Source organism: Panthera pardus, unplaced genomic scaffold (genome assembly GCF_024362965.1).
Source record: "Panthera pardus isolate Hobbes unplaced genomic scaffold, ASM2436296v1 HiC_scaffold_20, whole genome shotgun sequence".
Classification (NCBI taxonomy): Eukaryota; Metazoa; Chordata; class Mammalia; order Carnivora; family Felidae; genus Panthera; species Panthera pardus.
The window spans coordinates 30,765,896-30,910,074 of record NW_026526766.1 but is presented as its reverse complement, the minus strand read 5'-3'; the positions used below and the strand labels follow the sequence as shown (position 1 = coordinate 30,910,074).

Here is a 144,179-nt window from a genome sequence, read left to right as displayed (position 1 = left end):
CTCCAGGTCACTTATCTGGTCTTCTGCTTTCTCCATTCTATTATGTATTGCATGTAGAGTAGTGTATTTTTAATTTGTTACTGCGTTCTTTATCTCTGATTGGTTCTTTTTTATGTTTTCTATCTCTTTGTTAAGGGTCTCACTGAGGTCTTCCACTGTTTTCTCAAGTCCAGTGAGTATCTTTATGACCATTACTTGGAATTCTCTATCAGGCATATTACTTATCTCCATTTTGTTTAGGTCTTTTGCTATGATTTTGTCTTGTTCTCTCATTTGGGACACATTCCTCTGTCTCTTCATCTTGCCTGTTTCTATTTGCATGTGCTAGGAAAGTCCGCTATGTCTCCTACTCTTGAAAATAATGGCTTTATGAAGAAGATGTCCTGGAGTGCCCTGAAGTGCAGCGTCCCCTAGTTGCCAGAACCTGGCATTTCACATGTGTCTCCTATGTGTGTTGTAGCACTCTGCTCTTGTGGCTGAGTTGCTTTTGCCTTCACTACAGTCATCTGCTATGACTCTTCACTTGTTGTGGGCAGGTTTTGGTCCCTGTGTCATTAGTGGACCAGTCTGGGGCCACCTTTGGCTTGAGTTGAGTCAGACCAGGTGTTTGCCAGGGATGAAGGAGCCTCGCACTGTGCTTGTCTCCTGAGAAGTTTTTATTGGTGGGCAGGGCCTGAAGTCAGACCAAATGTCTGCCCCCAGACTACTGCTTAAGCTGAAGTCTTATTGTTGTGTGTGGTTATCTTTCTCTCTTCTCAAAGCAAACGTCACTTTGGAGGCTGGCCCCTCTAGAGGCTACTACACATTGCTTGTGGTACCACTGTGGATTGACTCCAGCCAAGACCATATTAGAGGGGACAGATTCACTTAAATGGGGGATGGGAGGGGAGATGGACATGGAGGAAGGGCTGCACACTCAGTGGTAGTAAGGTTTATGCAGGTCTGCTGTGGAAGGAGACCTGGAGCTGAAGTCTGGCTGAAGGGGTGTGTCTGCAAGGGAACATGGGGCAGGGTACACTGTTAGCAAATGAAGTAATGTCAGTACTGCACTGGTTCTTGCAGATGGCTGTGTATTTATGTTGGGGAGCAGGGAAGGAAAATGGTGCCTGCCAGCTACTTTGTTCTGGAAGTCTCCCAATTATCCCTACCCCTCCAGCACACTCTGAGATGAGTAAAGAAATCTCCCTACCATATGTTCCAGGCATTTTTCCAACTGCTGCTTCTAGGCTCTCTCTCCATGGGGTCTTTGTTGTGCTGTCTCTTTAAGGGCAGAGACTCAGTTTCCTCACCCTCCCACCTCTCCCAGGGCCAAGCCCACTGATTTTTAAAGTTCCAAGTTTTAAATCCCACTGATTGTAAGAAATCAGGAAATTCATCTTTCTCATATGGGCTCCGTGGTGTGGGCAACTGTTTCTCTCACTTCTCCGTGTCTTCAGTGTTCCTCCCTCCTGGGGACAGTCTCATCACTCATTTAGCTCCAGGCTGTGTCTCCGCCCTTCCTTCCCTCTTCCATGCAAACTCTTCTCTATATTTGGCTGTGGAGAGTATGCTCTGCCAGTCTTCAGGTTATTTTCTGGGTTATTTACACAGATGTGAATGTTATCTAGTTGTATTCATGGGACAAGGTGAGCTTAGGATCCTCCTACTCTGAGATCTTTCCCAGATGTTGTCTCTGTCTTTTAATTAGTGTATTTAGACTATTTACATTTAACACAATTCTGATATGTTAGGGTTGATGTCTGCCATTTTATTATTTGCTTCTGTTTGTTTCATATGTTTATTGTTCCCATTTCACTTTTCTTACCTTCTGATGGGTTATTTGAACATTTATTAGGATTCTACCTTGAGTTACTTAAGGTATTCTGAATATATAGCTTCATGTAACTTTCTTAGCCATTGCTTTAGGTGTTTCAATATATATGTAACTTATTACACTGTACTAATATTGATGTTTACCCTTTCTAGTGAAGTATAGAAACCTTACTTCCAACTAGGTCCCTTTACCCTCCCTACTTTTTTAAATTAATTTTATTTTTTTTAATTTACATACAAATTAGTTAGTATATAGTGCAACAATGATTTCAGGGGTAGACTCCTTAATTCTCCTTACCCATTTAGCCCATCCCCCCTCCCACAACCCCTCCAGCAACCCTCTGTTTGTTCTCCATATTTAAGAGTCTCTTATGTTTTTGTCCCCCTCCCTGTTTTTATAATATTCTTGCTTCCCTTCCCTTATATTCATCTGTTTTGTATCTTAAAGGCCTCATATGAGTAAAATCATATGATATTTGCCTTTCTCTGACTGACTAATTTCACTTAGCATAATACCCTCTAGTTCCATCCACATAATTATGAATGGCAAGATTTCATTCTTTTTGATTGCTGAGTAATACTCCATTGTATATATATATACCACCTCTTCTTTATCTATTCATCCATCGATGGACATTTGGTCTATTTCCATACTTTGGCTACTGTTGATAGTGCTGCTATAAACATGGGGGTGCATGTGCCCTTTTGAAACAGCATCCCTGTATTCCTTGGATAAATACCTAGGAGTGCAATTGCTGGGTCGTACAGTAGTTCTATTTTTAATTTTTTGAGAAACCTCCATACTGTTCCCCAGGGTGGCTGCACAGTTTGCATTCCCACCAGCAATGCAAAAGAGATCCTCTTTCTCCCCATCCTTGCCAACATCTGATGTTGCCTGAGTTGTTAATGTTAGCCATTCTGACAGGTGTGAGGTGGTATCTCATTGTGGTTTTGATTTCTATTTCCCTAATGATGAGTGATGTTGAGCATTTTTTCATGTGTCAGTTGGCCATCTGGATGTCTTCCTTGGAGGAGTGTCTATTCATGTCTTTTGCCCATTTCTTCACTGGATTATTTGTTTTTTGGGTGTTGAGTTTGCTAAGTTCTTTATAGATTTTGGATACTAACCCTTTCTCTGATATGTCATTGCAAATATCTTCTCCCATTCTGTCGGTTGCCTTTTAGTTTTGCTGATGGTTTCCTTCGCTGTGCAGAAGATTTTTATTTTGATGAGGTCCCAGTAATTCATTTTTGCTTTTGTTTCCTTTGCCTCCGGAGACGTGTTGAGTAAGAAGTTGCTGTGGCCAAGATCAAAGAGGTTTTTGCCTGCTTTCTTCTCTAGGATTTTGATGGCTTCCTGTCTTACATTGAGGTCTTTCATCCACTTTGAGTTTATTTTTGTGTATGATGTAAGAAAGTGGTCCAGGTTCATTCGTCTGCATGTCGCTGTCCAGTTTTCCCAGCACTACTTGCTGAAGAGACTGTCTTTATTCCATTGGATATTCTTTCCTGCTTTGTCAAAGATTAGGTGCCCATACGTTTGTGGGTCCATTTCTGGGTTCTCTATTCTGTTCCATTGATCTGAGTGCCTGTGCTTGTGCCAGTACCATACTGTCTTGATGATTACAGCTTTGTAGTACAGCTTGAAGTCCTGGATTGTGATGCCTCCTGCTTTGGTTTTCTTTTTCAAGATTGCTTTCAAGATTCAGGGTCTTTTCTGGTTCCATACAAATTTTAGGATTATTTTTTCTAGCTCTGGGAAGAATGCTGGTGTTATTTTGATAGGCATTACATTGAATATGTAGATTGCTTTTACCCTCCCCACTTTTTAAACATAATTGTCATCTTTCCTACTTACATTTCAAACACCCCATGAAATGGTATTATAACTTGCTCTTGCTTCAACAATCAAATATGATATAAAAAACTCATAAAATTTTTAATAGTCTTGTGTATTTACCCCTATTTTTACCTATTTTGATGTTCTTTCCTTTCTAAATGTCTAAGCCTTTCTTTTGGAGAACTTTCTTCAGCCATTTTTTAAAGAGTAGGTTTGCTACCCTTAAAATTCTCTTTGGTTTACTTCATCTGATAGTGTTGTGATTTTTACCTTCATTCTTGGAGGATATTTTCACAAGACATAGAGTTCTGGTTTGAAGTTTTTTCCTTCAGTACTTTCTTTGTACACAGGATTACAGATGAGAAATATGCTGTTATTCAAATTGTTGTTCCCCTATGAGTAATGTGCTGTTTCTCTCTGGATGTTTTCAAGATTTTTTCCCTTAGTATTCAGACATTTAATGATGATGTATCTTGGCATGGATTTCTTTGAATTTATCCTGTTTTATCCTGAATTATCCTGATTATTTACCTTCTTGAATCAGTAGATTTGTCTTTTTCCAAATTTGAGAAGTTTCAGACATTATTTTTTTAAATACTTTTTCAGTCCCACTCCCTCTTCTCTCTTTCTGGGTTTCTGTTAACACCAATGTTAGCCCTTTTTTTGCCCTAAGGGTCCTTGTCCCTGAGAAGCCGTCTTTTTTTTTCCCCCCGTCACTCACATTGGGTAAATGCTATTGATCTGTCTTCAAATTTTCTGAATCTATCCTCTGTTATGTCTACTCTACTATTTAACTTATACAGCAAATTTTTCATTTTGGTTATTATATTTTTTGGTTCTCTGATTTGCATTTGCTGTCTTTTTATAATTTGTATTTCTTTCATTAGATTTTCTATATTTCATTTGTTTCAAAAAAGTTTATAGTTGCTTGCTGAAACATTATGATGCCTTCTTAAAAACCCTGTCAGATAATTCTAGTATCTAATTTATCTTGATGCTGGTGTCTGTTCATTGTCTTTTTCTCACTCCTGTTGTAATTGCTATGATAAGTGGTTTTTTTTTTTTACTAAATCCTAGATATTTTTTCTCTTATATTAGACTGTGGATCCTATTTAATCTTTTTAGCAGGTATAATGCAAGGACTAGGTGAGTCAAGGCTAGCAAGGGCTAGCTTCCTATCAGGCTCCTCCAAACTTTCCTGACCAAAATTGGGCACTATCACACTGCTTTATTACAGATGGGTAGGGTGAAATTTCAAGTCCCTCTTTACCTCACTGTCACCTTCCTGGCAAAAGTGCACTGACTCATACTACCTGCAGTCTCTGAGTGGGGTTGTATGAGCATCTCACTATTTGTCTCCACTGCCTCCAAGGCGGGAAAGTGGGGTGAGTTGACCACTTTGTTGCTGTGGGTAGGGGTGGAGGGTCAGCTCTTCACTGGACCCCCTGGCATGAGGGGAAGGGAGAAGCAGCTTGTCAACTACCCCTCCTTGCACCACTCTATTCTGCCTTGTAAATACCAGGAAAGGCGGAAGGTCAGCTCCCCAATGGGCCTTGATGACAGGGCAGGAGAGTGGAAGCCTAGTTGTAACTAGTTCTGCCTTGTACTGTCTTGTGAAGTTTCATTGCCACTGTGTGGAACCTCAACTCAATACTTGATCCCATTAATACCATCATGAGGTAGGGGGAGATCAGACCTATCTACTTCCAGATAAGTATGGAATCCTAGCCCCTTCAATACTACGTTCTCTCTTGTGTGTAGAGTTGAAAAATATTGTGGCTTTGCCTTCTGAGATGTCCTGTCTTTATTCTCCTCCCTCACATTAGTCTAGACCTTCTCTTTCCATCATCTCTGTTGTCCCTGTCCTGCTTGATTTTAATGCCACTATAAGCAATTTCTTCTCAGTGTGGCGCCTTGTCCTAAAAGGAAACCCTGGCAAGTCAATTTAGAGTTCATAGAGGTTATACTGCTCTATCCCTTTTGATCCATCTCAACACAGGCATGTGGTACTGGAGACAACAAACCTCCTTTTATAGCTCTTGTTCTCCAACTCTCTCCCATCTCATTGCTTTCCTTGTTTCTTCCTACATAGATTACTAGTAGGCAGGGGCGTTGTCTCCACAGCCTATATTTTGGGATTTGTGGGGATATCTTTTCATCTTTTTATTTTATAAATTTGTTTCTGATGTCTAATGTTTATTTATTTTTGAGAGAGAGAGACAGAGCACAAGACTGGGGGTTCAGAGAGAGGAGACACAGAATCTGAGCTGTCAGCACAGAGCCCGATGTGGGGCTTGAACTCATGAACCACAAGATCATGACCTGAGCTGAAGTCAGATGCTTAACCAACTGAGCTACCCAGGCACCCTTCTGATGTTTAATATTTAGTCTTGTTTTGACATCTAGTTGCTTTACCTTTTTTTATGTGGCAATTCAGAGTAACTAAACAACTTTGCTGCTCTGTTGTCATATTACCAGAATCCTGTCCCTTCTTCCATTCTTCATCTGCTATAGTCCATTCTTTCCTGAACAACCAGTTTGGTGTTCTCTCTGAATTGTTCATTCATGGGTGAAATGGCATTACATTACATGGGTGAAATGGTGTTCATAGGTTACCCAAACAGAAAAGAGAATTCTCATATTGAGTCAATGACTGATTTATGCCCTCCATCTAAGTTCAGTCATAACAATTGCAGTAAAGGAAAAACTTCAGCTAGTTTTTTGGGACATCAAGCACATAAACTGAGATGTGATTTTTGAATTTAAAATTTCTATAATGGCATTGACATTTCACAATACACATAATAAAAATAAATATGTATGCAATTAAAACAATCATATAAAACTCTAGCCACAGGACCAAAAGATTGATTCTTTCTTACTGATGTTTTTGTGAATTTTTTTAGAGCCTTGGTGAGTCCATAGTTTACAAGGAATAGAGATTAAAATAAGTAATGAAAATCATCTTTTAAAATGAAACGGGAATATGTTCATCGAGGAAGTAATATAATCTCTGTAATTGAGAATTAAAGGATAATTCAAAATCCTTGATTAAAAGAAGCCTATCCTTCTTTAAGAAATGCCCAATTTTCTATTGGTGCTCAAGCTTAAACAGAATTTATTATGTGAAATTTGCATAAGAGAATAATGAAAAAAGTACTGGGCAAAGGCTACTAATATGGCTTTATTATAAATAATAATGGATGAATATGCCCAAATTCCACATAAGCAAGGCTGCTTCCCTGTGATAACTCCATAGTAGTGTGTGTGTGTGTGTATTTTTTTAATGTTTATTTATTTTTGAGAGAGAGAGAGAGGGGAAAGGCCAGAGAGAAAGGGAGACACAGAATCCAAAGCAGGCTCCAGGCTCCGAGCTGTCAGCATAGAGCCTGACACGGGACTCGAACTCATGAGCCACAAGATCATGACCTGAGCCAAAGTCAGACGCTTAACTGACTGAACCACCCAGGTGCCCCAGTAGTTTTTATTTTTAAAAACTAAAATCTAATCACCTTTCTCGTAGCCTTTAAAATCACTTTCTTCACATAAATATAGAATCTTAAAACACAAACTGACTTAACTCTTTAGGTCCTTTTTTTGTTGAACCTATTTTTCAGTCACCTCAATCTATGTAAATTTCAAACCACTGGCTAATGAAATTCTGAACACTCTTAACATGAATACGATTTTTCTTATTATTTTTAGATCTCTGATAATTATTGTCAGAATAAGTAAATGTTTATATTAGAAAAGAAAAGTCTCAAATCAAAAATCTAAGCTTCCACCACAAGGAAATAGAAAAAGAAGGAAGTAGAAAAAGTTTTGGTTTTTTGAAAAGATAAAATTGTTAAACTTCTAGCAAGACTGACAAATATAAAAGGGAGATGAAGTTTTCAAACATCAAGAATAAAAGAGGAATTCTAACTACAGAACCTACAAACATTAAAAGGAAATTAGGTGAACAATACAAACAAGCCTATATGTAGGAAGTCAACAACTTACACAAAATTGCCAAATTCCTTGAAAACCACAAACACAAAACTCACCCAAGATGAAATAGATCATTTAAGTAGTCTTACATTAAATAGACTGAATATGTAGTTAAAAATGGAAATCTCTAGACACAATTGTCTTCACTGGTAAATATACCAAACATTTAAAGATGAAATAATGTGTAGAATCTAGTCAAGTTCACAGAAGCAGAGAATAAGAATTATGGTTGCCAGGGGCTGGGAGGAGAGGGAGATGGAAAGGTGTTGGTCAAGGGGTACAAACTTTCAGTTATGCAAGAGGAATACGTTCAGGAGATCTAATGTACAGCAATATGACTACAGCTAATAAAACTGTACTGTGTACTTAAAATTTGCTATGAGAGTAAATTTTAAGTGTTCTCACCACAAGTAGGAAGAAAGAAAGAAAGAAAGAAAGAAGAAAGGAAGAAAGAAAAAGAGAAAATGGTAATTATGTGAGATGATAGATATGTTAGTTCACTTGATTGTGATGATTATTTTACAATGCATATGTATACTCAGAGCTGGGATGGGGGAGATGAAATAACACCAATTCAATACAAACTCTCCCAGAAAACAAAAGTGGAGGGAATGCTTCCCAGCTCATATAAGGCCAATATCAAAGTCAAACAAAGACAGTAAAAAAGAAAACTACAGTCCAATTTTCCTTATGAACATAACACAAGTTTTCAACAAAACATATCCATTAATATATAAAAAGAAAGATATACTACAACCAGGTATACTTTATACTGTAAGCGCAAAACTGGCTCAATATATGAAAATCAATCAGTGTAATCTATCATTTTGACAGGCTAAAGAAAAACCATATGCTCAAATCAGTTGATGAGAAAATCATTTGACCAAATCCAACATCCATTCATAATAAAACTCCCAGCAAACTAGAATTAAAAGGAAATTTCCTCAATCTGATAAAAAACCACAAAATTACTAATGCTAACAGCATACTTAATGGCTGGAGTCTTGATGCTTTTCCCCCTAAAATTAAGACCCAGGTAAAAGTCTCTACTTTCCCTAAAACAATTTATATAGTACTAGAAGTCCTGACCATTTCAATAATGCAAGAAAACAAAACAAAACAAAACTGGAAGATTAGAAAGGAAGAACAAAACCTATCCTTATTTGTAGATTGCAGGATTCTCTACATAGAAAATCCCAAGGAAGTCTACCAAAAATTCCAGAAGTATCAAGTGAGTTTAGTAAGATCACTGAATACAAAGTAAACACATAAATATCAATCATACTTCTACATATTAGCAAAAAAAAAAATTGGAAATGAAAATTAGAAATGTGGTACTATTTAAAATTGCTCTAAAAAATTAAAACAAATTTAACAAAACATGTGCAGGATGTATATGGCAAATAATTCAAAATGCTGATTAAAATATCAAAGGCCTAAATAAATGGAGAGTCTTGCCATGTTCATAGATTGGAAGACTCAATATAGCTCAGGCTCCCAGGATTTTGGAGTAAAGTATGCCTTTACTTCAATGATAACTATCCTCCATTTGAAAACCAGCTTCTGATTTGCTACTGGGTTCCCCATAGAGACTAAACTCCCTAAACATGGGATAGCAAGTGACTATGTGACTCAAAATATCTATCATGAGCATGATAATCTATTTCACTGAATCAAAGTATTGGATGTATGAAAGACTATTCCTTTGTTAAATGGAATGGTAATTACAAGACCAGAAGATACAAGCAAACTGTATAAGCAAGTGGTGCACACTCACGTGGTACTAACTCCTACTACCTTAACACCTGATCCTTCATGCTCCTTAGAGCCCCATGGGAAGTCCACTATAAACATTTGACATTTCCAGAGGAGGAAAAACACCCTCCTTGGGTTATAGATGTGTCTGCAAGGTGTGGTGACATCATCTGGAAGTGAATGGCTGCTGCATTACAGCCCCACTCAGAGTTAACCCTGAAAGACTCTGGTAAAGAAAAATTCTCCCTATGGACAGAGTTTTGAGAGGTATATTTGATTTTTCATTTTGTATGGAAGGAGACATTTGTTATTTTTTTTATTTGAAACACTTCACGAATTTGCTTGTCATCCTTGCTCAGAGGCCATGCTAATTTTCTCTGTATCGTTCCAATTTTAGTATATCTGCTGCTGCAGCTAGCACAGAAGGAGACATGTTAAGAGTCATATTGATTCGTGACCAATGGCTCAGTGAGTTGATTGGTATTCCAGGGCTAAGAAGAAATATAACTGGAAAATTAACAAGGAGCTCTGAAGGAGAGACTATGTGGATGCGCTTCTAAGAATTGCACAGCGTAGGGGAATGTTAATTCTCATTAGGGGATAAGACATGAGAGGGTGGAAAGCAAATGAAGTTTGGATGTTTATACCTTTGGCTCCTTATGCTGAGACTTGAGTTGGCCACAATGTTTCTATTAGTAAGGTCACAGCTCCCTTAGGTGCACTCTTTTCTGCCAGGTTGTAGTTAATACTTCCTGCCTCCATAGCAGTTCTTGTGGTGATAATGGCTCCCTACTGTCACTAGTCACAGGTAATTCATCAACCCTGCCCGTGTTTTTTATTAGATCTCCTTAAGTATGCCATTGTTTCTTAATTGACCACAGCAACCCTGATCATAAACTACACAGGAGTGGAAATTTTTATTGCCTATTATCCCAGTATCTAGAATGATGTCTGTCACACTGCAGGTTTTCAATAAATGTTTGTTGAGTGAATATGTGTTTTGTCCACTTTCCTTCCATTAAAACATGAATAGCAATTTCTTAAACATCATTAATAATAAGTTTTCAAAAATGCATGGTATCTGGTATTAAAATAGATGTGAGGAAACAGTGTAAACTGTTATAACCTTTCTGAAGACTATTTGCATTTATCAAATATTTAACAGGTACACATTTTAACTGGGTAAGTCTATCATTTGGACATTTGTGCCAAAGAAATAATCACATATATATACAAAAGATGTAGGGACAATGATGTTTGCTATGTATTATTTATAATAGTGAAACTTGGAGACAAGCTGAACATCAATCACAAAGATTGATTGAATAAACCTGATACGCCCTTACAATACAGAAAAGAATGATAGTTCTACAAAGCCTGACCAAATAACCAGATCAGAAGATAACTTTAAGTGTAAAAACAAGTTGTAAATAAATAGTAACCATTTCCTTTGAAAAATGCATTGTTAGCTTTAGCATAAAGTCTAGAGCTAAGCTTCAGTTCATATTGGTTTTATTTGGAAAATGAGATGGAAAGAAGGGAGCTTCCATTAGCCCATCATCACTGCTATATTTTGATCAAATTGAGCATGTATTTACATTTTTAAAAGAAACACTTAAATATATTTATATTTAAAAGATAAGAGCAACTCAAGTGTTTAAAAAGTAAGTCTTGCTCAGCACAGAACTTAAGGGCAATAAAATATCAAATTGTAAAGCCTATTACAAAACAAATGGGGTGAAACTGTCACATTTAGCTTTCTCATTTACAAGTGCAAGGTTTTTGTCCAGAAAGCTGCAAGAAGGGTATTTCACTATTAAAGAACCAATTACGGCGTTTATGGAAAATAACGCCTTTTGACCCTCCTAAAAACAAACAAAAAAAAAACACATTATCAGGGTCCATTTTTGCAAAGATAGAAAACTCAGTCTGATTAAGGGGACATATCCACGACCCTCGGGAATTGTCCAACAGAGAACACTCTTTTCCCATCAGGAGTAAACCCAGATTCTTCTCACGTTGGCCCGGGACGTGGCGATGGGAGGAGGAGCTAGACGGGAAAACATCCCCGGACTCCACCCGCTGGGAGGAAGGACGCGCCAGCACACGCACCGCCCGGGCCGCCCCGGAAGAACTAGAACTGAGGCCCACCCTACCCCCCCGGCCACCTCTAGACTACGCAAAACTAGGCGGCAGGGCAAGGCGAGAAAGCGGCGGCGGCTGGGCTGGGGAGCCCCTGAAAGAGCGCGTCACCACCTGCTGAGCTCCGCCCACCACCCGCTCCGCAAGTCTAGAGCCTCCGAGTCCACACACCCCTCAGCGGGCTTGGGAGAGGCTAAGAACGGCGCGCCCCAGGGGCGGGGTTCTAAGGGGGGGAGGGAGAAACGAGAGTTTCCTAGAAAGAGTAAAGCTTTCCGCGTGTGTTCATATAGATTGCAACTAACTTGTTGATGACTGTATACCTTTTCCCCCCCATCTTATAAGTAGGGTCCAGTTTTAAAAAAATCATTGTCATAGGGGCGCCTGAGTGGCTGAGTCGGTTAGGTGTGGGACTCCTGATCTCAGTTCAGGTCTTCGTCTCAGGGTCGTGAGTTCAAGCCCGCAGTTTTGCTCGGCGCTGGGCGTGAAGCCAACTTAAAAAAAAAGAAAGAAAGGAAGGAAGAACGAGAGAAACAGTAAAAAAGATGTTCTTATAATATTATGACTGTGTGGCCATAATTTGTTTTTTTTAAAAATCAACAAAATGCGCATTATAAGGTTTAAGCAGGATCTTCTCCGGCAAATGTGTGATTTGCTTGATAACCATTTTATTATTTTCCATTGTGTGTTCTTTCGTATATTATGTCTTCTTGAAATTTGCTTTTTTTTTTTCTCCTTTCCTGGGATAAACTCTATTGGTCACACTTTCTTTTATACTACTGTTGTTGTGCGCCATATTCAAGTGTCTGTATTTACATTTCTCAACCTTATTTTCAACAGATATTTGTATCTTTACTTCTCTGAGCAGCTTGCTTTTAAAAGGTACATTGATGGAGAGAGAATCCCTATTTTTTCTTTGTATTACAAAAATTTGAAAAAGATAAGTAGAAAATGGTAAAATGAACATATATAGCCAGCCATGCCATTGATTTAAGAAACCTTACTTAAACTTTTGCCATATTTGCTGTTAGTTTTTGCTGAAATTTCGTAAAGCGAATTAACAAAGTTAATTTCAGTGCTAAGTGCGGCGCTATGCATACCTTTATAAAATCAATACATTTTCCAATATAATTCCACTTAACAGTTAACTGTAATGTTCCTTAATATTCCTTATTGCCAGTCCACATTCAAATTTCTCAAATTGTTCCCGACGTCCTTGGCGATAGTTGCTTTTCCGTTTGGGGTTTGATGGGGGACCACACATTGCATTTCGCTTTAATGTTCAAATTTAACCTCTACACCTGGAGGCTCTGAGCGATCCTGGGTAGGAGACACTATCAAAGACATTTTCCAACCGTCTAATAAGAAACTGCAAAGTAACGTCAAGGCGTGGAGGTTTATGGCAAATGTGATCTTGAATCTGGCTGGCTCATCGTGCAAGTCTGTGCACGAACCGTCTGTGCCACACCCCCGCGCGTGCAGGCCCTGCTCTGCCTTCCTGCTTCTGCACTCTCTGCCCTGGTGGGGAGGTGCTGCCTAGGCCTTGGTTGTACATATCTGGAATGGAAGGCGGGGGTGGAGACTCTGTGCTGCCTGGAAACACTGAGTAGAGTGGGCTTGTGACCCAGACTGCGGGAGCAGGAAGTCTTAAGGACCATCCCCCTCACTCCTACCCCCACCCTTGGGCTCAACCTCCAGGTCAGGCTTCCGGATGCAGTTGAGACTGAGCCCACGTCAGGAACAGGTGTTCGGTGCACGCTGGGATCTGCGGGAATCGGTGCCCGGCCCCACCTGCAGCACAAACAGAGAAAAGCCCCTGTTGATGGCAGGAAGGTAAAAAGTATTTATATTGTAGACTGTGAGCGTGCCAAAGAGCACCAGAGGTGGGTCTGCGGTGGTACCCAAGCTCTGGAGCCAGAAAGACCGAGGTTGGGGGGGGGGGGGGGGAGGGGTAAATTCCAGCTGTCACCTGTAAGCAGGGACTAGAAAAGGAACCTGGATAAGAAGTATCTCAACTGACAATGAAAGTATTAATAACTGTCTCATGGCGTTGTTTTGAAACGTAAGTCTAAGTTGTAAATCAAATAGGCTGGTTCAGGGTACTAAGCCCTGAGTAAGTGACAACTGTTGTTTTATATTTAGAAGACATTTTGTTCCTTTTAATTGGGTAGTTTATGTAAACCTCACAACCATTCTAACCATTCTGTGAGATGGGTTTAATCATTTGCATTAAAAATAACAACCAAGGCTCAGGTTGGTGGAGTGAATGTGCCCAGGTCAGAAGGTAGCAGGGAGGGAGTTTGGATTCAAGGGCAGGTGTGCTTTACTTCTAACCTCAGGCTTTGTGTAAATGTAACACCTGCCTAAAAACAGCACTGCAGCCTTCAGAGCACTTAGCAGAGTGACCTGTCCCTAAATCCCCAGAGATATAATGGGAAGTGAATGTAAGATAGAATCTACCATGCCTCAAATGTGTTCTAGGATTTCTGGTGTCTCCTCAGATCCCTTGAGTCAGACAGCCTTCTAGCCCCCGATGCACTGGCAGTCTGTATTTTCAGTCTGAGATTATAGTGAATTCCAAGAGGCTCCACTTTGTGGCCTTAAAATTAGTTCCTCGGGCTCAGGAGCTGGGGCTCCTAGGAAATTCATTTTAGAGCAAAGCAGCTTTTAAGAAGCAGGAAGCAAGGGACTCTGGTAATAAGAATCTTCCCTGGAAGAGAGCACCCCTTCACCTTAGACTTCAATCCAGAATTTCAGAGTAGAGACAGGAGAACCCACAAAGGTCTGCACAGCCAGAAGCATTTCTTGATCCCCCTGTCAAGAATGAGAGAGACTGGAATGCAAGCTGGTGCAGCCACTCTGGAAAACAGTATGGAGGTTCCTCAAAAAATTAAAAATACCCTACGACCTAGCAATTGCACTACTAGGCATTTATCCAAGGGATACAGGTGTGATGTTTCTAAGGGACATATGCACGCCCATGTTTATAACAGCACTATCAACAATAGCCAAAGTATGGAAAGAGCCCAAATGTCCCTCGGATGAATGAATAAAGAAGAGGCGGTATATATATATACAATGGAGTATTACTTGGCAATCAAAAAGAATGAAATCTTGCCATTTGCAACTACATGGATGGAACTGGAGGGTAGTACGCTAAGTGAAATCAGTCAGTCAGAGAAAGACAAAAATCACATGACTTCACTCATATGAGGACTTTAAGAGACAAAACAGATGAACATAAGGGAAGGGAAACAAAAATAATATAAAAACAGGGAGGGGGACAAAACAGAAGAGACTCATAAATATGGAGAACAAACAGGGTTGCTGGAGGGGTTGTGGGAGGGGGGATGGGCTAAATGGGTAAGGGACATTAAGGAATCTACTCCTGAAATCATTGATTCACTATATGCTAACTAATTTGGATGTAAATTTTTAAAAATTAAAAATAAAATTAAAAAAAAGAATGAGACAGACTTGGTGATGCCACCACATTCAGAAGTCACAACATTGTGTGACAGTGGGAAGTATGGGCCAGCTTTGAGAAGAGCAAGGTGAGCAAGGGGTAGGTTGCTCAGGAAAGGCCACTTTGTTGGAAAGCTTGTGAGAACGAGGTCTGTGGGTACCCTTAACCAGGAAGAGGAAAGAAAGTCTGCCTTCACTTTTCCTAAATGGCCCCATGCTTTACAGATGCTGCTGTCACATGTGTCCATCACCTTACATGGTGATTCATGAAGAGTTTCCATGCTCATCTACCTCTGACTTATTGAAAACTTTAAAGAACCTTTAAAGATCCGAGAATGTCAGTCAATTGTCCAGAGTCACCTATATGACAGATCTGAAAATCAAAGTGCCATTATTTGGTGTCAGGTCCATGTTTCAGTTCATTTATGTTTAATGAAGAGTAGTGATCTTTTATGTGGCGGTTCACAGTTTGTTTATCCATTCACCAACTGATGCATATTTGGATAATTTTCAGCCATGAACATTTATATACAGGTTTCTATGTGTGGACATATGTCTTCACTCTCTTGGGTGAATGCCAAGGAGTGAATGACATTGCTGGATCTCATAAGAAGTGTATGTTTGGCATAATAAGGAGCTGTCATACTTTTTCAAAGTGGCCGTACCATTTTTCATTTCCATCAGCAAGATGTGAGGGGTCTAGTTGCTCTGCATCTTCATCTGAATTTAATGATGTCAGGTTTTTCTATTTGAGCCATCATATTGCTTTGTAATGGTATTACATTTTAGTTTTAATTTGATTTTTCTAATGTATAATAATGAGTATGTTTTTGTTTGTCATCTGTTCCTTTTTGATGAAGTGCCTATTTGATCTTTTCCTCATCTTAAAAAGTTGTTTCTTACTGATTTCAAGAGTTGTATATATGCTACAAAAGTTTTTCCAAAGATAAATGATTTGTAGATACTTTCCCTCAGCCTGTGTTTTTTCATATTCTTAATAGTATTTTTCAAAAAGCAGAGGTTTTTACTTTAAGGAACAAGAAAAACCTCAAATAAACTAACCTTAAACCTGAAGGAACCCCCCCCCCAAAAAAAGAACAACAACAACCTCAACAAATGAAGCTGAAAGCCAACAGAAGGAAGGGAATAATAAAGATTAGAGCAGAAATAAATGATATAGCAACAAACAAAAAACAGTAGAACAGATCAATGAAACCATAAGCTGGTTCTTTGAAAAAATTAATAAAATTGATAAACCCCTTGCCAGGCTTATGAAAAAGGAAAGAGAAAGGACCCAAATAAATAAAATCACAAATGAGAGAGGAGAAATAACAATGAACAGGATAAAAATATAAATAATATAAGAATATTATGAAAAACTATATGCCAAAAAATTGAACAAGCTGGAATAAATGGATAAATCCCTAGAAACATATAAACTTCCAAAACTGAAACAGGAAGAAATAGAAAACTTGAATAGACCGATAACCAGCAAAGACATTGAATCAGTAACACAAATCTCCCAACAAACAAAAACCCTGGCCTCACAGGGGAATTCTACCAAACATTTTAAAAAGAGTTAATGCCTATTCTTCTCAAACTATTCCAAAAAAATAGAAAAGGAAGGAAAACTTCCAACCTCATTCTATGAGGTCAGCATTACCCTGATACCAAAATCAGATAAAGACTCCACTAAAAAAGAGAACTACAGGCCAATATCCCTAATGAACATAGATGTAAAAATTCTCAGCAAAATGCCAGCAAATCAAATCCAAGATTCACTCACCATGTTCAAGTGGGATTTAGTCCCAAAATTCAAAGGTGGTTCAATAGTCACAAATCAATGAGCATGATACACCACAATAATACAAGAAAGAATAAGAACCATATGATCCTTTCAATAGATGCAGAAAAAGCATTTGACAAAGTACAAACATCTATTCATGATAAAAACCCTCAACAAAGTTGGTTTCGAGGGAACATACCTCAACATAATAAGGGAGCCATATACAAAAAATGCACAGCTAATATAATAATCAATGGGGAACAACTGGTAGCTTTTCCTCTATGGTCAGGAACAAGATAGGGATGTCCTCTCTCACCACTGTTACTTAACATAATACAAAAGTCCTAGCTATAGCCATCAGACAACACAAATAAATAAAAGGCATCTAAATCAGCAAGGAAGAAGTAAAAGTTTATTTGCAGATGACATGATACTCTATATAAAAAACCTGAAAGACTCCACCAAAAAATTATGAGAACTGATACATGAATTCAGTAAAGTCTCAGGATACAAAATCAACATAAAGAAATATGATGCATTTCTATACACCAATAATGAAGCAGCCGAAAGAGAAATTAAGGACTTCATCCCTTTTACAATTGCACCAAAAACCATGAGATAGCTACTAATAAACCTAACCACAGAGGTGAAGGACCTGTACTCTGGAAACTATAAAACACTGATGAAAGAAATTGAAGAAGACACAAAGAAATGGAAAGACATTCCACGCTCATGGATTGGAAGAACAAATATTGTTAAAATGTCCATACTACACAAGGCATTCTATACATGCAATGCAATCCCTATCAAAATACCAACATCATTTTTCACCGATGTAGAACAATCCTAAGATTTGTATGGAACTGCAAAAGACCCCAAATAGCCAAAACAATCTTGAAAAGAAAAAACTGAAGGCATCACAATTACAGATTTCAAGTTATGTTACAAAGCTGTAGTGATCAAAACAGTATGGTACTGGCACAAAAATAGACACAGATCAATGGAACAGAATAGAAAACCCAGAAATGAACCCACACCTATAAGGTCAATTAATGTTACACAAAACAGGAAAGACTATCCAATGGGGAAAAGACAGTCTCTTTAACATACGGTGTTGGGAAAACTGGACAGCAACATGCAAAAGAATGGAACTGGAGTACTGTCTTAGACTATACACAAAAACAAATTCAAAATGGATGAAAGACCTAAATGTGAGACAGGAAACCATTAAAATACCAGAGGAGAACACATGCAGTAACCCTTGTCATCAGCCACAGTAACTTCTTTCTAGATATGTCTCCTGAGGCAAGGGAAACAAAAGGAAAAATAAACTATTGGGAGTTCATCAAAATAAAAGCTTCTGCACAGCAAAGGAAACAATCAACAAAACTAAAAAGCAACCTTTGGAATGGAAGAAGATATTTGCAAACAGCATATCTGATAAAAGGTTAGCATACAAAATATATAAAGAACTTAACTCAACAGCTAAAAAACAAATAATACAGTTAAAAAATGGGCAGAAGAGATGAATAGACATTTTTCCAAAGAAGATATCCAGATGGCTAACAGACACATGAAAAGATTCTCAACATCACTCATCATCTGGGAAATACAAATCAAAACTACAGTATGACCTCACACCTGTCACAATGGCTAAAATCAACAATAAGAAACAACAGATGCTGGTGAGGATATGGGGAAAGGGGAACCCTTCTACACTGTTGAGAATGCCAACTGGTGCAGCGTTCTGAAAAATGGTGTAGAGTTTCCTCCAAAAGTTAAAAATAGAACTCTTTGACCCAGAAATTGCGTTACTGGTATTCACCCAGAGAATACAAAAGTACTACTTCAAAAGGACACATGCACCCCAATGTTTGTAGCAGCATTATCGACAATAGCCAAATTATGGAAATAGGCCAAGCATCCATTGACACATGAATGGATGGCAGATGAATTTATATATATATATATATATATATATATATATATATATATATATATATATAATGGAATATCACTCAGCCATAAAAAAGAATGAAATCTTGCCATTTGCAACAATGTGGATGGAGCTACAGAGTATTATGCTAAGCGAAATAAGTCAGTCAGAGAAAGACAAGTATCATATGATTTCACTCATATGTAGAATTTAAGAAACAAAACAAGTGATCATAGGGAAAGGAAAAGAAAGAGGGAGGCAAACCAAGAACCATACTCAACTATACAGAACAAACTGATGGTTACCGGAGGGGAGGTATGTGGGAAACAGGTTAAATAGGCGATGGTGTTAAGAAGTACACTTGTGATGAGCACTGGGTGTTGCATGTAAATATTGAATAACTGATTTGTACACCTGAAACTAATATTATACTATAGGTTAGCTAACTGGAAATTAAATAAAATCTTAAAGAAAAAAGGAGCAGAGGTTTAAATTTATCAATTTTCATAATTTTCAATGCTTTTATTTCATGGGTGTATTAATCTATTTGGACTGCCATAAAAAATACCACAGACCAGGTAGATTCAACAACATAAGTCCAAGAGCAAGATGTGATCACTATTGGTTTCTGGTGCAGTCTCTCTTCCTGGCTTGCAGAGGGCCACCTTCTGTGTCCTCACATGGCCTTTTATCTGTGCACACACACAGAACGAGAGTGTTCTCAGGTGCCTCTACCTCTTCCTCTAAGGACATCAATTCTATCAGATCAGGACCCCGCCTTTATTACCTCATTTAACCTTAATTACCTCCTTATGGTCTGGCCCTATCTCCAAATACAGCCACATTAGGGGTTAAGGCTTCAACATACATGGGAGACACAGTTCAGCCCATAACAGTAACTTATACTTTTTTGTGTGTCTTATCTAAGAAATATTTGCCTAACTAATATGGTCACAAGCCTGTCACTTTTTTTTTCCTTTTATAAGTTTGAAAGTTATAGCACATTTGTTGAGAAGTATATACTTTCTCCTTTGGATTGCCTTGGTTACCTCTGTTGGGAATCAATTGAATATAAATATGTGCCTCTGAAATACAAGTCTGGTTCTGAGTACTACCTCCAGGGTTTAAATGGATCTCTTTATTGATTCCCCATTACCCTAGCAGAGGACCCAGAGTGAGGATGTGTGTACCCTAGTGAGTCACTGGTATACAGGAAATGATTATGGGAAGCCTATTTATAATGACTTTATCTTTAAGAAGGTACTAAGTTTGGGGCACATGGGTGGCTCAGTTGATTAAGCGTCCAACTTCAGCTCAGTTCATGATCTCATGGTTCATGGGTTCGAGCCTCGTGTCAGGCTCAGTACTGACAGCTTGGAGCCTGGAGCCTGCTTCAGATTCTGTGTCTCCCTCTCTCTGCTCCTCCCTTCCTCTCTCTCTCTCAAAAATAAATAAATATTAAAAAAAAATTTTAAGGCACTATTTAAGTTTTATCAGTAGTAATATTAACTGGTAGCATATGTACATATTTTGAAATATATACAGATGAATTAGGACATGATAATAACATTGATACTAATTGTGTGATGCCTCAGAGTGTAAGACAGAGTTAGGTTTTTAATAACATTTTATAATTTTATTTATTTTATATTTTGTTTTAAACTGTTAACAGTAAACATTATATAAGAGTTTTCAGAGGTCATGTCACCAGTTTCTAAACACTCCAAATTGATCAGAAATGTGCTGTTACAGGCAGCACCATCATTCAAGGATGTGACTGTGGAGTTCACTGAGGAGGAGTGGAAGCATCTGGGCCCTGCTCAAAGGACCCTGTACAGACACATGCGCATCCTGGTGGATGAGCAGACCTTGCCACGTCATTGCCTCAAGAATGCAATCCTGTTTTTCATGATTGCTACTTTTATCATATGTGTCATATCCTGTTCTGTTTCTACTAATTAACTTTTCTCCTGGTTAAGGGTCATATGTGCCTTTTTTGCATGCTTTGTAATTTTTTTTATTAGATTCTAGTTGTTATGGATTTTACATTATTGGGTGCTATATTTTTTGGTATTTTAAAATGTTTTGGGGCTTTCTATGGAATAAAGCTATGTTGTTTGGAATTAGTTTGATCCTCTCAAGGTCTGCTATTAAGCTTTGTTCTGTAGGATTCAGAACACCTTCTGCTTTAGGGCTAATTTTGTTCCAGTACCAATTTTGTTCCTGTAGCCTTCAGGTTATTCTACATATCCTCCATTAATTAAGAAACCTTTCCACTCTGGCTGGTGGGATAAAAAACTTCTTTTTTCTGTATTTTCCACTCTACACCTTCCCAGCAGTTCTTTCCCTAACCTTGAATGCACTTCTTACATGCAAGCACAAGTCCATACTCAGCCAAAGATTCACAGAGACCTTTCTGCAGATCTCATGGCTCTCACTTAGTACAGCTCTTTCCTCTCCAGTGTTTTGTCTGGCAAGTTCTAGTTGCCTTAGCATTCTAAACTCCTAACATTGTCTCCTCAACTTATTGAGACTGTCAGGCTTTTTTTTGGAGGCGCGGTAGGCGGGGCGGGGGTGGGGAGGTTCCTTTGTTATGCTGTGCCATAGAAATTTTCCAAACTCTGGCCAAAATAGGGTTCACCCACGTTGTTTCCTTTTTCCTAAGAGTTCCCTGTCATTGTCTGATTTTGCACTGCCTATTGTCCAATTTTGTATGGTTCTCTACTTTGTTTGACATGAGGAGGTAAAGTGAAATCCCTATGTGGTCCCTTTTATAAAACCCAAAGCACCTGGGCCCTTTTTAGAAGTTAATATTATTTTGTCCTGAGATTCAGGGATCTAAGGAGATTCATTCTTTTGTCATCTCCTCAAAAATGAGCACCTCAGATGAATCCCATCAGTGTGCAGCTCTTAAGCTATAGCTTCCTTTACATTCAGAAGTATTGAAGCACATGCAGCTGATCTAAATCCTAAATTATTTTCCATTTATAGAGTACAGTATTAGAAAAACATATGTGATCTTCAAGTTGGAGGAAGGAGAAAATCCATGGTTATTAGAGGAAGAATCTCTAAATAGGAGCCAGACAGGTGAGTTATTGAGTACTAGCAGAAGGTATCCAGGGAAAATTAAATCCAAAGTGATCAGTTACAGATGGGGATTTTTAGAGGTTTTTATCTTTGGAAATTAACAAAGAATGGATCCAGCATACTATGGAAGGTGAAAGTGTAACATAACCAATGCAATGTAAACATACTGATTCTTTCATCTTTAGAAGCTAGAAGCCCAATTATATCATTTACAACTGACAAATCAAGTTATAGATTTGTATTTAATAGTAAAATGATAAAAACTGAGAAACATTTTAAAAGGCACTAAAATAGGGATTAAAGGATGGTTAGAAAGAAAAAAAAAACATTAATTTTATCATTGGTTCTATAATATGGAATTATTAGATACTATGGAAATGGAAGATTCATAAAATACAAAAGTTTATAATTATAAAGGTACTTAGTAGAGCAGAACATAATATTTTGTAATTATAGAAGAAAAATCAATGGAACAATGAGAACAGAACTATTACTAAAAATATTTTTTTCTTTTACTTTTTTACAGTATAATTCAGCATAAAGTACAACAAATTTATCTGCCACATCAACCAATATAAAGTTACCTATTAAGTGCTATCAGATTGTAAAAAAGAAAGATATCCAAAAATAATGCAGACTGAAATATAAAATAATACATTAGTAAGCCAATAAATGTACAAATAATTCAGGGTTTATTTACCTAGCTGCCACATGTTGAATTCAAACAAAACAATATTAAATCAGAAAACCAGCACTCAAATGATGTTTTTAAAAGACGAGTTTCAAGGGATAGTAAAAGTTTTAAATATCTGTGTATCAAATAAGTTATCAGGATCCATAAAAAAATTGTAAGAGATATAAGGATAAAGGGAAACAAATTAGGTATAGTAGACCTTAATATACTCCCAGATTTTATACCAAATGTAGTAGAGAGCAATTGAAGTTCTGGAACAAAGGCTGGCAATACAGTACAATACAATACAAACAATACAATACAAAGGTTGACAATACAGTGCAATAACTACAGGCCTTGAGCCGAATTCAACCTGATACCTGTTTTTATAAATTAAGATTTTGGAACTCAGCCATTTCAGTTCTTTTATGTATTGTCAGCTACTGCCTTTATACTACAAAGGCATAGTTGTCTAATGACAGGGATCACATGGCCTACAAAGTCTGAAATATTTATTGTCTGGCCTTTTACAGAAAAACTTTTTGCTAATCCATACTCTAGAACAATGGTGCTCAACAGAAGGTGATTTTGCCCACCACAGGACATTTAGCAATCTCTGGAGATATTTTTGGTTGTCACAACTGAGAGATGATACTACTACTATTTCATGTAGAAACTAGGGATGCTGCTAAATATCTTATAAAGCACAGGACAACCACAACTACCTCCATCATACATGCACACAACCAAGAATCATCTGGTCCAAAATGTTAATAGTGACAAATTTGAGAAACTCTGCTCTAAAATATATACATAGAATATTTAAAAAGTGAACCTAATAAATATCTAGATGCATCTTTTAAACTGTGTGCTCTAAAAATAATTAACCAATGTTGACAGTACATTCAGAAAATATAAAAGTATATTAGAACCAAAAAAAACTTTCAATAAACTCCACAAAATACAAATATCACAGTTCAGTAAAATTAGAAATTGAAAATAATGTAAACAAAACTAAAATCTGATCATTTAAAAATCTTGAAATGAAATGAAATGAAATGAAAAATCTATTCAGATATGTAAGCACAACTGTGGAGTAGGAGGCTCCAAGCTCTTGTTTCTCCCATAGAACTACTGGGGGGGGGGGGGGGAACCTGTCTGAACCAACTTTGTCATAGCTGTGGAAAAAGTCAAAGGTTTATAGCAATCAGGCAAACATCTGATCAAGAAAAAACATCTCCAAACTAATAGGAAAGTTTTGTGACACTTGTACTCATTCCTTCCCCTTGCAGTCATGACAGTGATTTTGGTGTTGAAGCAGCAGCAGTTCAGTTTCCAGTTCCCTTCCTTGAGCTGGGAACAAAGCAGACCTTTCTTGAAAGTTGTGTGTACCTGTTTTAAACTGGGAGATACAAGGCACATGTCTATTACATATAACTTGGAAGCTGGGCAGATACATGGTGGGAGCTGCTCTTAATACCTATAAGATTCACAGATGTCTGGGGCGAGAGATTACAAGTGAAAATATATAATAGGCCATTTGAGGTCTGGAGAAGCTGAGGTGAGACTGTTTAAGAAATTAGAACATTCGGAAGCAGCCATGTATACAAAGGAATTTAGAAAGCCACATGCATGCCCAGAAAGACCTAAGAAGACTTGAAGCTTTCACCTTGGGTTGATTCCTAGGCTCAGGACAAACTTAGCTAAGTGCTAAAGGACTACTCTAACATAAGGTCAATTTGCAAAGCCCAAGGGGAGTTCTTGGTATTCAAGGAAATCTTTGTTAAAACATTAGCTAAACATGAGCTAAAGGAATAGAGACTTCAGTTACCACACAGAGCAAAAAGCAGTTTTTGCAAAAATAGATGAAAAGTCTCAAAAAATGGAGTATGACAGTCTTTGACAATCAAAAAACTAAACACCAAACCCTAAAGAATGGGGAGAATCTGAATTCCAGAGTTACCATGTTATAATAGTCAAACAAATAATTTTCAACAACAACAACAAAAAAATCACACATAATATGGTGATCCCAGGAGAAGAGAGAGAAATAGAAAGATTATTTTAAGAAATAATGGCTGAAATTTCCTCAAATTTGCTGAAAGATACATATCTACAACAAGGTGAACAAACTCCACGTTGGATAAACTCAAAGAAACTCAACTTGGGACACAGTATAATCAAATTACCAAAAGACAAAGACAAAAAGAATCTTCAGAGCAGCAAGAAAGAAACAATTCATTACTGCTTCATTGATAGTCTCAGCCTATCAATAATGACAGCAGCTAGGAATCCCTTGGGCCCATGCTGCTTGTGACACTTCCCAGCTGGAGCCAATGTTGTAGTGGGACCAGCCCTGGCAACTCTTATATGATTATAAGCTGCACCTCAGAAACAACTGTCAGGGAGCTTTGAAAAAACAAGGCTTTCTGAAAGGGGAACTCAATGGGTGGAGGAGGCTTGACTCCTTATTTAGTTGTTTAGCCAGTAGTTCTGTCATACTGGCGGCAGTATGTTTATTCAAGATGGGAAATGGATGTCTTCAACAATCAAAGCTTAATATCAGCCTTTTACACTATAATCAAAAAAGCTAATGTCAGGCACTTACACTACAATTACTTATAAGGGATCTTCAAGGAAATTATCAGGTAATTTCTAATAAGAAACCTTGGAAACCAGAAGACAATAGGATTGTATATTTAGGGTGCTAAAAGAAAAAAAATGTCCAGCCTGAAATTCCAAATCCAGCAAGACATTTACTGAAAAACAAGGCAGAAATTAAGACCCAGATAAACAAAAGCTGAGGGCAGTCATTACTACTACACATGCCCTTTTAGAAATACTAAAGGAAGTCCTTCAGGTTGAAATGAAAGAATGCCAGACAGTAATTGGAAGCCACATGAAGAAATAAAGATCTTTAGTTAAAGTAAACATGTGGGCAAGTACATACACCAATGTTATTGTAATTTTGGTTTTTAACTTTTTTCTACTGATTTTAAGAGACATATACATAAAAAATAATTATAAGTCTATGTTATTATACACATAATGTATAAAGATGTAATTTCTGATATCAGTAACATAAAGAAGAGGAATGGAGCTATTTGGGAGTAGAATTTTTGTATGCGATTGAAGTTAAGTTGGCATCAATTAAAATTAGATTGCTCCAACTTCAACATATTATATATAACATCTATGGTAACCACAATAAAAATATCTATAAAATATACACAAAATGAAATGAAAATGGGTTCAAAGTGTATCACTACAAAAATCAAGTAAACACAAATGAAGGACATAATGGAAGATATGAGGAGCAAAAAAGCTGTAAGACTACAGAAGGAAATAACAAAATATCACAGGTAAGCCCTTGTTTATCAGTAATTACTTTCAGTGTAAATAGATTAAACTCTCAAGTGGGTAGTGGTTAGCAGAATGAATTTTAAAATGATCCAGGAATATGCTGCTTACAAATGACATACTTTGGATCTATTTCAACAAAAGTGAAGGGATAGAAAAAGATGTCCTATACCAATAGTAACCAAAAGACAGCTTGGATGCCTATACTATTATCAGATAAAATAGACTTTACATCAGAAACTGTCACAAGAGACAAATAAAGGTGATATTTTATTGATTAAAGAATTTATTCACTGAAATAAATAACAATCACTAATATACATGCACTGAACACCAGACCTCCAAAATTTATGAAAAAATTGACAGAATTGAAAGGGGAAATAGATAATTCTACAATTACAGTTGGAGACGTCAATACACATAATCAGTAATGAATAGAACAACCAGTCAAAAGATTAATAAGGAAAAGATTATTTGAACAACCTGCAAACTAATTAAACTTAACAGATGTATAAAGAACACACCACCAAATAACAGCAGAGTATATATTTTTCTCAAGTGCATGTGGGTCATTGTCCAGGGCAGATTATGTGTTAGAACACAAAACAAATCTTAATAAATTTTAAAAGAATGGGGGGGCGCCTGGGTAGCTCAGTAGGTTAAGTGGCCGACTTCATCTCAGGTCATGATTTCGTGGTCCGTGAGTTCGAGCCCCGCGTCAGGCTCTGTACTGACAGCTCAGAGCCTGGAGCCTGTTTCCGATTCTGTGTCTCCCTCTCTCTGACCCTCCCCCATTCATGCTCTGTCTCTGTCTCAAAAATAAATAAACGTTAAAAAAAATTTAAAACAATAAAAGACTGAAATTATAAAAAAAAAAAAACAACTCTTCTCATCACAAACCTAGAAAAAAGAAAACAAAGAAAACTTTAAAATTCACCAATAAATGGAAATTAGACAACACAACACTCTTTAAAAACAAAAAACAAAACAAAAACAAAAAAAAACCAGAAGACAAGAAACGTCCCAGTCAGTATATCAACAGCATCAGGGTAAGCAAGAAAAGGACTTCACAAAGAGACTGACATTTACACTTTTTGACAAAACTGAAATACACTGAATTACAGAGCAAATTCACTAAAACAATAAAGAAAATCTGTCCTTGTGAAGGTTATATTTTTATCCCCCCAAAATTGTTTCAATTTTGATAATTACACCACACACTGGTTAAGAAAATAAAGCATGGTATTTAGCAACAGGACAATCCTAACTACCTTGAGAGACACTGTGCTCACACTCACTGGCAACCACTGAAGTCAGCAGGGCCAGGCGCATAGATGGCCACCTATTTTCTCTGCATAAGCCACTGCTCTCTCCTTACTGAAGCCCTGGATGGTGAGATCATAGACCACCTCCTCTACTTTTTTCAGATCATACTTGAAGCCATCACAGCAATTCCTCAGGGAGTTGTTTTTCAGGTTGGGAAGGCAGAAGCTAGAATTCAGTTCATTGATGAAAGTGTAGATGTGGAGGATCTGGGAGTAGCCTCCAACAGTCACACTGTTGACAGAGAGCCTTGAAAATTCACTGGCAAGAATTAGAACTCCTGAAAGATGATCTTCTACATCCAGATGAAATCCTTTCTCCCAATATGGCTCAATGCCAAGAACTTCAGTAACCACTTCTGGAGTCACTAGTGTTTCTGATTCCAAATACACAACAAATGTTACCAAGAAGACCAAAAGCTGCAGCACAAACCCCCAGTGCTCATGAAATCCGTAATACTGTTCAGCAGAGAACTTGGTCTCTGAAGACATTACATGTGTTTTTACTGTACCAAAGTGTTCTCAAGCTTTCAAACACCTCTTTGGAATATCCTGAAAACCAGGACCCTGCTGGACCCCCTGCAGTAGAGTTAAAATCACTCAAGCTGTTTGTTATAAACTTTGTACAACTTTTCAGATTTCCTCTTAGATGTCCTGCTTGGCAGCCAAAAAGCCCTGCAGCTCCACGAAGATCTCACTCACAGACATGCTGCCAGCTGCACAACAATCAGCCAGTGCACACAAGTATGACCACCAAAATGTATTTCAGAGACCACCAGCACATCAGGCACAATACCCAAGGCCACCACCATGTCCACCAGTTCCTATGCTTAAACGACACTGTTAACGAAATAGTGGGTCAAAGGAGAAATCACAGGGAAATTAACAAATACAAAGCAGTGCTGAGTTAAATTTATAGTTGTAGGCTTCTCAGGAAAGTGGAGGAGTAGGAGGATCGTAAGCTCACCTCATCCTATGGATACAACTAGATAACACCCACATCAGTGTAAATAACCAGAGAATAATCCAAAGACTGGCAGAACTGACTCTCCACAGCCAAATGTAGAAAAGAGGCCACATCAAGGAGGATAGCAAGAGCAGAGATATGGTTGGGAGCTAAATGGACTTGCAGGACTGTCTGAGGGAGGGACAACATGGGCTCAGAAAGGGGAGAGAACAAGATCCTCATTCTCAGCACTCCAGGCATGGGGAATCTGCACACAGAAGATGAATCTCCTAGAATTTGGCTTTGAAAACCAGAAAGGATGAATTTCATGAGTTCCCATAATCAATGGGGCTCAATACCCAGAACTTTAAAAATCAGCAGGCTTGGCTCTGAGAGAGCCAGAAGAGCGAAAAGAAACTCATTCGTCACCCTTAAAAAGAAAGTGCAAATAACAGCCCACAGAGATACAACATAGAAGCAGCAGTTTGAAAAATCGCTAAGGTATATGAAAGGGAGCAGATTTCAGAGCATGTGCTGGAGGGGCAAAGATCATTGGGAGACTTTTCCAAGAACAAAAGAGCTGGCAGGCACCATTTCCCTCTTCCACCCCCCAGTCTAGGCACACAGACACCTGAAAGAACTAGTTCAGCACCAATATTCACCACCTAAATTTCTAACAACATGCCCCACCCCCTCTAATATGCCTTGGCTGGAAGCTATCCAAAACGGTGCCACAAGCCTGGCAGTGTGCAAACAGCCCCAACAGGGACCAGCACTAATCCAAAGTTAACTCTTGCCCTGGGAGGTTGGAAACATAATCACAGGCATCAGTTCAACTATGCCCCAGGAGTGGCCTGGGGGAAGATATCAGATCTAACTACAGGCCCCACCCACCAATGAAGGCCTCTCAGGGGACCATGCAGGAAAAGCTCTCTGCAGTTTGGTGGTACTATATCTCTGGCAAACACCTGGTTTGACTTAACTCAAGACAAAAGCAGCCCCAGACTGACCCACTGATGACACAGGACCCAAACCTTGCTGATAACAGGTGAAGAACCATTGCAGATGACTGTACTGAAGGCAAAAGCAACTCAGCCACAATAGCAGGGTGTGTATAACACACAAAGCACACACCCCTGAAGCACCATGTTCTGATAAACAGGTGACAATGCACTGCAGGGCACAACAGGATCTCTTCTTCATAAGGCCACTACTTTCAAGAGCGGAAGACATAGCTGACTTTCCTAATACATACAAACAGACACAGAATTAGACAAAAGAGGATACAGACGAATATGTCCCAAAATGAGAGAACAGAACAAAATCAAAGCAAGAGACTCAAGCGAAATGGAGATAATTAATATGCCTGATAGAGAATACAAAAAAAAGAAAAAATGGTCATAAAGATACTCACTGAACTTAAGAATGGAGGACCTGGTGAGAATCTTAACAAAAAGATACAAAACATAAAAAAGAATGAATCAGAAATAAAGAACTCAGCAACAAATTAAAAATATACCACACAGGGGCACCTGGATGGCGCAGTCGGTTAAGCGTCCGACTTCAGCCAGGTCACGATCTCGCGGTCCGTGAGTTCGAGCCCCGCGTCAGGCTCTGGGCTGATGGTTCGGAGCCTGTTTCCGATTCTGTGTCTCCCTCTCTCTCTGCCCCTCCCCCGTTCATGCTCTGTCTCTCTCTGTCCCAAAAATAAATAAAAAACGTTGGAAAAAAAAATTTAAAAAAAAAAATATATATACCACACATAATACATAATAGATTGAAAGAAGCAGATCAGTGATCTGGAGGACAGGGTAATGGAAAGAAAGAAACTGAACAGGTGAGAAAAAAATAATGAATCAAAATAGACTTACAGAATTCAGCAACACTATCAAATGTAAAAACATTCCCATTATAGGAGTCCCAGAAGGAGAAGGCATAAAATTTATTTGAAGAATTAATACCTGAAAACATCTTGAATCTGGGTAGGAAACAGAAATCCAGATCCAAGAGGCACATACAGCCTCAAACAAAATCAACACAAAAGTCCGCAATAAGACACATAGTACTTAAAATGGCAAAAAAAAAAAAAAAACAGTGATAAAGAGAGAATTTAAAAAGCAGCAAGAGAAAAGAAAACAGTTACATACAAGGCAAACTCCACAGGGCTATCAACTGAGTTTTCAGCAAAAATTTTTCAGGCCAGAAGGGAATGGCAAGATATATTCAAAATGCTGAAAGGAAAAAACCTGTAGCCAAGAACACTCTATCCAACAAGGCTACAATTCAGACATACCAGAAAGATAAAGACCAAATAGTAACACAAATCAAAAACCAATAACAGATATGCACTAAACAAAGAGAAAAGAATCCAAGTATATCACTAAATAAAGCCAGCAAACCATGAGAGAAGAGAGCAAGAAAAGAAACAGAGAAGAACTACAAAATCAACCATAAAACAAGTAAAACAAACAAAAAAAAAAACAAGTAAAACAAGTAAAAACAAAAAAAGTAAAAAATAGCAATAAGTACATGTTTACCACTAATTACTGTGAATGTAAATGGGCAAAAGTCTCCACTCAAAGGATATAGGGTGACAGAATGGATAAAAGAGCAAGTGCTATCCTTACACTGCCTACAAGAGACACATTTCAAACCTAAAGACACATGCAGATTGAAAATAAAAGGATGGAGAAGTATTTATCATACAAATGGATGTGAAAATGGGTAGCAATACTTGTATTGAACAAAATAACAAAAATTGTAACAAAGAAAGACACTATATAATCATAGAGGGAACACTCCAACAAAAAGATATAACATTTGTAAATATTTATGCACCCCAAATGGAAGACCCAAATACATAAAGCAGCTAATAAGAAACCTAAAAGAAGTAATTGACAGTAATACAATAAAAGTAGAGGAGTTTAACACCAATTTACATTGATGGATAGTTCAATCAAATAGAAAATAAACAAGGAAACAGTGTTGTTGAATCACACAGATCTAACATATATTCAGAACATTCCACCTTAAAACATCAGAATATACATTCTTTTCAAGGGCACATGAAACATTCTCCAGAATAGATTGCATATTAGTCCACAAACAAGTCTCCACATTAGAAAATATCAAATTATACCATGCATCTTTTTGACAACAATGCTATAAAACTAGAAATCAACTGCAAGAAAAAACCTGGAAAGAATACAAATACAGGGAGATTAAATAACATGTTACTAAACAATGAATGGGTCAACAAAGAAATCAAGGGAAAATAAAAAAATAACTTGAGACAAATGGAAATGAAAACACAACAGTCCACAATCTTTCGAATGCAAGAGAAGCGGTACTAAGAGGGAACTTTCTAGCAATACAGGAGTATAAGTAAGAAAAATCTCAAATAAACCACCTAACCTTACACCCAAAGGAGGTAGAAAAAGAACAAATGAAACCCAAAACCAATAGAAGAAAGGAAATAATAAAGATTAGAACAGAAATATGAAAAAGAAATGAAAAAAAATAGAATTCTGTTCTATTCTATTCTCCTATTTCTAATGAAATCAGGAGCTGTTTCTTTGAAAAGATCAACAAAACTGAAAAACCTCTAGCCAGATATATCCAAAAGAAAGAGAGAGAGAACTCAAATAAACAAAATCAAAAATAAAAGAGGAGAAATATCAATTGCCACCACAGAAATACAAAGGATTAAAAGAACATTTTATGAAAAATTATATGCCAACAAATTGAACAACCTAGAAGAAATGCATAAATTCCTAGAAACGTGTAACATTCCAAAGCTGAAGAAGGAAGAAATAGAAAATATGAACAGACCAATTATCACAATGAGATTTAATCAGTAATCAAAAAACTCACAACAAACAAAAGTCCAGGACCAGATGATTTCACAGCTGAATTCTACCAGACATTTAAAGCAAACTTCTCAAACTATTTCAAAAAATAGGAGTGGAAGGAAAGCATTCATTCTATGAAGCCAGAATTACCCTTGATACCACAATGAGATAAAGATACTATACACACACAAAAAGAGAGAATTACAGGCCAATATCTCTGATGAACATAGATACAAAAATCGACAACAAAATACTAGCAAACCAAGTCCAACAATACATTTAAAAAATTCATTCACCCCAATCAAGTGGGATTTTTCCCAGGATGCAAGTATGGTTCAATATTTGCAAACCAATCAAAGTGATAACACTATGAAGAGGATAGAGACACAGTGTGCAGAGACTCTACTCTGGAAGAGGGAAATGGGTCTGCGTGGTGCCTGGTCTTTTAGGACTTCAAATTTTGAATCCCAGCTGCACGCCAAAGAAAAAACGCAGGAGAGTTGAGGCACAGAGTGAGCTGACTGCAGTCACTATTCTGTGAGGGCTGCCTGAATAGTGTGTGGGGTGTGAGATCCCCTGTCCACGGACAAAAGATTGGGGTGGCACCATTTTTCACCAACACCACCATGATGGGACTTCAGAGAGCAACACAGCAGGCCCCAGTGAAGGTAGGACCCGCTTACAAAAAACTCTCCCCCTGTGCCTGCAACTGCTTATTCACTAGGGCAAGAATGACTCTGAGCAAACACAGTGGGCCTCTCCTCCAGAAGACCACCACAGCCAGCACCCACCATGCACGAAGGGCACTTAAAATCAATTGCTTCAAAATGACACCTGCAGTACTGGTGGAAATAGGACCAGGCTTACTTTCCTACCCTCCACCCCCTTATTCTTTTTTTAATTTTTTCTTCTTTTTTTCTCTTGGAATCAAGCTCATAGTCTTGTTTTTGTTTTGTTTTGTTTTGTTTTGTTTTGTTTTGTTTTGATTTTCTTTTCTCTTTTTTGGGGACAGATCAAGCTTCTTTCTTCTTTTGTTTTTCCTTCTTTTTCCTTTTCTTCTTCTTCTTCTTCTTCTTCTTCTTCTTCTTCTTCTTCTTTCTTTTTCTTTGAAATCAGCCTTATAGTTTTTGGGTTCTCTGGTTTTTTTCTTCCCTTTGCTTTCCTCTTTTTTGGGGGGATCAGGGTTTGTTTTAGTGTTCCTTTTTTCCAGGCTTATTTTAACAGACAAATCAAAGCAAACCTAGTTAAATGTCCAAATCCCACTGTAAACAAGGCTGAGCTGTGCAGAGGACTGACCAGTGGAAAGAGCAGCCAAAACACATTTTGGCAGAGAAACAGTGTGTGTGGCAGAATGCACACAGCATACACCATAAACACTTCCTGAAGTGCCAGGCCCTGTACAGCGGATGGTCCCTTTTTCATATAGCCTAGCTCTCAGGTGCAGAAAACATTACAAGCTTTCAAAACACACACAACAAAAACCCTAGAAACCTAGCCAAAATGACAAAATGAAGGAATTCTCCCCCAAATGAAAGGTAAAGAAGAAATCACATCCAGGGTGTGGATGCCCAAATCCACAAAACAGATATAAGGAATTTATCTGAACAAGAATTTAGAACAGTCATAAGACTACTAGCTGGTCTTAAAGAAATGTAGAAGACACCAGAGAAACCCTTGCTGGAGTGATCAAAGACCTAAACTAGTCACACTGAAATAAATAATGCTATAACTGAGATGCAAAACCGACTGGATACAGTCACAATGAGGACTGAAGAAGCAGAGAAGAAAACAGGTAATACAGAAGATAAAATTATGGAAAATAATCAAGCGGAAAAGAAGTTGGAAAAGAAATTATTAGATCATGAGGGGAGACTTAGAGAACATAGTGATTCCATAAAATGAAACAGTATCCATATCATAGGAGGCCCAGAAGAGGAAGAGCAGGAAAAAGGAGCAGAAAGTTTATTTAAAAAATTATATTTGATAACTTCCTTAATCTGGGGAAGGAAACAGGAATTCAAGTCAAAAAGGCATAGAGAACTCCTCTCAAAATCAACAAAAACAAGTCAACACCATAACATACCATAGTGAAACTTGCAAAATACAAAGATAAAGAGAGAATTTGGAAAGCAGTTAGCGACTAAAGATACTTAACCTAAAAGGGTAGACACATAAGGTTAGCAGCATACCTGTCTACTGACTTGGCAGGCCAGAAGGGAATGGCAAGAAATATTCAATGTGCTGGCTGGGGAAAGTATGCAGCCAAGAATTCTTATCCAGCAAGACTGTCATTCAGAATAGAAGGAGAGATAAAGAGTTTCCCAGACAAAAACTAAAGGAATTTATGACCACTAAACCAGCCCTGCAAGAAATTTTAAGGGGAATCTCTGAGTACAGGAAAAAAAAAAGAAGAAGACCAAAGCAGCAAAGACTACAAAGGACCAGAGAACATCACCAGAAATACCAACTCTAAAGGTGACACAATGGGACTAAATTCATATCTTTCAATAATCACTCTGAATTTAAAATGACTAAATGCTTCAATCAAAAGAAATAGGGTATCAGAATGGATAATAAAAAACAAAACCCACCTATATGTGACTCATTTTAGACCTAAAGACAGCTACAGATTGAAAGTAAGGGGATGGAAAACCATCTATCATGCTAAAGAACATCGAAAGAAAGCTGGAGAACCCATACTTATACCAGACAAACTAGATTTTAAAACAAAGACTGTAACAAGAATGTCATTATATCATAATTAAGGGGTCTATCCATTAAGAAAAGCTAACAATTATAAATATTTATGCCCTTAACTTGATAACACACAAATATATAAATCAATTACTCACAAATGTAAAGAAACTCATTGATAATATTACTATAAAGCTAGGGGACTTTAATACCACACTTACAGTAATAAACAGATCATGTAAGCAGAAAACCAATAAGGAAACAATGGCTTTGAATGACACACTGGACCAGATGGACTTAACAGGTATATTCAGAACATTTCACCCTAAAGCAGCAGAATTCACATTTTCCCTAAGTGCACATGGAATATTCTCCAAAACAGATCACATACTGGGTGACAAATCAGCCCTCAACAGGTACAAAGGATCAAGATCATAGCATGCATATTTTCAGATCACAAAGATATGAAATTTGAAATCAACCACAAGAAAAAAATTGGAAAGTCCTCCAATACATGGAGGTTAAAGAACATCTTAGTAAAGAATGAATGGGTTAACCAGGAAATTAAAGAAAAATTTTTTTAAAAATACATGAATGCCAATGAAAATGAAAACACGATGGTCAAACCCTTTGGGATGCAGCAAAGGCAGTCCTAACAGGAAAGTACATTGCTATTCAGGGCTACCTCAAGGAGCAATAAAGGTCCCAAATGCACAACCTAACATCACACCTAAAGGAGCTAGAAAAGATGCAGCAAATAAAGCCTAAAGTCTGCAGAAGAGGGGAAATAATAAAAATTAAACCAGAAATAAACAATATAGAAAGAAAAAAATAGAATAGATAATGAAATTAAATGCTAGTTATTTGAAAGAATAAATAAAATTGATAACGCCTCTAGCCAGACTTATCAAAAAGAAACAAGAGAGGACCCAAATAGATGAAATCACAAATTAAAGAGGAGAGATCACAACCAGCACTGCAGAAATACAATTATAAGACAATATTATGAAAACTTACATGCTGACAAACTGGGAAATCTGGAAGAAATGCATAAATTCCTAAAAACTCACACACTACCAAAAATGAAACAGGAAGAAGTAAAAAATTTGAACAGACCCATAACAAGCAAAGCAATTGAATCAGTTATCAAAAATCTCCTGGGCCAAATGGCTTCCCATGGAAAATTCTACCAGACATTTAAAGAAGAGTTAATACCTATTCTTTGCTAACTGATCCAAAAAATAAAAATGGCAGGAAAGCTTCCAAACTCATTCTATGAAGCCAGCATTACCTTGATTCCAAAACTAGATAAACACCTCACTAAAAAGGAGAATTATGGGCCAATATCTCTGATGAAACTGGATGCAAAAATTCTCAGCAAGAGACTAGAAAATCGAATTCAACAGTACATTAAAAGAATTATTCACCCTGATCAAGTGGGATTCATTCCTGGGCTTAAGGACTGGTTCAGTATTTGCAAATCAATCAACATGATACACCACATTAATAAAGGAAATGACAGGAACCATAGAACCCTCTTAATAGATACAGAAAAAGCATTTGACAAAATACAGCATCCTTTCTTGATAAAATCCCTCAAGGAAGTAGGGATAGAAGGAACATACCTCAACATCAAAAAACCATATACAAAAGACGCAAGGCTAACATCATCCTCAATGGGGAAAAACTAAGAGCTTTCTCACTAAGGTCAGGAACACAATAGGGATGTCCACTCTCACCATTGCTATTCAACACAGTACTGGAAGTCCTATCCTCAGCTATCAGACAACAAAGAAAAAAGAAAAGGCATCCAAATAGGTAAGGAAGAAGTCAAACTTTCACTCTTCACAGATGACATAATACTCTACATGGAAACCCCAAACAACTCTACCAAAAAACAGCTAGAATGGATACATGAATTCAGCAAAGTCACAGGATATAAAATCAATGTACAGAAATTGGTTGCATTTCTGAAGCAGTAGAAAGAGAAATCAAGGAATCAATTCCACTTACAATTGCTTCAAAATCCAGATACCTAAGAATAAACCTAACCAAAGAGGTAAAGGGTCTATAGCCTGAAAATAATAGAAAGCTTATGATAGAAACTGAAAATGACACAAAGAAATGGAAAAACATTCCATGCTTATGGATTGGAACAACAAATATTGTTAAAATGTCTATACTACCCAAAGAAATCAACACACTCAGTGAAATCCCTATCAAAATAACACTAGTATTCTTCACAGAGGTAGAAAAACAATTTTAAAATTTGTATGGAACCAAAAAAGACCCTGAATAGCCAATGTTGAAAAAGGAAATCACAGCTGGAGCCATCATAATTCCAGACTTCAAGCCTTATTAAAGCTGTAATCATCAAGGCAGTACAGTGTTGGCACAAAAATAGACACTCAGATCAATGGAACAAAATAGAAAATCCAGAAATGGACCCAAAAGATGGCCAACTAATCTTCAACAAAGCAGGAAAGAATATCCAATGGAAAAACACAGTCTGTTCAACAAGTGGTGTTGGGATTACTGGACAGAAACATGCAGAAGAATGAAACTTGACCACTTTCTTACACCATACGCAAATATAAATTCAAAATGAATGAAAGACCTAAATGTAAAATAAGAAATCATCAAAATCCTACAGGACAAATCAGGCAGCAAACTCTTTGACCTTGGCTAAATCAACTTCTGACGAGACATATCTCCATAGGCAAGGGAAACAAAATAAAAAATGAACTATTGGGACCTCATCAAGATAAAAACCTGCACAACAAAGGAAACAATCAAAAAAACTAAAAGGCAGGCAACAGAATTGGAGAAGATATTTGCAAATGACATATCAGATAAAGTGTGAGCATCCAAAATCTATAAAGAACTTGTCAAACTCAACACCCTAAAAACCAAATAATCCAGTGAAGAAATGGGCAGAAGACATGAACAGACACTTTTTGAAGACATCCAGATGGCTAACAGACACATGAAAAGATGTTCAACATCACTCATCGCCAGGAAAATACAATCAAAACCACAATGAGATACCACCTCACACCTGTCAGAATGGCTAAAATTAAGAACTCAGGAAACAACAGTGTTGGTGAAGATGCTGAAGAAGGGGATCTCTTTTGCACTGTTGGTGGGAATGCAAACTGGTCAACCATTCTGAAGAACAGTATGGAGATTTCTCAAAAAATTAAAAATAGAACTACCCTACAACCCAGAAATTGCATTACTAGTTATTTATCCAAAAGATGCAAAAAGACTGATTCAAAGGGACATGTGTACCCTGGTGTTTATAGCAGCATTATCAATAATTGCCAAATTGTGGAAAGTGCCCAAATGTCCATCAACTGATGAGTGGATAAAGAAGATGTGGTATATATATATATATATACACACACACACACACACACAGTGGAATATTACTCAGTGATCAAAAAGAATGAAATCTTGGTGTTTGCAACAATGGATGGAACTAGAGTATATTATGCTAAATGAAAAAAAGTCTGTTAGAGAAAGACAAATATATGATTTCAGTCATATGAGGAATGAAAAAACAAAACAGATGAACATAGGGGAAGGGAAGGAAAAAAAGAGATAAAAACAGAGAGGATGGTAAACCATAAGAGACTCTTAAATACAGAGTACAAACTGAGGGTTTCTGGAGGAGAGGTGGGTGGGGAAAGGGCTAAATGGGTGATAGGCATTTAGGAGGGTGCTTGGGATGAGCATGGAGTGTTATGTGTAAGTAATGAATCACTGGGTTATACTCCTGAAACCAGTACTACATAATATGTTAATTAACCTGAATTTAAATAAATATTTTTTTAAAACATTGCATTTAAAAAAAAAGAAGAGGGGACTCCTGTGTGGTTCAGTTGGTTAAGTGTCCACCTCTCGATTTTGTTTCGTCATGATCTCATGGTTTGTGAGATCAAGCCCCATGTCAGGCTCTGTTCTGACAGCACAGAGCTTCCTTGAGAGTCTCTCTTCCTCTCTCTCTCTCTTTCTCTGCCCCTCCCCCAATTGCACTCTCTCTCAAAATAAATAATAAACACTTTTAAAAAATAAAAAATAAAAATAAAAAAGAAGAGGATAAAAACCATACAATCATTTCTATAGATGCAGAAAGGTATTTGGCAAAATACAACATCCATTCATGATAAAAACCCTTAACGGAGTAGGTTTAGAGGGAACATAGCTCAACATAATAAAGGCCATGTATGAAAAACCCACAGCTAATATCATCTTCATTGGGAAAAAACAAATAGCTTTTCCCCTAAGGTCAGGAACAAGACAAGGATATCAACTCTCACCACTTTAATTCAACATTGTACTGAAAGTGCTGAGACACAACAGTCAGACATGAAAAATAAATAAAAGACATCCAAATTGGTGATGAGGAAGTAAAACTTTCACTATTTGCAGATGACATGATACTGTATATAGAAAGCCTTAAGGACTTCACACACACACAAAAAAAAAACAAAACCAAAAATGACTAAAACTGATAAATGAATTCAGTAAGGTTGCAGGACACAAAATCAATGTACAGAAATCTGTTGAATTTCTATACATTAATAACAAAGTAGCAGAAAGTGAAATTAATAAAATATTTCCCATTTACAATTGCACCAAAAAGAATACTTGGGAATAAACTTAAGCGAGAAGTTGAAAGACCTATTGGATTCAATTTGCTATTTTATTGAGAGTTTTTGCATCATGTTCATCAGGGATATTGGCCTGTAATTCTCTTTTTTATTGGGGTCTTTGGTTTTGGAATCAAGGTAATGCTGGCTTTCTGGAATGAGTTTGGAAGTTTTCCTTCCATTTATATTTTTGGAACAATTTGAGAAGTAGAGGTATTAATTCTTCTTAAAATGTTTGGTAGAAGTCTTGTGGGAAGTCATCTGGACCTGGACTTTTGTTTCGTGGCAGATTTTTGATTACTGATTAAATTTTACTGGTATGGATCTGTTAAAAATTTCTATTCCGTCCTGTTTCAGTTTTGGTAGGAATGTTTCTAGGAAATTATGTTTCTATGTTTCTAGGAATTTATCCATTTCTTCCAGATTGCCCAATTTTTTGGCATATAATTTTTCTAGTGTTCTCTTATAATTGTTTGTATTTCTGTGGTGTTGGTTGTGATCTCTCCTCTTTCATTCATGATTTTATCTATTGGGTCCTTTCTTTTTTCTTTTTGATAAATCTGGCTAGGGATTTACCTATTTTATTAATTCTTTCAAAGAACTAGCTCTTAGTTTCATTGCTGTGTTCTAATGTTTTTGTTCTTGTTGTTTCTATATCATTTATTTCTGCTCTAATCTTTATTATTTCCCTTCTTCTGCTGGCTTTAGGCTTAACTTGTTCTTTTTCCAGCTCTTTTAAGTGTAAGGTTAGATTTTGTATTTGAGATTTTTTTGCTTTTGATGTAAGCCTGTATTGCTATAAACTTCTCTCTTATGACTACTTTTGCTGCATGGCACAGATTTCGGACCATTGGGTTTTGACTTTCATTTCACCTGTCAGAATGGCTAAAATTAACAATAAAAGAAACAATAGATGTTGGTGAGGATGCAAAGAAAGAGGAACCCTCTTACACTGTTGGTAGGAATGCAAACTGGTCAACCACTGTGGAAAACAATATGGAGATTCCTTAAAAAGTTAAAAATAGAGCTACCCTATGACCCAGAAATTGCACTACTAGGTATTTATCAAAAACATACAAAAATACTGATTCATAAGGACAGGTGTACCCTGATGTTTATAGCAGCATTATCAACAATAGCCAAATTATGGAAAGAGCCCAAATGTCCATCAACTGATGAGTGAATAAAGATGTGGTATATGTACACAATGGAATTACTCACCCATAAAAACAAGTGAAATCTTGACATTTGTAACAATGTGGATGGAGATAGAGTGTATTATGCTAAGTGAAAAAAGTCAGAGAAAGACAAATACCACATGATTTCACTCATATGTGGAATTTAAGAAATAAATGAGCAAAAGGGGAAAAAAAGAGAGATAGAGAGGCAAACAATAAAACAGACTGAACTATACAGAACAAACTGGTGGTTACCAGAGAGGAGGTTGAGGGGATGGGTTAAATAGGTGATGAGAATTAAGGAGTGAACTTGTCGCGAGCACCATATATTGTGTAGAAGTGTTGAATCACTGTATTACACACCTGAGACTAATATTACACTGTATATTAACTAATTGGAATTTATTTATTTAAAAAAAAATTTTTTTTTAACTTTTATTTATTTTTGAGACAGAGAGAGACAGCATGAATGGGGGAGGGGCAGAGAGAGGGAGGACACAGAATCGGAAGCAGGCTCCAGGCTCTGAGCCGTCAGCCCAGAGCCCGATGCGGGGCTCGAACTCACGGACCGTGAGATCGTGACCTGAGCTGAAGTCGGATGCTTAACCGACTGAGCCACCCAGGCGCCCCTCTAATTGGAATTTAAATAAAAATTTTTTAAATCCTACATCGTCCAATATTAGTACAACCCCTCCATCTGTCTGTTGGTTGTTATTTGCATGGTATATCTTTTCCATTTTTTTGCTTTCAACCTGTGTGTCTTTGAATCTAATGTGTGTCCTTTGTAAATTGTTATAGTTGGATCTTACATTATTACCTATTTTGCCAATCTCTGCTTTTTAGTTGGGTTGTTTGGACAATTCATATTTAGTGCAGTTGTTAATAGGGTCAGAGTTACAGTTGCCATTTTGCTATGTCTTTAACTGTCTTGTTCCTATTTTCCTCCTTTACTAACTTCTTTTGTATTAAATAAATCTTTTAGTATATCATCTTAATTCCTCTAATAATTTTTTTACTATATTTTTAGTAGTGCGTGCTCTAGAAATTCCAAAATGCATCTTAACTCATTACAGTTTATTTCAAATTGATGTTAACTTGATTCCCATGAAATATAAAATATTTTCTCCAACATAACTCTATTCTTTTCCCCTCTTGTGCTATTATTTTCATATATATTACATCTGTATATTTTACAAAACCAACATTACAATGTTATAATTATTTATTTACACAGTTATATATTTTAAAGAATTTAACAGAATAAATGTGAAAATATATTTAGATTATTTTATTTTTAACATGGATATTGATTTCTTCTACACTTTACATTTCTTCCAATTTGAGCTACCATCTGGTATCATTCTCTTCTACGTTCCAAAGAATTTTCTTTAGTATTTTTCATAAATCAGTTCTGATATCAAGGAGTTCTCTCAATCTTTTTAAATTTTGGAATGTCCTTATTTTACCTTTATAACTGGTAGATAGTTTCACTGGATAAAAAATTCCTTATTAGCAGTTTTTTTTTTCAGTATTTTGAATATATCATTCCACTGCCTTCTAGGGTCATTTTTCTCTGATGGGAACTTAGACATTTTCTATATTGATGCACCCTTGCACATATCAAGTTGTTTTTCTCTTGCTTCTTTTAAGATTTTTTTCTTTGTGTGTGTGGCTTTCAACACTTTGGCTATGATGTGTCTAGGTATAAATCTCTTTGAATATGTCCTAATTATGGTTCATTAAACTTCTTGGATGCATAATTTAATATTTTTTAAACAAATTTAGGTAGTTTGAGGTCACTATTTCTTCAAAGAATCACAGTTACTATTGTACCCACAACTTGAGGAAGCATATTAGATGAAATTTTAGACATTTATTGGGAAAGTCTAAGAACTAGGAAATTGGAATGAGTACATGTCTTTGAATTCAAACCATTTGGCACAATGAGTACGTCTTGATCCCATAAGCAGTTGTTTCTCCCTGTGTGAGCTGTTTCTGCATTGCTGGAATTCAACTATAAGATGAATTTCTAAATTATTACCCTGAACTTTTAAAAAGCCACCACAAGGGGGCGCATGGGTGGCTCTGTCTGTTAAGCGCCCAACTTTGCTAAGGTCATGATCTCACAAGGTTCCTGGGTTGGAGCCCCACATCCAGCTCTGTGCTGTCAGCTCAGAGACTGGAGCCTGCTTCAGATTCTGTGTCTCCCTCTCTCTGCCCCTCACCCGCTCACATTCTGTCTGTCTGTCTCTCTCTCTCCAAAATAAATAAACATTTTAAAAAAATGTTTTTTAAAGTTACCACAAAATAGTATACACTATGTGATTCCTTTTGCATGAAACTCTAGAGAAGACAAAACAAATCTATAGTGACAGAAATCCGGAAAGAGATTTCCAAGATGGAGTTGACTCAACAGTTTAAAAAGTGATCCAATATATTTGGGCTCTCAATAGATGGAATTTATGTCATGTACTCATTCAGATAAGATTTGAATACAAGAATATCTTCAAGAGAGACATTACAGTTCTGTAATGTCATTTATAAAATTATCACTACCCATACGGGGATGGATGTCAGGTAATTACACCTTCTCCTCCAATCCCTGGTAGAGTGGACTTAGAGTAAGGTCAAGATCAAGGTGACGATCTTTGACAAAGCAGAAAAGAATATCCAATGGAATAAAGACAGTCTCTTCAGCAAGTGGTGGTGGGAAAACAGGACAGTGACATGCAGAAGAATGAACCTGGACCTCTTCCTTACATCATACACAAAAATAAACTCAAAACAGATGAAAGACCTAAATGTGACAGGAAACCATTAAAATCCTCAAGGAGAAAGCAGCAAAAACCTCTTTGACCATGGCCACAGAAACTTCTTCTCCAGAGGCAAGGGAAACAAAAGCAAAAGTGAACTATTGGGACCTCATCAAAATAAAAATCTTCTGCACAGCGAAGGAAACAATCAGCAAAACTAAAAGGCAACTGAAGGAATGGGAGAAGATATTTGCAAATGACTATCAGACAAAGGGTTAGTATCCAAAATCTATAAAGAACTTAGCAAACTCAACACCCAAAAAACAAATAATTCAGTGAAGAAACGGGCAAAAAACATGAATAGACACTCCTCCAAGGAAGACATCCAGATGGCCAACTGACACATGAAAAAATGCTCAACATCACTCATCATTAGGGAAATACAAATCAAAACCACAATGAGATACCACCTCACACCTGTCAGAATGGCTAACATTAAAAACTCAGGCAACATCAGATGCTGGCGAGGATGCAGAGAAAGAGGATCTCTTTTGCACTGCTGGTGGGAATGCAAACTGGTGCAGCCACCCTGAGGAACAGTATGGAGGTTTCTCAAAAAATTAAAAATAGAACTACCCTATGACCCAGCAATTGTACTCTTAGGTATTTATCCAAGGGATACAGGGATGCTGTTTCAAAGGGGTACATGCACCCCCATGTTTATAGCAGCACTGTCAACAGTAGCCAAAGAATGGAAAGAGTCCAAATGTCCATTGATGGATGAATGGATAAAGAAGAGGTGGTATATATATACAATGGAGTATTACTCGGCAATCAAAAAGAATGAAATGTTGCCATTTGCAACTACATGGATAGAACTATTATGCTAAGCATAATTAGTCAGTTAGAGAAAGACAACTATCATATGACTTCACTCATATGAGGACTTTAAGACACAGAGCAGATGAACACAAGGGAAGGGAAGCAAAGATAATATAAAAACAGGGAGGGGAACAAAACATAAGAGTCTCTTAAATATGGAGAACAAACATAGGGTTACTGGAGGGGTGGTGGGAGGTGCTAAATGGATAAATGAGTAAGGGGCATTAAGGAAATTACTCTTGAAATCATTGTTGCACTATATGCTAACTAACTTGGATGTAAATTTAAAAAATAAAATAAAATAAAAAATTTAAGAAAACATTTAAATCAGTAAAAAAAAAAAGATCAAGGTAAGGAAAGATCAAGTGAATTATTCCTTCACTTAGGTGGATTATCTGGTATCCAGGAAGCCCAAAGTTATTATCAGAAAAGAAGGATATGGTCAAACGTCTATTAGTAGTTGGTCGAAACAGCTATTCTCTGCTCTGTACACTTTGCCTTTGGTGTACAACTAGGATCAAAAGCAAGTTAGGGGCACCTGGGGGGCTCAGTCAGTTGTGCATCCGACTTTGGCTCAGATCATGATCTCACGGTCTGTGGGTTCGAGCCCCACATCTGGCTCTGTGCTGATAGCTCAGAGCCTGGGTCTTGCTTCGGATTCTGGATTCTATGTCTCCCTCCCTGTCTCTCTCTCTCTGTCCCTCCCTTGCTTCTGCGCGCTCTCTCTCTCTCTCTCTCTTTGTCTCTCTCTCTCTTTCTCCCTCTCTCTCTCTCTCTCAAAAAAAAAAAAAAAGCAAATTAGGCCTTTGAGGCTTGCAGGGTAGTTCAGGTTTCATTGTACTTGGCACACTCTGCAATTTTAAGGCTTTTAAGATTTACTAAAAATCGCTGTTTGTGAGGAGCTGAGAAAAAAAATGAAGGTTAACTGACTTCTGACAGTGGCTCTCTTTCTCTCTAAATCCTAAGGGGTGGCCCTAATACAACTTACCCCTAAAAAGGAATGCACGCTGTCCTCAGGCTTTGCCTGTACAACCTCCCTTGCTGGCTCCAGGCCTATAGTGAGAATAAAAACCCAGCTATGCTCAGAAGGAAAATTGCAAGGGCTAATCCAGAAATTAAAACACACACACACACACACACACACACACACACACACACACACACACGAACTCAAGATCTTGCTCAATAGTATAAGCAGAAACTAGGTAGCATATATGAAGGTGGATCCTTAGGGTATTAGGCCAAGAAGGATGAATTGGTTTTGGACAAGGCCAAATTTATCAATAGATGTATATTCACTGTGGACTCAGGAGCAACCCATGGTGCATTTCATACCAAAGAAATATATACAGACATAACTCATTTTATTGCACGTTATTGCACTTTGCAGATAGATTGTGTTTTTTACAAATTGAAGGTTTGTGTCAATCCTGCATTGAGCAAGTCTATTAGCACCATTTTCCAACATCATTTGCTCACTTCATGCCTCTGTGTCACATTTTGGTAATTCTCACAATATTTCAAACTTTATTATTCTATTTGTTATGGTGATCTGTGATCAATGATTATGTGTTGCTGAAAGTTCAGATGATAGTTAGCATTTTATAGCTATAAAATATTTTTAATTAAGATATGTACATTGTTTTTTAAGACATAATGCTATTGCTCATTTATCAAACAACAATATAGTATAAATATAGCATAAGTGTTATACATTGGGAAACAAAAAAAATTCATTTGACTCACTTTATTGCAATATTCACTTTATTGTGGTAGCCTGGAACCAAACCCACTATATCTTTGAGATATGCCTGTGTTTGTCTAATGGGATCCTGACAAATATTTTTTAAAAGCCCTCTGAGTAGTTCTCATGTGAATTCATCTTTTTTGGTGACCTGAAGGGATCTGCAGTGGTGGCTCTTTGATCCATTGAAGTTAAGTAGGTGGCTACCTTATTAAGATATTTCTTAAGATATATATCTATATATGAAATTCTGGGTCTTGGGGCAGGGAGCTGGGTGGCAAAGTTGGTTAAGCATCCAACTCTTGATTTGGGCTCAGGTTTTGATCTCACGGTTCATGAGATCAGGCCCTGTGTCAGCCTCTGCTATACTGAGAGTGCAGAGCCTGCTTGGGATTCTCTCTCTCCCTCTCTCTGCCTCTTTCTATAAATAAATAAATAAATAAATAAATAAATAAATAAATAAACAAACAAACTTAAAGAAAAAAAAGAAATTCTGGGTCTCATGGGAAGAAAATTAACACAAGTGATTATAACAGGGATTCAGATACTCTTTCCCAGTCCTTGGTATCTCCTACTTTACAGACAGGAAGCTTTGACTGAAGGGCAGACTGGGTTCCTTTGACAAAATTCCTCATAACTTAGTCATAAACACATACAATTAATCATTCCCCAAGAGTCCCCAAGGGAGACCTGTGACTATATACCAGTCAAATTTACTTCAGATTGAGTCTACAATGTAGAGTGTCATCATTGGAAGTATGGCTTCTGCAATTACAGTCTCACTTAGCAGTGGCTCTGAAATGTGTGTTGAAATCTTCCCAGTGGGCAGAGTTTAAGTAGGTATATTTAGTTACTCACTTTGTGAAGAAGAAATATGTCTTAAGTTTATATTTATATGAATTCATGTCCAATAGTTCAATTAGTTGTTCAGTGGTAGGGTGCTACACAAGACTTGAAATTTGGTGACAAAAAGGTCTGGAGAAGATATATGTGGATGGAATTCTAGAACAGGTATTGAATGAGGTTTATAAATACTTAACTGAGGATAGGGCATTAGAGGGAAGAGTACAGTGAGGTTTGGATATTTATTCCTTTGGCTCTCTGTGCTGAGCCATGTAACAGCCATTATGATGTTTCTCTTCCTAAGGCCACAGCTCTCATAAGAGTGGCCTTTTCTGCCAAATTCTGGTAATTACCTATAGTCACTATGGGCCTGGTGGTGATAATGCCTCCATATCATCACTAGTTACAGGACACTTTACCAACCCTACCCATGTTTTTCAAGGCCTGTTTATTAGACTCTCCTCAAGGTCCTATTGTTTCTTGACAATTGACACCTCTTTCTTGAGGAGACCTATTAGTCTCCTCATGTTCAAAACAATTCTGATCACAAAGTCCATGAGGATAGGGAATTTAATCTCTTTTATTTGATGTTGTTATCCCAGCATCTAGAATGATGTCTCTTGCACAGCAGGTTATCAATAAATGTTTCTTACATGAGCATATGTAGTGACCACTTTCTCTCCATTAGCGATCTTTATGTTAAAGTCAATTATGACTGATTGATTTAATATAGTTTGACCAGCATTTTTGTGCTTCTATTTGTAATTCCTTACAGAATGACAAAGAATTATAAACGTCAACAAGAACAAGCAAACTGGTCTATGCACATGGAAATCGAAGATAACATAAAAATTTGCTGAAATAAGAGAATTCACCAACAATGTTAGTGTATAAAAACCAACAGCTTTCCTATATACATTTACAATTGCAGCACCCCTCTTGACCCCCAGCAGAACCTCTAAATTGAGCTCCAAGGGCACCAGGACCAGTGGCAATAAAGGGACAGGATGGAAGTCCCAGGTTGAAAAATTATAAAATTATAATTTTACAGCTATATCATTTCAATCCTAAATCAGTTGTCACGCCAATCTTTTTTACACAATTACATAACTTCAATTTTTTTCACACTTCACCTAAGTAACCATCATTTTAGTATTTTCAATATTCAATCCATATTCACATTTCCCCCTTGTCTCCAAATATCCTGAGGGAGGAAAATACATCAGTCGATAGCCAATAGAGGAGCATCCTCTATTCAAGTTTCACCCTTAACCTATTTGGGCCCAGAGAAAACCTGGGCAGGAGACTATTAAGAACACCAACCTCTAGCTTTCTAAAATGCGGAAATGCCAAAAGAGAGACTCCAAAAGTGGCCGTGGAGATCTATGGGAAATGTAGTCTTGAATCCTTAGGCTTCACCGCGTGGCACTCTGGGAAGAAAATTCGGGCCTCCTTCTGCGCTAGCGTAGTCGTAGCCCCGCCTCCTCATTCGTCTCGGATCTGCCGGCCAGCGGTTTGGGAGCCCACAGGTTTGCTCCGAAAGTAAAGGATGCGCACCTGGGGTGAGAGTCCAGGGGAGGTCTCTATGGGAGAGATGCGCTTGCGTCTGGGGATGGAAGCGGGAAATCTTTGGGATACCCCTGGTAGGCGCCCCGGCCAGCCCTCGGCCGCCGGCAGGCCGGTGGGGGCGTAGACTGAAGAACCCGGCCCTCGGACTTGGGGCGCGCCGATGGGGCTGAGCCCGGTTCTGAGCAGGTGCTCGGTGAGAGCCTAGGTGTGCCGGGACCGTGTGGTCGGGCCGGCCTACTGCCCGACTTAGTGTTGGCGGGAGGGAAGGTGCATTTATAAAGCTGTTGGTGACCGTGAGTCTGCGGTGAGAGCCTGAGCTTCGGAGCCAGAAAAGGCCCGGGTACATTTCAGCAGAGACGATGGAAGGAATCCGGCAGAGAGTCAGGTTTCTCATCTCAAAATGGTATTATTAATATGACTGCTCCATGGGGTTGATTTGAAACTTAGATCGAAGTCATAACTTAGACAAGTGCCAAGCCCTACTCACTGAGTAAATAACAACTGCTCTTATAGTTAGAAGACACTGTGTTCTTTTCATTTCATTTCAACCGTTTAAAACAAAACAAAACCTAGGCTCAGCTTGGTTGAACGATGTGGTCAAGTTTGTCAGGTCACAAACTAGCTGTGAGGAAGTTTGGATTCAGGGGCAGGTGTGCTTTACTTCCAACCTCAGGCATTGTCTAAATATCACATCTGCCTAAAACCAGCATTGCAACACAGCACAACACAAAGTGGCTTGCCCCCAAGTCCCCAAGGATATAAGGGAAAGTGATTGTAGGTGGAATCTGATGATGTGTCAAAGTATTCTGAGATTTTTAGTGTCTTTTCAGTCCCTTGGGTCAGACAGAGGTTCCTGACCCCTTCTGCATTGCCAGGCTGTCTTTAAGTCTGATATTATAACGAATTCCAAGAGTCATAGTTTTGCCCCTCAAATGAATTATTTTTTAGGTCCATGTCCCAATTGCCTTGAAACAAACCCTTGTGAGGTAGGAAGCAGAGGACCTCTGTGAACAGGAGTCTTACCTGGAAGAGAGGACGCCTCTGACCTTAAGACCTCTCTCTGGAGCTTCAGAAAGACAGAAGGGCCCAGAAAGGAGCAGATCCTAGATTTTCAGGGTCAGAAGCAGTTCCTGATCCCCTTGTCCAGAATAAGCTAGACTTAGTGATAACACCATCTTCAGAAGCCACCACACTGTGTGACAGTAGGGGGTTTGGGCCAGCCTTGAGAAGAGTGATGTGAGCTGGGGTGGCCTGGTGGGGGCAGGCTACTCAGGAGAGGCCACTTCTTGGAGAGCTTGTGAAGGCGAGGTCTGGGGGTACCCTTAACCAGGAAGAGGGAGAAAATTCTGCTTCCCTTAAATGGCCCCCACTCTGCAGATATTGTACTGCTGTCACACCTGTCCATCACCACATGTGACACTAATGACATTATCCTCACCTCACAAGATCCCAGAGCAGTGATAAGGAAAGTGTTTTCTAAAGTTACCTGCTTCTCTTTCGAAAGCTTTAAAGACATTGAACATAAAAGGTTGAGTGACTTATCTGGGAAAACCCAGTTTGTGAGAGAGGAGAGTACAGTTTACTCTCTCATACATAAGTCACCAAAAACATCTTATCAAAGGGGTCTTTTGAAAAATACATAACAGCTGAAACAAACAATTAAAATTTCCTGTCTTGAAGCAGCCAGTGTCTTTTAGTAGGCTTGTCGTGGATTGTCTATACCAGGCGGTAAATAATGTTACTGAGAAAAATAATGTAAGTGATGCATGCAAGTTAATTTTACTGGAAGTAGTGTCTCATTCTTTGGTGTATTTTAATTCATCTAATCTTCTGTTGCTTTTCTTTGTGTCAGTCAGAAGGACACATGCATTATTGTTAAATCAGAGTTTATGTTTGCTCAGTATAAAACTGCAGATTTAAGCCCATGATCATTTTAGAGTCACACATGTGCTGCCTGTACATGATCCTTCTTATGCCTCTTCAATGTCCAGAGGGCCCCACGCCTGCAGGGAGAATGATCCTTGACTGAGGTGCTGAGATTTGGAGAAGTGAATGTAGGAGCTGTAAGGTCAGATCTCAGGACCCCTGTCTTCTTTCTGTCCCCTCAGCTGGACCACAGTTCTCTGCACTCTCCCAAGAGCTACAGAAAATGAACACACCTCAGGTGAGCTCTTCATTTATTCCCCACTTATTATATTGGATTTATGAGGTTTAGAAGGATCAGTGCATTAAATGGAAAAGGAGAACTAGAAATAGGTCACATCAGGGCACCTGGGTGGCTCAGTCGGTTAAGGGTCCGTCTTCTGCTCAGGTCATGATTTCGTGGTTCATGAGTTCAAGCCCCACATCGGACTCTGTGCCTGGAGCCTGCTCTGGATTCTCTGTCTTCCTCTGTCCCTCTGCCCTTCCCCAGCTTGTGCTCTGTCTCTGTCTCTCTCTCTCTAAAAAATAAATTAATAAACATTAAAAAGTTAAAAAAAAGAAATAGGTTGCATCAATCTTGAGTAAAAATATACACTGTTTTACTATCAACTGTGAAGTCTGCCCTCAGCTTTTGGAAGGAAACCTTTGTTAGGGTAGGGTTAAGTTCCCTCCGTGTACCAGTTTGCTAAGATTTCATGTTAGTCATAAATATACATTGAATTATTGATTACCTTTTGTGTATGTATTAGAATAAAACTATAGCTTACTTCCTTTAATCTAGAAATACTGTAAATAGTGTATTTTCTAATTTTAACTTGAATTCCTGTATAGATCCTCATTGCTAATAAGTGTGGTAAGTTGCTTCTTACGTATTTTCCTCAGGCTTTTTGCTAATGCTATATTCCGGGTTTTTATCTCTGTATCCACAAGTTGGTTTAGACTCTACCTTCTTGTTTTTCTGTCCAATTATGGTATCATGGTCATAGTCTCATGAAAGTAAGTGGAGAACTTTTCTGCTTTTCTTTTCTAGGAATTTAGATGAGAAAATTGTATTACATGAGGATTTTGTAAAATTCACTTATAAAGTTGGACCTTACACAGGTTTTTTGCGTGGATGTTTGGTTGTTGACTTGTTAGTCATAAGACTATACTGGATTTGTATTTGTATTTTTTTCTTTTAAAGACTTGCAGCCCCCTCCCCCCCCCCCTTTTTTTAATTTTAGAGAGAGTGTGCATGAGCAAGGAGTGGGGCAGAGGGAGAGAGAGAGAGAGAGAGAGAGAGAGTCTCAAACAGACTCCGTGCTCAGTGCAGAGCCTGGGAAGGGGCACAATTCCATGACCCTGGCATCATGACCCGAGCTGAAATCAAGAGTCGAACGCTCAACCGACTGAGCCAGCTAGGCACCCTGTATTTTTTTCTTAATATAATTTTTGTCATTACATTTTCATAGAAAATTGTCCATTTTTATTTGCATTTTTACATGTATTTTCATGTACTAATTAATAGTATTCTCTTAGGATTTCAAAATCTTTGTTGTATTAGTAATTCCTTCTTTGATCAGCTTTTAAATTTTATTTTAGCATAAAAGCCGCTAATCAGAAAAACACAAAATAGATTCTAGTTGGCCCAGTCCAAATCTAGAATTTCAGGGTCTACGGGTCTTAATATTTTATGCTGGCAGCAGACTCTAAATATTGGGAATAGAAGAACATATACTTGCTGTATTGTGCTCTCTACCTTTGCATACCCACCTCTCAGCACCCTGTCTTGATAAAAATATCCTTTCTCCATTGAGTTACCTTGGCATCTGTGGGAAACCAATTAGTAATGCATGTCTGAGTCCAGAACAGAGTCTGGACTCTATTCACTTCTGATGATCTGTGTTAATCCTTTTGCTAATACCATACTACCTTGATGACTGTCTCTTAACAGTAACTCTTGAAATCAGATAATGTGAGTCTTCCAACTTTGTTGTTTTTCTAAATTGTTTGGGATATTCTAGGTCCTTACTTCTTTGTAGACAGTTTTGAAAATCAGCTTGTCTATCTCAAAAAAAAGCCGGCTGAGCTTTTGATTTTGATTGCACTGAATCCACAGTGTCTGTAATGCAGATCAACTTGGGAAGAATTAACATCTTGATCGTAATGAGTCTTCCAATTCATGAACACAGTATCTCTTTCTGTTTAGTTAGGTGATATGGAGGATTTTGAGGGTTTGGGGTTTTATCTTTCTATGTCAAAAGGATAATTTTGACTACAGTTCACAAGAATAATACTGTCTACTATCTGAAGATAGACTCTAGACTAGAAGTGGGAACAATATAGGAGCCTACTTCTATAATCCTACCAAGAAATGATGATCATAAGGGTGTTAGTTACTTTGAAGTGGTCCAACTCTGGATGTAATTTAGGGTAGAGCTAACAGCCTGAGAGTATGTTTCTTTTCTACAGCCTTGCAAATAGAGCATGCTGTTAAATTTACCAAATTTTTACCAATGTGATTTTAAAGATCTGTTTCGTTTTATAAGCCTTTCTCTTCTCATGAGTGAGGTGTGGAACATTTTTTTTTGTTTGTAATTCATTTATATTTCTTTCTTGTTGAACTGTTTATCCCTTGCCTGTTTTCCTATTGATGTGCTGATTTTAATTACTGTATCCAGTATGTCATTATAGCGTCTTTTCTGTAATATAAATTGCACAATTTTCCTGAAGTTTTTTGCAGTTTTGCCTTGCTCATTTTTTTTTTTTGTCATAAAGGCCTTTGATTTTTATGTCAAATTTAGCATTTTTTTTCATTTATGATTCCTAGATTTTCAGTCATAGTTGGGTATTTCCCACTCTAACATTGTAAAATAATTGTTCTGTGTAGTACTCTGGAATTAATTTTTTACATTTAGATCTTGAATACATTTTAATTTTTTTTAATGTTTTATTTATTTTTAAGAGAGAGAGGGCATGCGCATGAGCTGGGGAGGGGCAGAGAGAGGGGACAGAGGATCTGAAGCAGGCTCTGTGCTGACAGCAGAGGGCCTGATGTGGGCCTCGAACTCACGAACCATGAGATTGTGACCTGAGCCGAAGTTGGATGTTTAACTGACTGAGCCACCCATGCACCCCCCATTTTAATTTTTATCCTGCTGTGTGGTACAAGGTATAGATTAGTCTTTTCCCAGATGGCCATCTAGTTACCCTGTGACATTTTTTTTGTATGGTCTTTTTTCATTCATTTGAATGACGTCACCTGTATTCAAATAAGAAATTTACTCTGTTAATTATTCTTCCTATTACACACTTGGTTCTAGGTCATCTTGGATGTCTTTTCATACTCTTATCATTTCCCTGCTACTTCTGCCCACTTCTATGTTTGTATTAGATTGTGACCAGCATTGTCCTGTTTTGCTTATCTAATACCATCTTACCCACTGTCTTCCAGAATTTGTTAAGATTTTCAGGCCTTCTGCTGGGGTATTTCTCTGTGTTTCTCTTTTGTCATGCTTTGATAGTAGGTTTTGTATTTTACCTGACTGTGGTTTGAAGGCAGGGATGTACTCAGTCTATTCCTTGAACTAGAGGAATCATGCTTATAATTCTCTTTTCTCTTAATTTCTAGTACTCTAGTCTTTCCAATTTCTCCTTCTGCCATTTCAGAATTCTTTCTCAGCCTTCATGGCCTTTCTTTTTCTACCTGCCTCTTAAATTTTGGTATTTCCTTGAATTCCTTACTTGGTCCTTTTCTTTCCTGTTTCTCTGTTCTTTTTGAGCCATTCCTTTTTCTCTGATGACTTCAGTTATCATATTTAAAATCTTCATTTTCATTTTAGACCTCTCTCTGTTCCAAAATCATGCAACCAGCAATGAAATAAATAATTCCATCTGTATGTTCCACAGGTGTTTTGAGTACAAATGAAGAACATCTGCCTCACCATGAGCCAACCTCTGATCCTTAATTGTTCTTCCAGTCTCTGCATATGACATCAATATACCCAGTTGCTTGTGTAGCATCTCTGTTTATAGTTGCACAGGAAAATAATGACCAGGTTTTGTTTCTTGTAGGGATTAGTTTCCCATTTTTCATCATGCCTGAGTATAATTTATGTCTTAAATTGGGTCTTTTGTTTTGCTGTTTAAGACATTGTCCACTGTTAATATAGATCAGTGATTCCTAACTGGAGTCAATTTTGCTCCCCAGAAGACATTTGGCAATGTTTGGAGATATTTTTGATGGTCACAACTGGGCATGTGGCTGGCATCTAATCAGTAGAAGATAGGGATATTGATAAACATCCTAAAACATACAGGACAGTCTTCCACAAAAATAGCATTATCTAGTCCACATTGTTGGTAGTGCTGGGTTGAAGGAATCCTGTTCTAAAGCATTGCTCCTGAAATATGAGTCTGGTGGTGGGTAAATACTCCCCCAGTCTTACATGTATCTCTTCATTGGTTCTCTATTACCCCCGGACAGATCTCCAGGTTGGGATGTGTATAATCTACAGAGTGCTCAGTGTAATCTGTTTGTGTAGGGGAAATGTATACAGGAATCCTATTTGTAATAACTTTACCTGAAAAAAAAAAAGACATTAAGCTTTCTTATTATATTAAGTGACAATATATGTATGTAAATTAAAAGTAAATATAAGTAGGGGAGCGTTGGTGGCTCAATCAGTTAAGTGTCCGATTCTTGATTTCGGCTTAGGTCATGATCTCTTGGTTTGTGAGTTCGAACCCTATGTAATGCTCTATGCTGACAGCACGGAGCCTGCTTGAGATTCCTTCTTTCCCCCTCTCTCTTTCTGCCCCTCCCCATGTTCGTGCACATGTTCTTTCTCTCTCTCTCTCTCTCTCTCTCTCTCAAAATAAACTTTAAAAAAAAAGTAAATATAAATAAATCCAAGCACGAGAATATTTTTTTTTTTTTTTACTAATCATGTGCATGTCCCCAAAGTATAAGACAGAGTTAGGGCCATGATAGTTATATCCTTTATAGCATTTTGTTTTAAACTCTAAAACAGTAAACATAGTAAGACTTAGTTTCCAAAAGTTTTTTCCATGTCCCTGATTCTGGACAGATTTATTAGAATTGTGCTGTTAACAGGCATCAGTGTCATTCAAGGACATAACTGTGGAGTTCACCCAGGAGGAGTGGCAGCAAATGGACTCTGCTCAGAGGACCCTGTACAGAGATGTGATGCTGGAGAACTACAGCCACCTGGTCTCAGTGGGTAAGCAGACCTTACCATGTGACTCTCTTTCAACTAGGTATTCTGGTTTTTATTTTTAAAATGTTAATCACTTTTGCTGAAGTATAAATGATACAATGATATAATGAGGTACAAATAATATATATTATATCATTGTAGCCTCTTTTCTGTAGTATAAATTGCCTTTTCACCTTGTTTCCTTTGCTGTCCAGAGGCTTTTTTAGTTTGAAGTAGTCTCACTTGTAATTTTTGTTGCCTGTGCTTCTGGTATCATATCCAATAAACAATTGCCAACACTGATGTCAAGGAGCTTTCTCTCAATGTTTTCTTCTAGGGAGTTTTAGGATTTTCAGGTCTTACGTTTAAGTCTTTAATCCATTTTGAGTTTACTTTTTTATGTAGTTTAAGAGTCCATTTTCATTCTTCTGCTTCTGGATATCCAGTTTTCCCAGTACCATTTATTGAAGAAACTGTTCTATTTCCATTGTGTGTTCTTGATACCATGTTTAAGACCAATTAACTATAGACGTATGGATATATTCCTGTGTCCTCTGTACTACTGCATTGGTCTAAATGCCTGTTTTTATGCCAGTACCATACTGTTTTCATTATTCTAGTTTTGTGTAGCATATTTTGAAGTTTGGAAGTGTGATGCTTTTGCAGGATTTTTTACTTCATTACACGGGGTTTGTTATCTCGCCACTTTAGGAATGAAGAGGTATACACAAAATGAGCAGCAAGCAAAAGTTTATTAGAGTATAAGAGCAGAAAGGAAGAATAGTATGAAAGCTGTTTACATTCACTTTTGAATGCCCACAGACTTTAGGCAATGGACTTTGTTTTATAAGGTTCTAGTGGTGCCCCCCCCACCCACTTCCTTCCCCCTTAATCATTCTCAGGTTCTACCATTATTAGCTTGATAGCTTTAGATGCTGAGTTGTCCATTCCTGATTGACTCAGTTCCATTGTATGAGGGGTGTGTGGCCATATCATTCCTTGTGGGTCATGTGTTTTATTGTCTACTTATTTTTAGTTAGGTCTTTTATCAAATTCCTGAGGGAAACCTGAGGGGAGTAAGTGGTGTCTCTTACATTCTTAGGAGGAGCCTTATGCCAAGGGGATTTGCTGTGGTCAGACACTCCCAGCATTGTTCTAAAATATGTGTTTTTCCCCACCCAGGGACCTCCGTCCCAACCTTTCTCTCTCTGCCTACTGAATCCTAGCTTTTCCTATCATAAGCTTCCAACATTGTTCTTTCTCAAGGTTGCTATGGCTGTCCAGGGTCTTTGTGATTATGTATGAATTTTAGGATTTTTTTTGTACTTCTGCAAAGAATACCATTGGGATTTTGATAGGAATTACATTGAATCTGTAGATCACTTTGGATACTAGGGACATTTTAACAGTACTAATTCTTCAATCCATGAATATGGAATGTTTTTCCATACATCTGTATCTTCTTTTTTTTCCATCAATGTTTTATAATATTTAGTATACAAGTCTTTCAGCTCTTTGGTTAAGTTTATTCCTAAGTATTTTTAAATTTTCTTTTCAGATAATTCATTGTTCATATATAGAAACTATGTTGATTTTGAACCCTCCAATGGTACTAAATTTTTTAGTTTTAATAGGTTTTTAATTTTTATTTTAATTTTTATTTTTTAATGTTTATTTATTTTTGAGAGAGTTTGAGCACAAGCAGGGTAGGGGCAAAGAGAGAGAGGGAGAGAGAGAATACCAAGCAGGCTCTATGCTGTCAGCACAGAGCCCGACTTGGGGCTCAAATTCACAAACGGTGAGATCATTACCTGAACTGAAATCAAGAGTTGGCCACTTAACCAACTGAGCCACCCTGGCGCCCTAACAGGTTTTTTTTTTTTTTTTTAGTTGAGTCTTTAGGGTTTTCTACCTATAGAATCATGTCATCTGCAAACATAATTTTACTTTTTCCCTTCAGTTTTAGATACCTTTTATTTCTTTTTCTTGTCTAATTGCCTTGGATAACATTTCCAATAGTATGTTGAATAGAAGTGGTAATGGTGGGCACCCTTGCCTTCTACTGGATCTTACAGGGAAAGCTTTCAGTATTCCCCCATTGATTGTGATGTTAGCTGTGGGCTTTTCATATATGCCTTTATTGTATTGAGGAAATTTACTTCTATACCTATTTTGTTGAGAATTTTAATCATGAATGAATATTGAGCTTTGTCAAATGCTTTTTCTCTGTCTTTTGATATGCTAATATGGGTTTTTTTCCTTTCATTTCTTTGTATGGTGTATTACATAGATTGATTTGCATGTAAACAACCTTGTGTCCCAGGGATAAATCCTACTTGTTAATGATATAAGATCCTTTTAAATGTGCTATTAAATTCAGTTTGCTGGTCTTTAAGAATTTTTGAATCTGTGTTCATCAAGGATATTAGCCTATAGTTTTCTTTTCTTGTGATGTCTTTCTTTGGATTTACAATCGGGGTGATGGTGGTCTCACAAAATGAGTTTGGAAATGTTCTTTTTTACATTTTTTGAAAGAGTTCAAGAAAGATTGGTATTCTTTAAATGTCTGGTAGAATTCGGTTGTTGAGCCATGTCACCCCAGACTTTTCTTTGTCAGGAGATTTTTGATTACTGATTCAGTCTCCTTATTTGTCATTAGTCTGTTTAAGCTTTCTCTTTCTTCTTCCTTTTTTTTTTTTCTTTGAGAGAGAGTGCGCATGTGCTCATGCACGCACAAGAGGGGGAAGGGGCAGAGAGAGAGAGAGAGAGAGAGAGAGAGAGAGAGAGAGAGAGAGAGGATCTTAAGCTGGCTCCACGCCCAGTGCAGAGCCTGACACAGGGCTTGATCTCACAACTGTAAAATGAAGAATCAGATGCTTAACCAACTGAGCCACCTAGGTGCCCCTCTGTTTCTTCTTTATCCATCTTGTATATTTTTAGGAATTTATCCATTTCTTCTAGGTGAATTTGTTTGTATAGTTGTTCATATTAATCCTTTATAATCCTTTTTATTTGTGAAGAATCTGTTGTAATATCTCTTTTCATTTTTTATTTTGAGTCTTTTGTCTTTTTTTAGTCTAAAAGGGACTTGTTCATTTTGTTTATTTTTTCAAAACACCAACTGTTAATTTTGCTCATTTTTGTATTCTCTTCTCTGTTACATTTATTTCTTCTCTAACCTGTATTATTTCCTACCTTCTTGGTTCGGTTCTTCTTTTTCTAGTTCCTTAAGATGTAAACTTGTTTATTTGATTTTTTAAATTTTTTAATGTAGGCATTATTGCTATAAACTTCCTCTAATACTGCTTGTGCTGTATCTCGTAACTTTCAGTACATTGGATTTTTGCTTTTACTTGATTCAAGATACTTTGTACGTTACTTTTCCTTTCTGACCCAGTGTTTATTCAACTTTGTTGTTTAGTTTCCACATTTTTGTGATTTTTCCTGTTTTCTTGCTGTGTTGATTTATAGTTCAGAAAAGATACTCAGAATGATTTCAGTCTTCTTAAATTTAAGATTTGTTTTGTGACCTAACATAAGATTTATCCGGGACAGTAATGTGTATACTGGAGAAAATGTGTTTTCTTTTGATGGATGGAAAGTTTTGTATATGTCTGCTGGATCCAGTTGATCTATCATGTTGTTCAAGTCAGCTGTTTCTTTATTTATTTTTATGTCTAGATTCATTACCCATTATTGTAAGTGAAGTACTGAAGTTACCTACTTCAGTAATGAAGCAATGAAAATTGCTCTCAGCTTCTCTCTTTAGATCTATTTGGACATACCTCAGAGATTTTGCAGGTTCAATTCCAGACCATCACAATGAAATGAATACTACAATACAGCAAGTCAAATGAACTTTTTGGGTTCACAATGCATTATAAAAGTTATGTTTACGCTATACTGTAGTCTATTAAGTATGTAATAGCATTATGTCTAAAAAACAATGTACATGTCTTACTTAAAAAACTGTTGCTGAAAAACTGCTAATCATCATCTGAGCTTTCAGGAAGTCATTATCACTGATAACAGATTGCCATTAACAAAAATAATAATAATGAAAGATTTTTTTTAATTTTAATTCCAGTATAGTTAATATACAGTGTTCTATTAGTTTCAGGAGTACAATGTAATAATTCAGCAATTCTGTACATTACTCAGTGCTCGTCAAGATAAGTGTACTCTTAATCCCCTTTACCTATTTCACCCATACGTCCCTCTACCCACCTCCCCTCTCCTAACCATCAGTTTGTTCTCTATAATTGAGAATCTGTTTTTTGTTTTTTCTTTTTTTCTTGTTCATTTGTGGTTTTTTTTCCTTAAATTTCATATATTAGTGAAATCACATGGTATTTGTCTTTTTCTGATTGACTTATTTCATTTATTAGCATTATACCATCTAGTTAGTTCCATGTGTGTTGTTGCAAATGGCAGGATTTCATTCTTTTTTAAGGCTGAGTGATATTCCATTGTATGTATATACCATACCTTCTTTATCCATTCATCAATTTGTGGACACTTGGGGTGCCTCTATATCTGGGCTATTGTAAATAATGCTGCCCTAAACATAGGGCACTTCTTCCACTACTGGGTGGAATTACTTGATCATATGGTAATTCTTTTTTTTTTTTTGAGTAATCTCCATACTGTTTTCAACAGCTATACTAGTTTACATTGCTACCAACAGTGCACAAAGGTTCCTTTGCTCCATATCCATTGTTTCTTGTGTTTTTGATTTTAGCCATTCTGATAGGTGTGAGGTGATGTCTCATTGTGGTTTTGATTTACATTTCCCTGATGATGAGTGATGTTGAGCATCTTTCCATTTGCTGTTGGCCATTTGTATGTCCTCTGTAAAGAAATGTCCATTCATGTCATCTGCCCATTTTTAACTGGATTATTATTTCTGTGTGTGTGTGTGTGTTGAGTTGTAGAAGTTCTTTCTATGTTATTATTAACTGCTTTATGTGTTTGGGTGCTTCAATATTGGGTGCATAAGTATTTAAAATTGTTATATCTTCTTATTGGATTGTTCCCTTCACAATTAAATAGTGTCCTTGTTGCAGTCTCTGTTTCAAAGTGTATTTTGTCACTGGTTACCAGAACAGAAGTGGATGTGGGGGATGGATTAAATAGGTGATGGGGATTAAGGAGTGTACTTCTTGTGATGAACACTAGGTGGTATATGGAAGTGTTGAATCCAGGTGTATATTATATATCTGAAACTAATATTAGATTGTATGTTAACTAACTATAATTTTAAAAAAGCTAAAAAAATAAAATAGCATATATTGACTATTTATTAAATAAATAAAGTCTATTTTGTCCAATATAAATATTGCTACCCTTTCTTTTCACATCCATTTGCATGATAGATACTTCTCCATCCCTTCATTTTCAATCTGCATGTGTCTTTAGGTCTGAAATAAGTGTCTTGTAGGCAGCATATTGATGGGTCCTGCTTTTTTATGCATTCTGTCAACCCATGTCTTTGATAGGAGCATTTAGTCCATGTACGTTCAGTGTAATTATTGCTGCTTGCTTGCTTCTTTAGTGATGTACTGGGATTCCTTGCTTTTTATTTTTTGTGTATCTATTACTGATTTCTGGTTTGTGGTTACCATTCAATTTGTATGTAAGATCCTTTGCATATATCATTTTATATTAAGTTGATGGTCACTTAAGTTTGAACCCATTCTTTACTTCCCTCCACCCCATTTTAGGTGTGTGTCACATTTTACATCCTTTTATTTTGTGAGTCCCTTGACTGATTTTTATAGGTACATTTATTTTTACTGCTCTTGTGCTTCCTACTTTTCTTTTTTTTTTTTTTTTTTTTATTTAAATACAAGTTAGTTAACATATAGTGTAATAATGATTTCAGGAGTAGAATTTAGCGATTCATCACTTACATATAATACCCAGTGCTCATCCCAACAAGTGTCCTCCTTAATGCCCATTGTGCTTCCTACTTTTCTTACTCCTACTTAGGGTCTTTTTTTTTCCCCCCACATAAAGAGTCTCCTTTAACATTTTGTTGTTATTTGTTTGTTTGTTTATTTTGAGAGAAAGTGAAAGCAGGTGGGGGAGGGGCAGAGAGAGCATTCCTAGCAGGCTCTGCGGGGCTCAATCCCACAACCATGAGATCATGACCTGAGCTGAAATCAAGAGTCAAACACTTTAACTGACTGAGCCACCCAATGCCCCATTTCTTTCAAGGCTGATTATTGGTCATGAATTCCTTTAGCTTTTGTTTGTCTTGGAAACTTTGTTTCCTCTTCTATTCTGAATGATAGCCTTGCTAGGTAGAGTATTCTTGGCTGCAAGTTTTTTCCTTTCAGCACATTAAATATATCATGCTACTCCCTTGTTGCCTACAAAGTTTCTTGCTGAAAACTCAGCTGATAGTCGTAAGGGGTTTACCTTGTATATGACTGTTTCTTTTCTCTTGCTATTGAAATTCTCTCTTTATTACTACTTTTGCCACATTAATTACTGTGTGTCTTAGTGTGGACCTATTTGGGTTGCTTTTATTCAAGACTTTCTGTGTCTCCTGGGTCTGGATTTTTGTTTTCTTCCCAGGTTTGGGGAGTTTTCAGCTATTTCTTCAAAATTTCTGCCACCTTTTCTCTCTGTTATTATGCTTGATGATGTTGCTGAGTTTCCTAAATCTATTTTCATTTTGTATTACTTTTTTTCTCTTACTGTTCAGTTTGATTGCTTTCCATTACTGTGTCTTCCAGGTCATTAATCTATTCTTCTCCTTTCTCTAGGCTACCATTCATTCCATCTAGTGTATGAACAAAAAAAATTTTTTAATGTTTATTTATTTTTGAGAGAGAGAGAGAGAGAGAGAGAGAGAGACAGAGCATGAGTGGGAGGTGGGGCACAGAGAAAGAGAGGGAGACACAGACTCCAAAGCAGGCTCCAGGCTCTGAGATGTCAGCACAAAGCCCGATGGGAGGCTCAAACCCACGAACTGCGAGATCATGACCTGAGCCAAAGTTGGACCCTTACTGACTGAGCCACCCAGACGCCCCTCCATCCAGTGTATTTTGAATTTCATTTTTTGAGTTCTTCATCTCTGATTGGTTCTTTTTTATGTTTACTGTCTCTTTGTTAAGGATTTCCTGAGGTCCTGTGAGTATCTTTATGACCATTACTTTAATTTCTCTATCGGGCATATTATTTGTCTCCATTTTGCTTATGTCATTGTGATTTTTGTCCTGTTCTCTCATTTGGGACATATTCCTCTGCTTATTTTGCCTGACTCTCTGTGTCTGCTTCTGTATTAGGAAAGTAAGCTGCATTTCCTGCTCTTGAAAGTAATTGCCTTATGAAAAAGAGGTTCTATAGTGTCCTGCAGTGAAGTGTCCCTTGATCAGTAGAACCTGGTGCTTCAAAGGTGTCTCCTATGTGTGTTGCTTGTGCTGTCTGTTGTGGCTGAGCCACCTTTCCTTCAGTCCAGTTGTCTGCAATGTCTCTCTGCCTGTTGTGTACAGGGTGTGGTCCTGGTGGTATTAGTGGTCACTCGGGCTGCCTTGGGCTTGATGTGAGTCAGACCAGCTATTTGCCAGAGATGCAGCAGCATTGAACTGCAGGTTACTTTCCCTGTTTTGTCCCCTGAGAAGCTTTCTGTGGTGGGTGGAGCCTGCAGTCAGACCAGCTGTCCGCCCCCACTGGGCCATAGTCTATTTTATGTGGTTATCTTTCCCTCTCCCAGGGGCAGGAGTCACTGTGGAGTGTTGCTGACCCTTGTGTGGCTGCTTGCACACTGTCAGGGTTGTGGCAGTGCTTTGGATGGGCTCTGGCCAAGAGTATATTGGCCACAGAAGTGCAGGAGATGGAGGTTGGGGGTGGGATGCACTGTGTTAACAAGGTTTGGAAGGGTCTTCTGTGGAAAGAGAGCTGGAGCTGGCTGGAGGGGGTGAGTCCACAGGGAAACGGGGCTGGGGGTTCACTATTAGCAAGTTTGGTAGTGAATGTTGGCACTGTGCTGGTTCCCACATGTTGCTTTGGGGGGGTAGGAGAGAAATGGCACCTGCCAACTCCTTTATTCCTGGAAAAGTCTCCCAATGATCCCTCTCCCTCTAGCACAGGCTGCAAGATTAGTAAACAAATTCCCTCCTATATACCCCAGGCTGTTTTTAAACTGCTGCTCCTGTGTGATATCACTGCAGGACTGTTTGTTGTGCTGTTTTTGTTGGACTGTTTTTAAGGATGGGGACTCAGTTTCCTCTCAACCCCCTGCTCTCCCGGAGATTAGGCTACTGATTTTTAAAGTTCTAGGTGTTCAATCCCATTGATTGTAAGAACTCAGGAGATTTGGTTCCTCTGGTTTTTTTTAACATTAATTTTTGAGAGAGAGAGAAGTGGGTGGGGGAGGGGGAGAGGGAGAGAGGGAGAGAGAGAGAATGAGTAGGGGAGGGGTAGGAGGAGGGGAACAGAGGTTCCAAAGCACGATCCACACTGACAGCAATGAGCCTGATGTGGGCTCAGACCCATGAACTGTGAGATCATGACCTGAGCCGAAGTTGGATGCTCAACCAACTGAGCCACCCAGGTGTCCCAGATCCTCAGTTTTTAAAGCCAAATGTTACAGGGATTCATCGTTCCCATGTGGACTCTGCAGTATGCATCTGTTTCTCTCTCTTGACATCCACACTCTTGGCATCCTTCCCATCTTGTTCTACACTCTTGGCATCCTTCCTGTCCCATGGGCCATTTAGCTCCTGACTGCATCTTTGGCCTTCCTACCCTCTTCCATGTGGCGTCTTCTCTACCCTTAGTTGTGGAGTTTGTTCTGCCAGTCCTCAGTTGTTTCTGGGTTACTTACATTAATGTGAATGTTATCTAGTTGTGTCCATGGGGTGAGGTGAGCTTAGGGTCCCCCTACTCTGCCATCTTCCCTGGAAGTCCTAATGAAAACATTTGAAATATTTTGAGAATTACCAAAATGTGATACACAAAGTGAGTGAATACTATTGAAAAAATGGCACCAATAGACTTCTCAGTGCGGGGTTGCCACCAGTCTTCAATTTATGCAAGGTGCAATATCAGTAAAGTGCAATAAAGCAAAGCACAATAAAACGAGATAAGCCCATACGTGCGTGTGCGCGCATACATTCTGATGTTAGGTGTGTATGTAATTGTGATACCTTCCTGTCAAATTGATCCTCTTATCATTATGTAGTGACTTAGTTTCTGGAGAGTTTTTCACTTTATTTCCATTTTGTTGGTACAAGTATAGCCACTCTGCTTTCTTTTGGTTGCTATTTACATAAAATATCTTTTTCCATCCATTCTCTTTCAGTCTATATGTGGCCTTAAATCTAAACTTAGTTGCCTATAGACAGCCTATCTCTAGGTCCTGTGTGTGTGTGTGTGTGTGTGTGTGTGTGTGTGTGTGTTTAATTCATTTAGCTATTCTATGCCTTTTCAATTGGGGGTTTAATCTGTTTACATTTAACTATTGACAGGTGATGACTTATGGCATGTTGTTAAATTGTTTTCTGTCTGTTTTGTGGGGTTTTTTTTTTGTCCTTTTTTTCTTGTCTTGCTGTCTTTATTATTTAAAGATTTTTTTATGTCATTTGCTTGGATTTTTTTTTTAATCTTCTGTGTATCTATTATAGGTGTTTTGTTTGTAGTTAGCTTGACTATTGCATAAAATGTCTTGTAGTTATAACCATCTATTCTAAATTAATAACAGCTTAACCTCAGTTGCACATAAAAATTTTACTTTTACTCTTTCTCTCACAATTTATGTTCTTGTCAGAATTCTCTTCATACTATATATCCATTAACAAATTTTTAAATTAGTTAAAAGTAATTTACATACCACTATTACAGTGTTATCATATTCTATGTTTGGCCTATTTATTTTTATTAATGAGCTTTATGCTTTCATATACTTCTGTGTTTTCATTTTGATTTGAAGAATTCCTCTGATTAAGTGTTTCTTGTAAAGCAGATCTAGTGGTAATAAACTCCCTTGGTTTTTGTTTGTTTGGGAAAGATTTTAATCTCTTCTTCATTTGTAAAGGATAATTTTGCCAGGTAAGGTATTCTTGGTTGGAAGGCTTTTTCTTTTAGTATTTTTGAATATATGATCCCACTCTCTCCTAACCTGCGGGGTTCCTGCTGAGAAATCTACTAATAGTCTTACCTTCTATTTGATGAGTCACTTTTTGCCTGCTGCTTTCAAAAATCTCTTTGTGACTTTTGACAATTTGATGATATTGTAACTTGGTGTGCTCTTATTTAAGTTGATCTTATTTAGGGTTCTTGGAGCTTAATGAATCTGGATGTCCATTTCCCTCCCTAGATTTGAGACCTTTTTAGTCATGATTTCTTTAAATAAACCTTATGTCTCTTCCTCTCTTCTCCTGGGACTCCTAGAATGTGTGTATTGGTTCTTTTGTCCCATAAATCCCAAAGGTGTTCTTCACTTTTTTTCATTGCTTCTTCTTCTCTGACTAGATAATTTCAAATGACCTATCTTCAGATTTACAGATTATTTCTTCTTGATGAAGTCTGCTGTTGACATTCTCTATTACATTCATTGTGTTCTTTAGCCTCAGAATTTGTTGGTTTTTAAAAATTTTTTTACTTTTATGATTTCTCTTTGTTGAACTTCTCATTTTGTTCGTGAAATATTTTCCTGGTTTCACTGAGCTATCTGTGTTCTTTTTTAGTTTGCTGATCTTTTTTAAAACAATTATTTTTAATTCTTTGCCAGCCAGTTCATAGATCTCCATATCTTTGGGGTTACTGTAAATTTATTCCTTTTTTTTTTTTTTTTTTTTTGGTAGTTTCATGTTTGTTGAGTTACTATAAATTTCTCTCTTTCTTTTGGTAGTCTCATGTTTGTTTTGTTTCTCATGTTCCTTGTAGTTTTGTGCTGATGTCCTTTGTAGGAGCATTCACTTCTTTTAAGCTTACAGACTGGATTCAGTAAAGAAAGACCTTTACTTAAGGGTGGGTATGAGGGGGCTAGTTGGGTCGTGTGTGGAAGCTGCATCCCTGGCAGGGGTGGGCAGCATACTGTGGACTTAGGGCAGCTCCATTAGCTGAAGTCAGCACTGGAGATTGTTGGCAGTGAAGGCTGCAGCTATAGCAGCAGCAAGAGCTTCTGGGGTCCTGGTGACAAAGGCTGTTGGACTGCCCCTGGTCTCCGTTGCCCCACTGATGGATATCATGGCCATGAGGCTCTCTTTTGGTGCCAGGGTGCAGACACACAGAATGGCAGCACCAAAGTCCAGGACTCAAGCATGTGTTTGGTATTGCCAGGGTGCCATGGCTCTAGCCCCAAAGGGAACACAGTGGTGTCTCCTGCTCCAGAGGGTTACAACAGCATGGACTCTGGGCAGCATAGGCAAAGACTAGAGGTGTCCTTATTGGAGAAGGTTGCAAGCTGTCTTTTGTGACAGTGAAGACTGTTAAGGTTGTTGGTAACAAAGGAGGTCCTTTCTGCTCTTCTTTTTCCCTAACAAAGGAATATGGCTGAGGGAATTCCTCCTGGCACCAAAGGGTGCCATGCTAGAACATGGGGTAATACATGTAAGATGTTTTCTGTGCTTTTCTATGCCACTGTCCTCAGTTTTTGCACTCTACTAGGTTGCTACAATGTGTTAATTATACTCTAGAGCTGACCCAGATCTATTTTCATCAATGGATAGTTGTTAGATCATTATTGGGAAACAACAGCTCGGACCTCCTAGTCTACCCTCTTACACTGGAGTCTTCTTCACTTTTTTTTATGATTACATTTTCATGATTTATTTATTTTATAATTAGAAATTTGTACCTTTTAATTCCCATCACTTATTTCAAGCCCCTTTACCCCCTGCCTGTGACAACCACCAACCTATTCTCTGTATCTGTGCACTTGATTTTTGTTTTTAGATTCCACATATGAGATCATATCCTGTTCATCTTTCTCTGTCTGAATTATTGTACTTAGCATAATGCTGTCAAGATCCATTAATGTTGTCACAGATAGCAAGATTTCATTCTTTTTTAGGGCTGAATAAAATTCCATCTAAATAAATAAGTACAAATATATATAAATACATTTTCTTATCCATTTGCTTATCAGTGGACACTTGGGTTATTTCCATTTTCTTGGCTATCATAAATAATGCCAAGTGAACATGGGGGTTAATATGTCTCTTCTAGTTAGTGTTTTCATTTTCTTCAGATACTCAGAAGTGGAATTGCTGAATCATATGGTAGCTCTACTTTTAATTTTTGAGGAAACTCCATATTGTTTTCCATTGTGATTGTACCAATTTACATTCCCATCAATAGTGCACGAGGATTTCCTTTTCTCCCCATACTCGCCAACACTTGTTATTTCCTATCCTTTTGATAATAGCCATTCTAACAAGTGTGAGGTGATAACTCATTTCGTTTTGATTTTCATTTCCCTGATTACTAATCATGTTGACCACATTTTCATGTATTTGTTGGCCATCTATGTGTCCTCTTTGGAAAAATCCATTCAGTTGCTCTGCCCATATTTTATTTTATTTTGTTTTTATTTTTTTAATATTTATTCATTTTTGAGAAAGAGACAGAGTGTGAGCAGGGTAGGGACAGAGAGAGAAGGAGACACAGCAGGCTCCTGGCTCTGAGCTGTCCGCACAGAGCCCAATGCAGGGCTTGAACTCACAAACCATGAGATCATGATCTGAGCTGAAGTCAGACACTTAACTGCCTGAGCCACCCAGGCACCTCTGCCCATATTTTAAATAAATTGTTTGGTTTTTGCTGTTAAGTTGTAGGAGTTCTTTATATATTTTGGATATTAATCCCTTATCAGATATATGGTTTTCATGTATTTCTCCCATTCAAATAGGTTGCTTTTTTCATTTTGTTGATGGTACCTTTATTGTGCAGAAGCTTTTGTTTTATGTAGTCCCATTTGATTTTTTGCTTTTTTGCTTATGCTTTTGATGTTGAATCCAAAAAAGTCCTCACCAAGACCAGTGTCAAGGACCAAGCCTTTGTTTCCTTCTAGGAGTTCTATGGCTTTAGGTCTTAAATTCAAGTTTTTAATCCATTATGAGTTAATTTTTGTATATGGTTTAAGATAATGGTCCAGTTTCATAGTTTTACATGTGGCTGTCCAGTTTTTCCAACACCTATTTAAGAGACTGCCCTTTCCCTATTGTATATTTCTTGGCTCTTTTGTAGTGAGTTGATAGGCTATATATGCATAGGTTTATTTCTGGGCTATTTCATTGCTCTGTGTGTCTGTTTTTGTGCCAATACCATACCATTTTGATTACTACAGCTTTGTAATACAGTTTTAAATCAGGGAGTGTGATGCCCCTAGCATCTTTCTCAAGATTGCTTTGACTCTTTGGGGTCTTTTGTGATTATATACAAATTTTAGAATTGTTTCTTCCAGTTCAGTGAAAAATGCCATTGGAATTTTGATAGGGATTACATTGAATTTGCAGATTGCTTTGGGTAGTATGGACTTTTTAACAGTATTAATTATTCCACTCCATAAGCACAGAATATCTTTCCATTTATTTCTCTTCTTTAATTTTTTTCATCAATGCCTTATAGTTGTCACTGTATAGGTTTTTCACCTCTTTGATTAAATATATTCCTAGGTATTTTATTTTTTTATTATAACTGGGATTGTTTTTGTTTTTTTCTTCTGATAGCTTGTGTATAGAAACACACCAGTTTTCTGTATCTTGATTTTTATATCCTACAACTTTACTGAATTCATGTATTCAAAGAGTTTTTTGGTAGAGTCTTTAGGGTTTTCTATGTATAATGTGTCATTTGCAAATAGTGACAGTTTTACTTCCTTACTGATTTGGATGCCTTTTATTTCTTTTCCTTGCCTAATTGCTGTGGCTAGGACTTCCAATAGGATGTTAAATAAATTAGTGAGAGTGGGCGTCTTTTTTCCTGATCTTAGAGGAAAAACTCTCAGCTTTTCACCATTCAGTATGATATTAGCTCTGGGCTTGTTATATATGGCTTTCACTATGTTGAGATACATTCCCTCTGTACTCATTTTGTTGAAAATTTTTTTATCATAAATGGACATTGAATTTTATCAGATACTTTTTCTGCATATTGATATGACCACATGATTTTTATTCTTCATTTTGTTAATATGGTATATCTCATTGATTGATTTCCAAATATTGAACCATCCTTGCATCTTTGGAATAAATTTTCAATGATCCTTTTAGTGTGTTGTTGAATTCAGTTTGCTAATATTTTGTTGAGGACTATGTATGTTCATCTAGAATATGGGCCTGTAATTCTCCTTCTTGTGGTGTTCTTGTCTGGTTTTGGTATCAGAGTAATGCTGGCCTCATAAAATGAATTTGAAAGTGTTCCCTCCTCTTACTTCACGTTGTTGTTGTTGCTTTACCATTGAATTTTGTGAGTTCATATAGTCTAGATATAAGTTTTTTGTCAAATGTATAATTTTTACATGTTTATACTAGTCTGTGCCTTGTCTTCTCATCCTCTTCATAAAGTCTTTAGCAGAGTGTAAATTTTTAATTTCGATGAAGTCCTATTTATCAGAGTGTTTTGTTGTTGTGTCTAAGAATGCTTCACCAAGTTTTTGGTCCAAAGGTTTTCTCCACATTTTAAAAAATTAGGTCATTTTACATTTACATTTACATTAATGGTGCATTTTGAGTTAATTCCTGTATAGTGAAGTTTATGCTGAGATCATTTTGTTGCCTGTGGATATCTACTTGTTCTGTACCATTACCTTTCTTCCATTGAATTTTTTCCTTTGTCAAAAATCAGTTGGCTGTATTTTCATTGGTTAGTTTCTGGGTTTTCTAAATCAGGTAAAGTGATGCTTCCCAAATCATACTTCTTCAACATTGTTTTATCTCTTCTGATTACTTCAGCTTTACATATAAATTTAGAATAATGTTGTGTTTTTTAAAATCTTACTTGCTCTGGCAATTACATTTAATGTATCAGTTTCCAATTCTTATAAGAGTTAATATCTGTACTGTGTTACAATCCGTAAACAAATGATATATACTTATTTAGATCTTTGATTTCTGTTATCAGGGTTTTATAGTTTTCAGTATAAAAGTCCTGTACATGTTTTATTCAATGTATACCTCAATCAGTAATCAATTTTTGATTATTTTGAGGGATTGTAAACGGCATTGTATTTTACTTTGTTTTCTTATCAGTTGTTAGTTTATAGAATATTTTTATATGTCCTTTTATGCTGAGAGCTTGCTGAACTTTCTTAGGAGTGGTAAGAGCAGTGGTAATTTGCCTTGTTTCCAGTCTTAGAGGGAAAGCATCAGTCTTTCACCAGGTTATATTATTTGGCAGGAGGTCTTTTACATTCTTCATCAACTTGAGGAAGCTCTCTTATTTCTCCTATTTCCAGTTTTCAGAGAGTATTTCTTATGAATGGATTTTGAATTTTGTCAAAAAACATTTTTGTCTCTACTTGCTATAATTTTATGGTTTTTCTTATTTATCTCATTAATGTGGTAGACTACATTGAATGATTTTTAAATACTGAATCAGCCTTGCATACTTGGAATAAACCTTACTTGGTCATGTCATATAATTCTTTTTTTGTTGCTAAATTCTGTTTGCTAATATTTCTTTTAATGTTTATTTATTTTGAGAGACAGAGAGAGCGAGCGCAACCGGGGGAGGGGCAGAGAGAGAGAATCCTAAGCAGGCTTTGCACTGGCGGCACAGATCCCAACCAGGGACTCAAACTCAAAAACCATGAGATCATGACCTGAGTCCAGATCAAGAGTTGGATGCCTAACCGACTGAGCCACTCAGGTGCCCCATGTTTGCTAATATGTTTAAAGTAGTTTTGCATCTCTATCCATGAGATAAATTGGTCTATGGTTTTATACTGTCTTTGTCTTAGTATTCACATCAGGATAATGTTGACCTCATAAAACTGGTTTGAAATTGTTCTCTCCTTTCTATCATCTGGAAGAGATTGTGTGAAAATTATGTTTATTTTTCTTTAAATGTTTGGTAGAATTCTTTTTTTTTTATAGTAAAAAGCTTTAATTTAATAGACTGAATGTGTTTTTATAGGCAACCAATTAGCAGATTAATGAGCCATTTAACTTTCTTTACTTAAAACCAATAGTCAAGAAAGATGAACCCAAAATGCATCCTCTTATACTGACCAACATAACTAAGTACAAATGAAGTCAGTGGCATACCCCCACTAGCATGCTGCGCTGTATGTCAATAAAACAAGCCCTCCCCCGCCCCGAGCCCTGGCCCCCCTGGCAAACATGGATAAATGATTGTGCACTGCACAATGATACCATTAGGTGAGAACTTTGGTTCGTATAGCTGGGTGCCACAGAGGTTGCACTGAAAACCTGCAGCCCGGGCACCCAAAGTCAGTCAGCCATGGTAAGCTCGTGGCATCAGCCGTGCTCCTTCCACAACACCAGGTGAATACTGTGGTCAGGCATGCTGTTGGCAAAGACCAAGCCCATGTCATTGTGCCCATCTAGTCCATTGAGCCAGGATGCTTCGCCCGCCAGGAAGCTTGAGCCTCTCTTTGATTTCCTATACTCTGGCAGAGGCCAGCGGCTAATCAGGCTCTCTGTCCTCAAGTCCATGATATACAGGTAGCGGTTGTCAAACAGCAGGGCAAAGGTATCTCCAAAGCCAAGCAAGGCCAAGTTTGCTATCTCAGGAGTCTTGATGACCCTGAGAATATCATAACTGGCAAAGTCCCACTGGTAGAGACCCAGCGCGGAACTACAGACAATGTATTTGCCATCAAAATGAAGTCTTGGCTGCAGGCAGATACTCCTTTCCTCAGAGACAGACAATGTCTTCAAGCATTTGCAGTTAATTTCTCTCCCAATCGGCCAAATCTTGATCTCATATTTGTCCACACTTAAGAGTATGTAGTCTCCAGGGCTGTGCAAAAGAGACTTGACTTTGCACTTCTGCAAAACCACCTGTACAGAGAAGTCCATCTTTGTAGTAAGTGCATACACCCTGGCACTGTGTCCAATTAATGATGAGGTCTCAAAGGTTTCATGGTCCTCCAGTTTCTTCATTCTCAAAATAGCCTTCAAATAAACCTTCTTCCAGTGCAAAGCGTCCTGAGCAGAATCATCTATCTGCCAGCCCAAATTTTTACATGCAGTCTGCCACACCTCTGTACAGGCACTTATCACCTTATTCCACTGTTCAGAGACAAGGCAGCATGTGAGTAAAGTCTGGGGATCGAGCCATTTTAACAAAAACTGAGCTCCAGGTGAAGGAGTTTGAGCAAGTCCCGCTTGAGGAGAGGCTCCAGGTTATTGCAGAGATGCCTGAGCTGGACTGCTCCACTCAGACTAATCAGGTGATCCAGAGTTCCATTTTTTTCTGCAAGTCCGTCAGAGAAAGAAATGTAACAAATGTTATCAAGCCATGTCTCAAAGTCCTTTCTCTCCATAAGGTTATGGAAAAATTTACCTGAGCCAGCGTCTCGGGGCCCGGGACCTCACGCTGGGCTCACACCGACTAGGCACGCTCCAGCCACCAGAGCCTCGTAGCGGCCAGGTCCGCTCCGCAGCCATGGTGCTTGGACCAGCGGCCGCCTCTCGGGGTCTGCAACCTGTTTGGTAGAATTCTTTAGCAAAAGTATCTGGTCCCGGAGATTTTTTTGTGTGTTTAAATTACAAATTCAGTTTCTTTAATAGTTATTGGACAATTTAATTATCACTTTTAGGTTAATTATATTATTTTTGCTTTCCTAGCTATTAGTCCATTTTATGTGTCAGATTTATGTGCATAGAGTTCACGATATTATTCTTTTGTTATAATTTTGGTGTCAGTGGGTTCTGTTTTTTTATACCCTTGTTTTATATGTCATATTGATCATTTGTCTTATTTTTTCTTGTTCATTGTTTCTAGAAGTTTGTCAGTTTTATTCTTTTCATGCAGCTTTCTCTTACTGGATTTTTTAAAAATTGTTTTCTGTTTCCAATTTCATTGATTTCTGCTCTTGAGTTTTCCTTCTGCTGAAGTTGGGTTTATTGTGCTCTCATACTTTTTTTTAATGTTTATTTTTGAGAGAGAAAGACAGAGCGCGAGCAGGGGAGGGGCAGAGAGGGAGATGCAGAAACCGAAGCAGACACCAGGCACTGAGCTGTCAGTACAGACCCCAATGCAGAGCTCAAACCCATGAACCATGAGATCATGACCTGAGCCAAAGTCAGATGTTTAACCAACTGAGCCACCCAGACGTCCCTATTGATTTGAGACATTTTTTTTCTTTTCTAAAGTAAACATTTAGTGCTATAAATTTCTCAGCACTCCTTTAGCTGTATTATACAAATTGTGTATCAAGTCACTAAAACAAATTCTTCATTTATATTTCCTAATGTATCTCCTCCATGATAGATTACAGTATGTGATCTTGAAGAAATGTATTTAAAACATAACTATTTACTTAATACTCACTAGTTGGTAGATACCTGTGCAATTCTCAAGCTGTTTAATAGCACAGCCTTTAATTTTCCTAGAGTGGTTTGAACACTTAGCCAAGCATTCAACTAAGTACTAGAAAAGTAATTATGAACAAAATATAGAATGTCTGCTTTCAGGAAGTTCAGCATTCTAGGGGGAAATTAAAATTAAATTTTATAAGCAAATATAGCGCTGCAAAATGATAAGCACCAGGAAGCAAAATTATACAATGCAGTTTTTCTAATTGCAGTACTTGACTTCAGGGAGCTTAATGAAACCTTTCCATTTAAAAAAAAAAAAAATGGTGCTATTTGTTGAGGCTGGGTCGGGAGGGGTTCACTAGACTACTTTTTTTTTTTTAATTTTTTTAAATATTTATTTATTTTGTTTGTTTTGTTTTTAACTTTATTTATTTTTTGAAATTTATATCCAAATTAATATATAGTGAAGCAATGATTTTTTTTTCAATATATGAAATTTATTGTCAAATTGGTTTCCATACAACACACAGTGCTCATCCCAAAAGGTGCCCTCTTCAATACCCATCACCCACCCTCCCCTCCCTCCCACCCCCCATCAACCCTCAGTTTGTTCTCAGTTTTTAAGAGTCTCTTATGCTTTGGCTTTCTCCCACTCTAACCTCTTTTTTTTTTTTTTTTTCCTACCCCTCCCCCATGGGTTTCTGTTAAGTTTCTCAGGATCCACATAAGAGTGAAAACATATGGTATCTGTCTTTCTCTGTATGGCTTATTTCACTTAGCATCACACTCTCCAGTTCCATCCATGTTGCTACAAAGGGCCATATTTCATTCATTCTCATTGCCACGTAGTACTCCATTGTGTATATAAACCACCATTTCTTTATCCATTCATCAGTTGATGGACATTTAGGCTCTTTCCATAATTTGGCTATTGTGGAGAGTGCTGCTATAAACATTGGGGTACAAGTGTCCCTATGCATCAGTACTCCTGTATCCCTTGGGTAAATTCCTAGCAGTGCTGTTGCTGGGTCATAGGGTAGGTCTATTTTTAATTTTTTGAGGAACCTCCACACTGTTTGCCAGAGTGGCTGCACCAATTTGCATTCCCACCAACAGTGCAAGAGAGCTGTTTCTCCACATCCTCTCCAGCATCTATAGTCTCCTGATTTGTTCATTTTGGCCACTCTGACTGGCGTGAGGTGATATCTGGGTGTGGTTTTGATTTGTATTTCCCTTATGAGGAGTGACGTTGAGCATCTTTTTTCATGTGCCTGTTGGCCATCCGGATGTCTTCTTTAGAGAAGTGTCTATTCATGTTTTCTGCCCATTTCTTCACTGGGTTATTTGTTTTTCAGGTGTGGAGTTTGGTGAGCTCTTTATAGATTTTGGATACTAGCCCTTTGTCCGATATGTCAGTTGCAAATATCTTTTCCCATTCTGTTGGTTGCCTTTAGTTTTGTTGGTTGTTTCTTTTGCTGTGCAGAAGCTTTTTATCTTCATAAGGTCCCAGTAATTCATTTTTGCTTTTAATTCCCTTGCCTTTGGGGATGTGTCAAGTAAGAGATTGCTATGGCTGAGGTCAGAGAGGTCTTTTCCTGCTTTCACCTCTAAGGTTTTGATGGTTTCCTGTCTCACATTCAGGTCCTTTATCCATTTTGAGTTTATTTTTGTGAACGGTGTGAGAAAGTGGTCTAGTTTCAACCTTCTGCATGTTTCTGTCCAGTTCTCCCAGCACCATTTGTTAAAGAGACTGTCTTTTTTCCATTGGATGTTCTTTCCTGCTTTGTCAAAGATGAGTTGGCCATACGTTTGTGGGTCTAGTTCTGGGGTTTCTATTCTATTCCATTGGTCTATGTGTCTGTTTTTGTGCCAATACCATGCTGTCTTGATGATGACAGCTTTGTAGTAGAGGCTAAAGTCTGGGATTGTGATGCCTCCTGCTTTGGTCTTCTTCTTCAAAATTACTTTGGCTATTCGGGGCCTTTTGTGGTTCCATATGAATTTTAGGATTGCTTGTTCTACCTTCGAGAAGAATGCTGGTGCAATTTTGATTGGGATTGCATTGAATGTATAGATAGCTTTTGGTAGTATTGACATTTTGACAATATTTATTCTTCCAACCCATGAGCAGGGAATGTCTTTCCATTTCTTTATATCTTCTTCAATTACCTTCATAAGCTTTCTATAGTTTTCAGCATACAGATCTTTTACATCTTTGGTTAGATTTTTTCCTAGGTATTTTATGCTTCTTGGTGCAATTGTGAATGGGATCAGTTTCTTTATTTGTCTTTATGTTGCTTCATTGTTAGTGTATAAGAATGCAACTGCTTTCTGTACTTTGATTTTGTATCCTGCAACTTTGCTGAATTCATGTATCAGTTCTAGCAGACTTTTGGTGGAGTCTATCGGATTTTCCATGTATAGTATCATGTCATCTGCAAAAAGTGAAAGCTTGACTTCATCTTTGCTAATTTTGATGCCTTTGATTTCCTTTTGTTGTCTGATGGCTGATGCTAGAACTTCCAACACTATGTTAAACAACAGCGGTGAGAGTGGGCATCCCTGTCGTGTTCCTGATCTCAGGGAAAAAGTTCTCAGTTTTTCCCCATTGAGGATGATGTTAGCTGTGGGCTTTTCATAAATGGCTTTTATGATGTTTAAGTATGTTCCTTCTATCCCGACTTTCTCAAGGGTTTTTATTAAGAAAGGGTGCTGAATTTTGTCAAAGGCCTTTTCTGCATCGATTGACAGGATCATATGGTTCTTATCTTTTCTTTTATTAATGTGATGTATCACGTTGATTGATTTGCAAATGTTGAACCAGCCCTGCATCCCAGGAATGAATCCCACTTGATCATGGTGAATAATTCTTTTTATATGCTGTTGAATTCGATGTGCTAGTATCTTATTGAGAATTTTTGCATCCATATTCATCAGGGATATTGGCCTGTAGTTCTGTTTTTTTACTGGGTCTCTGTCTGGTTAGGAATCAAAGTAATACTGGCTTCATAGAATGAGTCTGGAAGTTTTCCTTCCCTTTCTATTTCTTGGAATAGCTTGAGAAGGATAGGTATTATCTCTGCTTTAACCTTTTATTTATTTTTGAGACAGAGAGAGACAGAGCATGAATGGGGGAGGGGCAGAGAGAGAGGGAGACACAGAATCAGAAGCAGGCACCAGGCTCTGAGCCATCAGCCCAGAGCCCGACGCGGGGCTCGAACTCACGGACCGTGAGATCATGACCTGAGCCGAAGTCGGATGTTTAACCGACTGAGCCACCCAGGTGCCCCTATCTCTGCTTTAAACGTCTGGTAGAATTCCCCTGGGAAGCCATGTGGTCCTGGACTCTTATTTGTTGGGAGATTTTTGATAACTGATTCAATTTCTTTGCTGGTTATGGGTCTGTTCAAGCTTTCTATTTCCTCCTGATTGAGTTTTGGAAGAGTGTGGGTGTTTAGGAATTTGTCCATTTCTTCCAGGTTGTCCAGTTTGTTGGCCTATAATTTTTCATAGTATTCCCTGATAATTGCTTGTATTTCTGAAGTGTTGGTTGTAATAATTCCATTTTCATTCATGATTTTATCTATTGGGGTCATCTCCCTTTTCTTTTTGAGAAGCTTGGCTAGAGGTTTATCAATTTTGTTTATTTTTTCAAAAAACCAACTCTTGGTTTCATTGATCTGCTCTACAGTTTTTTTAGATTGTATATTGTTTATTTCTGCTCTGATCTTTATTATTTCTCTTCTTCTGCTGGGTTTGGGGTGTCTTTGCTGCTCTGCTTCTATTTCCTTTAGGTGTGCTGTTAGATTTTGTATTTGGGATTTTTCTTGTTTCTTGAGATAGGCCTGGATTGCAATGTATTTTCCTCTCAGGACTGCCTTCGCTGCATCCCAAAGCGTTTGGATTGTTGTATTTTCATTTTCGTTCGTTTCCATATATTTTTAAATTTCTTCTCTAATTGCCTGGTTGACCCATTCATTGTTTAGTAGGGTGTTCTTTAACCTGCATGCTTTTGGAGGTTTTCCAGACTTTTTCCTGTGGTTGATTTCAAGCTTCATAGCATTGTGGTCTGAAAGTATGCATGGTATAATTTCAATTCTTGTAAACTTATGAAGGGCTGTTTTATGACCCAGTATGTGATCTGTGTTGGAGAATGTTCCATGTGCACTCGAGAATAAAGTATATTCTGTTGCTTTGGGATGCAGAGTTCTAAATATATCTGTCAAGTCCATCTGATCCAGTGTATCATTCAGGGCTCTTGTTTCTTTATTGACTGTGTGTCTAGATGATCTATCCATTTCTGTAAGTGGAGTGTTAAAGTCCCCTGCAATTACCACATTATTGTCAAAGGTTGCTTATGTTTGTGAGTAATTGTTTTATATATTTGGGGGCTCCCGTATTCAGCAATAGACATTTATAATTGTTAGCTCTTCCTGATAGATAGACCCTTAATTATTACATGATGACCTTCTTCATCTCTTGTTACAGTCTTTAATTTAAAGTTTAGTTTGTCTTATATAAGTATGGCTACTCCAGCTTTCTTTTGGCTTCCAGTAGCATGATTAATAGTTCTCCATCCCCTCACTCTCAATCTGAAGGTGTCCTCAGGTCTAAAATGAGTCTCTTGTAGTCCGCAAATAGATGGGTCTTGTTTTTTTATCATTCTGATACCCTATCTCTTTTGGTTGAAGCATTTAGTCCATTTACATTCAGTGTTATTATTGAAAGATATGGGTTTAGAGTCATTGTGATGTCCGTAGGTTTCATGCTTGTAGCGATGTCTCTGGTACTTTGTCTCACAGGATCCCCCTTAGGATCTCTTGTAGGGTGGTTTGGTGGTGACAAATTCCTTCAGTTTTTGTTTGTTTGGGAAGACCTTTATCTCTCCTTCTATTCTAAATGACAGACTTGCTGGATAGAGGATTCTCGGCTGCATATTTTTTTCTGTTCATCACATTGAAGATCTCCTGCCAATCCTTTCTGGCCTGCCAAGTTTCAGAAGAGAGATCAGTCACGAGTCTTATAGGTCTCCCTTTATATGTTAAAGCACGTTTGTCCCTTGCTGCTTTCACAATTTTCTCTTTATCGTATATTGCCAGTTTCACTATGATATGTCGTGCAGAAGATCGATTCAAGTTACGTCTGAAGGGAGTTCTCTGTGCCTCTTGGATTTCAATGCCTTTTTCCTTCCCCAGATCAGGGAAGTTCTCAGCTATTATTTCTCAGCTCAGCTACACCTTCAGCACCTTTCCCTCTCTCTTCCTCCTCTGAATACCAATAATGCATATATTATTTCTTTTTAGTGCATCACTTAGTTCTCTAATTTTCCCCTCATACTCCTGGATATTTTTATCTCTCTTTTTCTCAGCTTCCTCTTTTTCCATAATATTATGTTCTAGTTCACCTATTCTCTCCTCCGCCTCTTCCATCCAAGCTGTGGTCGTTTCCATTTTATTGCATCTCGTTTATAGCGTTTTTCAACTCCTCCTGACTATTCCTTAGTCCCTTGATCTCTGTAGCAATAGATTCTCTGCTGTCCTCTATACTGTTTTCAAGCCCAGTGATTAATTTTAAGACTATTATTCTAAATTCACTTTCTGTTATATTATTTAAATCCTTTTTGATCAGTTCATTAGCTGTTGTTATTTCCTGGAGATTCTTTTGAGGGGAATTCTTCCATTTGGTCATTTTTGATGGTCCCTGGAGTGGTGCGGACCTGCAGGGCACTTCCCCTGTGCTGTGGTGTATAACTGGAGTTGGTAGGCAGGGCTGAGTCAGACCTGATGTCTGCCCCCAGCCCGCCACTGCGGCCACAGTCAGACTGGTGTGTGCCTTCTCTTCCCCTCTCCTAGGGGCGGGATTCACTGTGGGGTGGCGTGGCCCATCTGGGGTACTTGCACACTGCCAGGCTTGTGGTGCTGGGGATCTGGCGTATTAGCTGGGGTGGGTAGGCAGGGTGCACGGGGGCAGGAGGGGCATGCTTAGCTCGCTTCTCCTTTGGTGATCCACTTCAGGAGGGGCCCTGTGGCAGCGGGAGGGAGTCAGTCCCGCTGCCGGAGGGGTGGCTCCGCAGAAGCACAGCCGTGGGTGTTTGCACGGTGCAAGCAAGTTCCCTGGCAGGAACTGGTTCCCTTTGGGATTTTGGCTGGGGATGGGCGAGGGAGATGGCGCTGGCGAGCTCCTTTGTTCCCCGCCAAACTGAGCTCTGTCCTCCTGGGGCTCAGCAACTCTCCCTCCCGTTGTCCTCCAGCCTTCCCGCTCTCTGAGCAGAGCTGTTAACTTATGACCTCCCAGATGCTAAGTCCCGCTTGCTGTCGGAACACACTCTCTCTGGCCCCTCCACTTTTGCAAGCCAGACTCGGGGGCTCTGCTTGGCCAGCGGGCTGCCCCTCTGCCCCAGCTCCCTCCCTCCAGTCCGTGTAGCGCGCACCGCCTCTCCACCCTTCCTACCCTCTTCCATGGGCCTCTCATCTCCAGAGCTCCAGAGACTCCGTCCTGCTAGTCTTCTGGCGGTTTTCTGGGTTATTTAGGCAGGTGTAGGTGGAATCTAAGTGATCAGCAGGACGCGCGGTGAGCCCAGCGTCCTCCTACGCCGCTATCTTCCCTAGAAAGCAAAATTTTAGTAGATTCCTTAATGCCCTTACCCTTTTAGACCATCCCTCCTCCCACAGCCCCTCCAGCAACCCTCAGTTTGTTCTCCATATTTATGAGTCTCTTTTGTTTTGTCCCCCTCCCTGTTTTTATATTATTTTTGTTTCCCTTCCCTTATGTTCATCTGTTTTGTCTCTTAAAGTCCTCATATGAGTGAAGTCATATGATTTTGGTCTTTCTCTGACTAATTTCTCTTAGCATAATACCCTCTAGTTCCATCCACATAGTTGCCAATGGCAAGATTTTATTCTTTTTGACTGCCGAGTAATACTCCATTGTATACCACATTTTTTTATCCATTCATCCACCGATGGGCATTTGGGCTCTTTCTATACTTTGGCTACTGTTGATAGTGCTGCTATAAACATCGGGGTGCATGTGTCCCTTCAAAACAGCACACCTGTATCCCTTGGATAAATGCCTAGTAGTGCAATTGCTGGGTTGCTGGGTTGTAAAACTATTTTTAGTTTTTTGAGAAACCTGCATACTGTTTTCCAGAGTGGCTGCACCAGCTTGCATTGCTACCAACAATGCAAAAGAGATCCTCTTTCTCCACATCCTCACCAACATCTGTTGTTGCCTGAGTTGTTAATGTTAGCCATTCTGACAGGTGTGAAGTGGTATCTCATTGTGGTTTTGATTTCTATTTCACTAATGATGAGTGATGTTGAGCATTTTTTCATGTGTCAGTTGGCCATCTGGATGTCTTCTTTGGAGAAGTGTCTATTCATGTCTTTCTGCCATTTCTTCACAGGATTATTTGATTTTTGGGTGTTTAGTTTGCTAAGTTCTTTGTAGATTTTGGATACTAACCCTTTATCTGATATGTCATTTGCAAATACCTTCTCCCATTCTGTCGGTTGCCTCTTAGTTTTGCTGATTGTTTCCTTTGCTGTGCAGAAGCTTTTTATTTTGATGAGGTCCCAGTAGTTCTTTTTTGCTTTTGTTTCCCTTGCCTCCGGAGATGTGTTGAGTAAGAAATTGCTGCAGGCAAGATCAGAGAGGTTTTTGCCTGCTAGCTCCTCGAGGATTTTGATGGCTTCCTGTCTTACATTGAGGTCTTTCATCCACTTTGAGTTTATTTTTGTGTATGGTGTAAGAAAGTGGTCCAGGTTCACTCTTCTGCATGTCACTGTCCAGTTTTCCCAGCACCACTTGCTGAAGAGACTGTCGTTATTCCATTGGATATTCTTTCCTGCTTTGTCAAAGATTAGTTGCCCATACGTTTGTGGTTCCATTTCTGGATTCTCTACTCTATTCCATTGATCTGAGTGTCTGTTCTTCTGCCAGTACCATGCTGTCTTGTTGATTACAGCTTTGTAGTATAGCTTGAAGTCTGGGATTGTGATGCCTCCTGCTTTGGTTTTCTTTTTCAAGATTGCTTTGGCTATTCGGGGTCTTTTCTGGTTCCATACAAATTTTAGGATTATTTGTTCTAGCTCTGTAAAGAATGCTGGTGTTACTTTCATAGGGATCGCGTTGAATATATAGATTGCTTTGGGTAGCATCGACATTTTCACAATATTTGTTCTTCCTATCCAGGAGCATGAAATCTTTTTCCATTTCTTTGTGTCTTCCTAAATTTCTTTCATCAGCTTTCTGTAGTTTTCAGCATACAGATTTTTCACCTGTTTGGTTAGATTTATTCCTAGGTATTTTATGGTTTTTGGTACAACTGTAAATGTGATCGATTCCTTGACTTCTCTTTCTGTCGCTTCATTGTTGGTGTATAGGAATGCAACCGATTCCTGTGAATTGATTTTATATCCTGCAACTTTGCTGAATTCATGAATCAGTTCTAGCAGTTTTTTGGTGGAAGCTTTTGGGTTTTCCTTATACAGTATCATGTCACCTGTGAAGAAGGGAAGTTTGACCTCCTCCTAGCCAATTTGGATGCCTTTTATTTCTTTGTGTTGTCTGATTGCAGAGGCTAAGACTTCCAATACTGTGTTGAATAACAGTGGCGAGAGTGGACATCCCTGTCTTATTCCTGTCCTTAGGGGGAAAACTCTCAGTTTTCCCCCATTGAGGATGATATTAGCGTTGGGTTGCTCGTATATGGCTTTTATGATCTCGAGGTATGATCCTTGTATCCCTACTCTCTTGAGGGTTTTTATCAAGAAAGGATGCTGTATTTTGTCAAATGCTTTCTCATCATCTATTGAGAGGATCATATGGTTCTTGTCCTTTCTTTTATTGATGTGCTGAATCACGTTAATTGTTTTGTGAATATTGAACCTGCATCCCAGGTATAAATTGTTTTGTGAATATTGAACCTGCATCCCAGGTATAAATCCCACTTGGTCGTGGTGAATAATTTTTTTAATGTATTGTTGGATCCGGTTGGCTAATATCTTGTTGAGGATTTTTGCATCCATGTTTATCAGGGAAATTGGTCTATAGTTCTCCTTTTTAGTGGGGTCTCTGTCTGGTTTTGGAATCAGGGTAATGCTGGCTTCAGAGAAAGAGTTTCGAAGTTTTCCTTACATTTCTATTTTTTGGAACAGTTTCAAGAGAATAGGTGTTAACTCTTCTTAAATGTTTGGTAGAATTCCCCTGGAAAGCCATCTGGCCCTGGACTCTTGTTTTTTGGCAGACTTTTGATTACTAATTCAATTTCCTTACTGGTTATGGGTCTGTTCAAATTTTCTGTTTCTTCCTGTTTCAGTTTTGGTAGTGCATATGTTTCTAGGAATTTGTCCATTTCTTCCACATTGCCCATTTTGTTGGCATATAATTGCTCATAATATTCTCGTATTATTGTTTTTATTTCTGTTGTGTTGGTTGTGATTTCTCCTCTTTCATTCTTGATTTTACTTACTTGGGTCCTTTCCTTTTTCTTCTTGATCAAACTGGCTAGTGGTTTATCAGTTTTGTTAATTCTTTCAAAGAACCAGCTTCTGGTTTCATTGATCTACTGGGGTTTTTTTGTTTGTTTTTTTGTTGGGTTTTTTTTTTTTTTTGGTTTCAATAACATTGATTTCTGCTCTAATCTTTATTATTTCCTGTCTTCTGCTGGTTTGGGGTTTTATTTGCTGTTCTTTTTCCAGCTCCTTAAGGCATAAGGTTAGGTTGTGTATATGAGATCTTTCTTCCTTTTTTAGGAAGGCCTGGATTGCTGTACACTTTCCTCTTATGGCCGCCTTTGCTGTGTCCAAGAGGTTTTGGGTTGTGGTGTTATCATTTTCATTGACTTCCATATACTTTTTAATTTCTCCTTTAACTGCTTGGTTAGCCCATTCATTCTTTAGTAGGATGTTCTTCAGTCTCCAAGTGTTTGTTACCTTTCCAAATTTTTTCTTGTGGTTGATTTCGAGTTTCATAGCATTGTGGTCTGAAAATATGCACGGTATGATCTTGACCTTTTTGTACTTACTTAGGGCTGATTTGTGCCCCAGTATATGGTCTATTCTGGAAAACGTTCCATGTGCACTGGAGAAGAATGTATATTCTGCTGCTTTAGGATGAAATGTTCTGAATATATCCATTAAGTCCATCTGGTCCATTGTGTCATTCAAAGCCATTGTTTCCTTGTTGATTTTTTGATTAAATGATCTGTCCATTGCTGAGTGGGGTGTTGAAGTCTCCTACTATTATGGTATTACTATTGATGAATTTCTTGATGTTTGTGATTAATTGATTTATATATTTGGGTGCTGCCACATTTGGCGCATAAATGTTTACAATTGTTAGGTATTCTTGGTCTATAGACCCCTTGATTATGATATAATGCCCTTCTGCATCTCTTAATACAGTCTTTATTTTAAAGATTAGATTGTCTGATATAAGTATGGCTGCTCCAGCTTTCTTTTGTTGACCATTAGCGTGATAGATGATTTTCCATCCCCTTATTTTCAATCTGTAGGTGTCTTTAGGTCTAAAATGAGTCTCTTGTAAACAGCATATAGATGGATCTTGTTTTCTTATCCATTCTGTTACCCTATGTCTTTTGATTGTAGCATTGAGTCCATTCACGTTTAGAGTGAGTACTGAAAGATGTGAATTTATTGTCATTATGATGCTTATAGAGTTGGAGTTTTTGGTGGTGTTCTCTGTTCCTTTCTAATCTTTTGTTACTTTTGGTATTTATTTATTTATTTATTTATTTATTTATTTATTTATTTATTTTTTCATCTTTTGTCTCCTCAGAGAGTCCCCCATAATATTTCTTGCAGGGCCGGTTTAGTGATCACAAACTTCTTTAATTTTTGTTTGTCTGGGAAACTTTTTATCTCTCCTTCTATTTTGAATGACAGCCTTGCTGGATAAAGAATTCTTGGCTGCATATTTTTCTGATTCAGCACACTGAATATATCCCGCCACTCCTTTCTGGCCTGCCAGGTTTCTGTGGATAGGTCTGCTGCAAACCTTATCTGTCTTCCCTTGTAGGTTAGGGACTTTTTTTCCCCTTGCTGCTTTCATGATTCTCTCCTTGCCTGAGTATTTTGTGAATTGGACTATGATACGCCTTGTTGATGGTCGGTTTTTTTCTGCTTCATTATTCTCTATAAGTTTGTCCTCTATATCACTGATTCTCTGTTCTCTCTCGTCTGTCCTTGCTGCCACTGCATCCATCCGTGATTACAGCTCAGTTATAGCATTTTTAATTTCATTCTGGCTATTTTTTACTTCTTTTATCTCTGCAGAAAGGGATTCTAATCTATTTTTGACTCCAGCTAGTATTATCATGATTCTAAATTCTGGTTCAGACATCTTGCTGATGTCAGTTAAATCCCTGGCTGTCCTTTCTTTGTGCTCTTTTGTGGTGAATTCCTTCGTTTTGTCATTTTGAAGGGAGAAAAGGAATTAATGAGGTAGAAAAATTGAAATTTAAAAAATTAAAACTAAAAAAATATTAAAATTAAACACACACACACACAAAAATCAAATAGATGATGCTAGATCCTAGTTGTGTTTTGGCCTGGGTGTAGAAAGTGATTTGACAGATTAGGGAAACAAAAAAGGGGGGGGTGGAGAGAAATGAAAAAAAGAAAAAAAAGTAAATCGTTTGATAATTTGAAAAAATGAATACACTAAAGTAGACTAAAATAGACAAAAGTGGAAAAAAATTATAGAAAATTATTTTTAATAAAAATTAAAAAGAAATATGAACTTTTTTGTTTTCTGTATTTGAGAAAAAAGAAAAGAAATGAAAAAGAAAAAAGATTAAAAAAAGAAAAAAAAGGAAAAAAATTGTGTGAAAATTTGAAAAAGTGAATACATTGTAGCAGACTGAAATAAAATGATGGGAGTAAGATAGAATTTGAAAAAAATTACACAAAAGCAAAAAATATAGTAATAAAAATTAAATAAAAATATTTTTAAAAGAAATTGAAAGTAAAAATGAAGTGTTTCCCTTTCTGCATTCAAGAAAAAGAAAAGAAATGAAAAAGAGAAAAAAAAAAAAAAGAAATTGTTTGAAAATTTGAAAAGGTGAGTACTGAAGTAGACTAAAATAAAATGATGGAAGTAAACTAGAATTTGAAAAAATTTACACAAAAGTAAAAAATATAGTGATAAAAATTAAAGAGATGTTTTTAATAAAAATTGAAAATAAAAATGAGTTTTTTCTCTTTCTGTATTCAAGAAAAAGAAAAGAATTGTAAAAGAGAAAAAAGAAAGGAAAAAAAAATTGAATAGATAAACCTAACAGATTAAAGTAGGACTGAAATTGCTTCATTTTCCCCTAGAGGTCAGTCCATGTAGCTCTTTATAGCCCATAAATTAAGCTGGCAGTGAGGTTTGTGTTTTTGAACAGCGAAGTTGGCCCAGTTGGGCAGGGTTCAGTGTAACAGCTCCGCTCTCCCCTAGATGGCGCTGCTAGCCTACTGGGGTGGATTGTTGCGGTGCTTGTTGGTGCGCATGCGCAGGAGCGGTGAAAAATGGCGCCACCCAGCCACCCAGTCTGTTCTCCCAGATCAGCACACTGGTCCCTTCCTCTTCAGCTCTTGTCCACTCCCCGCTTTTCCACTCTCCGTGACCAGGCCCCAGGCAGTACCTCTCTCCCAAGTTTTGTCTCAGATGCGGCTGTTTTCCCCGGCCTCTTACTTTGAAGGACTGTGGCTTTGACTCTCTCCGCCTCTCTGCCGGAGGGTCTCACCAAGCAATGGCTGAGTGAGCAATAGCCGAATGTCGGCTGCACCCAGAAATGTCCGCTGGACCCTGCTGTTGCCGGTGCCCTGAGACTGTGGCCAGGTGCCAGCCGGCCCCCAAAAAATCGTGAGACAGTGTAGCCTCAAGGTTTCAGGGACCATGGAAAATTGCAACACACATCTGGCACCAGGCTTCACCCTCAACAACCTTGCTCCAGCACCAGCGAATGTGGCTGCTTTCCAGGGTCTGCTGGGACCAGGTGGCTTCAACAGTCTCTACCAAATGTTCTTCCAGCAGTGGAACCGCTTTTCCCTGTGTGGCCCAAGAACCACCTGGACCCCACTCTGTTCCTGGCGATTCACCTTTCCCACCAGAGCACCGCCAGGTATCGAGATGCGGAGTTGGTCGCCAGGTATCGAGCCTTTGTGCTCCCCTTGTTTACAGTCTTAATGGAATTTAAACCCTCTCCTTTCTCCCTTTTTAGTTTAGTCCCTGCGGCTGTTTCCAATTTTCCACTTTCTCTCCAGCTGCTTTTGGGGAGGGATGCTTTTCCCACATGCTCCCCCCCTCCCCAGTCTCCATCCTCTCTGCCCACAAAAGGGGTTCCCTACCTTTTGAGGCTTCTTGCTCCCCAAGTTCAGCTCTTCATGTCATGTACCTGCTGAAATCTGTGGTTCAGGTTGTGCAGATTGTCGTGTTAATCTTCCAAGCGGTTTTCTAGGTGCATAGGATGGTTTAGTGTTGGTCTGGCTGTATTTCTTGGAGGCGAGACACACAAAAAGCTTCCATGCTGTTCCTCCATCTTGCTAATGTTTATTTATTTTTAAGAGAGAGAGAGAGACAGAGCTCCAGAGGCAGAGGGGCAGAGAGAAAAGGAGACACAGATCAAAGCAGACTCCAGGTTCTGAGCTGTCAGCACAGATCCCAACGCGGGGCTCAAACTCATGAACCGTAAGATCATGACCCGAGCTAAAGTCAGACGTTTAACCAACTGAGCCACCCAGGTGCCCCGCTACTTACTATTTTTATGGACATTTTCAAACTCAAAGAAAAAGGAAGGTTGAGATAAAATGATACTTGAGCAAATCTTTAAGGAAAGTATAGGAATAACTAAAATAAGGAAATATGAACATTCCAAACAGATAAGAACAAGTACCAAGCTCCTTGTCAGAAAAGAAGACAGTGAGCACAGGGTCCTAAAAACAGATTAACAAGACTGGAATAAAGAAAGCAAGAGGTCATATGGCACAAGATGTGAAAGAGAACATAATATATTTTCTTGAATCCATATTTGGAAGTTTTTAAGCGATCAGTAGCCAGTGAATGTTTAAGTAAGATAGTAATATTGCTACAACTATCTTTAAGATATACAAATCAGATGCATTAACTTTTATCAACATTTCAGCTCTAGGAATTTATCTTAAAGCTATGCCTGCATAGGTATAAAAGTAATATGTATAAAGTAAAAGTAATATGTATAAAGTAATAGGTTATTCATTACAGCATTGCTGGTAATAACAGTAAAATATAAACAACCCAAGTGTTCATCATTGACTAGTTAATAAACTTGGGTTGTGTCTACCCACAAGTGAAGATTATGCATTCATAATATGAACAAGAGTTTACACATAGGTAAGGAGGAATATTCCCATATAAAATCAAAAAGCATGAAGCAGAGTAGTGGGTATAAAAAGCTCTCTTTTGAGTAAGAAAGAAGGAGACAGGGATTATGTAATTGCTTATATTTGCAAAAATGAAGCACTGGAAGAAAAATCAGAAAGTAATAAAAGTAGGACAGGAGGGGAATGAATGGAGGAGACAAGAATGGAAATGAGACTTGGAATATACCTTTTAATAGTTTATTTTACATATTTTAAAACTACACTAAATTTAAAAGCAATTCTTAAGTGTGAAAATTTCAGAGACTGATGGTTCCAAATAAGATTAATTAGATATACTTCACTCTGTCCCACACTTTAAGTCCATCTAAAACCCTAAACACTAATTATAAAGCAAACTTAGGAAGACTTTGGACAGTGGAATGAACAAAGGAAAGAGATTTGCTAGTGATCTCAGAATCCAAGAAAGAACACCTAATTTCTTCTTTTTTATTTTTGCCTAACACATCTAAATTCACTACTGGATAAAACCAACAACTCAGACAACCTGATCTGTGCAAGCCAATGTGCATAGACAAAAAAAATTCCCAGTAAAGACTGCTTTCTCTAGACAAGTAAAAGGAAAGATGGCTTAGAAAGAAAATTTTAGATAATTGCTTTACTTCAGCTGTACACCATGGGGAAAAGTTATGTGCCTCTATCAGTAAAGACTGACTTCTACCACTATTCTGCAGTAACAAAGTACCCCTCCAACTTTCCAGGGGGATGATGTCAGAGGAGGACAAGTAGAGAGCCAGGACTTTCACCACTTGTCAGTGGGTCAGCAAACACTGGCCTACCTCGTGTCAACAGAGGCTAAGTGGAGAACCTGGACTCCAAACCTCTAGCAGTAAGAAACAGTATCCCTCTCTTTCCAGGTGCCACGCTGTTAGAGGAAATATACTAAAACTAAAGGTGAAAAAGATCCAGAATCTTATAATGCCTAGAATTCCAGAATACATTTAAAATAATAATAATAGTAATAATAATAAAAATAACACTCTGTGAGGTGATTATAGTATATGAATAAGTTAATGACAACATTAGTATAAGGGATGGCAAGGGCCGTAGGAATACTCTGTTGTAAATTGCCTGCACTATATGTGAAGTGGTATGGTTATGGTGTTGTTTTAAGATAGACAAAGATTACTTAAAAAGGTGTCATATAAATAGTAGGAAATCGCTAAAAAGATTTTAAAACAAGTATAAATGATATACCAAGAGAAGGAATAAAATGGATTCATACAAAATGTTCCTTGAAAGAAAAGGCAAAAAAAAAAAAACAAAAAACAAAACAAAACAAAAAAAAACCCACAAGGAATTGGTGGGGAAATATCAAAGAATAAACACAATGAATAGAAAAGTTACAAAAATTTAATCCAACTGTATCAGTAAGTCACCACAAATATGAATGGTCTAAAGACATCAAGTAAAAGGGATTGTGAGATAGGATTAAAAAAAAAAAGGTAAGAGGGAACTCTATGCTGACTATAAGAAATATACTTTAAATACAAAGATCAGAAAGGTTAAAAGCTAAGACATATAGAAAAATATACCATGCTAACACCAATCAAAAGTAAATTAAACTACATTAACTTCAGAGAAAGTATACTTCAAAACATGGAAGATTTCCAAACATTACCAGTACATTACACACTGATATAAGCAATCTACTCTCTAAGAAGACATAATAGTTCTAAATATTCATGCACCTAGAAACAGAGCTTCAAAGTATATGAGGTAAAAAACTGATAAAACCTAAAAGAGAAATAGACAAACTTGCTCTTTGTCTCTATTCCATTAGTATTGATAGATCAGGAAGGCAGATAATTGCTAAAGATGTAGATGGCCTGAACATCACTAGCAACCAACTTGAATCTATTGACATATATGAAGGCTATCCAACAACAGAAGAGTACACATTCTCCTGAAGTGAACATGAAGCATTCACCAAAATAGAGCACATTTTAGGCCAAAAAACATATTTTAATGAATTTAAATGTGTAGAAATTGAAAAATATATTCTCACATTCTATCAGAAGTAGATAAGAAATCAAGTACAGAAAGATAACTGGAGTATTCATAAATATTTAGAAATTAACCAACACACTTCTAAATAATGCATCAGTCAAATAAGTCATGAGAAATTCTGAAAATATTTTTAAGTGAAAATAAATTTGTGTGATGCAATTAAGCAGTACTCAGAGAATACTTTATACCATTAAGTGCACAGAATAGAAAAGAAGAAAGGTCTAAAATCGGTAAATTGAGTTTCCACCTTAGGATACTAGAGAAAAGAAGCAAATGTAAGCAGGAAAAGGAAATTGTGAAAATTGGAGCACACTTTCCAATTGCACCAAAAACCATAAAATACCTAGGAATAAATCTAACCAAAGAGGTGAAAAATCTATACACTGAAAACTATAGAAAGCTTATGAAAGAAATTGAAGAAGACAGAAAGAAATGGAAAAAGATTCCATGCTCCTGGATAGGAAGAACAAATATTGTCAACATGTCAATACTACTCAAAGCAACCTACATATTCAATGCAGTCCCTATCAAAATAACATCAGCATTCTTCACAGAGCTAGAACAAACAATCCTACAATTTGTATGGAACCAGCAAAGACCCCGAATAGCCAAAACAATCTTGAAAAAGAAAACCAAAGCAGGAGGCATCACAATCTTGGACTTCAAGCTGTATTACAAAGCTGTAATCATCAAGACAGTATGATACTGGCACAAGAACAGACACTCAGGTCAATGGAACAGAATAGAGAACAGAAATTGACCCATAAACATATGGCCAACTAATCTTTGACAATGCAGGAAAGAATATCCAATGGAATAAAGACAGTCTCTTCAGCTAGTAGTGCCGGGAAAACTGGAGAGTGACATGCAGAAAAGTAAACCTGGACCACTTTCTCACATCATACACAAAAATAAACTCAAAATGGATGAAAGACCTAAATGTGACAGGAAACCATTAAAATCCTCGAGGAGAAAGCAGGCAAAAACCTCTTTTACCTTGGCCGCAGCAACTTCTTCTCCAGAGGCAAGGGAAACAAAAGCAAAAGTGAACTATTGGGACCTCATCAAAATAAAAAGCTTCTGCACAGTGAAGGAAACAATCAGCAAAACTAAAAGGCAATTGAAGGAATGGGAGAAGATATTTGCAAATGGCTATCAGACAAAGGGTTAGTATCCAAAATCTATAAAGAACTTAGCAAACTCAACACCCAAAAAACAAATAATCCAGTGAAGAAATGGGGGAAAGACATGAATAGACACTTCTCCAAAGAAGACATCCAGATGGCCAATTGACACATGAAAAAATGCTCAACATCACTCATCATCAGGGAAATACAAATCAAAACCACAATGAGATACCACCTCACACATGTCAGAATGGCTCACATTAACAACTCAGGCAACAACAGATATTGGCGAGGATGTGGAGAAAGAGAATCTCTTTTGCACTGCTGGTGGGAATGCAAACTGGTGCAGCCACCCTGGGAAACAGTATGGAGGTTCCTCAAAAAATTAAAAATAGAACTACCCTGTGACCCAGCAATTGCACTTCTAGGTATTTATCCACGGGATACAGGGATGCTGTTTCGAAGGGACACATGCACCCCCATGTTTATAGCAGCACTATCAACAGTAGCCAAAGTATGGAAAGAGCCCAAATGTCCATCAATGGATGAATGGATAAAGAAGAGGTGGTATATATATACAATGGAGTATTACTCGGCAGTCAAAATGAAATCTTGCCATTTGCAATTACGTCGATGGAACTGGAGGATATTATGCTAAGTGAAATTAGAGAAAGACAAATATCATAGGATTTCACTCATATCAGGACTTTAAGACACAGAACAGATGAACACAAGGGCAGGGAAGAAAAAATAATATGAAAACAGGGAGGGGGACAGAACATAAGAGACACTTAAATATGGAGAACAAACAGAGGGTTATTGGAGGGGTTGTGGGAGGGGGATGGGCTAAATGAATAAGGGGCATTAAGGAATCTACTCGTGAAATCATTGTTGCACTATATGCTAACTAATTTGGATGTAAATTAAAAAAAGAAAAGAAAAAGGAAAAAAATTAGCACAAATTAATAAAATTGAAAATAGGAAAATGATAGATAAAAATTATCAAAACAAGACAAATTCTTCAAGATGTTTAAGAAATTGATTAACCTCTACCCAGGCTAACAAAGAAGAAAGAGGAAAAACACAAGTTAACAATATCAAATATGAAAGAAGGGTCATGACTACCAATTGTACAGATGCTAAAAGTATAAGGGAATACTATGAACAGCTATAGGCCCATATATTTGATTACTTGGATGAAATAGACCAATTCCTTGATACACAAACTTCCAAATGTACTCGGGAAATCTCTTAACTTGAGTAGTCCTATATCTATACAAGAAATTTGATTTAGATTTTAAAACCTTTTAGAAAAGAAACACCAGACACAAGTGATTTCACCAGTGAATTCTACCAAACTTTTAAGCAGTAATACCAATTCTACACAAACTTGCAGTAAAGTAAAAAGGAGGGGAACAATCCCTACCATTTTGAGTCAGTATTACTCTAATATTCAGTAAGAAAACTACAGACTAAGATTTTTCATGAACATAAATTTAAAAATCTTTTATAAATGTTAGGAAACTAAATCCAGCAATATGTAAAAGGGTAACATATCCAAAATGGTTTCATTCAAAAAAGTAAGGTTGATCCTACATTTGTAAGCTGGTCAGTGTAAATCATCACACTAACAGATAATAAGAAAGACTATATGATCATATCAGTGTGAGAATAAAAAGCATTTCATAAAATCACAAGCCATTTGCTGTAGACTGAAATGTGTCCCCTCAAAATTCATATGAAATACTAACCCTCAGTGTGGTGGTATTGGAGGTGGTGCCTCTGGGAGATGATTAGGTCATAAGGGTAGAACCATCATAGATGGTACTAGTGCCCTTATAAATGAGACCCCAGAGACTTTACTCACCCTCTCCAACATATGAGGACACAGTGAGAAGACAGCCACTTATGAAACAGGAAGCAGACCCTCACTACACACTGAGTCTACCAGCTTCTTGATCTTGAACTTCCTAGCCTCCAGAACTATGAGAAGTAAATGTTGTTTAATACCAGTCTATGGCATTTTTTGTTATAGTAGCTCAAATGGACCATGAAGAAAAAGTAACCACTGTAAAAATTAGGAATACAAAGACAATAACTTAATAAAAGATAGACATGAAAAATCTAAAGCTAAAATCATATTTATTGGTTGGAGACAGAACCCATTCCCTCTAAGTTAGGGAATAAGGTAAGTTTTCATTTGTCATTACGCTGATTCAATGTCTTACTGGAAGAAAAAGGAAAAGCCTACATATTGAATAGAAAGAAGTAAAACTATCTTAGCCTCAGATGATATGATTTTCTATCTAGAACCCCTCCCCCCCAAAAAAGTTTCTGGAAATAAAAGCAAATCTAGTAACTTTACAGGATTGTAGGCCAGTTTACAAAAGTTATTGCTTTCCTGTATATCAGAAATGAACTGTTGGAACTTGACTTTTTTTTTTTTAAGTAACAATTGCACAAAAATAAAGGAAGTACTTAGGGATAAATCTAGCAAAATACAAGATGTATATGCAGAAAACCATAAGACATTGATAAAAGAGATCAAAGAACATTGAAATAATTGAGAGATGTTTTGTATTCATGGATTGAACAATTCAGATTAAGATGTCCACTTTTCGAGTCATCTAAGATTCAAGGTAATCTCCATCATGATCCCAGGAAGTTCTTAGTAACAAACTGATTCTAAATTTTATATGGAAAATAAAGGACCTGCCATAGCCAAAATAGCTCTAAAAAGAACAAAGTTGGAAGAATAATATTTCCCAATTTCAAGGCTTAGTATAAGCCTGTTGTAATTAAGATAATGAGATACTGGCAGAAAATACTTTTATTATTCAATGGAACAGGATGGAGAGACCAGATAGATCCACACAAATCTAATCGAATGAATTTTGACAAAAGTGATAAGTGCAAAGGCAACTCAATGGAGAAAGGATAGCCTTTTTGGGGTGCCTGGGTGGCTAGGTAGATTAAGTGTCTGACTCTTGATATGAGCTCAGGTTATGATCTCACAGTTTGTGAGACATGTGGCTCTGTGTTGACAGCATGGAGCCTGCTTGGGATTCTCTGTCTCTCTCTGTCTGTCTTCTCTCTCTCTCTCTCTCTCTCTCTATCTCTCTCTCTCTCTCTCTCAAAAATAAATATAAATTAAAAATTTTTCAAAAGGACAGCCTTCTGTTGAGTAGTGCTGGAACAATTAGATGCCCATATACATACATATATATATATATATTTTAGTGAACTCAAATTCAGGCTCCATATCTTACACAAAAATTGACTCAAAATGGGTTATAGACCTAAATGTAAAATGCAAAACAAAAGCTTCTAGAAGGTAAAAAGAAAATTTAGGAGCTGGGATTGTTGATGAGTTTTTACATACGAAAGAGTGATGTCAGCAAAATGGTGGAAATTATAGCCTCTCATTCCCCCATAGAAACATCAAAAACCCAACCAAAAACTATCTGAACCAACTTTTTGAAACCTCTGGGCAACAGGTTTACTGTAACCAAACAAACACACAATTAAGAAAAAGCCATCTTCAAAATGGTAGGAAGGTCTTAGTGTTTTTACTTGATCCTACCTCTCCCCAATGTAGTGGTGGTCAGGCAGCAGCCCAGTTCACAGGTCCTCCCTCAGACCAGAGGGAGAACACACCTTATTTTTAAATTGTTAGCTAGCTGCTCTGACCTGTATGGAGGATACCTGGAGGACTGACTCAAGGTGCTTATCTATTTCACATAATAAAGAATGCAGGCAGGAAAAGCAACCGAGTCTTGCTCTTAAAAGGCTGAAGGTGGACTACAAGTCCACACATGCCTGGGGTAACAGATTATGAGTAGAAATACACAATAGTATATTTCTCCCCCCAAAGGAAAAACTGGGCCAAGACTCTTAAAAATTAGGACATGCAGATAATATAGGAAAAAGAGGAGGGAGGAAGATGGTGGCGTAGGAGGACGCTGGGCTCACCGCGTCCTGTGGATCACTTAGATTCCACCCACACCTGCCTAAATAACCCAGAAAACTGCCAGAAGACTAGCAGAACGGATTCTACGGAGCCAAGCATAGACAAGAGGCCCACGGAAGAGGGTAGGAAGGGCGGAGAGGCGGTGCGCACTATACGGACTGGCAAAAGGGAGCTGGGGCAGAGGGGCAGCCCGCTGGCAAAGCAAAGCAGAGCCCCCAAGTCTGGCTTGCAAAAGCCGAGGGGCCAGACGGAGTGTGTTCTGACAGCAAGCGGGACTTAACATCTGGGAGGTTATAAGTTAACAGCTCTGCTCGGAGAACGGGAGGGCTAGAGGACCACGGGAGGGAGAGTTGTTAAGCCCCCGACGACAGAGCTCAGCTTGGCGGGGAACAAAGGCGCTCACCAGCCCCATGTCCCTGGCACATCCCCCAGCCAAAATCCCAAAGGGAACCAGTTCCTGTCAGGGAACTTGCTTGCACCGTGCAAACACCCAACACTGCTTCTGTGGATCCATCCCTCCGGCGGGTCTGACTCCCTTCTGGTGCCGCAGGGTGCCTCCAGAAGCGGATCTCCAAAGGAAAAGTGAGCTGAGCCTGCCCCTCCCGCCCCTGTGCACCTTGCAGATCCACCCTGGCTAATACACCAGATCCCCAGCACTACAAGCCTGGCAGTGTGCAAGTACCCCAGACAGGGGCCACACCACCCCACAGTGAATCCCACCCCTAGGAGAGGGGAAGAGAAGGTACACACCAGTCAGACTGTGGCCCCAGCGGCGGGCTGGGGGCAGACATCAGATCTGACTGCGGCCCTGCCCACCAACGCAAGTTATTCAAGACAGCACAGGGGAAGTGCCCTACAGTTCCGCACCACTCCAGGGACTATCAAAAATGACCAAACGGAAGAATTCCCCTCAAAAGAATCTCCAGGAAATAACAACAGCTAATGAACTGATCAAAAAGGATTTAAATAATATAACAGAAAGTGAATTTAGAATAATAGTCTTAAAATTAATCACTGGGCTTGAAAACAGTATAGAGGACAGCAGAGAATCTATTGCTACAGAGATCAAGGGACTAAGGAATAGTCAGGAGGAGTTGAAAAACGCTATAAACGAGATGCAATAAAATGGAAACGACCACAGCTTGGATGGAAGAGGCGGAGGAGAGAATAGGTGAACTAGAACATAATATTATGGAAAAAGAGGAAGCTGAGAAAAAGAGAGATAAAAATATCCAGGAGTATGAGGGGAAAATTAGAGAACTAAGTGATGCACTAAAAAGAAATAATATATGCATTATTGGTATTCAGAGGAGGAAGAGAGAGGGAAAGGTGCTGAAGGTGTAGCTGAGCTGAGAAATAATAGCTGAGAACTTCCCTGATCTGGGGAAGGAAAAAGGCATTGAAATCCAAGAGGCACAGAGAACTCCCTTCAGACGTAACTTGAATCGATCTTCTGCACGACATTTCATAGTGCAACTGGCAAAATACAAGGATAAAGAGAGAATTCTGAAGCAGCTAGGGACAAACGTGCTTTAACATATAAAGGGAGACCGATAAGACTTGTGACGGATCTGTCTACTGAAACTTGGCAGGCCAGAAAGGAATGGCAGGAAATCTTCAATGTGATGAACAGAAAAAAAATATGCAGCCGAGAATCCTCTATCCAGCAAGTCTGTCATTTAGAATAGAAGGAGAGATAAAGGTCTTCCCAAACAAACAAAAACTGAAGGAATTCATCACCACTAAACCAACCCTACAAGAGATCCTAAGGGGGATCCTGTGAGACAAAGTACCAGAGACATCGCTACAAGCATGAAAACTACAGACATCACAATGACTCTAAACCCATATCTTTCAATAATAACACTGAATGTAAATGGACTAAATGCTTCAACCAAAAGACCTAGGGTATCAGAATGATAAAAAAAAAAACAAGACCCATCTATTTGCTGACTACAAGAGACTCATTTTAGACCTGAGGACACTTTCAGATTGAAAGTGAGGGGATGGAGAACTATTTATCATGCTACTGGAAGTCAAAAGAAAGCTGGAGTAGCCATAGTTATATCAGACAAACTAGACTTTAAAGGCTGTAAAAAGAGATGAAGAGGGGCATTATATAATAATTACAGGGTCTATCCATCAAGAAGAACTAACAATTATAAATGTCTATGTGCCGAATACAGGAGCCCCCAAATTTATAAAACAATTACTCGCAAATATAAGCAACCTTATTGATAAGAATGTGGTAATTGCAGGGGACTTTAATACCCCACTAACAACAATGGATAGATCATCTAGACACATGGTCAATAAAGAAACAAGAGCCCTGAATGATACACTGGATCATATGGACTTGACAGATATATTTAGAACTCTGCATCCCAAAGCAACAGAATACACTTTTTCTAGAGTGCACATGGAACATTCTCCAACATAGATCACGTACTGGGTCACAAAACAGCCCTTCATAAGTATACAAGAGTTGAGATCATACCATGCATAATTTCGGACCACAATGCTATGAAGCTTGAAATCAACCACAGGAAAAAGTCTGGAAAACCTCCAAAAGCATGCAGGTTAAAGAACACCCTACTAAACAATGAATGGGTCAACCAGGCAATTAGAGAAGAAATTTAAAAATATATGGAAACGAACGAAAATGAAAATACAACAATCCAAACGCTTTGGGATGCAGCGAAGGCAGTCCTGAGAGGAAAATACATTGCAATCCACGCCTATCTCAAGAAACAAGAAAAATCCCAAATACAAAATCTAACAGCACACCTAAAGGAAATAGAAGCAGAGCAGCAAAGACACCCCAAACCCAGCAGAAGAAGAGAAATAATAAAGATCAGAGCAGAAATAAACAATATACAATCTAAAAAAACTGTAGAGCAGATCAATGAAACCAAGAGTTGGTTTTTTGAAAAAATAAACAAAATTGATAAACCTCTAGCCAAGCTTCTCAAAAAGAAAAGGGAGATGACCCCAATAGATAAAATCATGAATGAAAATGGAATTATTACAACCAATCCTTCAGAGATACAAACAATTATCAGGGAATACTATGAAAAATTATAGGCCAACAAACTGGACAACCTGGAAGAAATTGGACAAATTCCTAAACACCCACACACTTCCAAAACTCTAACAGGAGGAAATAGAAAGCTTGAACAGACCCATAACCAGCGAAGAAATTGAATCAGTTATCAAAAATCTCCCAACAAGTAAGAGTCCAGGACCACATGGCTTCCCAGGGGAATTCTACCAGACATTTAAAGCAGAGATAATACCTATCCTTCTCAAGCTATTCCAAAAAATAGAAAGGGAAGGAAAATTTCCAGACTCATTCTATGAAGCCAGTATTACTTTGATTCCTAAACCAGACAGAGACCCAGTAAAAAAACAGAACTACAGGCCAATATCCCTGATGAATATGGATGCAAAAATTCTCAATAAGATACTAGCACATCGAATTCAACAGCATATAAAAAGAATTATTCACCATGATCAAGTGGGATTCATTCCTGGGATGCAGGGCTGGTTCAACATTTGCAAAACAATCAACGTGATACATCACATTGATAAAAGAAAAGATAAGAACCATATGATCCTGTCAATCAGTGCAGAAAAAGCATTTGACAAAATTCAGCATCCTTTCTTCATAAAAACCCTCGAGAAAGTCAGGATAGAAGGAACATACTTAAACATCATAAAAGCCATTTATGAAAAGCCCACAGCTAACATCATCCTCAGTGGGGGAAAACTGAGAGCTTTTTCCCTGAGATCAGGAACACGACAGGGATGTCCACTCTCACCGCTGTTGTTTAACATAGTGTTGGAAGTTCTAGCATCAGCCATCAGACAACAAAAGGAAATCAAAGGCATCAAAATTGGCAAAGATGAAGTTAAGCTTTCACTTTTTGCAGATGACATGATATTATACATGGAAAATCCGATAGACTCCACCAAAAGTCTGCTAGAACTGATACATGAATTCAGCAAAGTCGCAGGATACAAAATCAATGTACAGAAAGCAGTTGCATTCTTATACAATAACAATGAAGCAACAGGAAGACAAATAAAGAAACTGATCCCATTCACAATTGCACCAAGAAGCATAAAATACCTAGGAAAAAATCTAACCAGAGATGTAAAAGATCTGTATGCTGAAAACTATAGAAAGCTTATGAAGGAAACTGAAGAAGGTATAAAGAAATGGAAAAACATTCCGTGCTCATGGATTGGAAGAATAAATATTGTCAAAATGTCAATACTACCCAAAGCTATCTACACATTCAATGCAATCCCAATCATAATTGCACCAGCATTCTTCTCAAAGGTAGAACAAGCAATCCTAAAATTTGTATGGAACCACAAAAGGCCCCGAATAGCCAAAGTAATTTTGAAGAAGACCAAAGCAGGAGACATCACAATCCCAGACTTTAGCCTCTACTACAAAGCTGTCATCATCAAGACAGCATGGTATTGGCACAAAAACAGACGCACAGACCAATGGAATAGAATAGAAACCCCAGAACTAGACCCACAAAAGTATGGCCAACTCATCTTTGACAAAGGAGGAAAGAATATCCAATGGAAAAAAGACAGTCTCTTTAACAAATGGTGCTGGGAGAACTGGACAGCAACATGCAGAAGGTTGAAACTAGACCACTTTCTTACACCATTCACAAAAATAAACTCAAAATGGATAAAGGACCTGAATGTGAGACAGGAAACCATCAAAACCCTAGAGGAGAAAGCAGGAAAAGACTTCTCTGACCTCAGCCATAGCAATCTCTTACTTGACACATCCCCAAAGGCAATGGAATTAAAAACAAAAATGAACCATTGGGATCTCATGAAGATAAAAAAGCTTCTGCACAGCAAAGGAAACAACCAACAAAACTAAAGGCAACCAACAGAATGGGAAAAGATATTTGCAACTGACATATCGGACAAAGGGCTAGTATCCAAAATCTATAAAGAGCTCACCAAACTCCACACCTGAAAAACAAATAACTCAGTGAAGAAATGGGCAGAAAACATGAATAGACACTTCTCTAAAGAAGACATCCGGATGGCCAACAAGCACATGAAAAAAGATGCTCAACGTCACTCCTCATAAGGGAAATACAAATCAAAACCACACCCAGATATCACCTCACGCCAGTCAGAGTGGCCAAAATGAACAAATCAGGAGACTATAGATGCTGGAGAGGATGTGGAGAAACAGCTCTCTTGCACTGTTGGTGGGAATGCAAATTGGTGCAGCCACTCTGGAAAACAGTGTGGAGGTTCCTCAAAAAATTAAAAATAGACCTACCCTATGACCCAGCAACAGCACTGCTAGGAATTTACCCAAGGGATACAGGAGTACTGATGCATAGGGACACTTGTACCCCAATGTTTATAGCAGCACTCTCCACAATAGCCAAATTATGGAAAGAGCCTAAATGTCCATCAACTGATGAATGGATAAAGAAATGGTGGTTTATATACACAATGGAGTACTACGTGGCAATGAGAATGAATGAAATATGGCCCTTTGTAGCAACATGGATGGAACTGGAGAGTGTGATGCTAAGTGAAATAAGCCATACAGAGAAGGACAGACTCCATATGTTTTCACTCTTATGTGGATCCTGAGAAACTTAACAGAAACCGATGGGGGAAGGGAAGGGAAAAAAAAAAAAAAGAGGTTAGAGTAGGAGAGAGCCAAAGCATAAGAGACTCTTAAAAACTGAGAACAAACTGAGGGTTGATGGGGGGTGGGAGGGAGGGGAGGGTAGGTGATGGGTATTGAAGAGGGCATCTTTTGGGATGAGCACTGGGTGTTGTATGGAAACCAATTTGACAATAAATTTCATATATAAAAAAAATTAGGACATGCAAAAGTAGCTGAGAACATGGGGAAATTTAGAAAGCCATATGCATGCTTAAGCAAGACACATACTCAGAAAAGATCTAAGATCTTAAGCTTTCTCCTAGGGCTGATTTCTAGGCTCATAGAAAACCTAAATAAGCAGTACGGGAGTACCCCAGAATAGAGCCAATTTGCAAAGACTAGAGAGGCAACTTTTCTCTTTTTTTTGCGTTGTTTTTTAGTTTTTTTGTTTGTTTTTGTTCCTAACATTCAAGAAAATCTGTGTAAAAACATATTAGTCTGAGTATAACTAAAGGAATGGCCTTCAGTAATCTTGTACTACAAGCAGTTAACATCACAAAAATAATTTGGAAAAGTCTCAAACAGACTGCTCTATCCTCCAATAATTTAAAAAAATAGCAAGCCCTGACAAAGGGGGAGAATCTGATTTACAGAGTTACCACATTAAGAATTAAATGCCCAGTTTTTAGCAAAAAAAGAATGAAGAAAAAAATATGAAGAAACAAGAAAACAATGACTTCATTTAAAGGAACAGAATGCACCTACAGAAACTGTGTCTGAAGAAGCCGAGATTGTAGACTTACCGGACACATGCTTTAAAATAATTATCTTAAATATGACCAAAGAGCTAAGTGAAAACATGGAAAAAGAACTAAAGGACATCAGGAAAACAATATTTGAATAAAATTAGAATACCAACAAAGAAATGGAAATAATAAAAAGGAACCAAACAAATTCTGCAGTTTAAAAGTATAATATCTGAAATGAAAAACTGACTAGAGAACTTCAACAGCAGATATCAGCAGGAAGAAAGAAGAATTAGTGAACTTGAATATAGGACAATTGAAATTACTGAATCTGAGAAGCACAAAGGAAAAAGAATGAAAAAAAACATGAGCAGAGACTAAGGGACTTGTGGGACACTCAATAAAGAAAAATAAAAATTGGGGCACCTGGGTGGCTCAGTCAGTTAAGCGTCCAACTTCAGCTCAGGTCGTGATCTTGCAATCCATGAATTCGAGCCCCACATCAGGCTCTGTGCTGACAGCTCGGAGTCTAAAGCCTGCTTCAGATTCTGTGTCTCCCTTTCTCTCTGCCCTCTGCTGCTCGCACTCTGTCCCTCCCTCTCTCTCAGAAATAAACATTTTTTAAAAATTAAAAAAATAAATGTATAATGGGAATCCCAAAAGGAGATGAGAAAAAGGAAGTTATTTAAGGAAATAATGGCCAAAAACTCTTCTAGATTTTATTACAGACCTGTATCTACAAATCCAACAACCTCAATGAATTCCAGGGAGGAGAATTCCAAAGAGACCCAAACTGAGGCACATAATCTGTGAAAAGACAATCTTGAAAGCAGTGAGAGAAGTGACTCATCACTACAAGGAATCTTCAACACAGTATTAGCTAATTTCTTCCCAGAAACATTGGAGAAGAAAAGGCAGTAGGATGGTGTATGTAAAGTGCTAAAAGAAATAAACTGTTAAGTGACAGTTTTGTATCCATAAAACTAGGAAGAGATTAAGACATTCCCAGATAAGCAAAATCTGAGGGTGTTCATTACTACTGGAGCTACCCTATGAGAAATGCTAAAGGGAGTACTTAAGGTTGAATTGAAAAGATGCTAGCTAGTTACTTTAAGTCATATGAAGATGTAAAGATCTCCAGTAAACAAAATATATGGACAAATATATAAACCTGTATTATCTTAAGTTTGGTTTATAGCTCTACTTTTGACTTTTTACCAAGTTTAATAGACACAAGCATAATAATTATAAATTTATGTTATTTGGATTTATGATAAATACAGATGTAATTTGTAACATCAGTAACCTAAAGGTAGGATTGAACTGTAGAGGTTTTTTAATGTGACTGTAGTTAAGTTGATATAAATTTAAATTAGATTGTTGCAATCTTATGTTATATTTAACCTCTTTGATAACCACAAAGAAAATATCTACAGAATATACACAAATAGAAATGAGAAGAGAATCAAACTGTATCAGCACCAAAACAAAAAAATCAACCTATGGTGGCAGTAATGGAGAAAATGAGGGCAAAGTAGCTATGATACTTATAGAAGCCAATAGCAAAATGGCTCAATTAAATCATTCTTTGTCAGTAAATACTTTAAATGAAAGTATTTAAAAAGTAAGAGATTGGGAGAATGAATTTTTTAAAAATGAGAAAACTGTGCTGTCTGTAGGAGACAATTTAGACCTAAAGACACAAGTTGAAAATGAAAGATGGAAAAAGATATACTATCCAAATAGTAACCAAAAGAGAGTAGAGGCTGTACTAATATCAGACAAAATAGACTTTAAGTCAGAAACTGTTATGAGACAAAGAAGAACATTATATGTTGATAAAAGGGTCAGTTCACCAAGAAGACATAACAGCTGTTACATATATGCACCAAACATCAGAGACCCCAAATATATAAGCAAACGTGAACAGAATTGAAAGCAGAAATACACAGTTGTACAGGAATAAACACTTTAATACTCCACTTTCAATATTGGACTGAGCAACCAAAGAAAAACAGGACTTGAACAACACAAGAAACCAATTGAACTGTACAAACATATAGAAGATTCCAGTCAAGGGACTCCTGGGTGGCTCAGTTGGTTAAGCATCTGACTCTTGTCATGACTCAGGTCATGATCTCATGATCATGAGATCAAGCCCCATGTCAGGCTCTCCACTAAACTGGAGCTTGCTTGGTATTTGCTCTCTCCCTCTTTCTTTGCCCCTCCCTTCCCCCATTGGTACATGCACACACTCTCAAATTTAAAAAAGTAAAATAATTTAATTAAAAAAAGAAGATTCCAGTCAAATGTAATACACTATGTATTTCTCATATGTACATAGTTCATTCTTCAGAATAGACCAAAAATAAAAAGTCTTAATACAATTTATTTTATTTTTATTTTAGAAAGAGTAGGGGAGAAGATCAGAGAGAGAGGGAGAGAATTTCAAGCAGGTTCCATGCTCAGCATGGAGCCCAACACAGGGCTCGATCCCATGACTCTGGGATCATGACATGAGCTGAAATCAAGACTTGGATGCACAACTGACTGAGCCACCCAGGCACCCCAAGTCTTGATACATTTTAAAGATTGAAATCGTATGCAGTATCTGTTCTAATCACAATTAATGAAAATACAGAATCAATGACCATGGAAAATGAATGTCACAAATAAATGGAAAATAAATATCACACTTTTTGTTTTCCCAATTTTTATTTAAATTCTAGATGGTTAATATACAGTGCAATATTGGTTTCAGGAGTAGAATTCAGTGATTCATCACATACGACACCCAGTGCTCATCATAACTAGAGCCCTCCTTAATACCCCTCACCTAGGGGTACTTGGGTAGCTCAGTTGGTTAAGCGTCCAGCCCCTGATTTTGGCTCAGGTGATGATCTCACTGTTGTGAGAGCAAGTCCCACAGGAGGCTCTGCACTGAGCATGGACCCTGCTTGGTATTCTGTCTCTCTCCCTCTCTACCCCTCCACTATGTACACACATGCTTGCTCTCTCTCGCTCTTTCTCTCTTTCAAAATAAATAAGTAAAAACAAATACCCATTTCCCAGCTAGTCCATTACCTATCCACCTTCCTCTATCAACCCTCAGTTAATTCTTTATCATTAAGAGTCTCTTATGGTTTATTTCCCTCTCTTTTCCCTACTTCTATATGTTGATCTGTTTTGTTTTTTAAATTTCACATGAGTAAAATCATAATTCTCCAACTTATTTCACTTAGTATAATGCACTCTAGCTCCATTCATGTCATTGCAAATGGCAAGATTTCTTTTTCTTTTTTGATGGCTGAGTAATACTCCATTGTATATATACCACATCTTCTTTATCCATTCATCAATCAGTGGGCATTTGGGCCCTTTCCATGTTTTGGCTATTGTTGATAATGCTGCTATAAACATTGGGGTGCATGTACCCTCTTGAATCTGTATTTTTGTATCCCTGGGTAAATACCTAGTAGTGTAATTGCTGGGTTGTAGGGCAGTTCTGTTTTCTGTTTTTTGAGAAAACTCTCCTGTTCAGTGTGGCTGCACTCTGAGTTTCCATTCCCACCAACAGTGCAAGAGGGTTGCCTTTTCTCCACATCCTCACCAACACCTGTTGTTTCTTATGTAGTTAATTTTAGCCATTCTGACAGGTGTGACATGGTGTCTCATCTTGGTTTTGATTTGTATTTGTCTGATGATGAGTGATGTTGAGCATGTTTTCATGTGTCTGTTAAAAATCTGGATGTCTTTTTTGGAAAAATGTCTATTCATGTCTTCTGCCCATTTCTTCACTGGGTTATTTGTTCTTTGGGTGTTGAGTTTGATAAGCTCTTTACAGATTTTGAATACTAACCCTTTATCAAATTTGTCATGTGCAAATATCTTCTCCCATTCTGTAGGTTGCCTTTTAGTCTGGTTGATTGTTTCCTTCACTGTGCAGAAGCTCTTTAACTTGAGGAAGTCCCACTAGTTCAGTTTTGCTTTTGTTTCCCTTGCCTCTGGAGAGACATGTCTAGTAAGAAGTTGTTCCAATGGAGGTCAAAGCGATTGCTGCCTGTGTTCTCCTATAGGATTTTGATGGTTTCCTGTCTCACATTTAGGTCTTTAATCCATTTTGAATTTATTTTAGTGTATGGTATAAAGAAGCGGTCCAGTTTCAAGCTTCTGCATGATGCTATCTAGTTATCCCAATGTGACTTGTTGAAGAGACTGTCTTTTTTCCATTGGATGTTCTTTGCTGCTGTGTTAAAGATTAGTTGACCATATAGTTGTGGGTCCGTTTCTGGGTTTTCTGTGTCTGTTTTTGTGCCAATACAATACTGTCTTGATGATTATGCCTTTATAATATAGCTTGAAAGCCAGAATTGTTACAGATTTTAGAATTGTTCTAGTTCTGTGAGAAATGCTGGTGGTATTTTGATAGTGATAGCATTACATGTATCAATTGCTTTGGGTAGTATAGACATTTTAACAGTGTTCTTCCAATCCATCCAATGGAATGCTTTTCCATTTCTTTGTGTCCCCTTCAGTTTCTGTCATAAGTGTTCTATAGATTAGAGTACAGATCTTTTATCTCTTTGGTTAGATTTATTCCTAGGTGTCTGTTTTTTGTGCAATTGCAAATGGGATCAATTCCTTGATTTCTTTTTCTGCTGCTTCATTAATGGTGTATAGAAATGCAATCAATTTCTGTACACTGATTTTATATCTTGTCACTTTGCTGAATTCATGTATTCTGCAATTTTTTGATAGAGTGTTTCTGGTTTCCTACATAGAGTATCATGTTGTCTGCAAATAGCGAAAGTTTGACTTCTTCCTTGCCAGTTTGGATGCCTTTTATTTCTTCTTGTTTGCTGAGGGAGTCTAACACTTCCAATACTATGTTAAATAGTAATGGTGAGAGTGGACATCTTTGTCCTTTTCCTGAGTATAGGGAAAAAAGAAAGAAAAGAAAGGAAAAAGAAAGGCTCTCTGTTTTTCCCCATTAAGGAAGATATTAGCTGTATTTCATATATGGCCTTTATGATATTGAGGTATGTTCGTTCCATCTATCCCTGCGTTGTTGAGGGTTTCTATCAAGAATGGATGTTGTATTTTATCAGATGCTTTTTCTGGATCTGTTGAGAGGATTGTACGGTTCTTATCCTTTCTTTCATTAGTGTGATATATCATGTTGATTGATTTGTAGATATTGAACCAACACTGCAGCCCAGGAATAAATCCGACTTGATCATCGTGAATAATTCTTTTCATGTACTGTTGGATTCAATTTTCTAATATCTTGTTAAGAACTTTTCCATCCATGTTCATCAGGAATATTGACCTGTAACTCTCCTTCTTAGTGGAGTTTTTGTCTGGTTTTGGAATCAAGGTGATGCTGGCCTCAAGGTGATGCTGGCCTCATGAGTCTGGAAGTTTTCCTTCCATTTCTGTTTTGGTTTTTTTTTGTTTTTTTTTTTTTTGTAACAGCTTCAAAAGAATAGGTGTTAACTCTCTTTAAATGTTTGGTAGAGGGATGCCTGGGTTGCTCAGTCAGTCAAACCTCGGATTCTTGATTTCGATTCAGGTCATGATCTCACAGTTTGTGGGTTTGAGCCCCATGTTGGGCTGTCACTGACAGTGCGGATCCTGCTTGGGATTCTCTCTCTGTCTCTCTCTCTCTCTTCTCATCCCCTTCCTGCTCCCCCTCCTCTCCTTCCTCTTCCTCTGCTTGTGCGTGCGCTCTCTCTCTCTCTCTCAAAAAATAAACTTTTAAAAATAAATAAAAAATATAAATGTTTGGTAGAATGCCCCTGGAAAGCCATCTGGCCCTGGACTCTTGTTTGGAGATTTTTTATTACTGATTCAATTTCTTCAATGGTTATAGGTCTATTCAAATTTTCTTTTTTTTTTTTTAATGTTTTTTATTTAGTTTTTGAGAGAGAGAATGTAAGCAGTGGACGGGCAGCGAGAGAGGGGGACAGAGGATCTGAAGCGGGCTCTGTGTTGACAGGTTGACCGCAGCAAGCCTGATGTGTGGCTTGAACTCATGAATGATGAGATCATGACCTGAGCTGAAGTTAGACAGTCAGCAAACTGAGTCACCCAGGCACCCTAGGTCTGTTCAAATTTTTAATTTCTTCCTGTTTCAGTTTTAGTAGTTTGTATGTTTCTAGGAATTTGTCCGTTTCTTCCACATTGCCCAATTTGTTGGCATATAATTTCTTATAATACTCTCTTATTGTTTGTTTTTCTGTGGTGTTGGTTGTTATCTCTTCTCTTTCATTCATGATTTTATTTACTTGGGTCCTTTCCTTTTTCTTTTTGATAAATCTGGTTAGGGGTTATCAATTTTGTTAATTCTTTCAAAGCATCTGCTCCTAGTTTTGTTGATCTATTGTACTGTTTTGTTTTGTTTTGTTTTTTTCCCAGTATCATTGATTTCTGCTCTAATCTTTATTATTTCCCGTCTTCTGCTGTTTTGGGGCTTTATTTGCTGTTCTTTTTCCAGGTCCTTTAGGTGTAAGGATAGGTTGTATTTGAGCCATTTCTTCCTTCTTTAGGAAGGCCTGGATTGCTATATATTTCTGTCTTATGACCACCTTTGTTGCACCCCTGAGGTTTTGGACTGTTGTGTTTTCATTTTTACTGGCTTCCATGTAGTTTTTAATTTCCTCTTTAATTTCTTTGTTAACCCATTCATTCTTTAATGATATTCTTTAATCTCCAAGAATTAGTGGTCTTTCCAAATTTTTTCTTATTGTTGACTTTAAGTTTCATAGTGGTGTGGTCTGAAAATATGCATGGTGTGATATTATTCTTTTTGTACTTGTTGAGGGCTGATTTGTGACCCAGTATGTGATCTATTCTGGAGAATGTTCCATGTGCACTCAAGAGGAATGCGTATCCTGCTGCTTTAGGATGGTATATTTTGAATATATCTGTTAAGGCTGGTCCAGTGTGTCATTCAATGCCATTGTTTCCTTATTGATTTTCTGCTTAGATCTGTCTATTGCTACAGGGGGGGTGTTGGATGCTATTATTATTACAAATGAGTTTCATTATGTTAACCATAAACATAAACTCATTTGTAATAATAATACCACAAATTTATTTATATATTTGGGTGCTTTCAAGTTGGGGGCATAAATATTTATAGTTGTTAGATCTCGGTACATAAACCCCTTAATTATGATATAATGCCCTTCTTCATCTCTCGTTACAGTCTGTTTTAATATCTATTTTGTCTGATGTAAGTATGGCTACTCTGGCTTTCTTTTGACATCCATTAGCAAGATAGATGCTTCTCCATCCCCTTTCAATCTTCAGGTGTCTTTATATCTAAAATGAGTCTCTTGTAGGCAATGTATAGATGGGTCTTATTTTCTTATCCATTATGATACCCTATGTCTTTTGATTGGAGCATTTAGTCCATTTACCTTTGGAGTGATTATTGAAAGATAGGAATTTAGTGCCATTGTACTGTCTGTACAGTTGGTCTTTCTGGTGATGTTCTTGGTCCTTTCTAGTCTTCGTTGCTTTTGGTCTGTTATGTTTTATTTTGTTTTTTTCTCCACTCAGAGTCCCCCTTAAAATTTCTTGCAAGGCTGGTTTAGTGGTCATAAACTCCTTTAGTTTTTGTTTGTCTGGGAAACTCTTTATCTTTCCTTCTATTTTGAATGACAGTCTTGCTGGATAAAGAATTCTTATGCATATTTTTCCAATTCAGCATGTTGAATATATCCTGCCACTCCCTTCTTACCTGCCAAGTTTCTGTGAACAAGACTTTCTTTTTATTATGTTTGCATGGTATTTTTTTTTGTTTCTTTTACTTATAGTTTATTTTACTTTGTTCCTTTTACTTAATTTGTTCCTTTTACTTATAATTTATATGTGTCTTTAATGTGAATTTCTTGTATACATCATATATTTGGGTCTGGCTTTTATATCATATCTGTTAATCTCTGCCTTTAATTGTAATGATTAGACCATTTATGTCTAACATTAAATGTACCATATGGCTATTTGCTAGCTATTTTTGCAATTTTTTTTTCATTTTTCTGCTTTTGCTGCTTTTTTGGATTAATTGTATATTTTGAATGATTTATTACATCTAGATTAGTGGTTTATTAGCTGTGCCTCTCTTCTGTGGATATGTGGTTGCTTTAGCACTTACAGCATACATCGGTAACTTACCACAATCTACTTCAAATAATTTTTTCACTTCATTTATGATAATTTTGTAATTTTCCATTTTTTACCTGCTACTTTTTATGCTATTGTCATTGTATATTTTACATATACATACATATATATAACATATATTATAAACCTTACAGTGTGCTATTTTAAAAGATAATTTACCATTTTTTTTAAAAAGCATTCTGAAAATAAGAAAAGCATATTTTATATATCATCATGTTTCCAGGTTATGGTGCTCTGCATTTCTGTGTATGAATCCAGATTTCTACCTGATAGCAATTTTCTTCAGTCTGAGCATTTCTTTTAACTTCTCCTGTAATATATGTCAGTTGGTAATAAATTCAGCTTTAACTGAAAATGTGTTGTATTTGCTAAATATAGAATTAAAGGTTGACTTTTTTCCTTCAGTACTTTAAAATTGTCACTTCATTGTTTTCTGGCTATATAATTTCTGGCAAGAAGTAGGCATTCATTTTTATTTTTGTTCCTCTATACGTATTGTACCTTTCCCAGTCTACTTAAGATTTTCTTTTCATGGAATGAGATCTGGCCATTTGCAATAACATGGATGGACCTAGAGGGCATATTAAGTGAAATAAGTCAGTCAGAGAAAGACAAATACCATATGATTTCATTCCTTTTGGAATTTAAGAAACAAAACAAATGAACAAACGAACCAAAAAAGGGCCAAACAAAAAGAGCAGACTCTTAAATACAAAGAACAAACTGGTAGTTGCCAGAGGGGAAGTCGGTGGGGGGAATGATGAAATTGATAAAGGGGATGCAAAGTAAATTTATCTTGTTGAGCACTGAGTAACATATAGAATTGGTGAATGATTATATTGTACACGTGAAACTAATATAAAACTATGTTAATTATATTTTTAAAAAAAGATTTTCTGTTGATATTATCAGCAGTTTTTAGCAGTGTGATTACAGTGTACCTTGGTGTGGATTTCTTCATCTTTCTGCTCCTTAATTCATTTAGCTTTTTGGATCTAAGGGTTTGTACACATTATCAAAATTTGAACATTTGCCCATTATTTCTTCAAATGTTTTTATCTTTCTTTTTTTCTTCTGAAATTTTTATTGTACCTGTGTTAAACTACTTGATATCATCACACAGGTCACAGATAACTAATTCTGTTTATTATTTTCTGGTCTTTATTCACTGGGTTTCTTCTTTCATAGTTTTTTTGTTGCTGTTGTTTTTTGGGTTTTTGGGGTTGTTTTTGTTTTTGTTTTGCTATGCCTTAAAGTATCCATTATGTTATTTATCATTCCTTATGTGGTATCTATTCTCTTCTTAATCACATTTAGTGTTTTCTTGTTTGTTGTTTGGTTGGTTGGTTTTCTCATTTCAGATATTTTTTATATTTAGGATTTTAGTTTGGAAATTTTTAAGTAAGTTCTCTTTTGTTCTCATCATGTTTATGTTTTTCTTTCTCTTCTTGAACATATGGTGTATATTTGCAGGTTTTTTTTTTTTTTTTAATTTTTTTAACGTTTATTTATTTTTGATACAGAGAGAGACAGAGCATGAATGGGGGAGGGGCAGAGAGAGAGGGAGACACAGAATCAGAAACCGGCTCCAGGCTCTGAGCCATCAGCCCAGAGCCCGACGCGGGGCTCGAACTCACGGACCACGAGATCGTGACCTGAGCTGAAGTCGGACGCCCAAACCAACTGAGCCACCCAGGCGCCCCAATATATTTGCAGTTTTAAATGGACTTGATTATTTTATCATGTGTTATTTCTTACTCTGTTGCTACTGATTGATTTTCTCCTCAGTTAGAGTTGTATATCCTTACTTCTATTCACAACTCATAATTTGTTATTGGCCGCTGGGTGTTGTGAATTTTATATTGTTAGTTTCTAGTTTTGTTGTATTATTTTAAATCTTTTGAGGCGTTTTCTGATGTATAGTTAAGTTACTTGGAATTAATTTGATCATTTCAAGGCTTGTTTTAAGCTTTGTTACATTAGATTCAGAGCTCACTTTAGGACTAATTGGCTCCTCTTTTAAGCAACAGACAATTTTCTGGTATTCTTCCCAATTGGCCTTGAAGTAGGAGATTTTTCTACCCTGCCTGGTGCAGCAGAAACTTCCTACATTTGTTTATGCTTTGATGATTTTTTCAGCCCACTCTGATTCACTGGTCTTTCCCCAACCTTAAGTATCTCTTACATACTTGCACAAGTTAGGAGACTCTTCTGCAAATCTCTAAGACTGTGTATCACTATACCTTTTTCTTTTCTGCTGTTTTATCCTTAACAATTCTAGTTGTCACGGATTCCTAAAAATTTAATTATGTCATTTCAACTTACTGAGTCAGCCAGGCTTTTTTTTTTTTTTTTTGGATCTTTTTGTTATGTAGGATGTAAAGTCTTCTGGGCAATAAGCTGTGTGATAAGGGAAATTTTCAACTTTTAATATTTGTGGGCCCTGCTCCTGGGCTTCCAGGGAAGCTATGCATTAACATTTACCAAGGTAAAAATGACTTGGCAAAACCTCAAAGCATTGGTTCTATTTCTGCCCCAAGCGTACATCTGCTTCAAATAAAAAAAAAAAAAAAAGGAACATTCCAAACATAAAGATAAGAAAAACAAAACAAAAAACTCTCCCTGGTTCCCATAAGATTAAAGTCATACAACCTTGCACATAATAAAAACATAAGATAAAGTCTGTAGCTTTCTGGAATGTCCTTCCTCTTGATTTGTGACTCTTTATGTAAAGAACATATATAACCGTGCACCAAATGTTCCTTCCCTGGAACACTCTCATCCTTGTAAAGATTGTGTATCGGCAGTTGTCCTAACTTGGGTTCAAATACAATTCTTCCTTTCTCTTTAAAAAAAAATTTTAATGCTATATTTTAATTTTGAGAGGGAGCACAAGCGAAGGAGGGGCAGAGAGAGAAGGGGACAGAGGATCTGAAGCAGGCTCCATGCTGACAGCAACTAGCCCAGTGGGGCTCAAACTCATGAACCATGAGATCATGACGTGAGCTGAAGTTGGAAGCTTAACTCACTGAGCCAGCCAGGAGTCCCTCTTTAAAAATTTTGTAAATGTTTGTTCATTTTTATTGAAGTGTGATAATCATAGGACTCACCTCCTTTGTTTTCCTCTTGTAAGTATCCCACCAGACTGCCTGGTGTCTGAAGTCTAAAAACCAGTTTATACAGTTTGTATGCTTTTTTAAATTCTGCTATGGAGGGGTAAATCAGTTCCTTTCACTCTGTTATGGCAAGTTTGGGAAGTCCTTCTGAAGTCTTGTTTGAAACACAGGCATTAACTGTTTTAGAATTTAACATCACTTAGGCTTGTGATTCGGGGTTTTAAGATAGATCCTTGATGAGCCTTAAAAAATGTTTTTTGTTATCACTTCCCCCCTCACAAAAATTGTCATGAACACCCTGAATGTTCCACTTTTGAAACTATACCTTCCTTCACATTCTGAAACAGTGAAACCTGTGCAGCTAACTCAAGTGCTAAATTATTTCCCTTTTACAGGGTACTGCTTTACAAAACCAGAACTGATCTTCACATTGGAGCAAGGAGAAGATCCATGGTTATTAAAGAAAGAATTTCTAAGAAAAGGCTCCCCAGGTGAGTTATTGAATACTGGCAGAAGGCATCCAAGAAAATTAGGTACAAAGTGATGAGCTAGAAGGGAGCAGTTTGAAACATTTTGCAGTACTGTCCTTTTTACAGGCTTTTACATTTGAAATTATAAAAATAATAGATCTAATAAAATGTGGAAGGGGCCAGCTAACACAAGGAATGGATTGTAAGCATGTTTATATTCTTAATCTTTAAAAGATGGGAGCTAAGTATCCCATTTGAAGCTGAAAAGTAACGAATTCTGCATACTTAACAGTAAAAAAGATAGAAACTAAAGTTAATAAAACAACTAAACTTGAGAGTCAGCAGATCAGAAAAGAGAAAGGAATGATAATTTTTTTTTAATGTTTATTTATTTTGAGAGAGAGAAAGAGACAGAAGAGTGTGAGTGGGGGAGGGGCAGAGAGAGGGAGACACAGAATCTGAAGCAGACTACAGGCTCTAAGCTGTCAGCACAGAGCACAATGTGGGGCTCAAAACATGGGCTGAAGACCACGAGATCATGACCTGAGTCGAAGTTGGATGCTAAACCGACTGAGCCACCCAGGCGCCCCAGGAACCATGATGTTTTTCAATTTTTTTAATGTTTATTTATTTTTGAGAGAGAATGAGCAGTGGAGAGTCAGAGAGGGAGGGAGACACAGAATCTGAAGCAGGCTCCAGGCTCCAGGCTCTAAGCTGTCAGGCCGACATGAACTGTGAGATCATGACCTGAGCCAAAGTCAGATGCTTAACCAACTAAGCCATCTAGGCACCCCAGGAACCATAATTTTATCATTATATAATAATTAATTACTAGAACCCATCTAAATAAATAGATAATTAAGGAATTACATAATGTAATTGGAAAGGATAATTCCTGGAGCAAACTGTATCCTTCCTAATTATTAGAAGTTAAACGTGTTTGAGCAAAGATAGAAGAATTTCTTATAAAGCTGTATAAAGAGTCCCCAATAAATTGTGTCAACTATACTTCAATTAAAAAAAAAAAGTCCCCAGGACAACCACTACATTCACTGATTCTCTTACTCAGCATATAGTCATACTCATAGCTAAGATTTATAAAGTGAAATGATTGGTACAAAGCAAAATTAGCAAAGAGAAAATGGACAAAGTCCAGAGGAAACAGGTGCAAGCTTCCATCGCCCCAGCAATGGATGTGGCAACACATGTGAAATGTTGTCTACCTGGAAAGTTCATTAACGACTAGGTTCTTGGGAACCATTTCAAAATCTAAATTCCCAGATGCCAGCCAAGGATTAATCTTGCAAGTACACCTTCTAAGGTAATAATCTCAGGCCTGCTGTGTTAAGTGTTCTGCACAAAAGCTATGCAAATACACTAATATACAGTAAGGTAAATCTATCTGCCATATCAACTAATATGTGAATGAATTAAATTCACCTATTAAGATAACATGCCACCAAATTGTATCAGAGATATGCCTAAAAAGTAACATACAAAGTTTGAAATATAGTCATGAATTGTTAAGCCCAAAATGTAAAATAAGATCACGTCAAAAACAGAGAAGAAAAAGGACAGTTTGATAAAGCTAAAAAAGATCATGTTTAAAGGATATATGAAAGTTTTGAATATTGGTGCACCAAATAGATTATCAAGATTCAAAACAAGAAACAGCAAGAGTTATAAGGAGAAGTAGGTGTACATTAGATGCAGTAGACTTTAATAAGCCGCTCTGATTTCATACCAGACCCAGTGGAGTCTAGAATAGTGCTCAGGAAACTATCCCTAGGTCAGATCCTGCCTGCTGCTTTTTTTGGTAAAGAAACATTTATTACAACACAGCCATATCCATTTGTTTATGTATTCACACTGCAGAGTTGAGTAACATGGGTTTGAACTGCACAGGTTTTCTTCTGTGTGGATTTTTTGTTCAATAAATACAGTACAGCACTATAAATGTATTTGCCCTTTCTTATGATTTTCTTAATATTTTCTTTTCTGTAGCTAACTTCATTGTATGAATACAGTATATAAAAAAGAATACAGGGTATAATAATGTGACATACAAAACATGTTAATTGACTTTATGTTATTGGTATGGCTTCTGGTCAACAGCAGGCTATTAATAGTTAAGTTTTTGGTGAGTCAAAAATTGTAATGCAGATTTTCAACTATGTCATGGGGTGGGGGTGGAAGTTGGTGCTCCTAAACCCCATGTTGTTCAAGAGTCAACTATAATTGCAACAGAGACTACATGACCAGCAAAGCCTGACACATTTATTCTCTGGCCTTTTACAAAGAAAGTTTGCCAACCTCTGATCTAGAAAGTATAAATAGCATACTTTATAAAATGAGTCTATTAAGTGTCTTTCAAAACTCTATTCTGAAAACAAAAAATAAACCTGCTTTTAAATGACTTTGGAATATTGAGAAAATGTACAAGCATTTTAGACAAACATCAATAAATTCCACAAGGTAGAGATACTGTTGTTCAGTAACACTGTAAATTGCAAACAATATGAGAAAAGTTAAAATTCCTCTATCTTAAAATCAGTGATGAATATATATCTTAAAAACCTATTTTATCGGGGCACCTAGGTGGCTCCGTCAGTTAAGCACCTGACTCTTGATTTCTGCTTAGGTCATGATCTCACACTTCACGAGTTCTAGCCCTGCACTGTCAGTGCAGAGCCTGCTTGGGATTCTTTCTCTCTCCTTCTGTCTCTGCCCCTTCCCTGTATTCCCTCATGCTCCCTCTCTCAAAAATAAATTAATAAACTTAAAACCTATTTTACCAAAAGGTAAATCAAAATTAAAGAATATCCAGAAAATTTTTTTAATGAAAAACATGTTTTAATTAAAAACTTTGGACTGTAGATAAAGCAGTGCAGAATTTTTAGTGTCATATACAGTTGACCTTGAACAACACAGGTTTGAACTTCATTGATCTCCTTATACATGGATTTGTTTTTTCAATAAATACAGTACAGTACTATAGATATATTTTCTTTTTTCTTAGTAACATTTTCTTTTCTCTAGCTTACTTTATTATAAGAATACAGTATATAATACATGTAACTTACAAAATATGTGTTAATCAACTGTTTATCTTATTGGTAAGGCTTCTGGCCAATAGGACTATTAGGAAAGTTTTGGGGGAGTCAGAAATTATACACAGATTTTCAACTGCAAGTGGGAGTCAACACCCCTAAGCCCTGTGTTGTTCAAGGGTCAAGTGTACTTATTTAACAAGTGAGAGAGTTGTAAAAGAAATCTTAAGTAAAGCAAAAGATATAATAAAAACTATAATGGTATAAATTATAAAGCAAAAGGTAGTTTTGGAATAAAAATAAATAATGTAGCTAACCTCGGCCAGAAAAAGGAAAGAAAGCACATTACTCATAAAATTTGGAACAGATTCCTATTTCTGTAAAATAACCTTGGAATACTTTAGCCTATACTTTATCTCTTACTTTTGTAAACTTCTAACCCATTTGATGGATGTGTCAAAGATAACGAGATATCTGTGCCAGACAGCATATGGTTATCAAATGAGATCCCCTCGCCCCCAAAAGGATGGTATGTTTTATTTTTCCTTACTCTGGTGTGTATATATATATATATGCACATCATATGATAAATATTTTTTAATAACATTGTGGATTGATTCCAAACCCAGATGGAGATAACTATTTCATATTTATTCATTCAGAAGACATTCATAAATGCAATGCCCAAGTAAAATTTCTGGGACTTTTGAATTCTCAGTTGTAGGTCAGCAATTGATCTGAGCCCTTATATGTGCAGAGCTCTCTAGGTAATTCTCTAGGTAATTCTGAGGCACACTGCTTTTTATGGACCACTGACTTTACATCAGAGAAGGATCCAAAGAATATCACAGTGAGGGTTTCATTTTGGAAAAGTGAGCAAAACTACGTAAAATATATTTCATATCATATAAGGTGCTGTTAATTAAAAAATTAAACCAGTATTATAAGTACATCCAAGAAAAAGAAAATGCTGCTGATTTAACTATGGACTTGCCATCAATTTTAAGATGCCTTCTGATTTCAGTTATGGTAATTTGCTTTAAAAATCATGGGTCACGGTGGGTGCTCTCTATATCCCTTGTTAAAATGAATGATATAGGCAGAATGATACTTCTGTCAGATTTTAAAATAAATGTTGCTTAAATTTGTGAGAAGATATTAGAAGCCTTTTTGTTGATGTTGTTGTTGTTGAGTTTGGAGAAGATAGCTTTGCTGTGCCTGAAGGACATCTAGATTCTATATAGTCCTAAGGCTAGAATGGAGGGTAATTTACGGAAACTTATAAATATAAAATTATATGGAAATGAACCAAGTAATGGGGACTGATATCTTACCAAGATTAGAGCAGAAAATACTGTGAACTGGTAGAATGATAGCCAGAACACATAATGTTCATGCAGTTAATGTGAAACTTTCTTTCCCTAAATCACTTAAATCTTTCATCTCTTGGTCCCTAGGGCACTGTTTTCAAGGCCTTCACATATTTTTACAATAGGCCTGACATTTTTGCTAGAAGTGTGGGTAGAAGCAGGAAAATAAGTGTTAAATATGCACAGGAAACATATGGTAAATAAATACAAAAGATACTTGTTTTTAGGGCCAGTTTGGAACATGATCCTTTAGGTTCTTGTGGTCAAAAAAACAAAACAAACAAACAAAAAAAACCCTAGATATGCTGAAAAACAGAATCAAGGATTGAGCAAGCAAGGTATTTTGGGGAAATTATGAGCAAGCACATTGAAAAGAGAAAAGTTAAAGTTTGATGACCAAGAGATAGTGAGTATTGAACAATTCTGATATACCAAGGTAGGTATGAGAACCAGGATAGAGCAGTGATTCCCAATATAGATGGAAAATTACTTAATTCCCATCATTTTTTCTTTTCATACTTCTACTGATGTACTTGTTTCTACTGATATACTTGTATACTGATATACAGAGAGAATAAAAGCATGACAAGTAGAATTATTTTTTTCACCATGAGGAATTTGGTGCCATTATAAGTTAATTTTAGTGTTGTTGTATAGACTGGAAAAAATGGAGCTCCAACTGAAATCATATAGACTAATGATTATGCTCCCATTGCAATCTGTATTTCACGAAGAACCTAGACTCTGGTATTTTTTCCTAATGCATATCCTATGTCAGATAAATCCACTGAAGGCCTTTAATCTATTTAATGCCATAATCTTTGCTAAATTCATCCCATTCTCTGATTTTTTCTGTTCTTTTCTGTTTCCAAGATCCATCTCTCTTGAATATATTCTCCATTCTCAGTTTTTCCTTTCCTTTATATCTTCTTCTTATTTATTTCTAATTACTTCTCTTTTTCTACTACAAAAAAGAGAAAATATACACTTGGAATTACTGTATTGTTGCAAAACTTAGCCAGGAACCAAGGAGTCAAATACATAATAGGGCATGTATCTTTATGTCCCATTCCATAAGTGTGTTAAATATCATAAAGTATTTTTAATTTTCTCATTTTTTAGAAGAATACCAACCTAATCAACTCTCAGAGAAGAGCCTAGAAAACCAAGGCAAATATTTGTGGCAAGTTTTATTCACCAACAGATCATTGACTACAGAGGAAGAGTTTTCAGGAAAACCATGTAATCTGGACATAAACAATTTAACTCCAAGAACAATGCCCTATAAATTTGACAGTACAGGACCTGCTTACCTACATCTCAGCTCAGTGGCTCCACATTGTCAGTATTCAAGAAAGAAGGCTCATGAGCTTAATGTATGTGAGAAATGGCTCCTCAGTATTAAAGAGGGAAGAACTAATACTGGAGAGAAGTCTTTTGTTTGTAGTAAAAACATGAAAGCCTTTAGTCATAAAGAGAAGGTTACTCAGCATCAGACAATTCAGACTTTGCAGGAAGCTTCTGAATACAATGAATGTGGAAAAGCTTTCCTTGAAAAGACTGTCCTCATTACATCTAAGAGTACCCACCCAAAAGTGAAATCTTATAAATTTAATAAATTTGGGGGAAAACAATGTGATAAGTCAACTTTTATGGTCTCTCATAGCAATAATCCAGAGGAGAAGAGTCATTATGAGCTTAATGAATATGAATGTACTGAAAACAGAAATAATTTCAGTAGGGTCACTCAGAAAACTGACACAGAAGGGAAGTCTTTCAACCAAAAATCACAAATTAGAGAACATCAGAAAATTCACATAGGAGTGAAACCCTTTGAATATGGAAAGAATTTCAACCGTAATTCAGCCCTCACAGTGCATCAGAGAACTCACACAACAGACAGATCTGATTATGACACATTATCAGAGACATTAGTTTGTCAGTCAGCTTTCAACATACATCAGAGAACTCCTATAACAGAGAAACCATATGAATGTAATGAATGTGGAAAATCCTGCTCTATGAATTCATTTTTGATTCAGTCTCTAGCAAGTCACACAGGGGAGAAACCCTATGAATGTCACACATGTGGGAAAGCTTTCAGTGAGAAGTCACGCCTAAGAAAACATCAGAGAACTCACACAGGAGAGAAACCATATAAATGTGATGGTTGTGAGAAGGCTTTCAGTGCAAAGTCAGGCCTAAGAATACATCAGAGAACTCACACAGGGGAGAAACCTTATGAATGTAATGAATGTGGGAAATCTTTCAACTATAAGTCAATCCTCATAGTACATCAGAGAACTCACACAGGGGAGAAACCTTTTGAATGTAATGAATGTGGAAAATCTTTCAGCCACATGTCAGGCCTAAGGAATCATCGGAGAACTCACACAGGGGAAAGACCTTATAAATGTGATGAATGTGGGAAGGCTTTCAAACTGAAGTCAGGTCTAAGAAAACATCACAGAACTCACACAGGAGAGAAGCCCTATAAATGCAATCTATGTGGGAAAGCTTTTGGTCAAAAATCACAACTCAGAGGACATCATAGAATTCACACAGGGGAGAAACCCTACAAATGTAATCATTGTGGGGAAGCTTTCAGCCAGAAATCAAACCTCAGAGTGCATCACAGAACTCACACTGGGGAGAAACCCTATAAATGTGATGAGTGTGGAAAAACTTTCAGGCAGAAATCAAATCTCAGAGGACATCAGAGAACTCACACAGGGGAGAAACCCTATGAATGTAATGAGTGTGGAAAAGCTTTCAGTGAGAAGTCGGTCCTAAGAAAACATCAGAGAACTCACACAGGGGAAAAACCCTATAATTGTAATCACTGTGGAGAAGCTTTCAGCCAGAAGTCAAACCTCAGAGTCCATCAGAGAACTCACACAGGGGAGAAACCCTATAAATGTGATAAATGTGGGAAAACTTTCAGCCAGAAATCAAGCCTTAGAGAACATCAGAAAGCCCACACAGGGAGTTAAACATATGAATGTAAAGAATATGGAAAAACTTTGAGCCAGAAATCAAATCTCACAGTACAAAAGAGAAAGAATCCTATGAATACAATCAACACTTGCAAGTTCCTCTGTAAGATACCAACCTTCACAAACATCAGAGAACTTAACAGGACAGAAATTCGTGGAATATATTTTCTATGGGCAGTCTTTCACCCAGAGTGCAGTCCTCATTATGGATCAGAGAACTCAGCCAGCAAAGAAAATGTAAAGATAATGAATGTGAAAAATACTCTGTACTCAATCCTCAGAAAAATCACACTGCAGAAAAGCTCTGGGAATGTATAAAAATGTGAAAGCTTTGTATCAGTAATCAAAACTTCCTCATCATCAGAGAAATGATTCAGTGGGAAACCTGAGAATGTAATAAGTGTTGGATAACCTTTAGCCAAAAGTCAGCTCTCTTAGTACAACAGAAAATATATAGAGACTAGAGATCTAATCAATAAAAACAAAAAATGAGGCAATGGATGTGAGAATCCTTCTATTATAAATCAACTCTCAATTTGACTTACACAGAAGTAATCCCCGTATGCCATAATGACTAGTAATTGTTCACAAAAACAAAAAACAACAACAAAAAAAAACCACCATTTCCTCTCTCCCTCATGCCACACCTAGTCTAAATTTCTCAACTAGTGCCACCCAAATGGGGTCATGTTAGTAACCTCTGGCTAGTGGAATATGGGGATCATTGACAAGCCTTGTTGAAAACATCCCTCAAATTCCCAATGTTTTCTCCTGTCCCTTATCATAATGGAGTGGAGATTGCCTTCAGTGAAACCATGGGGGTCATATGCTGAAAATGGGAGAGTACAAGATAGAAGGAAACAGAAAAAGAGTGACTGGAATAGAGTTTTCTCCTCCATGTACACAGACTTTTTGCGGCAAGGAAATAAACTTGTTCTCTGCTGAGTTACAGATTTGGGTATACTTAATACTGACATATACTCACCAACCCTCAGTAAAGCCTATGAATATGATTTCTGTGGATATCTGAACTCAACGTATATCAGAAACCTGACACAGGAGAAACCCCTGACAACATCCTGAATGACCATAGTTTATATCCACAACTCTTCATCAGTCAGGTAAATATCAGTGGAAGAAATCCAACATTTGAATATACATAGGAAATCCTTTACCAAAAAAAAATGGTTTCTCATTAAATATCTGATAATTGAATTGTAAATGTATGAAAGTTTTCAACAAGTCATCAAACTTTAATCTCTCTCAGAATGTGTTACAAGGGGAAAATCTGTCAATTTGAGAAAGGTAAGTAATGGTGCTTACTTAGACGTTGTTCTATGAGACTGTTATTTCATATCTATTATTAAGACAGTTACTGAAACATAACAGTGTTGATACAACATTCACTAGAATAATAAGCTTTAAAAGAATAAGAAATAAATTGCATAAACTGAACAGCATTGAATGTATGTGATTATTTTCTGAGTTCTCTAATTTTTGTCTGTGTGGGTTTGTATACATGCATACCACTTACCAGGTGTTAGTTAATATGTGTACTGGAACTCTACATCATTGTAGTATAATTATGTACCTTGCTAATTAACTATTCTGACATCAGCTACGTTTTGCCACATAGAGATTAATAACAAACCTTTTACAGAAAGTATCTGAAAAGTGAGAATCCCATACTACATGTACATTTAGGAAAGGCCATTGTTACTAACAGTCTCTTCAAAGAAGCCAAACAACGTTTTCTGTGTACCTCTGTATTATCTCAGGGTCACCAAAACATTTAAGCACATTTAACCATACACACACACACACACACACACACACACACACACACACACATCTTCATTGTCACTGATTGTTTTCTCAGAAGTGTCAAGTATACTGAGGAGCCCTTTGTAGGCATTCTTTACTTATGATACTGTGTTTTTTATTTCAAGCACTTAAATTTTATTAAACTTTCCATATTTCTGCTGAAATAACCTATCTGATCTTGGATGTTGTCTAGCTTTTCTATTAGAGTCGTTCTGTATGGCATTTGGCATTCTCTGGCTCAGTTAAGCAACTGCTTGAGCCCTTGCTTCCTTCTCCCTGCAGGCACCTAGCTCTCCAGACTGTGGGGGTTTTTTGTCCTAAAATGTCAGATGTCTGATGCTTTCAAGAAAACTTGTTAATTTAAATTCTGCCTAGCTGGGTTTTTTTTTGTATTGTTTTATGGATGGGAGCAGTGCTCTTTCCTGCTCTCTACTTACCTGAGCTAAAACTGAAAGCTGTCAGTGGATTTTGATAAATGTTCCAGCATAATTTGATGGGGAAAGGATCAAAAATGGTGAGAAAATAACTGGATATTCATCTGTTTTAAATGTACCTTGATGTTTACATCATAATTAAATATTTATTAAAAATGAAACAGACCTAAACAAAATAGCTAACCATACAAAATTTGTTAGAAAACAGAGAAAAAAGTAACTTCACTTTGAGACCAGATTTTTAAGATGTAACAAAAAGTATGAAACAGCAAAGCAAAAAAGATAAGTTGGAGTTTATGAAAATTTAAAGTGCTTTTCAAGATTTTATTATGAAAATGGAGAAAAACACAGATTAGGAGAAAATGTCTCAAGTAGATCTGACAATTATATCTGACAAAGGACTTGTATCCATGACATGTAAAGAATATTAATAATAAAAAAGAATTTTTATAATGCAATAATAATGCAAACAACCTAGGTAAAATGGGCAGAACAGAAAGACAGTTCACAAAAGAAGATATATAGATAGCTAATAAATACTAGAAAAGATGTCCAAAGCTTCAGTAATCAAGAAAGTGCAAATTAAAATTGTAATGTGATAGCATTGCAGTTCCTTTTGATAGTTCCTTATAAAGTTAACAATACTACACCTACAACCAACAATTTCAGGTCTAGATATTTACCCCCGAAGAAACATAAAAAACTACACCAAAAATTTTTTGATAGTTTTTTTAAAGAATTTTATTAAGATATTCATGGAACTTTTATGCATAATAGCCCCAAATTAACCAAAATGTTCATCAACAGATAAATGTGTATAAACAGTGATACTACCTTACAATGGAATAGCACTCAGCAATACAAATAACTACTAATGGATGTATCAACATTGATAAATCTCAATGAGATTAGACTGGGAAAAGAAGCCAAGCACAAGAACGTAGAATTCTGTGATCTCAATTAATGAAATTCAAGAGAAGACATCTAATCTAGAGTGATAGGAAGCAGATCATTGGTTCCCAAGAGTGGAGGGTGAGGATTCACTGGGTAGAGGAACAAAGGAATGTTTTAGTGTGATAGAATATTCTATATTTAGATTATGATAGCATTTACAAAGCTGAATAAATGTTCACAACTCATCAAAATGTGCAAAAAATTAATATACTTTGTATTTCATAAATTACATATCAGTACAGTTGATTTGAAAGATCATAGTGAACTTAAAATCCCCAGTATATTATGAGACCCAGTACCAAGTGGCTTGTTGACTTTACTACTTGGGTATTTATTCCCCCCTTCCCCTCCCTGTTTGGCTTTGTGACCTTATGCAACTCAGTTCTCCTTTATGTTCTTCACTTTCCTCATTTGTGAAAGGTGCATTATGATAGTAATTACCTACAATCCATTTTGAAGCATTTTCTGAGTTAATTGTGTCAATCACAGATTTACCAAACCAAGGAGTGCTTGAGTGATACTTCTAACAGTCAGCCACACTAGTAATATGTTTTTATATGCTATGTTTTGGTGGGGAAATGCATATAATTTTTCAAAATTAGTGTGGCATAGCCTGCTCTTTGCCATATTTTTCCAATGTTTTTATAGTATTTGGCTTTGAATTCTACCACCACCACCACCACACACCCCCTCCCCCCTCCTCCTAGTACTGTTTTTATTGTATCCCTTGATTTTGGTGTATTGTCTTTTCCTTTTCATTGTTTCTAAGTATTTTCTAATTTCCCTTGTGATTTCTTTTGTGATCTGTTGTTTGTTTAAGAGAATGCTGTTTAATTTCCACAAATTTGAATTTTCTAATTTTTCTTCTGTTACTAATTTCTGACTTCGTCCTGCTATGGTCATAGAAGAGCCTTTGTATAATACCTTTCTTTTTAAATCTATTGAGACTTCATTTTTATCCTAACATTTGGTCTCTCCTGAAGAATACCCCATGTGCACTTGAGACAAATGTGTATTTTGTTTAGTATTGTGTTCTATAAGTGTTAGATCTAGTTGTTTTATTTTGTTCTATAAATGTTTGTTAGATCTGGTTGGTTTATTTTGTTATATAGATCCTCTATTTCCTTATTTATCTTCTGTCTGGTTGTACTATCCATTATTGACAGTGAGATATGGAAATCTCCCTGTTATTGTAGAAATATATGTTTCTCCCTCAATTCTGCCTATTTTTGCTTCTTATATTTTGATCTGTTACTATGTGTGTAATTGTTTGCAATTGTTAGATCTTCTTGCTCTATTGCACCTTTTATTGTATAATGTATTTTGTGCCAAACTTTTTTTGATTTAAAGTCTATATTGTCTGATATTATAGGTATCCAGGCTCTCTTTTGGTTACTGTTTGCATAGAATATCTTTTCTATCCTTTCACTATCAACTAATTTGTTTCTTTGGATCTAAAGTCTTATGTAAATAGCGTAGAGTTAGATCAAGGTTTTGTTTTGTTTTGTTTTAATCCATTCTGCCAGTCTCTCACAATTGGAGAGTGTAATCCATTTACATTTAATTACTGAAAAAGAGGAATTAACTTCTATTTTACTTCTATTCATTTTGCTGTATGTTGTCTATATGGCTTATTGGGTTTTTTGTCCCTCATTTTCCACATTCATCTTTTTTGTTTTGTAGACTTTTTTTAAGTGAAACATTTAAATTACCTTCTCATTTCCTATTGTGCATATTCAAGAGCTATTTCTTTGTGGTTACCATGGGGATTACATTTAACTTCCTAGTGTTATTGCACTCTATATCAGCTTAACTTCAGTAATTTACAAAAGCTCTTGCCTCTATACAGGGATGGAGGGATGGAGATCCCTAACCCCTTTCAGTTATTGATGTCACAAAATTACATCATATGTTGTGTCTCCAAAACCATTAATAAGGTTTTTTTTATGCATTAGTCTCAAATCATGTAGAAAACAAAAAGTAGAGCTATCAACCAAAATTATAATACTACTTTTTATACTTGTCTATATATTTATCTTTACTAGAAGTCTCTATTCTTTATATGACTTTCAGTTACTATCTGGTCTCATTTACACCTGAAGGACTTCGTTTAGCATTTCTTGCAGGACGTGTAGTTGTTATAAACTTTTATTATTTGGTTTATCTGGAAATGCCTTATTTTCTGCCTCATTGAATGATGATTTTCACAGATACAGGATTCTTGACTGGCAGTTTTCTTTCTTCCTGCAGCATTTTGAATATATCAACTCCTGGCATCCAAAGTTTCTGATGAGAAATCTGCTTACTTTCTTATTGGGGTTCCTTGTATAGGATGGTTCGCTTCTCTTGCTGCTTTCAAGATTCTCTCTTTGGCTTTCAAAAGTGTGATTATAATTTGCCTCAGCGTGAGTCTTTGACTTTATCCTGATTGGGGTTTGTTGAGCTTTTGGTATGTTTATGTTCATGTTTTTTCATCAAACTTGGGAAATTTTAAGTTATAATTTCTCTAATGTTTCTGCCCCTTTCTCTTTCCCTTCTCAGACTCCCACATTGTGTATGTTGGTACACTTCATGGTGTCCCACGGGTCCCTTAGGCTCTGGTCACTTTTCTTACATATGTTTTCTTTCTGTTTCTCAGACATTTTATTTTATTTTATTTTATTTTATTTTATTTTATTTTATTTTTTATTATATGAAATTTATTGTCAAATTAGTTTCCATACAACACCCAGTGCTCATCCCAAAAGATGCCCTCTTCAATGCCCATCACCTACCCTCCCCTCCCTCCCACCCCCCATCAACCCTCAGTTTGTTCTCAGTTTTTAAGAGTCTCTTATGCTTTGGCTCTCTCTCCCACTCTAACCTCTTTTTTTTCTTTTTTTTTCCTTCCCCTCCCCCATGGGTTTCTGTTAAGTTTCTCAGGATCCACATAAGAGTGAAAACATATGGTATCTGTCTTTCTCTGTATGGCTTATTTCACTTAGCATAACACTCTCCAGTTCCATCCACGTTGCTACAAAGGGCCATATTTCATTCTTTCTCATTGCCACGTAGTACTCCATTGTGTATATAAACCACCATTTCTTTATCCATTCATCAGTTGATGGACATTTAGGCTTTTTCCACAATTTGGCTATTGTTGAGAGTGCTGCTATAAACATTGGGGTACAAGTGACCCTATGCATCAGTACTCCTGTATCCCTTGGGTAAATTCCTAGCAGTGCTACTGCTGGGTCATAGGGTAGGTCAGACTCTTATTTTAAATCCATAGATTCTTCTGCCTACTTAAATCTGCTTTTGAATCCTCTGTTGAATTTTTCATTTCAGCTACACTTCAGGTCCAAAATTTCTTTTTGGTTCCTTTTTATGTTTTCTGTCTCTTTATTGATATTTCCATTTTGACATTATTTTCCTGATTTTGTGCATGTTTTCTTTCAGCTCCTAGAGTATCTTTAAGACAGTTGTTCTATATCTTTGTCTAGTATAGGAGCACCTGGGTGGCTCAGTCGGGTAAGCGTCTGACTTCAGCTCAGGTCATGATCTCATGGTTCATGAATTCGAGCCCCATGTCAGGCTCTGTGCTGACAGCTCAGAACCCAGAGCCTTCTTCAGATTCTGTGTCTCCCTCTCTCTGCCCCTCCCCCTCTCATGCTGTCTCTCAAAAAATGAATAAACATTAAAAAAAAAAAAGATACACCCATACAATGGAATAATATGCAGTTGAGGAAAAAGATGAGGTAGTTTTACATATTTTTCCCAAAGAGCATGGCCATAAAACAATGTAAGTATAAAAGCAAGCTGTAATTGAATATTTTTTGCTCATATTTTGGGTTTTTTGAAAACTGTGTTTGTGTTTTCAGGACTGCACTGAAATCAGTCTAGAAAGCTAAACTCCATTTAACAGAGTGGGGAGGAGAAGGTAAGGAAGCTGTCATTTTCCATCAGTTACTGTTTTGGTTTTGTTTGAATAGTGCCTCTTTAGAAATGAAAAATAAAGTGGTTTAGACTTTCACTTTTGCCTTGGAGATGCAGAAAGCTGAAAGTGTCACTCCCACACTAAAAGCAAGGAGCTTGCAGGAAAAAAACAGAACTTGAGCATTTGTTTAACAAGGGCACCTGTTACAAAGACCATTTAAACCTGAGAGATTCAGCTTTATTTTTTAATTGAAAGGCTGAAGACTGAGATGGGCTATGGTAAGAATGTGAAGCATTCACATGGAGTCCCCATACATGGGGGTTTACACTGTCTTTCAGATTTTTCTTTACAGACTTCACCAGGTGCTCACAGAGATTACCTAAGAGATCCTTACTCTACCCAGGCCATCTTCCCTATCTTTCCTGTGGAACAAAAGCCTAATTCTTCAAGAAATATTGTAACAAAAATGGTAGCCTTGGGGCTCTGGTAGAAACTGACTGCAGCTGACTAACTAAAAGATATAACACCACAACAGAAGAAAAAAAATCTTGGGGTGCCTGGGTGGTTCAGTCAGTTAAGTGGCCGACTATTGATTTCTGCCTGGGTCATGATTTCAGAGTTCCTGAGCCCTGCATTGAGCTCCATGCTGATAGCACAGAGCCTACTTGGTATTCTCTTTCTCTCCCTGTCTCTCTGCCCCTCCCCTGCTCATGCTCTCCCTCTCAAAATAAAGGAGGAGGGAGAAATACAAGTGAGGCCTACCATACTGGAGAGGTAGAGTACTTGTGAAAGACATACACCTGAGACCCAGGTTCATAGTGCGTGCATGAGATTGAAGCCTAACCTGAACATCATAGAACACACTCACTACAACACTAACGAGCATCTCATACAAGTAACAGTGGCATATGGATGGAAGAGCTACAAGAGACATTCTCTCTGGGGAGCAGTGCAAAGGGAAGACTGAAGGCAAACTGGGGACCAATACTGAGAATTTTCTGGCAACTTAGCCCACACTCTAAACACAAGTTACCACTAGTGTCCTTATGGTGCACTGAGAATAAACTCCAGCAGTGAGAAACTTCAAACTCACCCAGCTGCTGACTAGATGAACATAAAACCCCACATTAAAGGCCTAGGAGAAGGAAGGGTGTGCTCATCTCCCAGCATCCAATGTTTGAAATGTCCATCTTTGAATTAAAAAGTATGAAACATGCAAAAACGCAAGAAAACACACAGTCGGAAAATACAAAGCAATGATCAGAAAAAAATTCAGATGAAGTTGGTACTATTAGGAAATTTAAAGTGTGAATAATAATAAAGACAATATTGGAAAAGGTACATAACATGCAAATTGGAGAATTTCAGAAGAGACAAAAAAATATGAAGAAAGAATGGGATGTAGTACTAGAAATAAAAAAAAATAGTAACAGATAACACATCAGTAGACTTAACAAAATTCAGGAAAGAATCAATGAATTTGAGAAAAAAAGAGTGAAAGAAAAAACAGAACAACCAAGACCTATGGGGCAATATCAAACAGTCTAATATATACTTATTTGGAATCCCAGAAGAAGAAAAAAGACAGAAGAAATGTGTACTGTAAGAAAGAGCCTGACAGCTTTGTTTATTGTAATGTAAGTTGCTTGACATCAAGCTTTTGATTGCTACAGCATCCCTTTCAGACATCCATCTCAAATAAACACATTGCCAGATACACAACTGGATAAAGGGCCAGACCACCCAACCCATGAATTTCCCCTTTTTATTTTTTTAAATTTGTTTTTAAGTTTATTTATTTTTGAGAAAGAGAATGAGCAGGGAAGGGCCAGAGAGAGGGAGACAGAGGGTCAGAAGCAGGCTCCATGACAACAGAGAAGCCTGATGCAGGGCTCGAACTCACAAACCATGAGATCATGACCCCAGCTGAAGTTGGGGTCAAACTGACTAGGCCACCCAGGTGCCCTTCCCCTTTTAAGAAAGCTCTGAGTGGGGCACCTGGATGGCTCAGTCGGTTAAGCGTCCGACTTCGGCTCAGGTCACGATCTCGCAGTCTGCAAGTTCGAGCCCCGCGTTGGGCTCTGGGCTGATGACTCAGAGCCTGGAGCTTGCTTCCGATTCTGTGTCTCCCGCTCTCTCTGCCCCTCTCCCGTTCATGCTGTGTCTCTCTCTGTCTCAAAAATAAATAAACGTTAAAAAAAAAATTAAAAAAAAAAAAAAAGAAAGCTCTGAGTAACCTAGATAACGGACCATTTGAGTGAGCATACTTTTCCCTTCCCACACCCTAATTCCCACTCTTGTTTTAAATTCACCAATAAAGAGTGAACTTGTGAAACCCTAGGCAACCCACCCTCAACCCCAATATAAAGCAGAACCCTAAGTCCCTGCTCTCTCTCTTGCTCACTCTCCCTTTCTCTCTCCCACCCTCACCCCTGCAACCTCACCATTTGGCCCCAGGCATGCCATATATCCTCCAGGAATTGTAATAAACCTTGCTTTTTTCAAAGTTGCCTGATGGTTGTTTCTGTGGTGTGTCTTGCAACCAAAAGAACCACAGAGGTTCTATAGTCTATTAAATGTACAACAGCATTATGTGTAAAAAAAAAAAAAAAAAAAATTACACACCCTTATTTTAAAGATATTTTATTGCTAAAAAACAGCTTTCAGTGAGTCATAATCACTGATCACAGATCACCATAACAAACAAACAATAAAAAGTTTTGAAATATTGTGAGAATTATCAAAATGTGACACAGACACAAAGTGAGCAAATGTTATTGGGAAAACAGCATCAAATGACTTGCTTGATGTAGGGTTACCACAAACCTTCAATTTATGGAGGGGGGGGGGAGGTGCAGGGAATGCAGTATCTATATAGTGCAATAAACTGAAGTGCAATAAAATGAATTATGCCCATATGTATTTCATTGGCTGAAATGCACCATAGGCCACTCCTGAGTCCACTGGGGTAGGAAAATATTAACTGTAACTGATAAATTGCTAGAGGCTAAGTATGAACAAATCTGAAGAGTTTTAAAAGCTTCAGAGGGGCACCTGGGTCGCTCAGTCGGTTGAGCATCCGACTTCAGCTCAGGTCATGATCTCGCAGTCTGTGACTTTGAGCCCTGCGTCAGGCTCTGTGCTGACAGCTCAAGAGCCTGGAGCCTGCTTCCGATTCTGTGTCTCCCTCTCTCTCTGCCCTTCCCCTGCTCATGCTCTCTCTCAGTCAAAAATAAAAAAAACATTTAAAAAAAAAAGCTTCAGAGGGAGGGCACAGTCTTAGGGGAGCATTTTTTTGCAAGTTTTCCTCCATTAGTTCTATCAGATTCTCACAGTGAAGATTGGAGAACAGTGCTCTCATGCTTCACTCAGGGGAAAGAGAAAAGTAGTAGCCATTTTGCAATAAGCCAGAGCATTCTGTTCATCCTAATATAATCTGCCCTCAAAGGAAACTATTTTACTAAAGCCTAATCTGTAGAGATTTTATCAGAAACTTAACTGACTTGTGGAGAGAGAAATACCCAACTCCAGCCTCCTCTAGCCATCCTGATGCACCTCAAGATGGAGAAGGGGATTAATAAGCACCTATGAAGTACACTTGTAGTACACACTCCAGGTGTACAGGTTCACTGAAAATTTAACTGAGACCTAATAATTATAGGACTTTAGAATACTTCCTCTCTCCCACTTTATCACAACATGACCAAAGGCCTATGTACCAGAGTTCTTTACATCCAGTACATCTTATCTGGCTTTTAACAAAAATTTGCAAGGCATATTGAAAAAAACAAAAACAAAACACTGTTTGAAGGGAAAAAGCAAGCACAAGAAGCAGCTAGATATGGGAGGAGTATTGAAATTATCAGGCCAGCAATTTATGACTAATATGCTAAAGACTCTAAAGGAAAAAAATATGCAACATGTAAGATCATCTGAGTAATGTAATCAAAGAGATAGAAATTGCAAGAAAAAATTCAAAAGAAATGCTAGAAATAAAACACACAGATATAAAAAATGTCTTTGATATACTCATTAGTGGACTAGACAAGGCTCAGGATATAATATCTGAGCTTGCAGATATATTAACAGAAACCTCCAGAACTAAAAACCAAAGAGAAAAAAAAAATGGAACAGAATATCCAAGAAATGTGGGACTATTACAAAATGGATAACATACTAATAATGGGAATACCAGAAGGAGGAGGAAGAGAAAAAGAAGCAAAAGAAATATTTGAAGTAATCATGACTGAGAATTTCCTCAAATTAATGTCAGACACCAAACCACAGATTCGGGAATCTCAGAGAACACAAAGCAAGATAAATGCCAAAAAACAAAAGCAAAACAACAACAACAACAAACATATACACAGGCATATAATATAACTCAGAAAATAAATGCTAAAGAAAAAAATCTTTAAGAAGTTTTTCTGAAAATCTGAAAGAAGCCAGAGGAGAAAACACTTTACCTATAGAGGAGCAAAGACAGGAATTACATCTGATTTCTCAGAAACCATGAAAGTAAGAAAAGAGTAGAATGAAATATTTAAAATGTTGAGAGAAAAAACTCACAAACCTGGAATTCTGTATCCTGCAAAATTATCTTTCAAAAGTAAAGAAGAAATAAATACTTTTTTGAACAAACAAAAATTGATGAAATTTTTACCAGTAAGCCCGCCTAGCAAGAAATGCTAAACTTCTTAAGAGAGAAGAAAAATTATATAAGCCATAATTCATATCTACATAAAGAGCATTAGAAGAGGAATAAGTGATAGTAAAATAAAAACTTTTATTTTTCTTACTCTTAATTGATCTAATATAACAATTTGCTCAAAATAATAGCAAAAATATATTAAATAAATTATAGTTTATATATAAGTAAAATGAATGATAGTAATATTATAAGCACCAGGAATGAAGAATCTAAAACATTTTGTTATTACAAGGCACTTTATCCATGAAGTGATATATTAAAAGTGGACTTGGAATAGCTGTAAATGTACATTGCAAACTCTAGGGCAACCACTAACAAAAGTAAAAGCAAACAAAAAAAAACCCTGTAATTGATATGTCAAAAATGAGAGAAAATAGAATCATGTAAAATGTTCAATTAAAAACACAAGAGGCAGGGGCGCCTGGGTGGCTCAGCCAGTTAAACATCCTACTTTTGATTTTGGCTCAGGTCATGATCTCATGATTCACGGGATCAAGCCCCGCATCAGGCTCTGCGCTAACAGAATGGAGACTGCTTAGGATTCTCTCTCTCTCTCCTTCTGCCCCTCTCCCTTCTCATGCTTTCCCTCTCTAAATAAATAAACAAACAAACACACAAAAGACAAAAATAGGAACAAAGAACAAAAGCAACAAATAGGAAACAATAACAAATATGGTAGATATTAATCCAATTGTATCAATAATTACTTTACATGTCAATGGCCTAAATATACCAATAAAAAGACAGAAATTGCCAGAGTGCATCAAAATAAGATTCAACTATAGGTTGTCTACAAGAAACCCAATTTAAATGTAAAGGTACATATAAATTAAAAGTAAAGGGTTGGATGGGGCCCCTGGGTGGCTCAGTCGGTTGAGCATTGTACTTCAGCTCACGTCACGATCTATCTCACAGTTTAGGAGTTCCAGCCCCACATTGGGTTCTCTGCTGTCAGTGCAGACCCCACTTTGGATCCTCTGTCTCCTCTCTCTGCCCTTCCCCTGTTCTCTCTGTCTCTCAAAAATAAATAAACATTAAAAAAAAGAAGAAAAAGGGATGGAGAAAGATATACCATGTTAACACTAATCAAGAGAACACTGCCAGGTGGCTGGCTGGCTGGCTGAGTTGGTGGAGTATGCAACTCTTGATCTCAGGGTTGTCAGTTCAAGCCCCCAGGTAAAGATTACTTTAAAAATAAAATATTAAAAAGAGAGAAAGAGAACACTGTAAGACCTGTATTAATTTAGACAAACAGACTTTAAAGCAAGGAAAATTATCAGGGATATAAAGGGGCTTTATGTAATGATAAAGGGGTCAATTCTCTAAGAAGTCAGAACATTCTTTAATGTGTATATACCTAGCAACAGGGAATTAAAATATGAGGCAAAAACTGAAAGAACTAGGAGAAATAGATGAATCTACTATTACAGTTGGAGACTTCAATAGCCCTTTCTCAGAAATGGACAGAAAATCAGTAAAGACATAATTGAACTCAACAGCACCATGAATTAACTGATATAATTAACACCTACAGACTCATTTAACAACAGCAGAATACACATTCTTCTCTCAAGCTCACGTGAAACATTCAGTAAGATAGACCACATTCTACATCTAAAACACATATCAACAAATTTTAAAGAATAAAAATCACACAGTGTAATACCACAATGGAATTAAACTAGAAATCAGTATAGAAAGATAGCTGGGAAATTCCAAAATACTTGGAGATTAAGCAATACACTTCTAAATAACAGATGAGTCAAAGATGAACTCCTGGGACGCCTGGGTGGCTCAGTTGGTTAAGTGTTTGACTCTTGATTTCAGCTCAGGTCATGACCTCATGATTTGTGAGATCAAGCCCCACATCAGGCTCTGAACTGACAGCACAGAGCCTGCTTGGGATTCTCTCTCTTCCTCTCTCTCTCTGCCCCACTTGTGTTCTATAAATAAATAAACAAACATTTAATGAAGAAGATGGCATAAAAACACTCAGATCAATGGAACAGAATAGAGAACCCAGAAATGGACCCACAAATGTATGGCCAACTAATCTTTGACAAAGCAGGAAAGAATATCCAGTGGAATAAAGACAGTCTCTTCAGCTAGTGGTGCTGGGAAAACTGGGCAGTGACATGCAGAAAAATGAACCTGGAACACTTTCTTACACCATACACAAAAATAAACTCAAAATGGATGAAAGATCTAAATGTAAGACAGGAAGCCATCAAAATTCCCAAGGAGAAAGCAGGCAAAAACCTCTTTGACCTTGGCCGCAGCAACTTCTTACTCAACATGTCTCCAGAGGCAAGGGAAACAAAAGCAAAAATGAACTATTGGGACCTCATCAAAATAAAAAGCTTCTGCACAGCAAAGGAAACAATCAGCAAAACTAAAAGGCAACCAATGGAATGGGAGAAGATATTTGCAAACAACATATCAAAGGGTTAGTATCCAAAATCTATAAAGAACTCAACACCCAAAAAACAATCCTGTGAAGAAATGGGGGAAATACATGAATAGACACTTATCCAAAGACATCCAGATGGCCAACCGACACATGAAAAAATGCTCAACATCACTTATCGTCAGGGAAATACAAATCAAAACCACAATGAGATACCACCTTACACCTGTCAGAATGGCTAACATTAACAACTCAGGCAACAACAGATGTTGGTGAGGATGTGGAGAAAGAGGATCTCTTTTGCATTGTTGGTGGCAATGCAAGCTGGTGCAGCCACTCTGGAAGACAGTATGGAGGTTCCTCAGAAAACTAAAAATAAAACTACCCTATGACCCAGCAATTGCACTACTAGGCATTTATCCACAGGATACAGGTGTGTTTTTTCAAAGGGATACATTGCACCCCCATGTTTATAGCAGCACTATCAACAATAGCCAAAGTATGGAAAGAACACAAATGTCCATCCATGGATGAATGGATAAAGAAGAGGTGGTGTGTGTGTGTGTGTTTGTGTGTGTGTGTGTGTGTGTGTGTGTGTATACATATACATACATATATATACATATACACACACACAATGGAGTATTACTCAGCAATCAAAAAGAATGAAATCTTGCCATTTGCAACTACATGGATGGAACTAGAGGGTATTATGCAAAGCGAATTGAGTCAGTTGGAGAAAGACATATATCATATAACTTCACTCATATGAGGACTTTAAGACACAGAACAGAAGAACACAAGGGCAGGGAAGAAAAAATAATATAAAAACAGGGAGGGGGACAAAACATAAGAGACTCTTAAATATGGAGAACAAACAGAGGGTTATTGGAGGGGTTGTGGGAGGGGGGATGGGCTAAATGGGTAAGGGGCATTAAGGAATCTACTCCTGAAATCATTGCTGCACTATATGCTAACTAACGTGGATGTAAATTTAAAAAAAGAAGAAGATCTATCAATAGAAATTTAAAAAATTTTTGAACTAAATGAAAATACAACTTAGCAAAATTAGGGGATGCAGTGAAAGTGTTTAGAGGGAATTTTATAGCCTTTTATGAATATATTAGAAAAGAGGAAAGCTCTAAAATCAGTAATCTAAGATTCTACCTTAGAAAACTAGAAAAGGAAGAATAAATCTAAAGTAAGCAGAAGAAAAGAAGTAATTAGGACAGAAATCAGTGAAATTGAAAACAGGAAGCCAACAGAGAAAAACAATGAAGACAAAAGCTGATTCATTTAAAAGATAAAATTGATTAACTTCTAGCCAGTCTAAAGAAAAAGAGAGAAGACACAAGTTACTAATATCAGAATTGAAAGGACATCACTACAGATACTGTGGACATTAAAAAGATATTAAAGGACTAGTATGAACAACTCACACACAAATGTTATAACCTAGATGAAATGAACCAATTCCTCAAAACACAGAAGGTACCAAAATTCACACAAAAAAATAAACAATCGGGATAGGCCTAATATCTATTAAAGAAATTAATAATTACTAAACTTCAAAAACATAAAGCACCAGGCCCAGATGAGTTTACTGATGAATTCCTCCAAACACTTAAGAGATTATACCAATTCTTTACAATCTCTTCCAGAAGGCAGAAGCAGAGGGAATACATGCTATTCATTCTATGAGGACAGCATTACCCTAATACCAAAATCAGACAAGGACATTGCAAGAAAAGAAAACTGCTGACCAATATTTCTCGTTAACATAAATGCCAAAATTCTCAAAATATTAGCAAATTAAATCAAATGTATAAAAATAATTATATATACAACCAACTGGTTTATCCCAAATATGCAAGACTGGTTCCACATTTGAAAACCAATTGTAACATAACATAATCCCTCATACCAACAAGCTAAAGAAAAAGATCACATGCTCATATCAGTAAATGCAGAAAGAGCATTTAACAAAATCCAATACCTATTCATGATAACTCTCAGCAAACTAGGAATACAGAGGAGTTTCCGCAACTTGATAAACAAGATCTACAAAAAACCTACAGCTAACATCATACCTGATGGGAAGAAGCTTTCCCACTAAGATCAGGAGAAAAACAAAGATGTCCCCTCTCACCACTCCTTTTTGACATAATACTGGAAGTCCTAATAAATACAGTAATATAAGAAAAGGAAATAAAACTTACTGATTGGAAAGAAATAAATAAAACTATCTTTGTTTGCAGGTGACATGATTGTGTAGAAAATCTGAAAGAATGAATAACAAAACTCCTGGAACTAATAAGCAATTATAGCAGGGTTGCAGGATACAAGGATATGTACAAATGTCAATTATTTTCCTATACACCAGCAATAAGCAAGTGTCATTTGAAATCAAAAACATAATGCCATTTACATTAGCATGCCTCCAAAATCAAAAAATTAAATATAAGTCTAACAAAAAATGTACAAGATCTATATGAAGGAAACTACAAAACTGATGAAGAGATGAAAGAATAACTAGACAAATGAAAAGGTATTTCATGTTTATGAATAGGAAGAATCAATATGGACAGCATGTCAGTTATTCCTAATTTGATGTATAGATTCAATGGATTAAATGTAATCCCAATTAAAATACCAGAAATATTTTATGGATACAAACTGATTCTAAAGGTAATGTAGAGAGGCAAAGGACCCAGACTAGCCAACATAATATTGAAAGAGAAAAACAAAGTCATAAGATTGACACTACCTAACTTCAAGACTTACTATAAAGCTACAGTAATCAAGATAATGTGGTAGAAAGAATGGTGAAAGAAAAGACTAATAGATAATGGAACAGAACAGAGAGCCCGGAAATAAACCTACTAGTCAACTGATTTTTTTTTCATTTTATTTTTTATTTTTTTAAATTTACATCCAAATTAGTTAGCATATAGTGAAACAATGATTTCAGTAATGCCCCTTACCCATTTAACCCATCCCCCCTCCCACAACCCCTCCAGCACCCCTCAGTTTGTTCTCCATATTTATGAGTCTCTTCTGTTTTGTCCCCCTCCCTGTTTTTATATTATTTTTGTTTCCCTTCCCTATGGTCATCTGTTTTGTATCTTAAAGTCCTCAGATGAATGAAGTCATATGATTTTTGTCTTTCTCTGACTAATTTCACTTGGCATAATACCCTCCAGTTCCATCAACGTAGTTGCAAATGGCAAAATTTCATTCTTTTTGATTGCCGAGTAATACTCCATTGTATATCTATACCACCTCTTCTTTATCCATTCATCCATGGATGGACATTTGTGTTCTTCCATACTTTGGCTATTGTTGATAGTGCTGCTATAAACATGGGGGTGCAATGTGTCCCTTTGAAACAACACACCTGTATCCTGTGGATAAACGCCTAGTAGTGCAATTGCTGGGTCATAGGGTAGTTTTATTTTTAGTTTTCTGAGGAACCTCCATACTGTCTTCCAGAGTGGCTGCACCAGCTTGCATTGCCACCAACAATGCAAAAGAGATCCTCTTTCTCCACATCCTCACCAACATCTGTTGTTGCCTGAGTTGTTAATGTTAGCCATTCTGACAGGTGTAAGGTGATAGCTCATTAAGGTTTTGATTTGTATTTCCCTGACGATGAGTGATGTTGAGCATTTTTTCATGTGTCGGTTGGCCATCTGGATGTCTTCTTTGGAGAAGTGTCTATTCATGTCTTTCCCCCATTTCTTCACTGGATTATTTGTTTTTTGGGTGTTGAGTTTGATAACTGATCTTTGAAAAAGGAGCAAAGATAACACAATGGAGAAATGACAGATTTTTCAATAAATGGTATTGAAACAACTGTATATCCACATGCAAAAAAGAAGCATCAGGACTTTACATCCTTTACAAATATTAACTTGAAATGGACCAGAAACCTAAATGTAAAGTACAAAGATGACATAGGAGAAAATCTAAGTGATCTTGGGTTTGGCAATGACTTTTTAGATAGAACACCAAAGACATGATTCATAAAAGAAATAATTGATAAACTGGACTTCATTAAAACTAAAATTTTCTGGGGGTGCCTGGGTGGTTCAGTTGGTTAGGCATCCGACTTTGGCTCAGGTCATGATCTCAAGACTCTTGAGTTCAAGCCCCGCATTGGGCTCTATGCTGACAGTTCAAAGCATGGAGCCTGCTTTGGATTCTGTGTCTCCCTCTTTCTCTGCCCCTCCCCTGGTCAGGCTCTATCTCTCTCTCTGTCTCTGTGTCTCTGTCTCTCTCTCTCTCAAAAATAAATATTAAAAAAAACAAATTTTCTGGGGTGCCTGGGTGGGTCAGTCTATTAGGCGTCCGACTTCAGCTCAGGTCATGATCTCATAGTTTGTGGGTTCAAACCCCGCATTGGGCTCTGTGCTGACAGCTCAGAGCCTGGAGCATGCTTCAGATTCTGTCTCCCTCTCTCTCTGTTCCTCCCCCACTCATGCTCTATCTCTCTGTCTCTCAAAAATAAACATTTTAAAATTTTTTCTGTTCTGCAAAAGTCACTGTCAGAAGGATAAGGAGACAAGCCACAGACTAAGAAAATATTTACAAGAGACATATCTGATAAAGGACTGTTACCTAAAATATACAAAGAACTCTCAAAAGTCAATGATAAGAAAACAAACAACCTGATGAAACAAACAATGGACAAAATATCTGAATAGACACCCACCAAAGAAAATCTACAGACGGCAAGTAAGCATAAGAAAAATGTTCAACATCATATATTATTAGGGAGTTGCAAACTGAAACAATAAACATCAATACACAACTATTAGAATGGCCAGATTCAAAACACTGACAACAACAAATGCTGGTGAGGATGTGTAAAAACAGGAACTCTCATTCATTGCTGATGAGAATGCAAAATGGTTCAGCCATTTTGGAAGACAATTTGTTAATTTCTTACTATACACACTATACCATGTGATCCAGCAATCACGCTCCTTAGTAGTCACCCAAATGAGTTGAAAACATGTCTGCACAGAAGCTTGCACATGGATGTTCATAACAGCCTTACTTATAATTTTCAATACTCGGAAATAACCAAGATGACCTTCAGTAAGTGAATGAATAAATAAACTGTGGTACATCCAGACAATAGGATATTATTCAGTGCTAAAAAGAAATGAGCCATTGAGCCATGGAAAGACATGGAGGAACCTTAAATGCACCTTAGTAAGTCAAAGAAGCCAATCTGAAAAGGCTTCATACAATATAATTTCAAATATAATGACATTCTGAGAAAGACAAAATAATGGAGACAGAAAAAAATGAGTGGTTATCAGGAGATGAAGAGGAGGGAAGGATGAACAGGAAGAGCACAGAGGAGTTCTAAGACAGTAAAACAATTCTGTATGATATTTTAATGGTGGCAACATTTGTCAAAGCCTATAGAATGTGTAATACCAAGAGTGAATTCTAATGTAAACTGTGTATTTGGGTGGATAATGATATATCAAAGCAGGCTCTTTAAATGTAACAAATATACCATCCTTTGGTGTGAGATGTTTATAGGGGGAAGGCTGTACTTGTGTGGAGGCAGGAAGTATATAGGAATTGTCTGTATTTTATGAATTTTGTCATAAACTAAAACTGTTCTAAAAAATAAAGCCTATTAAGAGAAAAGGAAAAAAAAAAAAAAAAAGGACACAGAGCCAGCCTGAAAGAACTCCCAATAGCCAAAGATGGCACATATTTAGCAAAATAATAAATCTAGTAAAATAGTCCAAAGAGTGAAATAAATCTCCACGTGTCCATGCAGATAAAAACAAATGATTGAAAATAAATATATTGGAGAGAAGGGACAAATCTTTCTAACAGAATTCCAACTAATAACTGTAGAAGATGTCAATGTAATTCGGCCAAATACCACCAGCAACACACATGCAGTTGAACAATTTAGATTTTAGTAGTCATTGCAGTAAGACAGAGCACATATTACATTGGATGATAGGAATGATAAAGTGCTTCAGTAACAGATGTTAGGAAGGAATTATAGGATTTGAGTGTTAGTTACTTCATTTTGCAGTGGTTCCAAAGCAGCTGAGTTTATTCAGGATTGGGTGTTGTTAAAGCAAAGCAAAACAAAACAAAAACAAAAAAACAAAAAAAAACAAGCAACAGTCACTTGTATCAGGTGAGAGGGGGATGTTTGGTATTTTGAAAGTAGCAGAGCAACCTTGTTTTTGTCTTTACTCATGCAAAACAATGACCTTGTTTGTGTTACATCATAAGGGTCAAAAAATGATTTTGTCTGCTTGGTGTTTGGTGTCATTGTTCTGCAGCCCATCTCAGCACACACAGGCCAGTTTTCCTTCGGTGTAGGGTAGGGTCTCAGGCATGGGATAAGAGTGAAGAGATAGGGTTTCCTAGGAAAGGAACAGAAAGGCCTTATATTTTTAAAACATTTGTATTCTTTAAGAACTTGGAAAATTCAGAAATTGAAATTTTAAAACTTTAGAAATTGTCTTTAATTGCTTATATTTGAATCCCTATGAAAGTTATTTATTGTAATATGAATTCCACGGATATGGCCTTATTGTGTTCCAGCACTTACCTTGTTCTAACAAAATTATTGAATGTTCTCTTTCCACTGCTTTAAATCCCAGCTCTGACACATACTACCTTCTCACTTTCTTTTCTACCTAGACTTAAACTTTTATTGCACCAGGATCAGTTTTTAAATACTTTAGCAATATCATACATGTTAATACAAACACATTGCTAGGCATTTCCAATTCTCTTCTGATCATTACTAAAAGTTTTTATTGGAATAAAAGTTGGGATCATTTCTTTAGGTTTAACAAACAAAATAAATGTCAAAGAGAAAGAACACAGAGAAAACTTTTTTAGGATTCTGATGGGAACATTAATTATATTCTTTTCATCTAGAAAGATGGTATTTATTAAAGTTTTTTAAGTGTCAACAGAATCGTTTTATACCTGGATTCACACCAGTTGCAATAACTTACTGGCAACATCAATCCTTCTTTTTTCTTGCTAATCAAAACTATTTGGTATGAGTGGTAGCTCAGTCAGTTAAGGGTCTGACTTTGGCTCAGGCTATGATCTCTCGGTCTGTGGGTTCAAGCCCTGCTTCAGCCTCTGTGCTGACAGCCCGGAGCTTGCTTTGGCTTCTGTGTCTCCCTCTCTCTCTGTCCCTGCCCCACTTGTGCTCTCTTAAAAATAAATAAACGTTTAAAAAAATTTGTTTTTATTTTTTTTTAACGTTTATTTATTTTTGAGACAGAGAGAGGCAGAACATGAACAGGGGAGGGTCAGAGAGAGAGGGAGACACAGAATCCGAAACAGGCTCCAGGCTCCGAGCTGTCAGCACAGAGCCTGACGCGGGGCTCGAACTCATGGACCGTGAGATCATGACCTGAGCCGAAGTCGGAAGCTTAACCGACCGAGCCACCCAGGCTCCCCTAAAAATTTTTTTTTTAAACTATCTTTTGGGGCACCTGGGTGGCTCAGTTGCCCCAAGCATCAGACTTCGTCTCCAGGGTTCGAGCTCCACATTAGGTTCTTCACTGACAGTGCTGAGCCTGCTTGGGATTCTCTCTCCTTCTCTCTCTGTCCCCCACCCCCCTCCCCAAAACACACACACACTCTCTCTCTCTCTCAAAATAAACTTAAAAAAAAACCTATCTTTTTATCATTGCTATATATAATAATGTTACAAAATAACCAAGAAAAGTATGTGTTTATATGTAAGTATATGTATGTTTTGTATATATGTATAACACACACACACACACACACACACACACACACACACACACACACACACGAAGGCAGTCATAAAATGTGTTCATAGGTTCCTAATTTGGTTCCTAATTTCAGAAGTGTGCAAATGCAAGTTTATCCCTAGGAGATGCATAATTTGCATGATAATTGTTTTCTAACTGAGTTGTGTGTACTTTCAGATATTACTTATGAAAGATTGAACAGCTTACTTTTTCTTTTTTTCTCAGAAATAAACTCTGAGGATCACAGATATTCTTTTTTTATGTTACATTTTACAGTCTTAGTCACAAAAACTGTTTACACATGGTAAAGTTAATTGCATACTGGTACCCACAAAACGGGGGCCAAGGTCACAAATCTCAACCTAAGTCAGCCTGATCTAATGGTACTCCTCTCATTGTCAAAGAAACCTAATATATGCCAGTCACAATCTTGCAACTCAGCTTTAGCTAGCTTACTTGGCCTTATTAGGAAATCCCTATTAATCAAATTCACTCTTGACCAACATCCCTCCGAAGAGTGTTTATGGTTTGTTTTCCCTTGAATAAAAGACATCAAATTGTTACTGTTTTAGTTTTGTTATTTGACACATGTACCTTTCTTCCTTTTGGCAGCTCTGAGTTAAAAGGCACACTTTCAGAAAAATAGTTTAAAATTTCCCCTTTTATGAACTTTATATTACAAAACTTCCTAGCACATAGAAAAGGAGAAAACAGTAAAATGATCATACCCACATATTAGACGTAGAAATCCTTAACATGTTACTATATTTGCCTTTTCTGGTTGTTATTTAATTACAAATATATAATATAATGCTAAGTATTCTAATATGCATCTCTAAAAAAACTAAATCTTCCTACATAATCCCAATAGTTATTATCACAATTAACAAAACTAACGTAACTTCCCTTAATATTTTTAAGATCCGATCCATACACAAATTTCCCCAGTTGTTCCCAAACGTCTTTTTGTTTTCTCCAACCACGATCTGATCCAGGAGCACACTGTATTTGATGGTATGTCAAAGTTTAACCCATAACCTCTGGGACTTTGGTAGAATTTGGGCGCCAGAGAGCAATACAGACTGTTGATACCATCTCATTAATAACGCCCCCTTTACCGTCTGCCTCCCTGCCAC

General features: G+C 37.3%; 2 protein-coding genes, 1 long non-coding RNA gene and 2 pseudogenes across 3 annotated transcripts; 2 read left to right on the top strand and 3 right to left on the bottom strand.

Annotated features, from left to right (window-relative positions):
* Positions 1–9,711: 9,711 nt before the first annotated feature.
* On the bottom strand, positions 9,712–9,811 carry LOC128778780 (U6 spliceosomal RNA; annotated as a pseudogene).
* Positions 9,812–13,237: 3,426 nt separating this feature from the next.
* Positions 13,238–15,970, top strand: LOC128778575 (uncharacterized). Its single transcript, XR_008424189.1, has 2 exons — positions 13,238–13,369; positions 15,227–15,970. It is a non-coding gene; the product is annotated as an uncharacterized LOC128778575 (long non-coding RNA).
* Positions 15,971–27,156: 11,186 nt separating this feature from the next.
* LOC109260766 (translin-like) lies at positions 27,157–27,873 on the bottom strand (annotated as a pseudogene).
* A 20,285-nt stretch (positions 27,874–48,158) lies between these two features.
* On the top strand, positions 48,159–122,456 carry LOC109260773 (zinc finger protein 782-like). The gene is made up of 5 exons (XM_053907872.1): positions 48,159–48,273; positions 50,389–50,444; positions 55,299–55,425; positions 113,511–113,606; positions 119,128–122,456. The coding sequence occupies exons 1-5, from the start codon at positions 48,261–48,263 to the stop codon at positions 120,996–120,998; spliced, it is 2,163 nt and encodes a 720-aa protein (XP_053763847.1). The 5' UTR covers positions 48,159–48,260; the 3' UTR covers positions 120,999–122,456.
* Positions 71,693–72,974, bottom strand: LOC109260776 (F-box/WD repeat-containing protein 2-like). Its single transcript, XM_053907878.1, is given in 2 exon segments — positions 71,693–72,667; positions 72,670–72,974. Coding segments are annotated over 2 exon segments (1,029 nt in total). The 5' UTR covers positions 72,866–72,974; the 3' UTR covers positions 71,693–71,834.
* Positions 122,457–144,179: the final 21,723 nt, after the last annotated feature.

What these genes read in the sequence shown, in the direction of transcription:
- LOC109260773 (XM_053907872.1), top strand. An exon ending in AGAAAATGAACACACCTCAG is followed by an intron (nt 50,445 to 55,298) that starts GTGAGCTCTTCA and finishes TGCTGTTAACAG; the next exon opens with GCATCAGTGTCATTCAAGGA. An exon ending in TCTAAGAAAAGGCTCCCCAG is followed by an intron (nt 113,607 to 119,127) that starts GTGAGTTATTGA and finishes CTCATTTTTTAG; the next exon opens with AAGAATACCAACCTAATCAA.